Here is a 138,685-nt window from a genome sequence, read left to right on the forward strand (position 1 = left end):
GAACCTGGTTCTCTAAAAAAGCATCCAGTGTTCTTAACCACTGAGCCATCTCTCCAGCCCCATCCATCCTTTTCTTTCCTTTTTTTTTTTTTTTTTTTTTTTGGTTTTTCGAGACCGGGTTTCTCTGTGTAGCTTTGCGCCTTTCCTGGAACTCACTCTGTAGACCAGGCTGGCCTCGAACTCACAGAGATCCGCCTGTCTCTGCCTCCCGAGTGCTGAGATTAAAGGTGTGCGCCACCACCGCCCGGCTTTCTTTTCTTTTTTAAGTAGGCAAAAGTGACTGAACAAATGCTTTCACAAAGGAAGACATGAAAATGGCCAGTAAGTACAAGAAAAGATCTCCAGACTGGTGATCAGCTGGCGGGGAAGTACAAGCTAAAACCAAAAAAACGACACCCCTGCACACAGGTTAGAATGAATTTAGAGCAAAACTTCTAAACACACGGTATTGGGGGGGACACGGAGTGTAAAGCAGCAGTTATGCTGGGGAGGCTGACAGTCCCTTATAAAGCTAAACAGGCACCTCTCTGTGGTCCCGTTATTCGACTCCCAGCCATTTACCTGAGAGAAATGAAATGCGTATGCATACGAAAGGCTGACACATGAACTTCACAGCTTTATTCTTTAGAAAAAAAATAATTTGATGTGTCTGCGTGTGCACCTGAGTGTGCATATGTGTGCACCACGTGCGTGCAGGAGCCCAGAAAGTCAGCACAGGTTGTCAGCTGCCTTGGAACTGGAGCTACAGGTGGTTTGTGCGCCACCCTGTGGGTGCTGGGAACTGAACCTGGGTCATCTGCGAGATTGACAAAGGTTCTTACCCCTGCGCCACCTCTCTAGCCCCTCTGGCTAGTTTTTATTGTCATAACCTAGAGTTACCAGGAAAGAGGGAACCTCAACTGAAGAATTGTCCAGATCAGATGGGCCAGGGGTCCTGTCTGCAAAACTTGTCTAGAACTCACTCTGTAGATCAGGCTGTCCTTGAACTCAGAGAATGCCTGCCTCTGCCTCTCAAGTGCTGAGATCAAAGGCGTGTGCCACCACACCAGTTTATAAAACACTGTCTTAATTGAACATTGATGAGGATGGTCTTGAACCCCTGGTCCTTTCTGCCAATACCTACGGAGTGCTGGGATTATAAAAGTACACTTCCACATCCAGCTTGTTGTCTTATTTATTTATTTATTTATTTATTTATTTATTTATTTATTTATTTAGCTTAAAAGAAGGTCTTACTATGTAGCCTTGGCTGGCCTGGAACTTGCTATGTAGACAAGGCTGTCCTGGAACTTATTGAGATCTGCCTGCCTCTGCCTCCCAAGTGCCGAGATTAAAAGCATCCACTACCATGCCTGGCCCCTGCTTTTGAAACAGGGTCTCACCGTATTGCTCAGTTTGGTCCAAACTCCAGGTCTCAAACAATCCTCCTGTTTCAGCCTCTCGACTAGCAGGGACTACAGGTAAATGACTGTACCTGGGTCTTCAGTTTTTCAAAGTAGGTCTTGGGTGGGTCCTGCCTCTTGGCTTTCGTACCCCAGGGTCACAACCTGAGTAGGGCTCACCTGCGTAATGAGTAGGACATTGTGGAGATGAGAGTCTGTAGGTTTTTAGATAAACCCACTAGACACGCCAAGATCTTGCTCTTGGATTTTTCTGTAGAAGCCAACACCAGGTCCCCGAAGACACATGCACACAGCCCTGGGGAAAGCCACCAGACTCCAGGGCAGCCAGTATCACCCAGTCCAGTGGATCCTGCTTCCTGACTCAAAGGAAACTTGCAAGGTGCCAGGCAGTGGTGGGACACACCTTTAACCCCAGCACTCAAAAGGCAGGGGCAGGGGGACCTCTAAGTTCGAGGCCAGCCTGGTCTACAGAGCCAGTTCTAGGACAGCCAGGGCTACACAGAGAAACCCTATTTCAAAAATAATAATAGATAATAGATATAGATAGATAGATAGATAGATAGATAGATAGATAGATAGATAGATAGATAAAGGTTGGTCACATAATAAATCAAAACCATGCAAGGTAATAAATGTTCTTGCTCAGGCCAGGTTACTAACAGTACCACAAAGTTAGTCCCAACTGCTAGAGAGGCTGAGGCAGGGGGATCCATTGTGCTGAGGAGATCAAGGCTACCCAGGGCAGTACAGCGAGACCGTGTCTCTTAAATCAGTAAGGAGACACTGCTGTTAGACATCATCACATTTGCGGGTAATTTCTTCTGCAGCCGTCATGACATAAGCTAACATTCACGGAGAGCACTGACCACGTGGTTTCTGTCGGCTGCCTGTTTGCCTGGCTAAATCCACTTTCTCCAGGTGTGCCGGCACACACACACCTGCGCTCAGCACTCAGGTGGGAGAAGCAGGTGGAGCTTGGAGCGTTCCAGGCCAGCCAGAGCTATATGGTGAGCTCTTGCTTCAAAATAAATAAATTGGGGCTGGAGGGGTGGCTCAGCTCTTAACTGCTAAGAACATGCCCTGCTCTTCTACGGGATCTGAGTTCAGCACCCCATGTCAGCTGACTCACAGCCACCTGTAACTCCAGGAGGGTCCTTTGCCTCTGGCCTCCTGGGCACTGGCCTCCCAGAGGCACACAGCACACAGACGTGCACACTGAGACTAGCAGGATGGCTCAGTGGATAAAGACGCTTGGCCCCAAGCCTGATGACTAGAGTGTAATGCCTGGGACATACAATGGTGGGAGGAGAGAACTTACTCCTGACCTCAGACCTGCACGTGAGCACTGTGTCACGTACACACACACACACAGACACACACACACACACACACACACACACACACACACACACACACACAGAAGCAAGGAGATCTCTGTAAGTTCCAGACCAGCCACAGCTGCACAGTAAGAAAGACCTTGTCTCAAAATAAATAGGGGCTGGCCACACAATAAATACATCTGTTTTTTTGTTTTTGGAGACAGGGTTTCTCTGTGTAGTCCTGGCTGTCTTGGAACTCTCTGTGTAGACCAGGCTGGCCTTGAACTTGCAGAGACCCACCTGCTTCTGCCTCCTGAGTGCTGGGGTTAAAGGTGTGTGCCACCGCTGCCTGGCAACTTGCAAGGTTTCTTTGAGTCCGAAAGCAGGAGCCACTGGGCTGGATGATACTGACTGCCCTGGAGGCTGGTGGCTTTCCCCAGGGACCCGGTGCTGGGATTATAGGCCTGCGTGTGCCATCGCCGACAGGGTAATAAATCTTGAAGAGAGAAGACAGACTTCAAGAACATCATCCCCATCTATGTAACAAGTTTGAGGTCAGCCTGGGCTACACAAGACCCGGATGGCACAGCACTCAGGAAGCAGAGGCAGGGGAATCTCTGTGAGTTTGAGGCCAGCCTGGTCTACATAATGAATTCTGGGTCAGCCAGGGTTACATAATGAGACCTTGTCCCAGAGGAGGGGAGACAAAAAAAAAAAAAAAAAAAAAAAGACTTTGGAGAGGGAGTGGAAGAAGATAAAATGGGGGAAAAGATCCCCTACTTTAGACAAGGAAGTAGATAATGTAAGAGGAACAAGGAGGAAAACACCAAATTGGACACCAAGGCCAAGTTCCGGTGCTCTGCGGGTCCCCGGGCACTAGCGTGACCCGCTGGCACCGAGGATGCTCTCCTGTCCTTCCTCCTTGACGGTTAACAGTGGCCACAGTAGTTTAACCCCAGATCTACTCCGGCAGACGCCGAGGTTCACCAGCCGGGCCAGGGTCAAAGCTGGTGAAGTTCTGGGGATTAACGCAGCCCCGGGACACCCAGGAAGCAGCCCCGGCCTCCCTCGGCGGCGGCCGGCGAGAGACTCGAGTTATTTTTGAAAAGCAAGCGAGGCCTGCAGGCGGCCCTGGCAGAACTCGGAGCTGGAAGATGGGCGAGCCAGGAGCAGAGCGAAACAGACAGCTCCTGCCGAGCCCACGCCCGGTCCCTATGACGTCAGCCCCACGCATTGTGACATAAGACGGTGGCGGTGGCGGCAGGGGACGGGGGGAGGCCTCCTTGCACCCCCCTCCCCGCCTTGGGTGCACTTTTATAAATTGTGGTAAGATATTCATAACCTAAAATTCATCCTTGGGAATTTTTAACAACTCCCCACCACCACCACCACCACCACACCGGAGGGGGCGGGGCGGGGCGGGGCGCTGAGTGACATTGAAGACCGAGTTCTTGCTGGAACAAGAGAGGGAGTGTGGATGCCGGCCAAAAAGATTGGTTCACCAAATGGTGCGGGGAGGTTTTGCTCTGTTTGGGAAGAATTCTGAGATGGGAGGTCAGGTCATCGCCCTGGGGCAGAGCCGGGGCCCGGGGATCAGGGAAGAGTTGACGGTCTTCCATCTCACTAAGGGAAGCGGGGTTAGGGAGGGGTGGGGAGGGGGGGGCAGGAGGGCAGGTGCTCGGGCTGGGAACTGACAGCCGCAGGGGGCAGAAAGCAGCCGAGCAGCCTAATGAGGCGTGCACTGTAAGGGAGAGGTGTTTGCAACTGGGCAGGGGGGGTCATGGGCAGCAGCCAGAGGGAGAGCCATCAAGTCCCCAAAATAACTCACCGCTTCTGCGGGAGAGGCTGGAACGAATCGAGGTGGGAATAATCCAAAAATCCAGCGGAGAGGCTGCCGGGAGCATTGGAAGCCGAGGACAATTAGTGAAGATGTATTTGCTCCCCCCCCCCCACGAGGGGTTGTGGTCCCAGAAAACTGTGCCAACCTAACCAGAAGATCTTCCTCGGGCCTCAGTCAGAAGGGCCCCAGTGGCTGGCACGCTTTCCGACTGGTTTGCCCTTAGCATACGGCTAAGCCTGTGGGCTCTGAAGTGGGGCTGTTGAGATTTGAATTCTCTTCTCCCTCACCCCCGGCTTTGGTTTTCTGAGACAGGGTTTCTCCGTGTAGCCCCTGGCTATCCTGGAACTCGCTCTGTAAACCCGGCTGGCCCTGAACTCAAGAGATTTAAACCCAGAGACTGGAGGTGTGCGCCTCGGACTGTGGATCCCTCACTCCGAGCCTCTGTCTTCTCACCTGGAAAAGGGGATTCAAGTCATACTTGCCCCCACAGGGTAGTGGAGAACAAGAAGTCAGTGTTTGGGGATTTTTATTATGATCCATAATAAAGAGCTATTGCCCGGTAGCTCTGCGGTCTCCCCCCATCAGGGGAAGGGGCCAAGGCGTGCAGAGCCCAAGGCCAGCTGCATGAGGTAGAAATGGAAGCCCCGAGTTTCCAGTTAGATGCCTCAACAGGTAAGGGGTGCCTCCTGCCCAGCCTGAGTTTGATCCCCAGAACCTGTAGTGGAAGGGAGAAGAGAACCAAAAGTTGTTCTCTGGGCCCCTCGTGCACGCTGTGGTGAGCAGCAACCCCCAGTTAGAATGGGAGGGGGCTGGGGAGATGGCTCAGTGGTTAAGAGCACCCACTGCTCTTGTAAAGGACCCAGGTTCGGTTCCCAGCACCCACAGTAAGAGCTCACAACCGGCCCCATGGTGGTGGTCCAGGCCTTTAATCCCAGCACGTGTGAAGTAGAGGCCGGGGGATCTCTGTGAGTTTGAGGCCAGCCTGGTGTACAGGGTGAGTTCCAGGAAATGTTCCAAAGCTACACAGAGAAACCCTGTCTCGAAAAACCAAATAAGTAAATTAATTAAATAAAGCTGGGCGGTGCTGATGCACGGTTCTTTAATCCCAGCACTCGGGAGGCAGAGCCCAGTGAATCTTTTTGAGTTCGAGTACAGCCTGGTCTACAAAGTGAGATCCAGGACAGGCTCCAAAGCTACACAGAGAAACCCTGTCTCAAAAACACCAAAAAATAAAAATAAAAGGAGCTCTTAACTGTCTCTGTCTCCACTTCTAGGAGATACAGTGCCCTCTGCTGGCCTCTGTGGCACCTGCACACATAGGGTGCACATAAACTCAGGTAGGCACATGTAAGTTCACATAAAGAAAAATAAATACACGTTTAAAAGAAATTTAGATTTTGATACGGTCTAGCTGCCCTGGCCCCTCACCACCTGCAAGCAGTTTCCAGCCCCTCCCCCCCACCTCTCTCCAGGCCCTGCAGGAGGCAGATCCAATAAGGACATTGGAGTGAGACATTCAGGGTTCAGTGAGGACGCTTTGCTTTGGACTCACTCTAGGGCACTGGTCAAAGCCCTTCTCTGAGCCTCAGTGGGAGAGGTTTTTTTTTTTTTTCTTTCAAACGCCCCCCCCCCCATCTGTTCTGAATCTCTCCCTTCCCCTTTGGGCCAATTAGCCGGGTTGAATCAGACCTTGATGGCATGAGACACAGTCACCACATGTAATAAGCATGAAAGACAGAGGTCAGCTTGGCCACGTGGGCTTGCTAGCCCATTTGGGGTGTGGCACACCATTTTTATGAAAAAAGGAATCCCCTTGCTGAACTAACTGCTCTCACTTTGTGTTCTTTGTGGGACAGTGACATGAGATAGTTGTTCCTCCACACTGTTTCCCTAGCTGCCGAGCAAGGGGCACTAGTGGGAGATTCTAATCCTGGGGAGTCCAGATTTTTGTTCCCTGGCTCTATGGATATTGGGGGATAGACCGTAGAGAGGGGTAAAGGTGGTGCCCAACACCAGCGTTCTCCTTCCTCCTCCCTCTTCCCTGGGGGATGGTTCCAAGTAGAGGGGCCGGAGCAGGTGCTGTCCATGGGAGAGGCTGTGAGCAGACAGCCACAGCCTGCCTCCCTCCTGGGCGCCAGGCGCTGTCCCGTGTAGTGGGGGTCACAGCATTCACAAAGTGTCTTGTCCTCACAGGACTCTTACTGGAGGAAACCTGAAAACCAAGTCAAAATGACTCAACAGCCAGAATAATGTCAGGATGGGAAAAAATATGCTATGTGAGCAAAACCTGATGTCGTTGTGGAGACGGGGTCTCATGTAGACCAGGCTAGCTTCAAACTCACTGTCTTGTTAGGAATGACCTTTAACTCCCAGCCCGTCTGCTTCTGCCTCTTAAGTGTTGGGAACCCAGTCCTTACACCACAACGCTCTGCCCAAAAAGAAAAAAAGGCCAAATCTTTGGAAAGCGAGTCCCGGGGGCCAGGCATTGCTAACAGATGTTAAATCACGTAAGTCCTTAGGACAGCCCTATGTGAGTCAAGGTAATATCGCCACCCTTATTTTACACCTGAGGGAATGGTAGCAGAGAGAGGTGAAGTCAATTTCCTAATGCCACACAGCCATTCAGAGGTAGAGCTGACATTTATACCCAGGCCATCTGGCTCCATGTGCTGCCTGCCCGGTAGGGGCAGCATTAAGTAGGGCAATTTGTCCAGAGAGGAGTCCTGTGAAGAGGCTGACATTTGAGCTAAAATGCAGTAAGACAAGGCAAGTCCAGGGGGCAGAAGGGTCCAGATGGTGAGGACACTGAGTGCAAAGCCCCGGAGGCTGGAACGCAAGGAGACTAGCGTTAGCTGAAGTGGAGGACAGACGCGGTCACAAGGGTGCTAGCCCAGACACATGGGGGTGACATGGCACCCCGTCCCTCCTCCAGGACATTCTGGATCTTCCTCGCTGTTCTGAGGAACGCTCAGAAGTGTGGCCTAAAATGTTTCTTGACAGGAGCAAAGGGCCCTTTCCTCCAGAGTCAGGCCAATTAGGCTCAGGACAAGCTGATCCTCTGCCCTGCACTGTGAAGAAACAGCCTTTGCTGGTCACCCACCCCCTGCTTAGCCTCTGCCCACAGCTCTCCCGCTCCCGGGTGATGGCCTTGGTGCCTGGCAGAGTGGCAGGTGGCTCTACGCTCCCTCACCCAGACACAGGAACACAGAGGACACCTTGCGTCCGCCCTGGCGGGTGCAGAGGCCAGAATCCAGTCATAGCCCAGTGAGGGGGTGCAGCATCCCAAGGCTGGCTTTCGGGGGGGGGGCACTGTCAGGGGGACTCGCAAGGGCTCCTTCGTGCTTTAGACGGACCCTGTGCCGTCTGCCATGTGGCTACCCTCCTGTCAGTATTAGGAAAACGAATTCTTACCCTATAGTGTTGTTGTGGAAATCAAACAGAGCATATGTGAGAAGGTACATTCTGGGGGCTGAGAATGTTCTAGAGCTTATCTGGTATGTAAGATGTGACAAGCTGTGTGTCTTTCTATATATATATATATTTTATGGCTCAATTTTTTTTTTCCGGCAGGCAAAGCCCCTGGCCCTTGGCTAATACCACATAATGTTAGCTAGCATTGGTATGGAATGTTCCATAAATATTTGTTGAGTAGGTCCCAGGACCTTTCCACGCAGCATTTATCATTTATTTCATCCACAGAGCTCTGGAGGCCTCAGACTCGACACTGTGTCTGGGATTGAGTTCTTCTGCTCATCTGTCTCTTCCTCCTTCCTCAGGCTTCCCTAGCTGCCACAGCTTCAGCTCAGAAAAGATGTCTCCCAGCACTCCGGAGGCAGGACACAAGTGGATCTCTGAGAGTCTGAAGCCGGTCTGGTCTATATAGTAAATTCCAGGCCAGCCAAGCCAGCCAGCCAGCCCTACAAAGTGAGACCCTCAGAAAAAAATAATGAAGGAAAATGAAAATGTGTATGCCTATCTTGGCATAGCAGCCCACACCGCTAATTCCAGTCCTTGGAAGGCTGAGGAGATCCGCCTGCCTCTGCTTCCCAAGTACTGGGATTAAGGGCATGTGCCACCACACTCAGTCCTAACTCTCTTTTTAAAAATTAAGGATGGGGCTGGGCAGTGGTGGTGCACACCTTTAATCCCAGCATGCTGGAGGCAGAAGCAGGTGGATCTCTGTGAGTTCAAGGCCAGGTTAGTCTACAGAGTGAGTTCCAGGACAGCCAGGGCTGTTACACAGAGAAATCCTGTCTCAAAAAAACCTAAATAAATAAAAAGATGGGGTTGGAAAAAAACTGGCTCAGTGGTTAGAATACCCTCTTCTGGCTTCTAGGGGTACCCTCACCCCCACCCCCACCCCACAGAAACACACATAAATGAACTTTTTTTTTTTTTTTTTTTTTTTTGGTTTTTCGAGACAGGGTTTCTCTGTGTAGCTTTGCGCCTTTCCTGGAACTCACTTGGTAGCCCAGGCTGGCCTCGAACTCACAGAGATCCGCCTGCCTCTGCCTCCCAAGTGCTGGGATTAAAGGCGTGCGCCACCACCGCCCAGCGAACTTTTTTTTTTAATTAAAAGAGGGCTGGCAAGATGGCTCAGTGGTAGGAGCACTGGCTGCTCTTCTGGAGGACCTGGGTTCAATTCCCAACACTCACATGGCAGGTCACACATGTCTGTAACTCCAGTTCCAGGGCTTCTGATACCCCCCCCCCTCACAGACATACATGCAGACAAAACACCAATGAACGTAAAATAAAAATAAATTAAGAAAGATAATTCAATGTTATTGCTCATTAGTTAATCTCCTAAAGGTGGAGAGAGGGTGGGAGGTAAATGTTGGCTAGGAAGTGAAAAAAGGAGGGACTTCTGTCATTTTTGTTGTTTGTTTTTTCGAGACAGGGTTTCTCTGTGTAGTTTTGGTTCCTGTCCTGGATCTCGCTCTGTAGACCAGGCTGGCCTTGAACTCACAGAGATCTGCCTGCCTCTGCCTCCCGAGTGCTGGGATTAAAGGTGTGTGCCACCATTGCCCGTCTGACTTCTGTCATCCTAACCAATTAGAACAGCTGTAATAAAGCACCACGGACTGGGTGGCATGGCATCTAGACCATTGCCAAGTTCTGGAAGCTAGAAGTCTGAGGTGAAAGTGTCAGTCAGCTCAGCCCATTTCTGGCGAGGGCCAGCTCCTGAGACAGACTACTGTCCTCACGGTAGGGAGACAGTAGGAGAGCTCTCAGGTGTCCTGCTTTGGTCAGGGTGTCTCCTGCTGTGATAAAGCACCGTGACCCAAAGCAATCTGGGGGAAAAAGGGTTTGACTCATCTTCCAGTTTAGAGACCATGATACAGGGAAGTCAGAGCAGGAATGGAAGGCAAGAACCTGGAGGCAGGAGCTGATGCAGAGGCCATGGAGGGGTGCTGCTTACTGGCTTGTTCCCCATGGCTTGCTCAGCCTGCTTTCATATAGAACCAGGACCACCAGCCCAGGGATGGCTCCACCTGTAGCAGGCTGGCCCTCCCCCATCAATCACTAGTTAATAAAACGCCCTACAAGCTTGTCTACCGGCCAATTGGATGGGGACACTTTCTCAGTTGAGGTTCCCTCTTCCCAGATGATTACAGTTTGTGTTGAGAAAAGACTAGCCAGCACAGGCAGGGACTCTTTTTTTTAAGCTATTATTAATTATTAAGTGTGTGTGTGTGTGTGTGTGTGTGTGTGTGTGTGTGTGTGTGTGCCTGTGTGTATGAAGGGGTGCATGCATGTCACAGCATGTCTGTAGAGGACACAGAACAGTTTTGTGGAATCGGTTCTCTCTTTCAATCTTTACATGGGTTCCAGGGATCAAACTCAGAATGCCAGGTTTTATCACAAGCCCCTGTACCCTCTTGCGCCACCTCACCAGGCCGGAAGTGTCTCCTTTTGTAAATTTTATTTTATGTATACGGGTGTTTTGCATACATGTCTGTGCATCGCTTATGTGCCTGATGCCTGTGGAGGCTGGAAGAGGGTGTCAGAGTCTCTAGATTTGGGGTTATAGATGACGGTGAGCTGCCAATGTGGGAACTGAACCTGGGTCCTTTGCAGCAGCAGCAAAAGGTCTTAAGCAAGCATGGAGGTGTCTCTCCAGCCTCACTGAGGTCTTTTTGTTTGTTTGAGGCAGGGTCTCACTAGATAGCTCTGGCTGTCCTGGAACTCACTATGGAAACCAGGCTGGACTTCAATCCACAGAGATCCACCTGCCTCTGCCTTCCGAGTACTGGGATTAAAGGTGTGCGCCACCACACCTGGCTCCACTGAGATCTTTTCTTTTTTTTAAATATTTATTTATTTATTATGTATACAGTGTTCTGCCTGCATGTATCCCTACAGGACCAAAGAGAGAACCAGATCTCATTACAGATGGTTTTCAGCCACCATGTGGTTGCTGGGAATTGAACTCAGGATCTTTAGAAGGACAGCTAGTGCTCTTAACCTCTGAGCCATCTCTCCAGCCTGAGATCTTTTCTTTCTTTTTCTTTTTCTTTCTTTCTTTTTTTTGTGTTTTTTTTTTTTTTTTTTTTTTTTTTTTTTTTTTTTTTTTTTTTTGGTTTTGTTTTTTCGAGACAGGGTTTCTCTGTGTAGCTTTGCGCCTTTCCTGGAACTCGCTCTGTAGACCAGGCTGGCCTTGAACTCACAGAGATCCACCTGCTTCTGTCTCCCCAAATACTGGGATCAAAGGTGTGCGCCACCACATCAACTTGATCTCTGGGAGTTTGAGGCTAGCCTAGTCTACATAGCAAGTTCCAGGATAGCCAGGGCTACATAATAGAGAGGCCCTTTCTCAAAAAAGAGGGAGAATGATAAAAGGAAAAAAGATACTGTAGTGTACAGACATACAGTGAAGCATTATTCATTCAAAAAAATACGTCTTATGGCTTGGATGAATCTTGAAGACACTAAGCTAAGTGAGAGAAGCCAGACACAGAAGGTCACATAAGATTTCTTTTACATGAAATGTTCAAAATAGGTAAAGCCACGGAGACAGAAATTGGATTAGTGGTTGCCAGGAACCGGAACAGAGTGGAAGCCGTGAGTGATTGCTTCATGTGCATGGAATGATGAAAATGTTTTGAAACTAGGAAGGTGGTTGCTGAATTCCGCAAACCATTGCAAATGTACCACATGTCCTTCAGTGGACATGTCAGAATGCATACACAGAACGATCACAACAGAGTTTCTGTCCCCTCCCTTGAGTCAGACTGCTTTGGGGACTGTTGTTGGCAGAAATGATGTTCTGAGACCAGACTAGATAGGACATCATAGTTGCTTCTGCTTTTATTGTAGCTAGAGTTTTCCTGCCTTGCCCACAGTCAAGACAAATCTTTGTCACCCGCCAGTTCCACAGCCGCTCAGACCCAACCAAGTAAACACAGAGACTTATATTGCTTGCAAACTGTATGGCCGCGCGGCAGGCTTCTTGCTAACTGTTCTTATAGCTTAAATTAATCCATTTCCATAAATCTATACCTTGCCACGTGGCTTGTGGCTTACCGGTGTCTTCACATGTGGCTTGTCATGGCAGTGTTTCTCTGCCTCAGCCTTCTGCTTCCCAGAATTCTCTTCTCTCCTTGTCCCACCTACTTCTTGCCTGGCCACTGGCTAATCAGTGTTTTATTTATTGACTAATCAGAGCAATGTGACATACAGACCATCCCACAGCATTTTATTATTAATTTTTGTTGAGAGAGAGAGTGTGTGTGTGTGTGTTGTAATACATGTGAGTGTGTGCCCATGTACACATACATGTCGAGTCCAGAGCAGGATGTCTGGGATCCTTCTGTACTCTGCCTTTTTGCCTTGAGACAGGGCCTCTCCCTGAACCAGAAGCTCTCCATTTTGACTAGTCTGGCTGGCTCTTGAGATCTGCCTGTTTCTACTGCAAATGCTGGGATTACAGGCGTGCAAGCCACGCCCAGCTTTCTATGGGGTCGCTGTGGATTTGAACTCAGGTCTTCATGTTTGGAGGGCAAGTGTAGCTAGAGTTTTTTCCTTTGGGTCCTGCCAAGCCCCGGCGGTTCCTTAGCCCACTTATAAAATAAACACATAGACACTTACGTTATTTAAACTGCTTGGCCATTAGCTCAGACCTGCCATTGTCTAGCTCTTACTCTTATACTAAGCCCATTTCTGTTCATCTATATTTTGCCACGTGGCTCGTGGCTTTACCTGCTGCCTCTACATGATGCTCCTTGGATGGCAGCTAGTGTCTCCTCCTCTCCGCCTTCCTGTTCTCCCAATTCTCCTCTCTGCTAGTCCCGCCTATACTTCCTGCCTGGCTACTGGCCAATCAGTGTTTTATTTATCAATCAATCATCCACAGCAGGCACGTGCTTCCCCACTGAGACATCTGCAGCCCCTGCTCTGTCTTTGTTTTGAGACAGGGTCTTGCGATGTAGCTCAGGGTGGTTTTGAACTCTTGCTCCTCCAGGCTCCACCTCCCAGGATGCACCACAGTGCAGACCCCTCTTGCTTCTGGGTTTTGGAAGCCGCTGCTGTGAATGGCCTCAGGCCCATGGAGAGGTCACTTGGAGGTGTACTGAGGCCCAACTGTCCCAACTAAGGGCCCAGCTCACAGGATGACTATCCACGTGAATGGAGCCATTCCAGCTAGCCTAGCGTCCTGCTGAAACCTCTCCGCAGATCTGCCCTCGATGCATGAGAAAGTCAAAGTTGCTGTTTTTAGTCACAAAGCTTCAGGGTGACATTGTGCAGCAACATGTCTCCAGTGTTAGCTTTAAAAAAAAAAATTACTGGCGAGGTGGGCATAGTGGCGCACACCTTTATTCCCGGCACTTGGGAGGCCGAGGCAGGCAGGTCTCCGGGAGTTCGAGGCCAGCCTGGTCTACGGAGTGAGTTCCAAGCCAGCCAGAACTACACTGTGAGACCTGTCTAGAAAAACAACAATAAATCACTCGTGTGTGTAAATGGGTGTATGGACCACAGTGCATACGAGGAGTTCAGAGGACAGCTTCCGAGAGTTGGTTCTCGCCTTCCACCATGCGGGTCCTGGGGATTGAACTCAGGCGGTCAGGCTTGGCAGCAGGCACTTTGGCCCACTGGGCCATCTCGTTGGCCCCACCAGCACGACCTCTAAACCCTTTACAGGGTCACCCGTTTGGATCGCTACTTCCCTGGTGTCTCTGTCTCTCTCTCCTCTCCCCTCCCCTCCTCTCCTCTCCTCTCCCCTCCCTTCCCCTCCCCTCCCCTCCCCTCCCCTCTCTCTCCTCTCTCTCTCCTCCCAGCAGGCAGCTGAGCTTCCCTACCGGGTCCCACCCAGCCTCCTGAGCTCTACTTGGCCCTGCAACTAGATGGAATCTTCTAGATCCTTTCTCATTCTTCCAGACAGGAAGCAAGCTCTTTAGTGCGGGGGGGTGGGGGGGTGGGGTGGAGGGTGGGGGGGGTGGACGGGGGGACGGGGGGGGGGGGGGACGGGGACAAGGCCCTGAAGGACCACGCCCTGCCCGTCTCCGTGGCCCAGATGCCCTTCCCACTTTCCCCTCTATTATTCAGTTTCTGGAACTCAGTCCTTCCCCTGCCTAGCAGCTGCTGTTCCCTCTACCTATGCTGACCACCTCCCTTCAGCTCAGACGCCGCCGCCAACTCCAGGAAGCCCTCTCTGATGTCACCGGCTGATCCCATTCATCTTCTGGGCACCAATCTACCCCTTCTTAGCCTGTCACAAGCGTCTGGGTCTCTTCCACCTTGAATGGGGCGGGGACAGTCATGGAGGCCTGCAAGGAAAGCCCAGGGACAGGAGCTCCCGGCTGGGGCGACTTCACCCTGGGCTGCTGTGAGAGACCCTGCCGATCAGATCACACAGACCTGGGGCCAGAGCAGCAGGGAGGTGCAGCCCCACCGCCATGCACCGGACACCAGCCCAGCGCAGAGCTCACAGCCGAACCAACCGCTCCCCCACCTCCCCACAAAGAGCGCTGTACAGGAAGCTTTCACGTCCCGCCTCCTCTAGCTCCGGCTGCGTGGCTCGAGGCAAGGATTTCAGCTCTCTGATCCTTTCTCTCCACGTCTGCAAAAGGGAACCGTGGTAATGGCTCCTGGGGGTGATCATGAGGAATTGGATGAGGGAATGTGTCTAAGAAAAACCTTGAGTACCTGCAGGGTCCACACGCCTTTCGTCCCAGCACTCGGGAGGCAGAGGCAGGTGGCTCTCTGTGAGTCCTGGATCAGCCTGGTCTACCCGGTCTCAAAACACATCCGGCACAGTGGCTGGCTCAGAGAAGATGCCCTGGAATGTGAACTGCACTAATCTAGGTAGTAGTGGTAGTCAGCACACAATAGGTACCCACCCAGTGCTTTTGGTGTTTGTTTTTGGTTTTGGTTTTTCTTTGAGGCAGGGTTTCTCTGCGTAGTTTTGGTGCCTGTCCTGGACCTCGCTTGGTAGACCAGGCGAGCCTTGAACTCACAGAGATCTTAAGTGCTGGTGTTAGTCATTTAGCCACATCCATTGTGTTCTTACCCTGCAAGGAAGTTTCACAAAGAATCCGCTTATAAGAGTTTTATTAGAGATAAAGGGATAGAGAGTGTGCAGGCCTGTGGGAGAGACACATGCGTAGAGAAGAGGGAACTGGGAACCCTTCAGCTGGGATTAAAGGCACTCGCCACTGCCGACCAGCTTTACCCAAGTGCTTTAAGACTGAAAAATGTGGTAAGAAAACCCCAGTCGTAACGACATTGACACGTCACCTTATTTGGCCATCACAAACACTATAGGAAGTGGGTGTTTATTGTGCTCAATATTTTAATATTGCTTGGTATGGAGGGGATAGGGCCTTGGTATTTAGCCCAGGCTAGGCATTAACTCCACAGTTCTCCTGCCTCGGCCTCTCCTGTGCTGGGTTTGTAGTCATCCATCACCACATCCAGCTTGTTCTACGCACTTTACAGGTCAGGACATCGAGGCCCGAGGGCCTGCAGCACACAGGATGTGGAGGCTGGCTACAGACCAGGCGGCCTTAGTTCTCAGCCCTCTAAGCCACCACCTCTTACAGCCCAGAGGCCACCTCAGCTGTTACTCTGGCCTCTGCCTGACCATGTGATGTCATGTCATGTGACTCTGGATAATAGTCACTCCATCATCTACTATAAGAGAACCGTAGGAGGCAGAGGTAAAGGGCACTTCAGACCCCTCAAAGCAACCAGGCTATGGCCACTGCCTGGCCAGTGCTGGTGATTGACCAGTTGAGACACCTCTGATGCCTGGATTGCCACAGACAGGTTACCACATGAAGACTACTGAATTATCTCCACACGTATCACGCTAGGGGAAGGGGTTGGCCTCTGCCTATTCCCAGCCCCCAAAGGCCCTGAGGGAGGCTGAGGCAGCCACCCCCAGATGTCTATTCCTGTCTCTGGCCTAGCGCCGGGCTGGGGAAGCAACAGCTATTTTGAGGCCCTTCTCCCTCCAAGCGTGAGCAGTGGGAAGGTGCTGGGAACATCCCGAACCGGGAGGCTGTCCATCACAGGCGTGCCCTGGGTGTTGGCCACCCCAGGCTTCTGTGACTCGGCCACTTCCTCCAGCTGAGGTGGGGGTCCAGCTCTGAACACAGCCATCACCCTGGGATAAGCAGAGATGACAGATCCCGAGGAAGTTCTGCTGGGGTCTGGAGCACCGTGACCGGCCCTGCCCTTTGGAGGCAGAACAGGAGCAGGCTGGACCTGCGGGTCTCAAAAGGCTGCTCTGAGCTTACAACACTCAGAAAAGATGCGATGATGAGCCTTCTCAGGACTGACAGAAACCATCTAATCATCATCAAGAAGAAAGGGAGATTCAGGGAAGGGACCAGCGGGGGTCTGGGCTCATCTCTAATCCCAGCATTCCCTCTGCCAAACCAGTCAGATCACTTCGGTGGGCTCAGCCCTATTCCCTCAGCTGGGGTGAATGTTAGTAATAATATACTTGGGAGGACTGGGTCCCGTAACTTCTTTAACTTATGAAACCAACCTATGCATGTGTCTAGTCATCTGCTCAGACTGTTGCGACAAAACACCACCGTGTGGTTTAAACAACGAACATTTCTTTGTTCACAATTCTGGCAAAGTCCACACTTGGTGTCTGATTAAGACCCACTTCCTGGTTTATACAGAGTTGTCTCCTTGGGGTGTCCTGCGCATGGCAGGAAGGGTGAGAGAGCTTTCTGGGGTTCCTCTCATAGGGACACTATTTCCATTCATGAGGATTCCAACCTCATAACTTAATCGTTTCCCAGTCCCCTCCAAAGTGCCTCACCCCTCACACCACGGCAAGGTTAGGATTTTAACAGGAGTGGGGGTTGATGACCAGACAGTGCCCAACATCAGGATAAAATGGTACAGAAGGCCACATGGGAGCTGAGGGCAATGGCGCTCCTATTTGTAATCCTAGTGAGAAGCAGGAAGGATCATTCCAGCTCATTTGAGGAGTTCCAGAGCCGCCAGGGCTATGTAATGCGTCACTGTAGTAAAACAATCGAAGGCCAGCCTGAGCTACAAAGTGAGACCCTGTTTCAAACCATGGGGGCGTTGGGGGGCGTGTAGCTCACTTGGCAGGGTTCTAGGCTCGTGTGCAGGAAGCCTGGGTTTAATCCCCAGCCCTGCATGAAACGAAGTGTGGTGTCATCCACCTGTGATCCCTCCACTCAGGTCAAGGCAGGAAGATCAACACCGTCCTGGGCTGCATAGTAAGTCAAGGACAGCCTGGGCTACAGGAGCCTCTTAAAAAAAAAAAAAATCACAGGATAAAAAGTGAATCTCTCTTCCTACTTAACACTTCTAATTTCTCTCCCCAGAGGCAGCCACCATCAACAGCTTCCTGTGTCACCTTCTGGAAATTTCCCATGCAAATAAAGACAGAAAAGCTATATGGGTTGTAGTTACATACACTATCTGGAGCTGGATATGCCCGTACAGGGCCTTTGGTCCTAGCACTGGGGAGACAGAAGTAGGCAGGTGGAGGACAGCCTAACCCCAAGGTCAGGGCCATCCAGGGCTGTTCAACGAGACCTTGTTTCAACTGCTCCCTTAAAACACAGACAAACAAACAAAAATTTCCTCCAGAGAGCCAGGCGGTGGTGGCGCACGCCTTTAGTCCCAGCACTCGGGAGGCAGAGCCAGGCCGATCTCTGTGAGTTTCAGGCCAGCCTGGTCTACAGAGCGAGTTCCAGTGCCTGCCAAAACTACACAGAGAAACCCTGTCTCAAAAAAACAAAAACAACAACAAACAAAAACTTCCTCCAGGCCAGGTGGTGGTGGCGCCCGCCTTTAATCCCAGCACTCGGGAGGCAGAGGCAGAGGCAGGCGGATCTCTGTGAGTTCGAGGCCAGCCCGGACTACCAAGTGAGTTCCAGGAAAAGGCGCAAAGCTACACAGAGAAACCCTGTCTAGGGGAAAAAAAAAAAAAAACCACACAACTTCCTCCGGACTATCTGGATCAAATGTTGCTCCTGAGCCCTGCCTGCCTGCAGGTGGGCAAGTTACTGTTTCCTTGACTTCAACCTCATTTGTAAAATAGGATTAATAACACCAAGTTAATAACATCATTAATTATACCTCATAAGGTGGCTGTGATGGTTAAGTAACTCAACCTGTGCCAAGTATTTAGAACATATCCCCTGGCCCATGGCTGTCCAATCTTTCACACACACACACACACACACACACACCCCGAGTCTTTCCAATATCAGGTCAAATGAGCATAACAGTTACCGTGTGGAGGTTGGAGAGACTGCTCAGCAGGTCAGACCACAGGCAGCTCTTCCAGAGCATCCTGGTTCTGTTCCCAGCACCTACACGGTGGCTCACAACCATCTGTAACTCCAGTTCCAGGGGAACTGATGGAACTGACTCCCTCTTCTGGCTTCCCAAAATACTGCCTGCATGTGGTGCTCAGATTACACACGCAGGCAAAACAATCAAACACTTAAAAAAAAAAAAAAATCCGTGGTATAAATTCCTAGTGGAGAAAGCTAAATGAAAGAGGATTGCACTTGGGACTTTATATTAATTTGGGGAGTGACTCATCCCCAAAGCCAACAACTGGGAATGATGTCCATACGGCAGTGAGAACTGGTTCCTCAGGCCCCTCCTGGCCAAGCAAACAGAAACTAAACTGTCCCCATACCAGGTTATTCATTCATTCATTCATTATTTAATTCTGGAAATTGGTTGATAGGCTTGGAGACAGGAAGCAGTGGTGCTGTAGAAACTGCCAAGCAGGTTCAAGTCTCCTCAGCCACCATCCTCCATGGCTGCATCTAGACTCTAAAAGAGACTCCTGCGATGCCAAAAGCACCCGAGAGTAACACCGGGGCTGGGGATGTACCCTGGCAACACAGCACTTGCCTAGCACCCACAATGCATTCCCCAGCACCTCAAAAACAAAAGCACCCTAAAGCCGAGCCTCCTTGTGCCTGCCTTTAATCCCAGCACTCAGGAGGCAGAGCCAGGTGGACCTCTGTGAGTTTGAGGATAATGTGATCTACATAGTGCGTTCCTGGCCAGCCAGGGGCACACACTGAGACCCTGTCTCAAAGAAGAGAGTGGGCAAAGGCTCGGGGAAGGCATGCACGCGTGCGCGCGCACACACACACACACCCCTTTGCAGCTGCTGCCTCCTGCCGCCTCCACCTGTGCAATTTTAAAATTTATTTAGGGGGAGGCCCGTGTACGCATGTGGGGGTCAGAGGACACCTTTCGGGAGTCCATCCCAGGACTTCCACTGTGTGAGTTCCCGGGATCCGACTCGGGTATTCAGGCCTGGCAGCAAGCTATTTCCCACTAAACCATCTCAACCGACCCCTAGCCATCAGTTTGGCAACTACCCCAACCACTGGCCACGGAATTCTCCAAACTTCCAGTCTGGTTAACGGGTTAGGGGAGTGGTTTCCAAACAGGCTTTTAAAACGCGTGGCTGGGGCTAACCTTCGGTCCCGCCTGTGGTTGATGATCTAAAGGGCCCATTTGGGAGCGGGAACCCTCAGACCCGAAAGGGAGGGAACCGAAGCTCCAGCCACCCTGATCCGATCCACGCACATCTGGCCATGTGACGACCTGGTTTCGGGCCGGTCTTTTCCAGAACCGCTGTGATAATAGCGCCAGCCCCCCTACGGATGGATGCCGGCGGCGGGCGATGAATGGGCTCAGCGCACAGGTTTGGTTGGGCTCAGCCGGGATTAGGCTCCATCCCTGCGTGAGTCATGCCTGCGTGCGAGCGTCCGCCTCCCTAAGCCTCAGCCCCTTCCTCCGCCTGACGCTGGCCCACGACTCCCGCCCCCGCGCGGCGGGGACCCGGGTGATTGCAAACAGCCGCCGGCCTCATTAGGAGACGTGTAATTAGCGGCTGGCGGATCCGAGAGAGGGGGCTAATTACCACCGGGAGAGGCTGCGCCGGCGGCGGCCCACCGGGGGCGTCTGGCCCGCACGCACCGTCCCGGCGGGCCCGGATCAGGGTGTGTTCTCCTCGTGCCAGCCATTCATCACCGTTCACTAGTTCACCAGGCGCTCCCCGCGCCGGCCCGTGCCAGGGAACCCCACCTACACCTCTACCCTAATAAATCCCATAATGGGAACTGGAGGCGGGAAGCAGAGCTTGGGGACTTGGTGTCCTCCCCGACAGCACGCGGCCAGCGTACGAAGACTGGGGATCCGAACCCACGTCTGTGGTTATGTTACACTAAGTGAGCACAGGATTGGACCGGAGCGCACCAGAGCAGGGACTTTGGAGACGAATGCCTCCTCCAAGGTTGAATGCTGGGTCTGTTCCGCGTTAGGCAGGTGACACTGGCCTGGGCCTGAACCGCATCTATGAAATGGGCGCAGGGTTAGGATTGAGATACCAGGAAGAGTAAGGGATGCTATTTTTAGGGAGGCAGAGGCTGGGGTGAGCCCCGGCACACTGTGGGTCTCTGGCACCCCCTACCGGCTGAGGAGGACGCTGGCGACGGCGGCTCTGAATCCTTGGTGGTTGCGGCGTGCAAAGAAGAGATCTTCGGTCTCCCACACCTGTGGGCGGTGGGAAGATTGGGAATTTATCCCGGATCTTGCAGACAGTCAGCTGTGAAAGAGCTCTTGCTTTAATGTTACCACATCCGTCCAGGCGAGGCCGTGATGGATGTACGGATAACCCAGGTCGTAAAGAGGTGAGAGCGCTGGCTGCCGATCTGACCCCCGGGAGGGATCCACATGGTAGAAGGAGAATCAACTCTCAGAACTCCAGCCTAGCCGGGCGGTGGTGGCGCACGCCTTTACTCCCAGCACTCGGGAGGCAGAGGCAGGTGGATCTCTGTGAGTTCGAGGCCAGCCTGGTCTACAGAGTGAGAGCCAGGACAGCCAAGGCTACACAGAAAAACTCTGTCTCAAAGAACAACAAAAAGAATATGAGCTTTACGTACAAGATAAGCAAAGTGAACCAATCATGGTGGTGTACCCCGGTAATCCCAGCCCTGTGAGGGGGGAAAGAAGCTTCAGGCTCTATGCCAGCCTGAGGTAGCGTGAGACCCTGTTTCACACACACACACAGATTCAAATGAATAATATACCCCCTCCTCCCCCTTATTTTGGTTTCTCTGTGTAGCCTTGGCTGTCCTGGGCTCATAATCCCTATTTCTAACAGAAAACAACGGGTCTCGGTGTGATGGCACACGCTGATAACTCCAGGGCTTGGTAGGAAGAGGCAGGCGGATCAAAAATTCGGGGTCATCCTTGGCTACATAGCCAGTCTGAGGTTAGCTTGGGAAACGTGAGACAAAGAAAGAAAAGAAGGAAGGGAAAATACTATATTGCTTTGCAAACCAAGACCTCCACAAAACTGTCCAGAGTCCCTAAAAGAAGGAGCGTATTTGGCTGTATGGAAAAACATCTGCTCTGATTCCTTTAAAGCCCCCAATTCCCGCGACATTCTCGGGCTTTAAGTGCAGGGCTGGCCTCAAAAGTTGGCCGCCCAACGTTGGGGAAATACAAGCTCACCCCGCTCTTCAGTGCGAACCCCCGGGTCCGGCCTAGGCGGACGCATGCGCTCTTACACCCTCCGCGGGAGGGAGGCGGAGCGTGGAGATTGGCAGGGCGCTCGGCCTGTCGGGCCCAGTCCCGCCTCCCTGCCGCATCCGGTGCGGACGCCATGGTGCGGTTCAAGCACAGGTAAGCTGCGCCCTCCACGCGCCCCGGCGGCGGGCCGGGGCCGCGCTCACCGCTGCCGTCCGTCCGCCGCAGGTACCTTCTGTGCGAGCTGGTGTCGGAGGACGCGCGCTGCCGCCTGAGCCTGGACGACCGCGTGCTGGGCGGCCTCGTCCGCGACACGATCGCCCGGGTGCACGGGACCTTCGGCGCCGCCGCCTGCTCCGTGGGCTTTGCAGGTACCGGGTGGGGGGCGCGGCGGCTCGGGCGCCGTTTGTGCGATATTGGAGGATGCTGGAAAAGCCTGTGAGCCCCTGAGCCACAGAGTGGGGCGAGTCCAAAACTGAGCAAACGCTGGCGATCGCGCAGCCGGAGAGCACTTGCCCAGCGTCACAAGGCAGAAAGTTCATAGCCAGCACCGTGTGTGTGGTGGTGGTGGTGGTGATGGTACGTTTACTGTCCGACGTATTAGTGGGAGATGGGTGTTGAAGTTCCTAGGCTGAGTGAAGGTATCTTTTGAGAATTGCTCGTGAGAGCTAGGATTTGACCGGTTGTGTTAGCACTTTTTAAAATGTCCAAGTTTAAAGCGCCTCTGATGGTAGTGCACAGTAACTCTCACATGGGAAGGCGGGCGAACTCGAAAGCCTTTTTTTTCCTCCCTGTGCCACATTTTAGCGCCTTTTACCGTAAGCTTAAACTTGAATTCTGCAGAATTAAACCCACATAAACAAAGCTCTCTTGCTTTGGTGAGACTACGCTAAGAGGGGCCCACAGAACCCGGCTTTAATGACACACCTATTTCCCGGAAAGGATTTAATGACACACCTATTTCCCGGAAAGGATTATTTCCTTGCTGCCTTAATGGTGGAGCTTCTCTCTCCATTTATTGACCTGAGTAGTCAGTGACTTGACACTGGGAGGTTTATCCTAAAATTTCCTTTCAAGCTGGGCACCGTAGCACTTGAGAGGCAGAGACAGGTTCCAAACCAGCCAGGATGACATAACAGGACTGTTTCAAAGGAATAACAAAACCTTTCAAGAATGTTTTTTAGGGGGGCTGGTGGAGCTGGAGAGGACTCAGCGGTTAAGAGTACTTGTGGCTCTTTCAGAGGACCAGGATTCCATTCTTAGCACCACATGGCGACTGTCTAACTGCAGTCCCAGAGGATGACACCCAGCATACACACTCGGTGCATATACATACATGCAGGCAAAACATCACAAAATTTAAAAATTAAACACTTACTCAGTGCTGCACACACACACCCCATGACACTGGTCTAGAACAGGCGCTGGCACATATTAGGGTTTTCCCTGTTTTTAATTCTGTGAATGGCAAGTTTTCCAATTTCCCCTCCCTACTGTAGTCCGATACCTCAATGCCTACACTGGGGTAGTGCTGCTTCGATGCCGAAAGGACTTCTACCAGCTCGTGTGGTCAGCTCTTCCTTTCATCACGCATTTGGAGAGCAAAGGACACCGTTACCCGTGCTTTTTCAACACACTGCACGTGGGAGGTAAGAGTGGTGGGAGCCTGTGTGTATACGGTGGCTGTTTTCATGGAGTCACTGGTTCAGCCCTTAGTCCTGGCAGGTGGGTGGTCTTCCTGCTGTCCCACCGAGAACAAGATGCTCCTCCCACCCACCCCTCCCCACAAGCTGTTGTCCACAGCAGCTCTCTCCCGTGCCAGGTACAATCAGAACCTGTCAGAAGTTCCTGATTCAGTACAACCGGAGACAGCTGTTGATCTTGCTGCAGAACTGCACTGACGAAGGTAAGCAGCAGCCGGCCGGTGTGAGCAGTGGCTGAGGCCGGTGGGTAGGCTGCTGCCCGAGGATGTCTCTCTTTCCTCTAGGGGAACGGGCAGCCATTAAGAAGTCTGTCTCCAGAAGCTGCCTACTGGACAAAGAGCCAGCCGAAGAGCTTTCAGACAGTGTTGGTGAGGAGGCCATGGAAGCAGCAGAGTGACCCTGTTTCCAGGCCACTTGCGGGATTCTCCAAACTGACCACCAACCAGAGCCAGGTGACCATCTCGAAGTGGAGGGCTTGCTGCCTTCACCACCCATGGTCCTGAAGGCTCTGCACAGCTCTTCTACATGTAACTGCTGAACTGAGTGGGTAGAATAAATATTCTTGGCTTCCAGAGCAACATTCCTAAACCACAAGAAGTACAAAATGAACTATATAGTTCATGCTTGGCCAGGTCTCTGTCCTCTATCACACTGGTCTTAAGTGTGCTCCCTGCGTGTACTAGATGAATTTTAAATATTCCTAGACCCTTAAAAGAACTCATGCAAACCCATACGTGGTGGTGCACTCCTTTAATCCCAGCACCAGGGAGGCAGAGGCAGGTACATCTCTGAGTTTTGAGGCCAGCCTGGCCTACAGAATGAGTTCCAGAACAGCCAGGACTACACAGGGAAAGTGTTGGGGGTGGGGTAAATGCCTGTGAAGCAGAAATATCAGTGAATAACCAACTACACTTGCATAATTTAGAGTCAGTTCAGTACTGTATCCTAGGACTACAAACACCAGGATACCCACCTGACCGTTGCACAGCGCACTCGGTAAGAAATGCAGCCTTCAGCTGGCCCCAGGGAGGCAGGAATGTCACCCTGGTCTGAATGAGAACGGCTCCCATATATCTACTTGGGTTCCCAGGTGGTTGGACTATTTGGGAAGGACTGGGAGGTGTGGCTTTGGAGGAGCCGTGCTATGGGAGTATTTCAAAAGCTCACTCCATTCCCAGTCAGCTCTCTGCCTCCTGCTAATGGATGAGATGTGAGCTGCCAGCTACGTCTCTAGCTCCATGCCTGCCTGTCTGCTGCCATGCTTCCCATAATGGTTGCGGACTCACCCTTTATGGTGTTTGAATAGGTATGGCCCCCATAAACTCATGTGTTTGAATGCTTGGCCCATAGGGAGTGGCACTATTGAGTTGTGACCTTGTTGGAGGAAGTGTGTCACTGTTGGGGCGGGCTTTGAGGTCTCCTATGCTCAAGCTATGCCCAGTGTAGCTCAACAGTTGCTTCTGTTGCCCACGGATCAAGATGTAGAATTAATTCTCAGCTCCTTCTCCAGCATCATGTCTGCCTGCACGCCGCCATGCTTCTTGCCATGAAGATAAATAATGGACTGAACCTCTGAAACTAAGCCAGCCCCAGTTAAAGGTTTTCCTTTATAAGAGCTGTCTTGGTCATTCATGATGTCTCTTTACAGCAATAGAAATCTATCTAAGACACCCTTTATGCCTCCACTAAACCACTGTCAGTAAAGGAAGCTTAGGGTTAAGAGCTGGAATGATGGCTCAGAGGTTGAGAGCAGTGGTCTTCTTCCAGAGGACCTGAGTTCAATTCCCAACACATACATGTGCCACAAACAAATATAAGGTAACTCCAGTTTCAGGGGATCCAACACAGACATGCCTGCAGGCAAAATACCCATACATAGTCTTGAAAGCCATTAGGAGGTGTGACAGGGCCCAGAGCTTTCTTGGTGAAGGTTATAAAGCTTTTCTTAACAAGGATCAACACAAAACCCTCCCTCACTATCTCAGTGCCGAGGATAAGTTACCCCAGGGCTAGCTGCCAGCTGAGGTCTGGCCATGGCAGCCCCTTACCAGAGGAAACCTTCCAATTCTTTTGGTTGGCCTTTTTCTACTGCAGCCATCCAGCCTGGAGCTCACAGTGGTTCCCTAAGCCTAGGCATTAAACTGGATATCCTAACTCTGCTTACTCCTAGTCCTCTGGATCTTTGACAAGGAGAACTTAACAGGTAGGAAAGATTCAACCATTTTAACCAACCACAGACAGAATTGTGCCTGCAAGTCAGGAAGCCCAAACAGGACCGCACAGCAATGCTGTATCACTGGTTTGGCCTGCTCCAAAGGACACTGAGGAGACTACTCAAGCTAACTCTGGGTTGAGAAAATGCATATCTGAATCAAAGACTAGCCTGCAGATGAACTAAGCTTGGCAGGAAGGCGTCTCTTGTGACTGTCAATACTTTATTTTGGTGTAAAGACGGGAAGCTGGAAAATACACTGTATTTAAAATTTTCTTGGTTCCCCCTCACATTGTGGAAACCCCCTCCCCCCTGCCCCAAGCTAATCAATCTGTTCAAACTCAAATACTTAAAAATTACAGCAGCAAAACAAAAGCCGAGGAAAGAAACCAGATGGAGGAGGCGGTGCCTGGGCGAGTAGTGTCACTTGGTGTGGACGACCGAGGTGCTGAACAGGAGCTTCTGTTTCTGCTTCTTCCGTTTCTTTCCTCCTCTGTCTTCTGCGGGAAAACAGCCACCTTAGCTCACACCGCCACCCCGTCCCTGCCTCCCTCATCAGCAGGGCTGTCAGGTGGGCACTGAGGTCACCGTCAACACCACCCTCGTGTGGGGGCTGGAGAGATGGCCCAGGGTCAGGAGCCCTTGTTGTCTTACAGGAAAGAGACCCAAGCCTCAATCGCTGCTACCTGCACCAGTCCCGGCAGGAAGAGCGGCCTATGTGGCTAAGCCTGAGCCCAGTGCTGAGGGAGTTTCCCGCCCTTACCAGAGAGGGGGTCTGAAGTAGCTGGTGTGTCCAATTTCATGAAGGCTGCTTCAATAGCTTGGCTGAAGGAATTTTGGAAACTGGGCACAGGAACACGGTCAGAGTTGTCACTCTCTCCATCGCTGTCCACAGGGGCAGGAGGAACCAAGCTATTCTCGTCTGAAAGAAAAACAAAAACGTTCCAGTTCTAGAGCTTTTATGGAGAGGGGCTGGTCCACACACACCTGCCCTCTCCTGCCTGGTTCTCACCTTTCTTTGGAGCAGTTTTGGGCCACACGTCTGCTTTTGCTTTCCCAACCCTCAGCATCTGCCAAGTGGGGACAAAAGGAAGAACATAAGCTTTTTTCTGACCAATGAATGTCTTTTCCCAGCGTCACCTCCACAAGCCCCTCTCTAGTCTCTTTTCTGCTGCAGCTAATGAGACAGCAGTGTGCCCCAAGGGACGGCCCCAGGGGACTTTACTCCTTAGGAAACAGGCGAAGAATACCCAGGATTCTAATACTAAGAACAAGAGATTCTGTCTTAAGTTAGGAATACTTTGTCTGATGTACTTTACGGCCCCTCTTGAGGCACCTAAGCACACCTGAGCTGGTATGGTGGTTTACACCTATAACCCCAGTATTTGGGTGGCTGAGGCAGGAGGATTACCTACAATTCAAAACCAGTCAGGACTATATGAGTTTAAAGCTAGTATGGAGCATAGAGATTCTATCTCAAAAAACAGAAAATAATTAAAAACAAAATTTACAGTAAGTAGCAGCATATACAGTACCTTCCCCCTTTCTTTTGAGGCTGGGGATGCAGGTCTTCCTACATAGCCTATAGCCCTGGATGTAAATCTGTCTGCCTCTACTGGGAGTAAAGGCTTTTGCTATCATGCCCAGCCTACCTTCTAATGTAAAGAACCCATGCTGATAACCCAGCCTCCTGCTCTAACAGCCCAACAGTGCCTTTACTGTTACTTTCCAAATACCTCCTCCTCAATCATCACCGTTTAGATGTTCAGATGCAGCCACAGACCCGTCCCAACAGTCCCTTAAGGAACTGTCTTCGTTTCATGGTAAGGCCAGCTCTCTATCTGTGGTCACTATATGCTCATCTGCCAAGTTGCCCTGCAGCTCCTACCAGGATTTGTTCCTTCTTGGTTTTGTAGCCTGGGCTGGACTGGAACTTGTGCTGGGATTATAGGCATGGGCTTCTGCACATTGAAACATACAAAGATCTTTCTACCCCACCCAGATCTGGCACAGGATTCAAGCTAGCCTGCCTTATGCTCAAACTTGTGTCCCAAAATGTGACAGGAACATTCATGATGAGTTGTGCTGTGCTGACAGGTATTGGTTTCCCTGGGTGATCTTTCTGTACCTCAGGCTGGTCCTGACTTCCTGATATGTCTTCCTAAGTGCTGGGATTTCAGGCATGCACTTAAACCCCTTTATCTCTTCGAGAGTCCTGTAATTGTTAACTCTGAATATTATGACATCTAATTCCACCTTTTTAAAAAAAAAAAATGGTGCTGGGGTTCAAACCCAGGGCTGGACTCTTCATTTTTAAAAGACAATTCAATGCATCACCAATATTTATTCTCCAAGGAATATTTAGGTGTTTAATCTGAAACTAGTCATGAGGAAACAAGTGGATAAATCCAAACTACAGGCCAGGAGTGGTGGTGCCCAACTGCAATGCCAGCACTCAGAAGCCCAAGGCCTGACGATTCCAAGTCCAAAGCCAGCCTGAGCTACATGGCAAAGCTATACAACTGGCCTGGAAGTTTCAAAACCATCCATTCAAGGGGAACATGAAGTGTTGTGGCCCCAAAGAGGCTGCAGACTCTAAACAGCTATAAGGAATCTCGGAGAGCATCCTGAACTGAGAATGATCAAGGACAATGGGACAAGTGGGGAGAGAGCAATACCCTGGGTATTCAACACAGTAGCAACTGCCTTTACTAGATGTGACGGTGGTGGTTCAGAGAAAATAGTACAGTCCTCAACATGCCCCTCTAGGTATGGAGTGAGCTGTCATTGTGATGTCTGCAACTCTACACAGAAAAAGAGAAAGCGTCCTGCCTCAGGATCACCCAGAGACTGAGGGGATAACCTGAGCTACACTCTGAGTTGCAGATTAGCCTGCACGCCTGTGTGAGACCTTTTTCAAACAACAAAAACCTACAACCATGGGAAGAGAGTGGGGAAAAGAAAAGCAAAAACAGTAAGAATTTGTGAACCCAGGTAAAATACAATGTTCACGATACTATTCTTTCAACTTTTCACAAGTATACGACTGGGAGGAAGAGAAGCAATAAGTCAGTAAAACAGGTTCCAACAACTTAGCTGCACACGAGTACACCCTGAAACCTCGGCAAGGGGCTGAGGCAGGAGGACTCAAGGTCACTCTTGCTACACAGCTAGTTTAAAGCAGACCTTATCTAAAGCAAGCATATAAAATGAAGCACATGCCTACAATCCCAGTACCAAAGAGGCCATGGTAGGAAAATACAAATTCAAGCCCCCCGTCTGGTCTGCCTCCCCACACCAACGCTGAATTCTCGTTTATGCCTCAGCACAAACTATCCATTATCAAGTAGACAGTCTCCATCTCTTTTCCTTTCAAGAGTGTACTCATAACCATCCTCCTCTTTACCTCTGGTGCAGCAGTCAATGACCCGAGGCATTCACCATCAGATTTATTTTTTACTTACTTTCCAATTTATTTTCAACTTTGCAGTTTATCAGATGTAACCTCACTGTAAGCTGAGAAGCATCTAGACCAGCGGTTTTCAGCCTTCCTAATGCTTCGACCCTTTAACAGTTCCTCATGCTGTGGTGACTCCCAACCATAACGTTATTTGTGTTGCTACTTCATAACTGTAATTTTGCTGTTAGGGATTGTAATGTAAATATCTGACATGTGATCCCCAGGTTGAGAACTGCTGATCTAGACTAAAGAACTATTCAAGATTCTAAGCTCTGGCTTCCTCTATAGGTACCTGTGAAGCTGTCCACCCACCTGTCAGTTCTCTGAGCACAGATACACCAAGTGTTTGCCTGTTGTTGTCCTCCCTACAGACCACCAAGGATGTGGCTGTGCCTAGTTACAGGGTAACCAGGATGACCTTTCCCTCTCAAGATGTAGAGGATCCATTCTACATTATATAAACACTACCTACATCTAAGGTCCTAGAACCAGCTGAAATGCACTGATGCAGCCCTCACCTAAGACACTATCTACTTTCTAAGACTCTAATGATCTTAAGTAATTAAAACTTGGATTCTCAACAATGACAAATTCCCCCACCATTGTGCCTCTGATGAGCAATCCACCTGGCTGCTACCCCCTGCTGCCTAAGGTTCTCACCCAGCAGGTGACACTGTCCAGCTATTCTAGGTTGAGGGGCAACAATCCCTGGATGAGGTTCCTGGACAAGCAGCAGAGCTCATGTGGGCTGCCTCACAAGCAAAGGATTTACCTGGGCAAAGGAAAGGAAGGGAGAGTCTTCTTCCAGACTCCCAACGCAGAAGGAAGGACTGCCCTGACTCGCAGTGGGTGACAAAGGGGTCAGCAGAAAGTCTGAAAGGGAATCAGAGGCCTGATTACATGAGTCAGGTTCCAAAGAACAGGCATGCTCTTAACAAGAAACAACCATGAAAGCCAGCCATGGTGGCACATGCTTGTAACCCCAACTCAGGAGGCTACATCAGGAGGATGTTTGATGTCAACTCCGGCAATATAGTGAGTTCCCGACCAGCCTGGCTTCAGAATGCCACCTTGTCTCAGAGAGGCAGGGGAAGAGGAAGAGAGAGAGAAGAGAATAGCTGTAACTGAATCAGGGTTGGATAACCTTGCCCATAAAACAAAAGGTAACCCTTGATTCAGATGTTAATTCTGCCATGTTCTTACACAACATCTTGCATCACCTACACCAGTGAACAGATTAGAGGCTTCTTCATGTTACTGTAACACTTGCAGCCACAGCAGGACAGGCCTTTCCACAGGAAACATTACACCTTCCACAAAGACTGGCTCTCAAGCTAGCTAGGGTGGCTCCTGACTGTAATCCTAGCAGTTGGGAAGTTGAGGCAGGTGCATCATGAGTTCAAAGCCAGTCTGGGCTACATGGCAAGCCTGTCTCAAAATATAAAAACAAAAGGCTGGCTCTCATAGACTATAGTTGTTTGCTATTGACTGGTTTTATGTGCATGGACAACTTCAAGAAAACAAACAAACATCTAGATCTCCCTTTATGGCCAGCCACTATGACATGGAAATACTAGGATTCAAGACACACACCAAGTTAGTTTTCCTCTCGAAACTCCTAGGCAGTATTCTGTCCTTTCTCACCTACAGCTGCGTCTCACACATTACTCTCTCCACTGCCTTGGGGACTGCTAGGCAAGGGCGTCATGTCTCTTCCACACTCAGCAACCTTTATTGGCAGTTTCACTCTGAGGACCAAACCATCTTCCTGATGCCTCAGAAACCCAGACTCGCAAAACAAACAAAGCCAAACCTGGCAGATGAGACCTCTTTCTACCCCTCGGACAGTGTACCCAGCAATTCACAGTATTTTTTCACGCAGCAGCTTCCTTCCCAGTTAACTGGAAAAGCACCATGGTTAGACTGTCCATCCCCAAGAACCAAATTCTAGCCCCAGTTCCTGCCACTGAAGTCCCTGCACGCTCTTAGTCTCAGGCTCTGTGCTGGCTAGTTTTGAGTGTCAACTTTACACAAACTAAGGTCACTTAGGAAGACGGAATCTTAACTCCACTGAGACAATGTCTCTATAGGACTGGCCTGCAGGTAAGTCTGTGGGGCACTGAAGACGGATGTGGAAGGGCCCAGTGTACCATAGCAAGTGGTCCACACATCCAGCCTATAAATACGTTTTAACTGAGCCATTTCCCTACTGTGCATTCAGTAGTCTGATTTTCTCCCCTATTAATTACAATCAATATTACAACAGAGACTTTAACAAACGTGCTCAAACATGAAAATTAGAAGAGGAAAACAAAACAACCTCCAAAAAAACAAAACCCAGGACAGAAGGGTCAGAGGATACCAACTGCGTTGAGGTTTTGAGAAGCTGGCAGGTCTAAACCAGTATAATCAATGGGAAAGAGTGATAAAATAAGAATCAATGTAGCTCAGGGCTAACAAATTTTTCACTTAAATGGCACATTATGCCAAGTTGGTCAGAGCTATAAATTCAGACACTAGGGACTATGCTTAAGGTTAGGGCCTGGTTAGTTCAGTGATTAAGGTCACTTGTTGCTCTTGCAGAGGACCTGAGTTTGGTTCCCAGCAGCCACATGGTGGCTGACAACCATCTGTTCTAACTCCAGTTCCAGATCAGACATCCTCTTCTGATCTCTAGGGCATCAGGCATGCATGTGGCACACATATACATCACAGGCAAACATTCATACACATTTAAAAATTAAATCAAATTAAAGCTCTAGGCAGTAGCAGAATTCATTAAATACCAACTCTTTACCTGCATGAGAACCTGGACTTCTGCTAAGAGGAGAAAGGGAGAGGGCCCCATGGCCCTCAGTGCTGGTGGGACCCAAAGCAGAATCAGGGGAGCAGGTATAGGAATTGAAGGCAGGAAACTGCTGAAGGTTCTCTAGGGGAATGTGGACTTCAGGATCTGCAAAGCAAAGGCAATGAGAAGTCATCACACAACTGTTTGTATTTCCTCTAAAAAGAGGGTCTGGAGAGCCGAGAGGATGCAAACAATTAAGTCTGCTTTCATAACAATCCATGCTATGTGTAATCCAGCATGCAGGACGCTGCAACAGGAAGAGCAGACTGAAGGCCATCCTAGGCTCTATAAAGCAGAGCCCTGCCCCCACTCCCTCAGAGAAGACTGGCTGTGGTGCAAGCCTACACATCCTCAGCACTCAGGAGACAGACGGAGCTAAGGTCAGCCAGCTCTACACAGTAATTTCAGGCTAAACAGTGAGCTGTTGTCTCAAAAACAACACACAAAAAACTAACAAAACATATTAATGAAATAAGAGGAGAAAAAAAACCCAAACTTTTCTACTCACTCGAACAAGTCAATCTGTGCCCACACTGGATGGAACCGGGGGAGCTGAGTCCTTTCCCAGTCAAGCACTAAAACCCTCCTTTTCTTTTCTTTTTCTGGGACAAGGTTTCTCTGTGTAGCCCTGGCTGTCCTAGAACTCACTCTGTAGCCCAGGCTGGCCTCGAACTCACAGAGATCCTCCTGCCTCTGCCTCCCGAGTGCTGGGATTAAAGGCAGGCGCCACCACCACACCCAGCGTTTTCTTTTGACGTTATCCTCCTCTTCTAAGTTTACAACAGTCTGAGTCACCAGGCCCAGCTCTAGTCCGTGTTTCTATTGGTAACTAGGTCCTCGAGTCACACTAATCCCGGAGTTAGTGACTTACTCTAGAGTCACATCAGAAGGCTGCTCCCTGCTCCAGGGCGCTCTCATGCCCAGCCCTGCGTGTTTCCCACGGCTGTCGCTGTGAGCGCCGCCTTTCAACGGTCGTGTCCACGGCACGTGGAGCAGTGCTCCAGTTCCCTCCCACCAACAGGTCCGTCACCCACCGTGCCGGACACACGCCATCCTCACCTTCCCACACTCCTCATGGAAGAGTAAGGAAGAGGAATGGCAGAGCACAGGCAAGCAGCCGCACACAACCACACAGGGCAAAGCCCGCAGACAGCGCCCTTGGACTTACACCTGCCCTGTCTCTGGTTCTCCTCCATCTCAATCCTGCGCTCCCGGCGACGCTCCTCTCGAGCCTTCTTTTGGCGCTGCCGCTTCCTTTTCTCAATGTCATCTGTGGGTTGGTCAGGTTGTAAGAAAGCCAGCTCAGCCATGACCTCTTCCTAGATACCTAGCAGCCTGTGGGGCATCTGGACTAGGGATGCCTCCTGTCTCAGGAGCTAGCTCAAGCCCTCTTTCCACCTCGGTTCCCAGTACAAAGAGAAACAAAGCAGGGCTTTCTCACCTGAGAACATCTCCAGGGTTTCCTTCGAGACCACAGGAGGCTGCAGAGCCAGTTCACAGATGCTGAACTCACAGGTGAGTGGCAAGTGAGAGAGATACCTATGGCGCTGTCGAACGTCCTACATCGGAAACAACCAATGCTCAACTGCTCTTGAGAGCAGAGGATCCCAACCCAGAATCCCAGCGTGAACACACACTTAGCACTGGGTGGGACGCAGCATAGTGCTGCTGGTACTGCTCTCCCTCTCTCTTTTTTTTTTTTGGTTTTTTTGAGGCAGGGTTTCTCTGTGTAGCTTTGTACCTTTCCTGGAACTCACTCTGTAGCCCAGGCTGGCCTCGAACCCACAAAGATCCGCCTGGCTCTGCCTCCCGAGTGCTTGATTAAAGACAGGCGCCACCACCGCCTGGCGCTATTACTGCTCTTTTGAAAAGCCAGGCACTAAGGGCAGCCGACAGTTAGAATACCCATCAGACTCACTGGTCGTCAGATTGAGCTACAAGTGAGTAAACTGAGCCCTAAATGACCTAAAGCTGCCCACTGTTTCTAAATGTCTAGGGCCCACAATCAGCGAACTGGGGACCACTGGCAGTCCTGGGGAAGAAGAAAGTCGAGAACCCTGCTGAGTGAAGTTAGGCCTGAACAGGAAACCAAAGCCTGTTCACCAAGTTTCCACTCTTTTTCTGGATTTATTTATTCCATGCACAGTTGACCACTGAATGACAAACGATTCACATATGTGAACCGTCAAACTGTAATTCAAAGGTATCTTCCAAACTAGAAACCTACTTCCCGCCTGTGTAACTTCGCTTAAACCCTCCAAGGACTTGGATTTTGACCATCTCTTTGGAGCAGTAAGCAGAGGAGAGGCCAGCCTGATCTGCACAGCACCTTCGAGGATAGCCAGAGCTGCCTAACCCCGTCTCAAAAGTAACAAACAAACCACAAACAAATATGTTAAGGGCCCTAAAGGTTTGCAGGTGAGTTCTACCCCGACGAGATCAGGTTCGTGTCACACCCTGCTCTTCCCTTCCCAGAAAGCCTTACCTCAGACATGGAGTAGCCGGCAATCTCTACCACGGTTGCTGAGATCTTCTCTGGGCTCTGCTCCAGGCTGCCGTACTCGCGCACCAGGCAGCGCACATTGACGGGGTGCAGGAACATGTGTTGTCCGTCCTCCGCTAAACACAGAGCTCTGTCACACGAGCCCGGCCAGCCTGCCCCACGGACCTCTCCCAGCTGGGCCTGCCACTCCCACGTGCCCCCAGGATCTAGTCAACACCTCCCCTTGAAGCCCTCCCTCTTCTTGGGGCCCCTCACCTTGGTAGAAGTAGTAACAGGGAGAGCTGTTTAGCTGGGGGAAGCCTGGCTTCGTGAGGCGCTCCTCCTGGCTTGACTCAGTACAAATGGTCCCCTCGCCAAGACTGGCATCTGCTGCCTCTGCCATCTCACAGGCTTCTGGCAGCCCCTCAGGTTCGGGCTCAGACACTGCTTCCTCTTCTTCTACCAAAGGGAGAGCGAGAGGACGAGGGGAGTCCAGAGAACGAACTTCTGCAGCTTCTTCATCCCAAGCAGACAGGTACTCTAGCACCCCCTGTCGGAACAAACCACAGGTCAACAGAAAGCACTGTACCGTTTCAGGAAACGATGTGGCTCTCATGGTCATCACCGCCACAGAACAAGGTGACGACCTGGTCCCGAGGACACACGGCACCCGGGCTCCAGCCGTCTGGAGAACGGCAGGCAGCACTCAGTTCTCACTCAGGGCGCTCGCTCACCCTCCTGGGTTGGAAAACGGACTCCTTCGCCAGGGGAGCCATCAGCACCAGTTGTTCCAGAGCAGCCACGACACCAGTGACCTCCTCCTCTCCGCCTCCAGCCACTCCAGACAGAGCCTCTTCCCGCATCTGAGGCCACCAGAGAAAAGACCAGAAACACGCGCATTTTAAAGTTCAAGCAGAGACTCTCACGGCTTACGTTGAAGAACGCGGCTGTAGAGGATACAAGAGTACTTCTTTGGCTAATCCTACGTACTCCCAATCTTTAACAAGTGTTGCTAAGACCTGGTGGGCAAACCATAATACTCTCTCCAAAATGTCTCCCAAAACTGTTCCTAGACAGGGAAAAAACACTACCTTGCTTTTTAACTCAGAAGAGAGCTCAAACAGAAACCCCATTGTTACAGTGAGTCACAAAACCATTGTGAGCTATTACTTTCGGCTCTAGAACGAGTCTGAAAGCTAACTCAGCCCTTCCTTCCGATCACCACTTACACGGCCTTCTCAGCCACTCCTTGGAGCTGATGTAACTCGGTTTTCAGTTCCCAATGGACCTACCTTAACCTCCTGGAGAGCGGCCTCAATAAAGCAGGACTCAGGAGTGTGCTTCTCCTCTGCAAGCTGCTGCTCTAACGCGACTTTCTCCTCCAGAACTACTCGGTGCAGCACCTGCTCCTTAGAGGCCAGCAGCAACTTGGAGTACTGGCTGTGCTGTTCATCTGCAAGACAGTCGGGGTCACACAGCTCAAGGAGGGAGGCGCTGGGACTAAGGGGAAACTGTCTCACATAGACTACCTGCCCTAGGCACAACTTCCTGGGAACACTAACGGATAATCTTAAACTAGGTTAATTCAAGAAGTCTAAGGAACCAGAAAAAAGGGGCTGGAGAGATGTTTCAGCAGTTAAGAGCACTGACTGCTCTTCCAGAGGACCCAGGTTCGATTCCCAGCATCTGCATGACAGCTCACAACTGTCTGTGACTCCACGATCTGATACCCTCACAGACATACACGCAGGCACAACACCAATGTACATAAAATAAGAACTAAAACAAAAATAAAGAAAAAAATCAGTCTGCTGTCTACTAATTAGAACATTCAGTCTAACATAAGGAAATGCTTGGAAAGATGGTTTTCTAAGAATGAGTGACGGGAACAAGCACTATATTGTACAACCACTGTCAATTCTTGTTTTAAGAAAGAAATAGGGGCTGAGCAGAAAGCTGAGCAGTGGAAAGCACTGACTGCTCTTCTAGGACTCCAGTTTGATCCCCAGCACCCACATGGCAGCTCACAACTGTCTGTAACTCCAGTTGCAGAAGATCTGACACCCTCTTCTCTTTCCACGGGGCACTGCACATACTCCATGCACAGCCATGTAGGCAAAACACTCAGACACAGAAAATAATTTTAAAAATAAAACACAATCTCTGTGCGTTTGAGGCCAGCCTGTTTTACACAGTCAGTTCCAGGAGAGCTGGAGCTACATAAGGAGACCCTGTCTTGAAAAAACAAAATCCCAAACCATGAAAAACAACACAAGAGTGTCACACCAGCATATCCAGCCTCAACCCCAGAGAGTGTGAGTGAACTGAAGAAGCCCATCATTTTGGGGTAACCTTTAGGGGAAAGGCTCATGCATGGCTTATTTCCTTCCTTCCTTCTCTAATACTTTGTTTTTTTTTTTCAGACAGTGTCCCATGGAAGTTCAGGGTGGCTCCAGCTTGTTATGTAGCCAAGGGTGACCTTGAACTTCTGAGCCTCCAGCCTCAGCCTCCTAAATGCTGGGGTCACAGGCGTGCACCACCCTGGCCAGCTCTTCCCTTGTGTTTCTGCTGTCACCAGTGCTGGGGGTTGAACCTACAGACTTGCCCATGCTAGGCAACCACACTGCCCCTGTGCTACACCCCTGCCTTTGTTTGAAGACAAGTTCTCATTGCATGGCCTAGGCTAAAACTTGTTTATCCAAAGGATGGATTTTTGTTGTTGCTGTTTTTTGAGACACGGTTTCTCTGTGTAGCCCTGGCTGTCCTGGATCTCGATCTGTAGACCAGGCTGGCCTTGAACTCACAGAGATCCCCCTGTCCCTGCCTCCCAAGTGCTGGGATTAAAGCAATGTACCACCTCCCCCCAGCTTCTCGCTTACTCCTGCTCACCTCCTAGATGAATCGGATGGTCTACATTCATCCACTTGGATTTAGGCAAGGCCACCAACACTCCTTTCTCTCTCTTCATCAGCTGCATTGTAATGGTGTCCCCCACAACATACTGGCGTGATTCTGTGGCAACAACACTGAGACAGAAATGTTTAGATGGAGCAGAGTAAGAAGGGAGCAGCCTAGGGTCTAACACAACTCTCTGTCCTACCTCTTGAGATCCTTCTTGTGCACAGAGCTGTAGCAGATGGGACATTTACTCCAGGTCTTCTCACTGAGGGACAGGTAGTGCAGGATGCATGCCCAGCAGAAAATGTGTCCGCAGCGGGTTATCTTGGCTGCAGTAGGTGGATAGAGGCATATTGGGCAAGATGGCACTTCATGGCTACAGATGCGCTGGAACACAAGACAGCACAGCATCACTGCTTTCAGAACTAACGGGGCAGAGGGTGACAAAGCCAGAAGCCTCTCCTCTCCTGCTCTTACAAAACTGTTTAACAGACGAGTTGCCTGGAGAGCTGGCCGGCTCGGCAATCAGAGCACTTGCTCTTGTGGTGGTCTGAGTGAGAAGGGCCCCACGTCATCCCCAGTCAGCTCTGTCTCTGCCTGGTGGTTGTTTCAACATTAAACTCAGCTGCTGCTCCAGGACCAGCCTGCCGCCGTGTCCCCTCCAGGACAGTCTGGACCCACCCCCTGAAACTGTTAGCAAGCACCCAACTGAACAGTTTCCTCTATAATTCATGGCTCCCAATGGCAACAGAAAACACACTGCTCTTGCAGAGGACCCAGGTTCAGTTCCCAGCACTCACATATGGCTCATGACTCTGTAACTCCAGTTCCAGGAGATCTAGTGCCCTCTTCTGGCCTCCACAGGCACCAGGCATGAACAGCATACTTACAAATACACAGGCAAGACATTCATATACATACAATAAAAATAAATAAAGTCTATTTAATAATACAGAATGAACACACATTAAGCAAATTAAGAAATCCACCATCATGGGCTAATCTAACAGGACAGGTAATAGACACTTGGAGGGCTCTACATTACAGGGAAAATGTCATAAATCACATGACCCCATTTTCACAATTTTTAAATATATGTATTTAACAGAAGGCATAAAAATCCAGATTTAATTTACTGATAACTTCAAACAGAGTAGGGAAGACCTTCACTTTATGTTTGTTTGTTTGTTTGTTTTAAACAAGGGGAAAGCACCTGTGCCAATCTTTTTTTCTTTTAAGATTTTTTTTATTATGCATACAGTGTTCTGCCTGCATGTATGCCTGCAGGCCAGAAGAGGGCACCAGATCTCATCACAGATGGTTGTGAGCCACCATGTGGTTGCTGGGAATTGAACTCAGGAGCTCTGGAAGAACAGCCAGTGCTCTAAACTGCTGAGCCATCTCTCCAGCCCTGTGTGTCTGTTTTTTTACCCAATGTATATAAGTGTTTTTTTCCTATAAGGCATTCTACGTCATTCTTAGATGATTGTGTAATTTTTTTGTTTTGTTCTGTTTTTCGAGACAGGATCCGTGTAGCTCTGGCTCTCCCGGATCTCGCTCTATAGACCAGACTGTCCTCGAACTCACAGTGATCTGCCTGCCTCTGCCTCCTGAGTGCTGGGATCAAAGGCATTCGCCACTACCACAACCCAGCGATTGTATAAATTTTTAAAGCAACAGGAGTCAAAATTTGTCAGAATAACATAAAAGTAAGAGTACTTATTATTTTGAAAGTAACTACATCATACACCCTGTTAGGATCAGCAAGGAGACACAAGTTCATAAACTCAGCAGAAAAAAATGCAGGACTGGCTTTGCAGAAAACCAACCACCTGCTAATTTGACACCAATTACGACAAGGGGCTGCCAATGAAGAAATGTCCGTGTATCTGAGCTCAGCCTGGTATGAGGTAACTCGAGTTCCTCTAACAGACTCCTGGTTACGACTTCCTCAACAATGACTGACAGAGAGGGAGGAATGCTTACGTGCCCTTGGAGCAGAGTCCGCCCGGCAACAAAATGAACTCCAAGAGGAACAAGGAACTGACGTGTGCCCCGAGTTTAACACCGCTAACAGCTGCCGTACCACAGCCTTTCTTTAGCTCTCCCACTGAGGATGACAAACCTGGCAAGGCCACTCACCACTTGTTCCACAAAGTCCCAGTTCACTAAGGTGTCAGGGTCAGCAAAATGAGCTGTGTAGTCCTGGTCTGCAGACACCACAAACTGGCAGCTAGAAGGAACAGGAGGGACAGGGAGAGAGGAGCCGTCAGAAACTCACCACCTCTCGGAGTTCATCAGGATGCTGGCCAAGAGTGGCTGAGGCTGCCAGGCTGCAGCAGCATGACCCCAGACTTAGCCGCAGCTCTGAGTCCTGGCTCCACGAGGAGTCTAGACTCAGTGGGCAGATGCCCAAATCCATCAACTATTTCCTCAGCTTTCAAGCCTGGCCAAGCTCCTTGTTGTTCTCCCTTGAACTAAAATTAACCCAGACTGAGACTTCCTCAACCCTTGGACCCTATGACCACAGCTCATCTTCATGGCAGCAGAAAGCTGTTCTCAATCATCTGAGAGCAGTCTGCATTAAGTACACAATGGTGCTTTAGTTTATACCCAAGGTCCAATCCACGTCTAAAGACTCACAGAAGGGGAAGGGTGGGGAAGAGACAGCTTTCCTGCCTACTCCATCTTTATCAGTTCCTAGCAATGAGCCTTTCTAGAACTGTGGAAGGTAAACAATTGGGCTCCACATGTATCACGGCAAACACGCAAACACGCAAACACACACACACACACACACACACACACACCGCTGGAAAATGTCTGTTTCAAGGAAAACACCGTCTTGCAGAGAACCTGAGCTCAGTTCTTAGCACTCATGTCAGGAGGCTCAAAGCTGCCTCAACTCCAATTCCAGGAGAACTGGATGCCCGTCCTCCTCCCAACACCAGCATTCAGGGGCACACACTCTCGCACACACAATTTAAAATACAATCTTCTGAAAACAGGGTGCGTACTTTATCTGCTTATATAAAGGTTAGGAAGAACATGTGTGTACGGGTGTTTTGCCTGCAAGTGTCTGTGCACCCACAAGCTGAATGTAGTGCCCTCAGAGGCCAAAAGATGGCGTCAGGTACCCTGAACTAAAGTTACAGATGGCTGTGAGCCACCATGTGGGTTCTGGAAACAACCTGGGTGCTCATCAGGTGAGGGCAGTGCACGCCTTTTATCCCAGCACTCAGGAGGCAGAGGTAAGCAAATCTTTGAGTTTGAGGCCAGTCTGGTCTACAGAGCAAGTTCCAGGATAGCCAGGGATACACAGAGAAAGTCTGTGTTGAAAAACAACAACAAACCAGAACACCACAAAAAGGAGCCTGGGCCCTCTGGAAGAGAAGCTAATGCTCCTGACCCTGGAGCCACTTCTCCAGGCCCCAGAGTGCTCACTCTGTGCAACCATTTTATCAAAACTGCCTGGACCTGGGGTGAAAGTCTCCAGAGGCCCAATGGTGGCCTGAGCTAGACAGAATCCACAGTCTAAGAACCGTCTGTGTGAGCTGCAGAAGCCTCACAGTCAAGTGCGCCCTGCGACTCAGGGAGGCCTGACCAGGAGAGCTCGCCGTGGAAGCTCTTCAGTTGCACCTCAGCTCGTCCTCTCCTAAGCTAACACATGATCAGAACTGTTCTGTTCTGGTCCCCACCCTCCCTGGACCCGTGATTTCTTCCCAGTCCACTGCACAGCAGAGCTCAGACCACACAGCATTCCTAGTCCCGGAAGTTACACTAAGCACTACGTTCTCTAAGTACTGAGAACGTTCACTTAGAAAACGTTGACAGTGCCCACCCATGGACACCAAAAAAAAGAAACAAGAGACCGTTGACAGGGAAGAAAAGACCACCACCAATGTCTCTTCTGTTTCTCCCCATAACAGTGTAGAGAACGCTTCCTCCAAGGATGCAACCATCTAAGCAGGTTTTTCATTTTTGTCTCACAAGTGGAAATACTCACTTGGCCTGTAAAAAAAGTTCCTTGTTAAAAGGTTTGTGTCCCCACTTGTTTCTTTTTCCCCAGCTGCCATGTCCACTGCCTTCAAAGTGACCTCCTTGGCCACGGGGTTCAAAGGTGAAATTCAACAAGTGGTTCAGGTTGATCTTCTTAGGGCCAGAGAACTGGGCAGGGCTAAACTCTGCCCGCTGAGCCTCTGCTACCTGGAAAGAATAGCAACATTTTAGATTCAAATAATTGACCAACTGACAGCAGCAATCAGCACATCCTGCTTCCACACGGCTGGAAACACTGCCACGCTGGCGTAAATGCTGACCTAAGCTATGTCTGGAAGAGCAGAGAGGAAAGGCCTTTAGATCCCCTTAAACTGCAGCCTGCTCTGCTAAGCAGCGATTAACTATTCAATGACAAAGCACCGCACAACCTTCTCTAGTCACCGAGAAGCACAAAGGGCTTCTCTGTGCAGCCCTGGCTGTCTTTTCTGGATCTCCCTCTGCAGACCAGGCTGGCCTCCAACTCAGAGATCTGCTTGCTTCTGTTTCCCGAGTGCTGGGACTAAAGGTCAGAGCTACCACAGCTGGTTCTTTTTTAACCTCTCCCCCCCCCCCCAAACCTATTATTTCTTTTTACACACAAGCAAAAAACCTGGAGCTCCAACAAAGGCAAATGTAACACTTTCACTGTCTAGTCAGATGTGAAGGTTTTTAATAAGCTGCACACTCACAAGCACACAGGCACACAAGAGTGGCTCACCCTGTAACGCTAGCACTGAAGAAGCAAAACAAACAAAACCAAATCAAAACCCTAGAGAATCCAGGGAAGACAAAAAGGGAACGCACTATAAGGACTTTTTATGCAGAAGCACAAATGTGCAGTCTGAGAAAGTCTATGTATACAGTACCATTCCAACCTTTCAAAACAAATACAGTGGCCAAGTGTGGTGTTATAATCGCAATACTTAAGAGGTGAAGGCAGGCCGGGCGGTGGTGGCGCACGCCTTTAATCCCAGCACTCGGGAGGCAGAGACAGGCGGATCTCTGTGAGTTCGAGGCCAGCCTGGGCTATCAAGTGAGTTCCAGGAAAGGCGCAAAGCTGCACAGAGAAACCCTGTCTCGAAAAACAAAACAAAACAAAAAAAGAGGTGAAGGCAGACCATGCAAGCTGGGGACTAGCCTGTGCTACACAGCAATTCCAGGCCAGCCCGGACTATAACGTACCTCCAGAAAACAAAACAGTCAGCTGTGGCACACAATTAGACAGTTTCTCTTTTCACAAAGCACCAACCCGAGATCTAAGAGTCTGCACTCGTCAACCCCGCCCCCACCACTCTAGGGGCTAGAGAGACGGCGGCGGCGGCGGGTCAGTGCTGAGGAGAGAACAAGTGCTTCTGCACAAGACAGGGTCTGCTCCCCAGTACCACGTGGGGGTTCACAACCATCCACTAATTCCAGTTCCAGAGGATCCAACACCCTCTTGTCTCAGAGATTGGTCGAGCTGAATGGCCAATAGCTAGCAGAAAAGGGATAGACGAGGCTGGCGGGCAGAGAGAATAGGAGGAGAAATCTAGAAAAAAGGAGAATGAGAGGAAGGGGGAGGAGGAGAGAACCAGAAGCCAGGCAGCCAGCAGTGGGCAGATATAAGAAGCAATGAAATGGGCTGGAGAGATGGCTCAGAGGTTAAGAGCACTGACTGCTCTTCCAGAGGTCCTGAGTTCAATTCCCAGCAACCAACCACATGGTGGCTCACAACCATCTGTAATGAGATCTGGTGCCCTCTTCTGGCCTGCAGTCATATATGCTGTATACATGATAAATAAATAAATCTTTAAAAAAAAAAAAAAAAAAAAAGAAGCAATGAAATAAGATATACAGAAGGAAAAAAAGTAAAAAGCCCTGAGGCAAAAGGTAGATAAAGAGAAACAGGTTAATTTAAATTAAAAGAGCCAGCCAGAAAGGAGCCTACAGCAGGACAGGCTGCAAAACTAGTAAGTCTCTGCATCATGATTTGGGGGCTGGCTGGTGGCCTAGAGAAAAAGTCTGTTATAGATTGTCTTTCCACTGCCCTTACCCCTCACCCCCAGACAGGGTTTTTCTGTGTAATAAATAGTCTTGGCTATCCCAGAACTCGCTCTGTAGACCAGGTTGGCTCTTTCCACCTTTCTAATGTGGCAACTGGAAGCCTTAAAATCATGTTGCTGAAGCTGGGACACAGCTCAGTGGTAAAACAGTGACTAGCACGTACAAGGTTCTGCGTTTTGAGCTCCAGAACTGCTAAAGAAAATAGTAATTGCCAGGTGTGGTGGCGCACACCTTTTAGTCCCAGGACTGTGTAGGCTGAGGTAGGCAGATCTGAGTTCAAGGTGAGCTCCTGGTCTACAAAGTCTCTGGGCAGCCAAGGCTATAGCATGACCCCGTCTCAAAGAACGGCACTTGCTGCTGCTCTTGCAGAGGTTCATTTCCGGCCAGCACACAGCATCTTAAACAGATTGTAACTCCAATTCCAGAGGACCTGACACCCTCTTTTGGCTTTTTCTGGTATCTGGTGCAAATAGTGCACAGACATACATGCAGGCAAACACTCATACTCACTCACTCACACGCGAATGAAAAGAAATTAACAATTGGGTGGTGGTGGTGCTGCTGCATACTTTTAATCCCAGCACTTGGGAGGCAGAGACAGGTAGATCTCTCTGAGTTCAAGGCCAGCCTGGACTAAATGGAAAAACCCTGTCTCAATAAACAAATGAGAGGGAGAGAATGCGAATAAAACACATGGCTTTTTGGGGGTGTGTGTGTGCAGAAGCGTTGCATCAGAGACGGTCTCACTGTAGAGCCGATGCTGATCTTGGATCCACGCTCTTCTCACCTCTGCCTCCCAAATGCAGGGACTGCAGCCTGCAGCTTGCTTTCCACTGGACAGCAGTGCTCTACAGTTTGAACCATGCTGCTGACAAGCACACGCCTGTCACAGCTGAGCATCACTTGAACCAGGAACTCACTGTGCTCACAATTCTTGTTTGTTTGTGGCTGAGACAGGCTCTCACCATGCATCCTGACTTGCTTGGAACTCATGTTAGAGACCTCATCCACCCTGTCTCTGTCTCAGATAGAGTGGAATTAGAGGCATGTGCTTCCCCACCTGCATAATTCCACCAATTCTTTCCCTCTCCCGTCACTACACCAATGATCCACTCACTCTCCGACCTCTTTCCCCATCTGGCTTAGTCCCTGTGTTCGGCAGCTGGCCCTCCCTACCCGCCCCAGCAGCCCTAGTGCAGTGACGTAAGAGGTCTCAGTGAAGTAGCCCCTTACACCGTTAGCAGCCACAGTGCGATCACACTTCAGCCCACCCTCCCTCCCTCCCTCCCAGACAACCCCTTCACCCCTCAGGCTCCCAAACCCAGTCTCGGATCACCGTACACTGAGAAAATGAGCCCCGTGAGTTAGGAACACCACAGGCCTCTTGTTACTGTGCTGAATCGGCAGAGCCTTCCTCATGCCACCCCTGGGGCTTCTTCCAGAGGTCACCGCGTCGTCGATGCACTGTGCACACTCCACGTCCCTGCTGTCATCCCCTCATCAACCACCCATTGGGAGAGATGCTGCACTTCCTCCTACCCTAACCATAAAGCCTCTCCTGCACTCAACACTTTTTAGTATTTCAAAAGGTTCTATTAAGACAGTTGTGGTGGTACATGCCTGTAATTCCAGTACTCAGGAGACAGAGGCACGAGGACCTCTCAAAGTTTAAGGCTAGACTAGTCTACATACAAGTTCTAGGTCTACATAGTGAGCCAGAGCTACATAGTGAGACCCTACCTCAAAATAAATAAATAAATAAGTAATAAATAAGTAAGTGAATTCCAGTAGCTAGCTGGATCTGTATGATCCAACTCTCTGGTCAACACAGAGAGCTCCAGGACTATACAGTAAGACCTATCTCAACCAAAATAACCAAGATCTCATCAAGATTTTTAAAAATTACGTGTGTATGTTTGTGTCTACATGTGTCTATGTGCATCAGAGAACAGCTGCCGGAGGCCAACTCCAATCCCCTGGAGCTGGAGTTACAGGGGTTGTGAGCTGACCCACAGCCTTCTGCAGGAGTAGAGCGCTTTTACTGCTAAGCCATTCCTGTCAGCTCCCCTCACACTGTTCAAGCACCACCTCACCTCTCTACACCTCTCTACTTCCCTTCAGAGCAGACGCTGCCCTTTCTCCTTCCCATCCCCCACTCTCCCGACTCTAGGCCGACCACACTTCTGTCATTGGTCCACCAACACGACTCAAGGCCGGTGACCTACTGACCAGCCTTCCCAGTCTCTAGTCCTGGTCTACCTCAACAGCAGGACTTGAGCAGAGCAATGAGCTTCTCTCTCTGGCTCAGCGCTTGCACCTGCCCTGCTCCCAGCACTCTGCAGGGCTCCCATGTGGTGCTGTGGCTCTCAACTCCAGCAGTGTTCCCTTGCTCCATTCACATATCTTTCAGAATCTACCTCTGCAGCCTGGCTGATGGCACAGGCCTCTGATCTCAGCACCCAGGACGCTCCAGCAGCCTGTGCCATACATACAGTGAGACCGCTCCAAAAAAAGGCCGGGCGGTGGTGGCGCACTCCTTTAATCCCAGCACTCGGGAGGGAGAGGCAGGTGGATTTCTGTGAGTTCGAGGCCAGCCTGGTCTCGTCTCCAAAGCGAGTTCCAGGAAAGGCGCAAAGCTACACAGAGAAACCCCGTCTCGAAAAACCAAAATAATAATAATAATAATAATAATAATAATAATAATAATAATAATAATAAATCAAAGGAGGAGAAACTCAAGTATCTCACAGGATGGACCAGAAGAGTTCCTCCAGCACTTTTTACTCTTCCATCAACACTATCTGATCCGATAACACTCACCATCAGGTAAAGAACACACTGGTTACTGACCCGCCAGACTAGAGGATTAGCCCCTAGAGGACAAAGACAGTGAATACTGTTGAATGCTCTGCTTCCAACTGCTCAATGTTTTTGGCGCAGTTCCCGAGGAGGAAGTAATCCTTTTGCAAGTACATCTACTGTGTCTGTCTCGTTCTGTAATGGCTACACTGTACGGTCACACAACAGGATGCTGAACTAGTTAGTTCTTCTAGTCTTCTCCATTAGTGCTGATGCTGCTTCCTAAATCCAGCAACTACAACACCCTTCATGTCAACAATCTTTACTCTCCAAAGCAAATCTAAGGGACTCCTACACACAGGTTCGCTGGGACTAAGGACATCAGCTTTTTACCCTGCAAGCTAACTATCACTGCAGTGATTTTTATTACTCAAGCACTCCAAAGGGTGTATAAAACACACCAGTGATAGTAAAGGTACAATACACATCTGCTGTCATTTCTCAACCCTGACTATGAATGAAGTCTCTCCCCACAGGAGGTGTTCAAAGCCCCTAGGGGAGGAAAGGAGGCAAGGTTCCAGGCCTGGCCAAGCCCTGGCTGCTCAGACAGCTTGGATGCCTGCTCTACCTCACTCTTTCCCTAGGTGCTGAAACGCTGCAGAGTTTGAAAAAGCCAAACCAAACTAAACAAGCTCTTTGGCCCTCGCCAATTCCATACCTCATCTCGTCTTCCACCATTAGAAGAAGAGCTAAAGGGTTTGCTGCTGCCACCGCCCCTCTGAGGAGGCATCTTGTTAAAAGTTTTGCTTTTCTGTGAATTGGAGCGACGGGACTGGTTGCTAAAATTTTCATTTTTGGGGTAGGAAGATTCACGCTTGCGATTGTAACGCTTGGATCCGTTTGAGTTCTTTCCATCTGAAAGCAAAAAGAAATAGTAATAGTAAGTTTTATGTTTTTCCACCCACATGGCTGATTTCTATCTTCCAGCAAAGTTTATAGTCCTAGAAGTCAACGTTCCTCCTGCCTCGGCCCCTAAACACTGAGACTCAGGCACACCCTCACAAACTTGTCTTTTGCTGCTTTACGAGCAGTTTCATGTATCCCTAGTCTTCAGTCTGGCTTGGCAGCTCACACCTATCAAGCATTTGGGAGGCTGAGGAAGGAGGATCATCCAAAAGCCTGGGTGAAAAGTGATAGAGTGAAATCCTGGATTAAATTTTTTTTTTATTACACACTATTTATTTTGCATGTGTGTATGTGTTTATATGCAGGTACCATAGCACATATGAAAAGTGGGAATGGGTTCTGGAAAAAAGGACAGTCATCAGGCTTGGCACCAGGTTGGAACTTGGCGAGCCAGTTCCCTAGACCAAGAATCAGAAACTGTAAAGGGGCTGAGGAGAGGATTCAGTGGTCAATAAGTACTGTCACTGAAAGCACAAGATGGAGTCAGATCCCCAGAACCCATGTAAAAGCTAGGCAGCTATGACAACTGCCTATAATCCCAGGGAGAAGCTGGTTAGCTAGACAAACCAGAAATCACAAGTTCCAGATTCGAGAGAGGCCCCGCCTCAATCCATAAACAAATAATGTAATTTATAAATGAGAGTGATGGGGGGCGGGAGGGGGAAGGACAGTGGCATCCGTGGCTGATATGTAAAATTAAATTATAAAATTAAAAATAAATAAAAAAATGCATGAGAGTGATCAAGGAGGACACTTGACATCAACTTCACACCTGTGCACATACAAACAAACAAGCTTATACACTTGTACACATCACACACATAAAAGCAAAGAACAGAACAAGCAGCCAAGGGCTGTGGCACACCTGCTAACCCTAGCACTTAGGAAGCAGAAGCAGGAAACTGATGTTCAAAGGCAGCCTGAGCTATACTTGAGGCTATGTCTCAAAAGACAGTTGGGAGCCGGGCGGTGGTGGCGCACGCCTTTAATCCCAGCACTCGGAGGCAGAGGCAGGCGGATCTCTGTGAGTTCGAGGCCAGCCTGGTCTACCAAGTGAGTTCCAGGAAAGGTGCAAAGCTACACAAAGAAACCCTGTCTTGAAAAAACAAACAAACAAAAAAAGACAGTTGGGGTCTGGAGAAGTGGGTCAATGTTAACAACATTTGCTGCTCTTGCAGAGGACCCGAGTTCAGTTCCGGAACTCACATAGTGGCTCACAACCACCTGTAACTCCAGTCCCGGGGAATCTGAGGCCCTCTTCTGACCTCTGTGGGCACCAGGCGCAAATATGGTGCACACATAAAAATGCAAGCAAACATGCACATAATTTTCTTTGAAAAGTCACCTACCCTTCAAAAGCACAGTAAATGGCTACACAGTTGCCTATTATTGAACTAATATCATGATATAACCAATACATTTAGTAGTGTTCAACTTTCTGCTAGTTTATTTATAAAGAGGTCTATATGGTCATGTCAAATATTCAAAGGGAAATTAGCTTATAAAGTACAATCATGAAAGCCCTTTACACATCCTGAAGCTGCATTGTAGAAATTAATGACAACTGATTTATACCCTAAGAGCACCATACAAGAGAATGTGTCAAGCTCACTATATTCCTGTTAATAATAATAGCAACTTGAATGAACTTTGTCCAAATGCAAGGACAAATGATTTCTGATTTTATTTTATTTGGATTTTTGGTTTCTGATTTTAAACTTGAATTTCTCTAATTAGCAATAATACTTTTTCAGTCCATCTGCTGACCATCTATATTTTGGGTAAAAAGCCTGCTTGATTTGTTTTAGAGACAGTCTCTCACATAGCTCCAGGCTGGCCTCAAACTCACTCTACAGGTAAGAATGACCAATCTCAAGCTGGAGAGATAGCTCAGAGGTTAAGAGCACTGGGTACTCTTCCAGAGGTCCTGGGTTCAATTCCCAGAAACGACATGGTGGCTCACTACCATCTGTAGTGAGATCAGGTGCCCTCTTCTGATATGTAGGTGTACATACAGATATATAAAATAAATAAATAAATCTTTTAAAAAATGTCCATTCTCCTGCCTCTACCTCCCAAGTGCTAGGATTAGAGGCATGTACCACTCAGCCTGGCTGCCTTGTTCTTCTTTTCTTACCAAGAGAATGAACTTGAGGATTTCTGTTGCCAGGATCCACAAATTACTAATGGAGTTTAACAAAAAACCTGGGTCAATACACACACATGGCAGTTTACAAGCTCAAAATAGGGGGGCTGGGGCGAGAGGCTCAGTTGAGTATAAAATGGTTCATTTGAAAGCATGAGGCTCTGCGTGAGGACCCCAGTGCCCACATTAAGAGCTAGATGCACCAACACACAACTCTAGCTTGAGGGGAGGCAGAGGCAGCTGGAGTTCAGGGGCTTGATGGACAGCCAGTTTGGCCAAAAAGGCAACCCCCAGATTCAATGAGATATACAGTCTCAAAAAAAAAATAAAGTAGAAGCAATACTCAACACTGACCGCTGGCCTCCATATGTGCATTCAAGGGTGAGAGCATGTACAAACACATGTGCGCACACTCCAAAAAAATATAAACATTGAACAGATGAGGCAGATCAGCATGTTAAAGCCTGCCACCAAGTCTGAGGGCCTGAGTTCAACTCCCAAGACTCATATAAAGGAAGTAGAGAACCAACTCCTCCTGTAAGCTGTCTTCTGACCTCCACATGCTCCCCATGGCATGTGTCGGAGCCCATCTACCTATCCCCCCCACATGGCTAGGCATGATGGCACACAACTTTAATCTCAGTGTTCAGAAGTCAGAGGCAGGTGGATCTCTATGAGGACAGCCAGTGAGACCTTGTCAAAAAAAAGGGGGGGGGGTAAAAAGAACCATATACAACTAAATAGATAAAAATCAAATTGTAAAATTAAAACACACACACACACACAAAACTACCTCACAAAAACAAAGGTTCCCAAATCACAGTCATCCTACTGCAGTATGGAAATCTGATTAAGTACAGGCACTAGTTTATTGGCTTGAAACAGGAAAGGAAAAACTTCGCTGCACATGGTTGCACACCTCTTTAGTCCTGGCACTCTGGAGGAATAGGCAGAGGCAAGCACATCTTTGAGCTGGAGGCCAACCTAGTCTACATAACCAGTTCCATGCCAACCAGGGCTACATAGCTACATAGTAAGTACATAGTAAGACCCTGACTTGCCGAGTGGTGGCGCCGCACGCCTTTAATCCCAGTACTCAGGAGGCAGAGGCAGGTGATCTCTGTGAGTTCGAGGCCAGCCTGATCTACAGAGCAAGTTCCAGGACAGGCTCCAAAGCTACATAGAGAAACCCTGTCTCGAAAAACCAAAAAGACCCTGACTCAAAAAAAAAAAAAAAAAAAAAAAGTGGAAACTTTCTTTTTCTTTGAAACAGTCACACACGGACTAGCTCTGAGTCTGGGCTCAGACCTCCTGAGTAGCTGAGACTGCAGGCGCAGACCCTTCAGCCCAACTGATGCTGGGCATGCTCAGACTCTAAGGGGACGGCAAGGGACTCTAGCATGAGCCTCAGAAGCTGAGGACTTAGACTCTCCCTTCCAAACAGAACTTCATTTTGTTTATATGAAAATATATAACTTGAGGCTGGAGAGACGGCCCAGGGGCTAAAGCACTGTCTGCTCTATTAGAGGACCCAGGTTCAATTCCCAGTACCCACATGGGGTCAGAACCATGTGTAACTCTAGTTCCAGAGTATCTGGCACCCTCCTTTGGCCCCCTTGAGCACCAGACACACATGTAGTTCAAAGACATGTAGGAAAAACAAAAAAGCTAGTAATAGAAAATAAAAAAATTAATAAATTGTTCTTTAAAAATATATAACTGAGCTGGGTGGTGGTAGTGCGTGCCTTTAATACCAGTACTCGGTAGACAGAGGCAGGTGAATCTCTGAGTTCAAGGCCAGCCTGGTCTACAGATTCAGTTCCAGGACAGCCAGGGCTACACCGAGAAACCCTGTGTGTGGGGAGGGGGGAATCTGGATGTGGTAATGCATATACATACATGTGCAATCCTAGCACTAGCCTATAATTCTAGCACTTGGTAAATGGAGAATCAGAAGTTCAAGGCCAGCCTGGGCTAGAGTATGATACCTTGTCTCAACATACACACTTAAAAGAAAAATACCTAAGAAATAAATTTAAAAAAAGAAACATCCTGCAAAGAAAATACATTCAACTATTGATAATGAGCTTTTTCTTTCTTGCAAACACCTGTCGTTTGTCTGTTTAGAATATTTTTTAAAATGATAAATACGGAGGGAGTGCTTCAGGAATCTGCATGTGCAGGGAAGGTCCACATTAATCTTAGTCCACACAAGCAGCCTGATGAACTCTAGGAGGTTCCTGCACTCTGACTTGCTCTCAGAGACTCTGACTCCAGTACAAAAGTATGACTCTTTTAAAAGAGGTGGGCACTTTTTCCCCCCTGAAACAAGAGCTCACTCTATAGTTCAAGCTAGCCTAGAACTCACTATACTGTACCTCAGGCTGGCCTCAAACCCAAGGCAATCCTTCTGGAATTACAGGCATGAGCAACCGTATCCAGCCACCACCTGAGTAAATTTTTAACTTAAAAGAAAGTGCTTCTACATAAGATCACAAGCTTATTGTACACCAGGCTAGATAAATCTAAGAAAAAGCTATGAATCCTAATTTATATTTATTTATCGTGTATGTGTATGTGTTGGGTACCACACGGAGGTCAAAGGACAACTTGCAGAAGTTGGTTCTCTCCTTCTACCATTTAGTCCCAGGGATTGATCCAACTCAGATGGTCAGGCTTGGTGGTAAGGGCCCTTACCTACAGAGCCATCTTGCCAGCCCATAAATCCTAATTCTGAAAGCAGCACATGTCATGGAAAGAAGGAAAGACATGCCAGCCCCTCCAAACCTACCCAGCTGCAGCCAAGGAATTAGGGAACCAAGGTAAGGAGATGGCAGCAGCAGTAAGAACAGACCAGGTCATGACAGGAAACTCAAGCCAAGCTCACTCCTTAATTACAGAACTAACCAGAACGTCAAAGCTGGAAGTGGGGCTGGAGTGAATCGCAGTGATACAGTACTTGTCCAGCAAGCCTAGGACCCTTCTACCTCTTCAGTTAGCAACAGTTCTTGTCAAAGTGCAGCACCAGGGTACCCAGCAGAGGTCAGAGCCTAGGCCACCACCTGTTGTGGCACTTAAGAGGCAGAGGACTGAAACAAAACCAATCTAGACTACAGAATGAGACCATCTCAGAAACAAACACGTCTGTGTACCACACATATGCCTGGTGCCTAGGGAGGCCAGAAACTGGAGTTTCAGACAGGTATGAGCTGCCATGTAGGTGCTGGGAATTGAACCTGGGTCCTCTGGAAGAGCATCCAATGCTCTTACTGCAGAGCCCTCTCTCCAGCCTCAAAAAAAAAAAAAAAAAGGAAACCATATCCCCTAACCTTCCTTATCTGAGGCTGACAGAGCATGACTCTTAACTGCTACTTTCAGGAGACATACGGACATACGTTCACATCACGGGAGTGCATGCTGTGCATGGAAGTGTTTGCCCAGTGTGCACTAGGCCCTAGGTTTGATCGGCAGCACATAGAATAGGAGGTGGGGATCCTACCTAAGAAAGACTCCTCATATTTGCGTAGATTTGAATGAAGCCAACTTCTACTCTGAGAAGACCTAAGATGAACTGGCACTCGGTAAGGCTGTTTCTTTCTTCACGGATTACCACACTCTCAGGGAAACAGTTTCCTAACACCCAGAAACCACTCTGTGAACTGCTTATTTCTAAATCAGATTACAACAACCGGCCACATAAGCATTCATGATTTCAGGTTCCCAAATCAACTCCCTTCTCTTGTCTTCCAAATACCTCAAAGCCTGAAGGGAGATATCTCAAGTGAGAAAGCAGCTCTTATCTCTAAACCCAGGCAACAGGGAGCTGAGGATTGGTGGCGCTGTCCTGCCTGGGACCCGAAGATAAAGCGCACAGTGCTGTTCTGAGATGTTCTGTAGACAACTTTTCAGGACATTCTGGTGAACAGCTCCGGGAGGAACTAACAGCCCTCCTCTCTCAGAACAAACAACAAGAAGATCAACTTCAGAGTCTGGAAAACAAGTCAAGTTCCTAGAAGAGACTCTTTTTATCTCCTCCATTTTTTGTTTTCTTTTTCATTTTTGTTATTTTTGTTATTCAAGTTTTAAGCCTCAGAATGGTGGTTCCCAATTCCAGCTGTACATCAGGAACACTTCGAGAGTTTTAAAATTATGAATGCTGCCAGGCATTACAGTTCTCAGGAGTCTAAGGGCAGGACAATAGAGCCGAGAGTTCAAGGCCAGCCTAAACTATTCAACAAGGCCAAGTCTAAAAAATTAAGAAAGAAAGAGAGGTAGGGGGGGAGGCCAAGTAAAATGGGCCTGGCAACACAAGCCTGTGAGCTCAGCTACTCAGGAGGCTACAGCCAGGAGGTCAAAAGTCCAAGGCCTGCTTAATTGGCTACAAACTCAGTTTTAGTCAATCTCGGTTAACTCTCAAAAAAAATTTAAAAGGGGCTGGAGATACAACTCAATGGTCAAGTCCTTTCCTAGTCTGCACAAAGTTCTAGGATCAGTACCCAGTGTCAAAAGTAAATATATAGCCAGACGGTGGTAGAACACGCTTTTAATCCCAGCACTCGGGAGGCAGAGGCAGGCGGATTTCTGCGAGTTCAAGGCCCTCCTGGTCTACAGAGTGAGTTCCAGGAAAGGCACAAAGCTACACAGAGAAACCCTGTCTCGAAAAAAAACACATACATACACACACATACACACACATACACACACATACACACACACACACACACACACACACACACATATGAAGGCTAGAGAAGGCTCAGTAGTTGAGACTCCCTGGGGCTCTTTTTCTTAGGACCCAAGTTCTATTCCTAGCAACATTGGGTAGCAGCTCACAACCATCTCTAACTCCAGCTTCAGGCAATATAATATCCTCTTCTGGCCTCTGAGGACATTGCACTCACATCACACACACGCACACACCTTTAAAAATAAACAAGGAGCTGGGTGTGGAAGCACATGACTTTAATCCTAGCTCGGAAGAGACAGGCAGGCGGACTTCTGTGAGTTTGAGGCCAGCCTGGTGTACATAGTGAGTTCCAGGTCATCCTGGGCTACGTAGAGAGACCCTGTCTCAAAAAAACCAAAATAGCCTGGCAGTGGTGTCACGTGCATTTAATCCAAGCACTCGGGAGGAAGAGCCAGGCAGATCTCTGTGAGGTCAGCCTGGACTACAGAGCGAGATCCAGGACAGGCACCAAAACTACACAGAGAAACCCTGTCTGGAAAAACAAAAAACAAAACAAAAAAACCCAAAACCCAAAAACCAAACAAACCCCACCAAAATAATTAAAAGTAAATAATAAAATGAAAATGAATAAACAAAGAATACCCAGGACCCAAGGGGCCCAAAGTAGACTTAAGAGAATTAGAAAAGGTCAGGCAAGGCAGCTCGCACTCTTAATCCTGGCCTTCAGGAGGTGAAATAACAAGACTGGGGGAGGGCAGGGGCGCTGAAGAGACTGGAAGGCAAAGGCCCATATCCTTACTTGTGTAGAGGTCTCCAGGAGTCTGACACACAGCTGGAGCTGAGAAGTGCCAAGTACTGTCAAGACAGATCCCTGACCAAACTATTAATTACATGGAGTGAATTCAGAACCTAAGATCTCAGAATCAACAAATGAGAGCCCTAAAACTTTAATCCAGATTCACAGATGCTTAAAATCAGCAACATTTCTAGGTCTAGTTCTAAGAGGTGGCACAGCCTAGGTCAGAACAGTCAGGAAGTTTCTGCTGCTGGTTCATGCTGTAATTGTGAGCACGTTGCTTATCCATCATCATCCAGTGGTTGACAAGCATCGCCAGAGGAGCAACATGTGGCCTTAGTTATACACTCAACTGACAACCAATCAGATCCCACTGAAACGAGAAGTTCTGAATGAAAAGGAGAGCAGTATCAGTATCCGAACTCGGCATGTGCCAGCCAGCCAGCCAGCTACCTGCTATCATGGCAACTCCTTCAACTCTTCATCTTTTATGTATATAAACAACTGATACTGTACCCTATTTCCTCAAAGAGTCCTAAAAATTGAGAAAAAACATCTAAAACATTATTTTCTATAATAGTGGCACACACTTGCTATGATTAGAAAAGCCTGCTATACTAATAATAGACACAATTATTCTCATTAACAGCACCCACTGGAGGCTGAAGAGATGGCTTGGGAGGTACAGAGTCCTGCAGTTTAGATGCCAGTACCACGCAACAGGCTGGGTGTCCTCACACCTTCCACCCCAGCTGTGAGGGGGCAGAGACAGTCAAGTCAGATTACCTAGTAACCTAGCTTCTGATCCCAGGTAACAGGAAGAATGTCAGTCAGGACAGTGTTTCACACTACCAACCTCAAAATAACTGCTTCATAATGCCTGACCTTCCCTTAACCTCCACAGCAGCACCTTCCGCTTAAGGGGGAGGAACGAGAGCAGGGTTCCTGGACAGGGCCTACGGTCTGCCTATAAATCCCTGACCTCTCTCATCTCCAAGTTTTTGCTTTCTATATGGCATCCCCTGCTCCCTAAACTTTCTCTCTCCTGTGGGCTGTACTGTTGGGACAGTCGCTGGTAAACTGTTCTAACAACAGTCTTAGTCCTACTGGAATAAAGCTGTAGAAATATAGCCAGAAAAGGGATGTTCTGTAAGTATATGAAGCAATTAGCCAAGGCCAAGGCTGTAACAGAAAGGCCAAGGAGCAGGTTCCTGGCAGTCAAATTTACCTATTAGCAGTGAAGACCCAAAGTAAGCTAGCCACAGGAACACAGGAAAACATAACAAGTACATTCATGTAGTTAGAAAGCAAATGACCACTTTACAACTTATACAGCTTATAGATACCAGGGGGTTCTTTTATATGGGACAAGAGAGAGGGGGGGAAAAAGGAACTAAATATTGAAAAACTAAACCAGCGGTGGTGATGCCCACGTAGGTCCCAGCTCTTGGAAAGTGGAGGCAGGAGGATCAGAGAGTTCAAGACAGAACGGGATTTGGTTTTAGAGACATGAGATGGCCTATAGAAACTAAGTAAGTTTTGTGGGGTTTCTCTTGCACTGGCAAAAGAAAGTGAAACTGTATCTTTCATTCCATGCTTCTCACTCCAAGCCAGGGCTCTGAAATTCAAGAGGTCCTTTCAACAATGAGTCAGCCTCTGAGATACTCCTAAACTACCCTCTGGTCAGTGAGTGCACATCTCCAAGTCACTGCATCAGCTCTCAACACTGGCTTCAGCAGCAGCGCTCTCAGCCAGTGTTCTCACTTTGCTTGGGGAAAGGACTTACCATGTAACAGGGCTGCCCTGTAACTTCTCATTAGCCTAGCGTGGCACCAAACTTATGGTGCTTAGGCCAGTGAGTGCCGGGATTGCAGGCTGTGCCCACCACACTCAGCTTCATTTACAGTTTGCATTGTCTGTTTGGTTTTTGGAGACAGGGCTTCTCTGTGTATCCCTGGCTGTCCCAGAACTTACTCTGTAGACAAGACTGGCCTAGAACTCAGAGGTCTGCCTGCCTCTGCCTCCTGAGTGCTGAGATTAAAGGTACCACTGCCTGACTTATTAATTTTTAAGTGTATGTGGGTGTTTGGCTTGCATGCATGGCTGTATACCACATGTAGGTTTGTCACTGTAGAGGCCAGAACACTGTAGGGCTGAAAACCAAACCCAAGTCTTCTGTAGCAGTAAGTAGCCACTGAGCTCTCTCTGCTTCATTCACATTTTTGTGGTTGCTTTTATTAGGTTTTTTTTTTTTTTTTATGTTTCTGGGCATCAAAACTAGGCCAGCCTTTAATTCCAGCTGGTCAAGGTGCTTGCCACCAATTCTGACCACCTATCCCAAATGAATACATGTAGGGGAAAAATTTTATAGAATAAGGCCAGTGAGGCAGCTCAGTGGTTAAAGGTACCACTGACTATGCCTGAGGACCTGAGACCTGAGTTTAATCCCTGGAATCCGTATTTTAGAAAAGAAAAATGCTGAGCAGAGGCAAGTGGATCTCTGTGAGTCCAGTAAATAAATACATGTCCCTCTCATATATGAGATAGTAATAAATAATAAAAAGAGAGACTAAAACAATAGGATATTGATTTTATTTTGCTCTCCAGCAAAAATGTACATAACTGAATATTGCCTAAAATTTAAACTGCATGGCATGTACTACTTACAAACATTTCAGCTGGGCACGGTGAAATGTGCCTATAAACCCAGCAATTCCAGGCTGAGGAACGAGGAGAGTCTGAGGCTGTACAGTACGACCCAGACTAAAACCAAGAGTTAGGCAAGTATGGTGACTCATATGCCTTTAATACCAGCACCTCTGAGGCAGAGACAGGTAGATCTCTGAGTCTGAGACTAGTCAAGGCTACTCAGTGAGACCCTGTCTCAAACGAACAAGAGTTTTTGGGTAGGTCCTTGAGTTCAAGACCACCCTGGTTTACTGAGTGAGTTCCAGGATAGCCAGGGCTAAATAAATAAACTGTTGATGCTAGAAACAGTCTTACTCTGTAGCCCAGACACCCTGGACTCCGTGTGAGGCCCAGACTGGCCTTGAATTAAAGGAGGTCCTTCTCCATCAACTGAGCGCTGGAATTACAGGCATGAGCCACTACATTCAGCCGAAACCTTAGTTAACAGGTGTTTTCTATGAAGTATTTAACCGCTAAGGAACCAGAATGACACCAGCCGCACCTGGGAGGCCGTCAAGCAGTTCCAGGCCAGCCTGGCCTATCTGGTTAGGACCAAGTCAGAATGTCCTCGACAACTACCATTCATCACCCTCAATTCTGCCTGCAATGTTAACACTGACAGTTATTTGTTTTGGTCAAGCTACATCACCACTGGGTACCACACTGTTGGTAATTCCAACATTCTACTCTACAGTCAAAGTCAACGATGTGGTAAAATGCCTTAAACACATCAGCTCTCTAGCTTTTTAATTTTAAAAAATGTATCATAAGCCGGGCGGTGGTGGCGCACGCCTTTAATCCCAGCACTCGGGAGGCAGAGGCAGGCGGATCTCTGTGAGTTCGAGGCCAGCCTGGACTACCAAGTGAGTCCCAGGAAAGGCGCAAAGCTACACAGAGAAACCGTCTTGAAAAACCAAAAAAAAAAAAAAAAAAAGTATCATAATCATGTGTGTGCATGATGTATTGGTGTGGAGAGCATGGAGTTCGCTCCCTCTTTCCACCTGCACAGCAGTGAACCTCTCTCCCGCCCTGTTTGTCTGGTAGCTTTGGCCTACTGCTCACTAAACAATAAAGCATTTCTAACAGCTGACTCATGCATGAATGTATTCTAGTGACTCAAACAGGGCCCTAAAAAATGAGTTGAGAATTCCTAGAGAACCCGAGACATTACATCTACAAGCAGGGTGCAAAGCTAAGGTCATCAATTTGAGAAACACTCAGACCTCTCTAAACCAATTCTAACAACAACCAAGAGGAAAGATTTATGATAAAACTACACATGTGCAAAATTAGTTTACTTAATTCCTAACTTGGCCTTAAAGTTCCACTAACTCTAATAATAACTTAGATATTAAAGCATTGGTCTATCACAGTGACAACTGTGGGTCTCCACAGGCAATTTCTACAAGTCCTTAGGTATACCTGGGGAAGGAATCTGCCACACCTGCAGACGAACTCTCAAGTCAGTAAGCCTTACAAATTCGTGTGTGTGTGTGTGTGTGTGTGTGTGTGTGAGAGAGAGAGAGAGAGAGAGAGAGAGAGAGAGAGAGAGAGAGAGAGAGAGTTTAATACTCCTTTTAATTTAATAACTAGAGGGGAGGTAAGGATCAAACCCAGGACCTCTAGGCAGGTGCTTTACCACTGACCCACACCTCCAGCCTACGATTAAACTAGCCTCACAGCTTTTTGAATCTTAGGCAGTTATCTCCAAAGGTCCCCTACTCTCTCTCTCTCACAAAAACACACTGTTACTGTGCACTTACGTTTTCCGGGGCTGATCGTTTTGGCACTGACAACCAATTGGTGTGCTCTTCCCTGGGGAAGATCACCTCTCCCACTCCCAGCTTTACTAAATTGCCGATAGTTCTTTGTGTAGGGTGAGGCCTCATAGGCTTCCCCCAGCCCATCTAGTTTGCCCGTTCGCTGATATATATCTGTGTGTGTCACACACACACAAATACACATATGCATGCAAAAACAATTAATGAAAAGAGGCCATGAATTTGAAGGAGATGGGGGCAGGTTATATGGGAAGGTTTGGGGGTAGGAAAGGGAAGGAGAAACACTGTAATTAAATTCAAATCTCAAAGACAACAAACAAAACCCCACATGCTATAATAACCAATATGATGAAAGTATAAAAGAGAACAAGGATTTGTACATAGCTCTGAAACAAGATGGAGAAAGCTAGACTCGGGATCCTGCCAATTCATAACAACCTACACAGTCTCAGTTTATTCTCTTAAAAAAAAAAAAACAAAAAAACCTCCACCTTGCTAGACAGAATAAACGATTAGAATAGTGGTAACAAGCTCAGCCCAGGACTTTAAGAGCATGATCAGTAACTTATCATTATGCTATGTTAATACTAGGCATGACTACACACCTGACATCTTCCCCCATGAAAGCAAAACACCTATAACCTATCACACACAAATAGGTTCAATACTTTTGGGCAAGTAGTTGTCAAGCACTCTAAGCACTTAGCTCATTTTCTTAATAGTGTATCACCCCCTCTTTCACAGGTAAGGCAAACTTAAGGAGTGGACCTTTTTAAAAAGACTGAATGCAGACTCTGCATGCTTTACCATGACAGCAGACAACGCCATTCCAAGATGAGTCCTCTTGAACAGATCGGGTGCCAGATTTAAGTCTGAAAATCCTCGGGCCTCACCCTCTCTTATTTAAATTTGAATGCCACCCAATGCTAATCCAACATACACTCAGTGGTTTTAGAGCGTGGACTGATGAGTCACACAAACCAGGTCTTTAAGGCCTGCTGTGAGGTACTCGTTACCTGGATGACCTTAACCCTTTCCCAATCTCAGATTCCACATCTGCGAAATGGGGCTAAGAATAGCGCCTGCTTCAACCAGCTGTTCTGAATATGAATGCAAGGGCCTAAATTAACCACGCAGCGCAGATCAGCTTAGTCGTCAATACTGGGCGTCGGGGCAAGGGGAGCGAGGGTCGTTCGTCCCCGAGTGACCCCGCAGACCCGACCTCCGCCGGCTCTTACCGCTCTTGGGTTTAGACTCGCCGGCCGGCCCCGCCGAGGCGGAGCGGGGCGGCTGCTGCCCTTTGCTGCTGCCCGAGGAGGCGGAGGAGCTGTTGGAGCCGCTGTTCTTGTCCATGTCGGAGGCGGTGGCGGCGGCGCTGGGGGAGCTCTGCGGCATCAAAGGGGGCCTCGGCGGCGGCGGCGGCGGTCGGAACGGAGCGGGCGCGGCGGGGACCCAGGCTCATGGCGTTCAGGGCCGGCGGGGGTCGGCGGCGGCAGCGGTTCTCGGCCTTCATGGCGACATTTTTCCTTGTTTCCTTCTTCGGCTTCTCAAAATGGAAGGAGAAGCGACAGGTGGGGCTTTGGGCCCAGGGGCGGCGGTGACCGGAGAGGAGGAGGAGGAGGAGGCCGGGGCTCGGAGGTCCGGGCCGGGCCTGGCGGGGCGGAGGCTGCGGGGGAAGGGGAGGTGCGGGAGGGTCGCGAGCCCCGCCGGCCGGCCGGACACGCTCTCCCGCCGCGGGGCAGGAGAGAGGGCTGGCTGTCTCGGTGCCGGGGACCGGGGCCTCCGACACAGCGACCGACACTCGCCTCTGGGCCGAGGCCGAGCTGCTCCGGGAATGGCGACGAGTCGCCAAACAGCATCTCCAAGAACCCGGATGGACTATTTATATAGTCGCCCGGCGGCCGCGATGCATCCTGGGGAGTGTAGTTCTCGCCAACATCCGGGTCCAGTAATGGTTCCCTCCCATATCCCCAGGGGCGGGACGGCTGCAAGACTTGTTCTTAACAATGCTTTTTCTCTCTTTCCTTTTTTTCCCCCTTCCCTCACTTCCTCCTTCTTTTTAAGACAGTATTTCACTAGGTCGCCCTAACTGGGCCAGAACTCATTATGTGGACCAGGCTGGCTTCAAATCCACAGATTTTCCGACCTCTGCCTCCTAAGGGCTGGGATCTTTTTTTTTTTCTTTTAAGGTGTATGGGTGTCTGTCTGGTACCAAACAGACATGTTTACATGGTGCACAGGTATACATACAGGTAAAACACCCATACGCAAACATTTCTAAAAAGCCAAGTGGAGGGTGATGGCCCGCCTGCAACTCCAGTGCACAGGAGGCAGAGATGCAGAAATCCCCAGAGCAGACTGGTTAGCCAGACTAGCTGAAACGGTGAGTCCACCTAGAGACCCTGACCCAGCAAAGAATGTGGAGAGTCATGGAGGGAGACACCCAACGCCGGCCTCAGAACCCCATAGAGATGTGCATGTGTGTGAAAACATTCATAATGCATGCATGCATGCCGCATTCAGATGTAAAAATCAGCAAGAAAGAAACAGTGTAATACAGTTCAGTGAGAACAGTTGGGAGGGGCACAGAAGGACTTCTTGGTGCCAGGTGGAGGACACGTGACACACAGAACACCATTTTTTCTCTAATGGTGTGAGGGATCAAATCCAGGGCCCCACGTACTCAATCAGGTTTCCTACCTCTGAGCTACTCCCTCAGCTGATTAGTGGAATTTTAGCAATGGTGGATGAACGACAGCCAGATCGGCACATGCCTGTAGTCCTAATACTCAAGAAACCAAAACAGGCAATACAGAATGTAAGGCTAGCCTGTGCTACATAGCGAGACTGTGTCTCATACAAGAGAGAAAGACAGTATGGCTAAGTGGGAGGGTACTTGCATGGGCAAAGCTCTGAGTTTGATCCCCAGTATCATGGGGGGGGGGGGATAACACCGCATGGATCAGAGGCTGGAGAGATGGCTCAGTGGCTAAGAGACTGTACTGTTCTTCCAGAGGACCTGAGTTCTGTTGAGATCTACTGGGTTTGTTCACAGCCCCCTAGAACTCCAGCTCCAGGGGTCCCAATGACCTCTTCTAGTCTGTAGAGGCACCTGCACTCATGTGCACAGACCCACACACAGGTACACGCACGCACGCACGCACGCACGCACGCACACACAATTTATAAATAGTAAAAATACATCTTGAGGCAGAGGCAGATAGCGCTCTCTAAGTTTCAGGCCAGCCAGGGATACATGGTAAGACCCTGTGTCAAAAAAAAAAAAAAGGCCAGGCGGTGGTGGTGCACGCCTTTAATCCCAGCACTCGGGAGGCAGAGGCAGGCAGATCTCTGTGAGTTCGAGGCCAGCCTGGGCTACCAAGTGAGTTCCAGGAAAGGCGCAAAGCTACACAAGAGAAACCCTGTCTCGAAAAACCAAAAAAAAAAAAAAAAATTAAGTCTAGGAACTGTAGACGTGAGGTTGGATTCTCCAGAAGAGCTGCCAGCTTAAGTCGTGCTGGGATCAAGAAAAATGGGCCTTGGCGCTTCGTGTTCCTGGAGTTGTATCCATGCCAGTGGATGCCCACACGCTCCAGAAGAGAATTTGACATTGCTGCCGTTGTTGCTGTTATAGCAATGGCGGCCACCACTGCTACTGTTTCTGGGATTACCATTTCATAATTGCTTACTACAGCTAACACAGTGGAGACCCTGGCAACAAAAGTAGCTACTACAGTTAGTTAATCTTTCATTCTATTGGGCATGATAAATTTAATTCAATAGTTATATACATTTCGATTGGCTTTGAAAATTATAAATTTATAAACTCAAGTTCCATTTGCTTTTGGGATACTATCTTACAAGGACTCCAAATTGCAGTAAGGCTCATTAAGGAAGGGAATGGCTCAGTTGCCTTTAGCCTACTGGCTATGGGTGGGTTAGGACCTCTGTTGATCTTTTCTGTGTCAAACACACAGATTGCAAGCCCAGTGCCACTTTGCGATCTTTGGCAGCAGTTAACTCTGCAGCTCACACACAACTGAGCCTGTATGATCATGAATATTCAGAGACAGGGAATTCCTGGGGGGCGCTCACCAACCTAAGACAGAGCGCCTGTGTGGCCTGGGCAGGTGTCTCCATAACAGGTAAGGTGACCTGCCAACGTCCCACGCGACCTAAGTCAGAAGCTCATATTTTAGTAAAAGGGGGACCTGCAGGGCCCTGGCCCCCGTTTTGGGTAACTGTTGCCTTGCTTGCTGACCTTGACCTTGATATCCTCCCTATACTAATTCCCTGCCGGGTTCCACCCTCCTGAATGCTTAAGGGAAGTTCCTTGTCTGTGTATCCTGCATAATGGGCATTTACAGCTTAGATGCAAGATTGTAAAACATCGGTAGCGAACTTCTGCCCTCCAGGGTTCTCCCATTGTGCTGTAAGCCTGTATTTAAGACCTCCTCCCTCCTTCAATAAACAGCATTTGTCACTAAAAAAAAAAAAGAAGAAGAAGAAGAAAAAGGAAAAAATTACTTCAGTGTTGGACTTGTACTACCATAATCCCAGCACCTGAGGCAGGAGTACATCCTGGGCTACTTGCAAGACCCTGTCTTAGAACTGGAGAGATGGCTCAGCAGTTAAAAGCACTTGTATGGGCTGGAGAGATGGCTCCGAGGTTAAGAGCACTGACTGCCTTGACCTTTCAAACAATGATCTCCCAGTTTTTGTTTGGCTTTGCTCTTTTGTTTGAATGTGGCAAAGGATTCTGGGTATTGAACTTAGAGCCTTGGACATGCTAGGCATTACTTTACCTCAATCTTTTTCTGCCCTTTATTTTGAGACAGGGTCTCACTGAGTTGTCAACATTTTGAGACAGGGTCTCACTGAGTTGTCAACGCTAAACTTGAATTTGGGATTCTTCTACCTCACCATCAGGCACACACACACACTACAGCCTCGGTTGGAAAATGTAATGTGATGTCCAGAAGGAACAGCCCCAAATCCTAAGGTCCACTCTTACATATAACTAGATACGCTGGGAGTACTAAAATTCTGTGATGAAACTTTATTTCCCATAACAAAGACACGAGAATTCTAAGTGTGTGGATGAATAATTTCTTCCTTCTGTCATTCATAAAAATGGAAGAGAGGGGAAAAGAATCCCAAAGCAGTAGGTGTCCATCTGCCAGGCTATATTAAACCAAGAAGAGACTTTTCATTTCAAATTAGTTTCTTAGTATCCTTGGCACTTTCTCTTTGTGAAATATTTACAGAAAATATACATTTAAAAAGGGGGGATTAAAACAGAAACAGAAATTCAAGCAAAATCCAGCAGCCTCTTCCTTGCTTTTGCACAAGATAGTCTGTCATGTCTTATCCTTTCTGTAAAAAACAAATAAAATAAAATAAAAATAAAAATAAAAGGAAGCCATGCCTCGTGATGCAGGCCTTTAATTCCACCTGCCAGGAAGGTCAAAGGTTCAAAGCCTGTGGGGTGACAAAGTAAGTTCAAGGCCTTGCCAACTTAGTGAAAAATCTATCTCCAAATAAAAGACAAAGGCTGCCAAGAAGGCTCCCTAGGTCAAAGTGCTTGCTGTGGAAGCCTAGCCCAAGGATCTGAGTTCAATTCCCGGAGCCCCTGGAGAACTGACTCCTGAAAGTCATCTCTCAACCTCCACACATGGACCTTGGCACATGCATGCCTGTGTGTGAGAGCGTACACGTTCACACACACACACACACACACACACACACACACACACACCAAAAAGACACAAATAATGAAATTTTAAAAACCAAATATTCCAATCGGTGGTGGCACACACCTTTAATCCCAGCACTCAGAGGCAGAGGCAGGTGGATCTCTGTGAGTTTGAGGCCAGCCTGGTCTACAGAGCAAGATCCAGGACAGCCAGGGCTACGCGGAGAAACTCTGTCTTGACAAACAGAACACAACAACAAAAACTTTAAAATACATTTAAAAAGCACTAGGATATATATATATATATATATATCTCAGTGGTACAACATTGGCCAAGCATGCACAAGGACCTGGGTTCAATTCCAAAAGCCACTAAAAAGGCATGGGAGTAGCACAGTTTTGTGTTCTCAGCCCTCAGGAAGAAACTGAACCAGGAATATTATGAGTTCAAGTCCACTCTAGACTATGTAAGCTAGTTCCAGAATTAAGACACTTAAGGCGCTGGAGGGATGGCTCACCTGTTATGATGCATATCACTCTGGCAGAACGCAGGAGTCTGGTCACCGGCACCCAGATCAGTAGGCTCACCTACCTACAACTACAGAGCCAAGAAGATATTGGATGCCTCTGGGCTCCCCAGTAACATGCACTCAAATTAAAAAAAAAAAAAAAACCCGTCATAGACACACAGGCGCGCGCGCGCGCGCGCGCGCACACACACACACACACACACACACAACTTTTTTTGATCACGTAATTTTGGTCTTTTAACGACAACATGCCTCCCATTTCAGCCAGATTCTGCACCAGAAAAACCCAAGTTGCAGGACTTGGTGGAGCACTCTAGCACTCGGAGTGCCGGGGTTGGCAGGATGGAAATAAAGCCACTGAAACACAACTAGGGTCTCACTCCGAGCTCTCCTCAATTCCTGGTGAATTCTAAATTCTGTTAGGGGAGCACAGGAAAGGCTTTCAGGTTTTCAAATCCTTAAACCAAGCATGACGCCTTCACGACAGGCGTTTTTCCGGGCGCGTTCCCCGAATTCTGTCTCCTGCCGGCACCCGTGCCCCGGCCGGTGACGCAGCCCGACGTGCGCTCCGCCCGCGGTCGCCGGGATATCGAGATGGCGGCCCCCAGGAGCTGCGGGCTGTGGCGCTCCTGCTGCCGCGGGTGGTCGCGGGCGGCGGCGGGGGGCTGCGGGCTGCCCCGGTTTCATCGGTCCCGGCCCGGAGCCACGCTGAGTGCGCGGTCCTTGTCCCAGGAGAAGCGGGCCGCGGAGACGCACTTCGGGTTCGAGACTGTGTCGGAGGAGGAGAAAGGCGGCAAAGGTGACCGGCCGGGCCGGAGGGCGGATGGAGGGGCCTGGCAGTCATCGAGTCGGGCTCCTCTACCCGCCTAGGGGTGGATCTGATGTCCTGTTAGCCCTGGGAGTGTTAGTCCTTGCATTCATTCCTGCAGTCCTGACTTCCGAGGAGCACCCACCTCCCAGACGCAACTTCCCACTCTTAAAGTCTGAACTGGGGACGCAGGCATTTGCGACGCTGCACCTCGCTACACGCCCTCTTCTTTTGTTCCTCTTTTGACTCCCTGTGTCTCTCTGGGTAACCTTGATTGCCCTTGATGTGTGCAGCCCAGGCTGGCCTCGAACTCACAGAGACGCACCTGCCTCTGCCTCCTGAGTGCTGGGATGAAAGGCGTGCGCCGCCGCCGCCTTAACTCTCACCCACTTCGAGGTTGCCCCTCGTCAGGCGCCGTGTGGACGTTCTCACTCCCCGACCCCCCACCCCCTACCCCCATGTCTCACTTCAGTTTCCCATGAGTGACTGTTGTTAATCCCTCTCTTGGGAAACAGAGTTAAGGTTAAGCAAGAACTTGCACGATTTGAAGAGGTAGTCAGGGGCTGGGCATGTAGCTCAGTGGGTAGGGTGCTTTTTGCCCCTCACTCCCTAGGCTCCCGTTGTGTGTAGTGGTGTACGCTTGGGATCCCAGCACTTGGGAGATGGATGCAGGAGGATTAGAAATTCAAGGTGGTTCTCTACTATACCTCGAATTTGAAGCCAGCTTCAGATAGTGAGAGCCTGTCTCTGCAGAGGCAGATATAAAATTGCTAATGAGTGGGAGAACTACCACTCCAACAGTTTTTTACTAAGGGGATGACACCATCCCCTCCCCTTTAAAAAATACACACCCACAGAGCTGGCATTGGTGGCGCACGCCTTTAAACCCAGCACCTAGGAGGCAGAGCCAGGCGGATCTCTGTGAGTTCGAGGCCAGCCTGGTCTACAGGGTGAGAGCCAGGACAGGCACCCAAACTACACAGAGAAACCCTGTCTTAAAACAAACAAACAAACAAACAAAACAAAAACAAAAAGTTACCAGGAGCAATTTGAACACTGTTCCCTTGTCATAAAGCTTACAGTAGGGATTAAGTGTGTTTCCTGTGACTTGGCAAATTGCCATTAACCCCATTCTAAACTTTTTGTTAGGGCATGGAGAGGCGGCTTGGTCAGCTTCTGGCCCTTGTGCTTTCAACATCATGAAATAGCTCTAAGGACCTCTTTAATGGAAGTTATGGAAAACTCTTATCACATTTGTATTGATTGTGTGTGTGTGTGAATATCTGTGGGCTCCGTGGAGGTCGGAGGACAACTTGCAGGAGTCAGTTCTCTCCTTTGCCATATGGGTCCTGGGGCTCGAACTCACACCTTCAGGCTTGGAGGCAGGTGCTCCACCCACCCAGCCACCTCCCTGGCCCCGTGATTTTATTTCCTGCCACTTCTGCTCTGAAACATCTGAACCTGGTTGGCCTCACCTTGGTTAGCAAGTTTGCCCTCACAAGCTCCCTCTGCTGTGTGTCTGGAGGCTCTGGGCCCCAGCAGCGTGTGCCCCCACAGTCACCTCTTCTGCTTGCGACTGCACGGCACGCTTGCATTCTCACTCCGCTCCCCCCACTGCCCTTTTCCACTTGTGCGATGCACTCTTATGTAGCTGAAAGTTTTTCTGCATCCCGCCTGGCCCGCAATCAGGACAAATCTCTCACCCACCGGTCCTGCCGCCACTCCAACCCAAATAAACACACACAGGCTAATTTTTTTTTTTTTTTTTCAGAGCTGAGGACCGAACCCAGGGCCTTGCGCTTGCTAGGCAAGCACTGTACCACTGAGCTAAATCCCCACCCCAAATATTATTTTTAAACTATAGCCATGGCAGGCCTCTTGTTACCTAGTTCTTATATCTGAAATTAACCTATTTCTATTAATCTGTAAGTTGCCACATGGCCGTGACTTACTGGTCTGCTGGCATGTTGTTGCTTTGGTGGCAGCTGGCGTCTGCTTTTTCCTCTCCTTTCTCTTCCTGTCTGTTTGGATTTCCCACTGCCTCTAAGCTGCCTTGCCGTAGGCCAAACGGCTTTATTTACCACCCAGTCAGAGCAACATATTTTCACAGCATGCAGAAGGACATTCCCCCATCACTCTCCCTTGTTGCTATTGTTGTTTGCTTTTTGTTTTTTGCGGTGCTGGGATTCAAATCTGCTCACTGATCTGAACCTCATTCCTCTGGTCTCTTCGTTTCTGTTGCTCAGTTTCCTCCTTCACTGAGCTAAGCATGCCACATTGGTTTGTCACCGAGAGACCAGGAAACAGTAGAAGTATTATGCTCTGACATGAATGAGTGTAAACTGATTCACCCATCCATGATGACACACATCAGCCTGCAGTCTATAAAGTAGATGACATAACTGGTCACTGATCATGACATACACCTCTTATTTTCATCGTGAGTCATGGAAAGAAAACCACCTGAAGCTCGTGTTTCACGCGCATACTCACAGTTAACCCAACACCCTGTTTGAACGGTGATCTTGGACATTAGGAAAGAGGTTGGCTTCTCCCGTACACCTTTAAGCATTTGATGCAGGGTGGTGTTGGGGTCTGGAGAAGTCACTCAGTGGTAGGGTCCCACCTGTCATGTGCAAGGCCCTGGATTCCATCCCCAGCACCACGAGAGGGGAAACATAGTGTTAAGGTGCATCTCGGGTGTCAAGCGTTGTGGCGTAGCATCACCTTGTAAGACAGGCACTTTCAAGAGGGAAAGCCTCCCTTTGTCTTTTCATTTAGATTTTCCCCCTACTAACCCTGTTGATGACAGTGTGTCTGTCCCACCCCAGTCTACCAGGTGTTTGAGAGTGTAGCCAAGAAGTATGACGTGATGAATGACATGATGAGTCTCGGCATCCATCGTGCTTGGAAAGATTTGCTGCTCAAGAAAATGCACCCATTGCCTGGGACCCAGCTGCTGGATGTGGCTGGCGGCACAGGTAACGCCCTGCTTGGTGTCCTTGGGGAAGGCTGAGTGCTAGACCCGTCTGCTGTAGGAGTCGGCTGCCTCTCGGGCTGGTGGTGGTGACTGAAGGATCAGTGAGCGTTTAACTTCTGAGAGAGGGCAGGCATTGCATCTATAATCCCAGCCCAGGAGACCATAGGTGGAGGATCAGGAGTTGAAGGCCAGCCTAGACAGTGTAGACACGTCCTTTTGGGGGTGGGAGTGGGGACCGGTTTCTACTGAAAGGAGCAGAAGCATCCTTCCACGACCACATCCCTCTCTGCATCTGCTCTTGGGGTTTGGGGTACTGTCTGTCTGGTTTCATTTGTATCTTTCCTTCTCTTGGCTTCCCGCAGGCGACATTGCATTCCGGTTCCTTAGGTATGTTGAGGCTCAGCATCAGAGGAAACGGAAGAGGCAGTTACGGGCTCAGCAAAATTTGTCCTGGGAAGAAATTGCCAAAAAGTACCAGCATGAAGAGGATCCCTTGGGTGGTTCGCTTGTCATAGTCTGTGACATCAACAGGGAGATGCTAAAGGTTGGACAGCAGAAAGCCCTGGACCAAGGACACACGGCGGGTGAGTCCCTCAGCAGCCCCCGGCATTGTTTGCATGTTTACAGAGGAAGGTGACGCACTCGATTTTCCAGTCAGCGGGAGCTGAAGGTGCTTATGTGGCTGAGCACAGCTCATAGGTGTTGCTCCAGAATCAGAGCCACAGGCTAAGCTTGACGAACAGTGGCCCAAAGTGCTTAAGGATCTTCTTTTTTTGTTGCAATTTTTTTTTTTTAATTTGTACAGTTTTTTTTGTTTTTGTTTTTGTGGGGTTTTTTTTTGAGACAGGGTTTCTCTTTGTAGTTCTGCTGCCTGTCCTGGATCTCTCTCTGTAGACCAGGCTGGCCTCGAACTCACAGAGATCCGCCTGCCTCTGCCTCCCGAGTGCTGGGATTAAAGGCGTGTGCCACCACCGCCCGGCTCATTTGTACAGTTTTTAAATCCGCACATATGTCTCTGCAGCATGTGGGTGTCTGGTGCCTACAGAGAGCAGGAGAGGGCATCAGATCTAGAGCTGGAGTTACAGGTGGTTGTGAGCCAGCTGGGTGCTGGGACTCAAACCCAGGTCCCCTGGAGGAGCAGCCAGTGCTCTTAACTGCTGAGCCGTCTCCCCAGCCCTTGTTACCTTTTAAAATGATGGTTTTTATTTAATCAGGGCTGGGGTATTATGCTGGTGCCATAGCACTCCTGTGGAGGTCAGAAGACAACTTGTGGGGGTTGGTTCTCTCCTTCCACCATGGAATCCTGGGAATTGAACTCATGTCATTGGGTCTGGCAGCAAGCCCCTTTACCCACTGAGCCATCTCACTGGCCCTAGAAGTCTCCTTCAAGTTGTTGGTTTTGTTGTTTTGTTTTGAGACAGGGTCTTAACTATGTATAGTCTTGGCTAGCCTGGAACTAACTCTGTAGACCAGGCTGGACTTGAATTCATAGCAGGAGCTTCTTAAGTCACACAATTTCTCTCTCTCTCTCTCTGTCTCTGTCTCTGTCTCTGTCTCTGTCTCTGTCTCACTCTCTCTAAATGCCTTTTTCAGCACTGGAGATTGAAGCCAGGTTCTTGCACACGCTCACTATGCTGCCACTGATTTTACCTCTGGCCACTGAATGTTTCAAAACACTTGCCCCAGCCAAGCATGGTGGCACATACTTTTTAATCACTTTTAATCCCAGAACTTGGAAGGCAGAACCAGGTAGATCTTCGTGAGAACTCTATATAGTGAGTCCCCAGCTGGTCCAGGCCACATAGTGAAACCGTCTCAAACAACAACAAAAGTTTACCCTGAATACTGTGCGTTCACTGGTGACCCTGCATGTCGCACCCTCTTGACAGCTTGCCCAACCGCCAGACTGCCCTCTTCCACGCCGCCCAGGCAGTGCAGGCAGCCAGAGAGATGAGGGCCTGTCACAAAAAGTCCTCTGTCAACGCTCTGGGCAATGTCAGCATTTCTCTGCTTCCCGCGCCCACTATGAATGTCTGGTTATTTTAGGCCAATTATTCTCCTCCTCCTCCTCCTCACACACCAAGAAGGAGCTGCCTAGACGCACCTCAGCCCACTTGGCCTTGACGATGAAGGACTCCTTTGTTAGCTGTCCACACTCGTCAGAAGGCAGACTCTAGACAAAGGCACTGCGTGTCTTACTCCTGCTGACAGATGTATTTCCCTTGTCTGGTGCTTGGCCGTAAAGAATGGAGAACAGTGAAACCATGGGCAATGTAGTGTGGCTATGAACCTGTCCAGGAATCCGTTGTTGTCTGAGACGTCACATGACCCAGGCTAGCAATCAGGGCTGCCCTTGAGCCCCTGGTAGTCCTACTTCTACCTGCCTGATTATGCAATGGAAACATGGCCACTTCCAGCCTTGAAGCCAGGGACTGGAGGGGTGGCTCAGCCACTGCGAGAGCGGATTGTTCGTGCAGTGGGTTCCCAGCATCCAAACGGCAGCTGACAGCTGCTAAAACTCTAGTTCCAGGGGCCCCAGCACCCTCTTCTGACCTCTGTGGGCTCTTGTTCATGTGTGGTGCGCTTACACACACTCAGGAACACTCATACACATGTACATAAAAACAAACAAACAACAACAACAAAAAAAACCCCTTTGAGCTAGATGGTTGGAATCTGTCCTTTGTTAACATTATTCCACATGTAGCCAATTAGACATAAACTCTAAAAAGGTTTCCAATCTGAGTGGTGGCACACACCTAAATCCCAGCACTTGGGAGGCAGAGGCAGCCAGATCTCTGTGAGTTCGAGGCCAGCCTGGTCTATAGAGCGAGATCCAGGACAGCCAGGGCTACACAGAGAAACTCTATCTTGAAACCTCCTCCCCCCCAAAAAAAGGTTTGAATGGCCAAGAGGTTGGTTTTATAAAGAGATCAAGACTAGAGAAAGCAGATGGGAGAGTCACAAGCCGATGGGCTGTTTCAGAGTTGCCGTCTCTGTAGATGAGTCCAGAAGAGCAGTGAGTGGTTAACCGCGGAACGTTCCCAGTTGTTCCTTTCTTCTTGTAGGGTTAAAGTCGGAGGAGCTGTGCTAGTCCTCAGGTCTCACAGTGGGTCATTTCCCATGTGGATGTAGGAACTTGAGCACGAGAATTTCATTGTGAGTTTCAGTCTGGTCTTTTGGACCTAGCATAGGAACGTAGTCCAAAATAGTAGCTTCCCGTGAAGTTTATTTGACAGTGTTGGTTTTTTGTTTTTTGTTTTTTTAACATAAATTCACGTATTTCGGGTGCCTGTATGTGTGTGCACAAGTGTGTTTTTGTGTGTGTATGTGTGGTACACAAGTGTGTTTTTGTGTGCCTGTATGTGTGTGCACAAGCGTGTTTTGTGGAAGTCAAAGAAGAGTTTGGAGAAGTGATGTCTCCTTCCACACTCTTGTTTCCAACAATCAGACTCAGGTGTCAGTCTTGGTGACAGCACCTTTTCCACAGAGCTGCCTTGCTGGTCCTTAATGAATTATGTTAGATGCAAATCAGTGTCCTTCAGAACATGGCTACCCTGATGAGTTCTGAACAGAGTCAGGCCAATGATTCAGGCCTGCAATCCCAGATGTTTGGGAAGCCAAGGCAAGAGAATCAAAAATTCCAGGCCAGCCTGGGCCTGAGTGAGTCATTCCTGCTCAGGCTTGGGCAGTTTAAATTCATCCCAAAATGAAAAGTTAAAAGAAAGCTGGAGCCAGGCAGTTGTGGCAGGTGGGTCTTTGTGATTTTGAGGCCAGCCTAGTCCATGTAGTGAGTTCCAGGACAGCCAGGGCTCCTCAGAGAAGCCCTGTCTTGAAAACCATTCAAAAATGAATGAGTAAAACCTGTGAAACACCTGGCTGGAAAACAATTGCTTTAGGATAAACGTGTAGCTCAGGGCAGCATTCACCTAGCACACAGAGTGCCCGGGCTGTTATCTCAGCCCTGAAACAGAGATGCTAGCGGTGCCTGTCCCGCGAAGGTGCCTGTCCAGCGAAGGCAGCCGGAGTACCGTGAGAAGGCAGCTAGGTGACGTCTTCTGACACCAAACCCGGAGGCCCCACACACCAAATGTAGCAAGCTTCCTTGGACCTCCAGCCCCCAGATCAAGACATGGAGACTTCTTATCAATTCTGAATGCTCGGCCTTACCTTATGGTTGTCCCACTAGTTCTTATAACTTAGTTTAACCTGTTCCTCTTCATCTATGTTTTGCCTCAGGGCATTTTACCTTTCTTTGATTCTGTATGTCCTACTCTGTGCCTGACTGACTGGCTGGCCCTGGGTGTCTCCCTCTCTTTCTCCTTCATTTTCTCTCTTCTCTTCTCCCTCCTACGTGTTCTCTCTGCCCGCCAGCCCCACCTATCCCTCTCCTGCCTAGCTATTGGCCATTCAGCTTTTTATTAGACCAATTAGGAGCCTTAGGTAGGCAAAGCAACACATCTTTACTTCCTTAAACAAATGCAGCCTACACAAATGTAACACACCTTCACACAGTTAAAGTAATATTCCACAACAGCCAAACAGTTCTCGAGTCTCTCACTTCAGTTCTGACATTTCCCAGACTTTGCATCATGGGCTCTGTGCCACTGGACCATCACCACCTCCACAAGCCATGCACATTGATGCCTAGGGTACTCACTCTCTTATTGGCTTACTACAGAATCCTCAGATTCACTACTTCTCTGGTGCATGGGAAACAGCTACCTAGACTTATACCCAGAACTGGTTTTGTCTTCCAGGACTTGCATGGGTACTGGGAGATGCTGAAGAACTGCCCTTTGATGATGACAAATTTGATGTGTACACCATTGCTTTTGGGATCCGGAATGTCACACACATTGACCGGGTATGATTACCTGCATGCTCAGGATACATGTGACTTTCAGGATAGCAGTTCCCCTGGAGTGGACCTACCCCAAGTGAGGACAGGGAAGATCCTTTTCTAGGTCCAGTACTTAAGAGGAGTGACTATTTAAGCTTAGAGTTTTCTTCTTCCTCTTCCTCCTCCTCCTTAATGTATTTATTTGTGTGCTGTGTGTTGGGGGGGGGTATGTCTCGAATATTATTATGGTCCAGCCTTAATAATCTTCTTCCCAGGGGCCCAGAAGAGAAGCTACAATGGCACAAATTATTTTTTGGGAAATGAATCTAAGTACACTGAGCTCTTTGTCCATTTCCTTTATTCCTCTAGGATAAAATCCTATCTACACACCTTCAGTTCTGTTCTCGTGCCCAGCTCCTCTCTTGCCTCCTTTCTACCTTTATCTGCTGTCCCCTCTAAGTTCTATCTTAATTCTCCTATCCTAGTTCTGCCCCATCTTGGTCTTTCTCATCTTTCATTTCATTCTTCTAGTTCTCCAGTTAAAATCCTCCTCAGTCCCTGAGGTTTGCAGTTATTCACCCCTGCAATAGCAATGCTATTGCAAAGCCAAAGCAAGGTCAACCAGGCTTGAAGTCTCACAGGGTCATAAAGGCAGACAAGAGTTTTCCTCCAGCAGTGACCATCAGGCTTTCTTTTACAACCCAAAAGGGGAGTGGTTAAGGGAGGAGGTCAACTAAGAGCTAAAATTGGTTAATGTATCAGAAAAAGGGAATTTACGTGCTCACACTACATTCCTAGAGGTGGTTACATAAATGTTAGGAGTCTGTAATGTTAGTATAAATAGCACTAAGGCTGTGTAAGAAAGGAGGGTCTGAGCTTAATTTACCTTAATTGAGATTGTTTGGCTTTGGATGCTTGATAGGTATTTCAGATAAAATACACTGTTAGGAGTTCTTGGAAGCATACATAGTATACAAGGAAATCATTGCAGGAATTAGCTAATACAAAGCTAAAATATCACCAAGACTTCTTAAGCCATGGCTTGACCTTAGGAAAAGTCCTTGACCTTTCCAAGTAGTAGCTTTCGTGATATCGTAGCCAAACTCTGTTACATTTTCCTGTGGGTGGCAGCAGTGTGTGGTGTGTGTGTGTGCTGGTGTGCCGGCCCTGGGAAGCATAGCTTTCACGTAGGTGCTGAGATCTGAACTCAGGTCCTCTTACTTCCAGAGCAAGTGCTCTTACCCACTGAGCTATCTCCATATATATTTCTTGATTGATGTGTGTGTGTGTGTGTGTGTGTGTGTGTGTGTGTGTGTGTGTGTGTGTGTTGTGAGTCTATGTGCACCATGTGCATGCAAGTGCGCTTGGAGGCCAGAGAGTGTTGGATCTTCTGGAGCTGGAGTTACAGGAAGTTAGAAGCCACCTCATGTGGGTGCTGGGAACTTGAACTTGGGTCGTCTATGTGAGCAGTCAGTGCTCTTAGCCACAGAGCCATCTCTCCAGCCCCAGGACTTTCTTGCAAGTTGCCATAAGATTTGGCCTGAACCACAGACCAGCTCATGGTTGCTCAGGTTGGCACTTACATTCTCTTCGTGGTTGGACCTGCTGTGGCATTTCCTGTTTCCTCTTGTGAAGCTGTGTGTGTTTGCAGGTCAGAGGCGTGGTCAGATATAGAAAGGGGCACTTGGATGCTGTACGGGCAGAAGGGAACATGGTTCCTGTACAGCAGGAAGAGACTGTTCATTTCTCAATAGGATTCAGCTCTTCACTTCCTCCTGAACGTTCTGTCAAACATTTAAAAACCATGTGCAAGGAACTGGCTTCCTTCCTGGGATGTGGCCCGTTGTCTGACTCCTCTACTTCCGGGTGAGGCTTTGTAGGGATTGCTCTGGTTTGAATATAGTACTCCAAGAGACCTGAGGGTGACGCTGTTGAGAGGTGCTGTGGACCTTTAGGTGGGGCCTTGTGGGAACCCCATAGGTCAGTTGAGTGTGTGCATGCCTCCTGGCAGTGGGGGCCTTGACCTGTCTAGCATTTCTCTAAGCCTTCTCCCTCCCTCCTCTTCTCTGCCCGTCCTGTTTTTATTTTTGTTTTTTCTCTCTCTCCCTCTCTCTATATCGTTACTTGGAAACCATGATCAGAAGTGCAGAGTAAATGCACTTGCTACCAAACCTAACACACTGAGTTCAATCCCCAGGAAATAATGGCAGATGACGGAATCAGCTCCTGCAAGTTGTTCTCTGCTGTCCACGTGTGCACACACTGTCTCTATAGGTGTAGGCATAGACATATACAGATATATATATACACACACGTGTATGCGTGTGTGTAGTTTTTGTTTGTTTGTTTTCTTGAGACAAGGTTTCCATATGTAGTCCTGGCACAGAACTTAATATCTATGACTGATGGTGTAGACCAAGCTGCACTCAAATTCAGAGATCTGCCTGCCTCTGCCTCCCAAGTGCTGGGATTAAAGGTGTGCACCACCACTGCACTCAGCTATATTTTTTTTTAATTGAAAAAAAAAAACACTTTGTAGGCAGGTGTGGTAGCGTATGGCTATATTCGCAATACTCTGTAAAGGCAGGAGGATTGCTTTAAGTTTGAGGCCTATTCTACATAGAGAATTCCAGGCCATCAAGACCCGTGTAACAATATCCTGTCTTGAAAAAACAAAAAACCAATCCTCATTTTGAAGCAGGGTCTCCCTCTGTAATCCAGGCTGACCTAGAACTCACTCTGTAGCCCAGGCTGACCTAGAACTCACTCTGTAGCCCAGGCTGACCTAGAGCTCACTCTGTAGCCCAGGCTGACCTAGAGCTCACTCTGTAGCCCAGGCTGACCTAGAACTCACTCTGTAGCCCAGGCTGACCTAGAGCTCACTCTGTAGCCCAGGCTGACCTAGAGCTCACTCTGTAGCCCAGGCTGACCTAGAACTCACTCTGTAGCCCAGGCTGACCTAGAACTCACTCTGTAGCCCAGGCCGTCTTTGAACTTGCAGCAATCTTGCTTCAGTTTCCCAAATGCTTGAATTACAGACATGAGCTACACATCCAGTTTTTAAACAAACAAACAAAAAAGACCCTCTCTCTAAAGAGACAAATTAATCCTGTAAACAATTGCTTTGCTGCTGTAGGGGGAAATTTTTCTGTCTTTCCCACATTCTGCACTGTTTCTGACTCCAGTCAGGTGGGGTTTTCCCATGCCGCATAATCCTCTGCAAATAGCCACTGAGCGCCCTCCAGTTTAATTCTGATACTAGCTGCTTGGACTGCCACAGATTCCTCCCGGCTGGGGCTCAGTCCACTCAAGTGCCCTCCGGTTCAGATAGAAATTTGTCACTGGCTGCAGACCAGAGGGCCTTTGCCACCCTCTTTGTGGGTTTGATCATTTGCTAGAATGTAGTTTCCTAAGCCAGCCATGCCGGCATCTGCAGCAGTCACAGGGCCTGGGAGGCTGAAGCTGCAGAGGTCTCAAGTTCCAGGCCAGTCTTGGCTGGAGAGCTAGAGCTTGTCTGTTGTTTTGTTTTCTGTGTGTTTGTTTTGGAGAAAAGGTCTCACTTTGTTACCCTGGCTGGCCTCAAACTCACTGTGTAGATCACCCAGTTCTGGTTGCAGAGTGGTAGGATTAAATGCATGTGTCTCCTGGCCTGATAGATCTATTTACAATAACCAAGGCCAGGTATGTGGTTCTTGTATGAGACCTTGTCTCAAAAAACAAAAGAAAAGCAGTCTTTCTTTGTTGCTTCTTGGCTTCAAGGCAATCTGCCATGTAGACCTATCCTGTGCATCTTCACAGGTGCCTCCATCCCAGCCTGGAACCTACCAGACTGTAAGCTAAACAAACCCTTCCCTACATTATTCTAAAGTTTGTTGTGGTGCTAGGCAGCCAGCACCGCTCTGTAGCTTGGGTTTTTATGGCCATCCTGCAGCTATAAAAGGTTTATTATTTGCTCTGATTGAAACACGTTTTTGCCAGTTGTGGCTCCTGCCTGTGATCCAGCACTCAGGAGGCAGGAGAGGCATCATTACAAGTTCAAGGCCACAAGAGTCTGTGTGATGAGTTCTTGTCCTATAGCCAGGCCCAGTAACTGTATCTCACAAAAGCTTTTGAATAGGATCAGAGTTGGTTTTGTCAGTGAGAACCTCCTGCCCACACGAATCTCCCAGCCATCGGTGCCTCTTCTCCCACACAGTCCCCATTCCTTGTGTATGTTTGTACAGATGTTTTGTGCCTTTAAGTGTGTCTGTTACAGTCAGGTGTGGTTTCATATTCCTGTAACCCCAGTGCTTAGCAGGGGCTGGGGAGATGGCTCCCCTAGTAAAGTGCTCACTCCACGAGCAGGAGGAGCGGGCGGCCGTGGCGCACTCTTTAATCCCAGCCCTCAGGAGGCAGAGGCAGGCGGAGCTCTGGGTTCGAGGCCAGCCTGGTCTACAGAGAAAGTTCCAGGGAAAAGGCCAGATGTGTACTGGGGTTGCAGCTGAATGGTAGAGAATTTATCTAACATGTGCAAGGCCCTGAGCTCAGTCTCTAGCTTTCTAAAGAAACACACACACACACACACACACACACACACACACACACACACACACACACACAGAGATCCGTGATTTTGTATGTGTCTGTGTTGCTTAAGATTGAACCCAGGGCTTTTATACATGCTTATTAGTAATCTCATTAAGTTAAGCTGGCCTTAAACTTACCCTGTAGCCCAGGCTGGCCTTGAACTTACAGTCCTTTGTGCAGTCTCCCAAGCAGCTGGGATTAGAGGCCTGGGTGACTAGTCTGGCTTATATGGTGATTTTCCTCCATGTTATCACTTAAAACTCTTCTTTCTTCCTTTTATAATAGCTGAGTAGGTTCTGTTTGTGCAGATTTCCCATGATGTTAACAAGGCTCTCGATGGTTAAAGATGCATCGCATTCTGTCCCATAGAAAATGAATTATCCACATACATGTCATTTTCTGTCAGATAGATTCCTTTAATTAAAATTGTTATGTTGGGGTGTGGAGGATGGTCAATGGCTGCTCTTCCTTCCAGAGGACCCAGGTTGCATTCCCAGTATCCACATGGTAGCTCATACCTGTCTCTAAATTAGTTCCAGGAGATAGGATGCCCTCTTCTGGTCTCTGCAGGTACCAGGCACACAGTGATGCACACATGCAGGCCCAGCCCCCACACACAAAAGTTTTTAATCAAAGTCATTACATGGAAGAGGTTATCCACTGTGGCTCTATCTTCGTGGAGCTGTGCTGTCCGCCTGCATGAGCAACTTTCTCAGGTCATGAGCAGCAAATGCCTGTAACGTGGGGTAGTTTCTGCATTGTGACTCCTAAGGATATAAAAGGGAGTTTATGGGGAATGTTTACAGTGCTCATAGAAACTAACCCAGCCTCTGACCCTTGGAATTGCGGAGAGGTCTGCTGAGGATCTTCTTCTCACTCTTTCTCTCAGGCACTCCAAGAAGCCCATCGTGTCCTAAAGCCAGGAGGACGGTTTCTCTGTCTGGAGTTTAGCCAAGTGAATGATCCCCTCATCTCCAGGTTAGCATTGGTAACAGGGCTTTATAAACTTGTCTAGCAAAGGTTCCCCACCCCAAAACAGATAGAAAACAGCAGTAAGCTACGGGCATCTGTGGAGGCATCAAAGGGCAGGCAGGGCTTGTAGAGGTCAGTGAGTCCTTAGTGCTCAGCAGACGCCCGGAGGCTGAGTTGAGTTAGCCAACAACCCACATGGTTTATTTTGTTTGACTCATGTGTCATTTTAAGAAATGTAATAGCCAGGTGTGGTGGCTCACACCTGTAATCCCAGCACTCAGCTGGCTGAGGCAGGAGGATCTATCTCTTCAAGTTCAACACTTGGTATATATAATGAGTTCCAGGACAGGCTAGTCTAGAGGATGAGGCTCAATCTCATACCCACCAGCCAGCCAAAAACTTAAAATCGGGAAATTTTACCTAAGGACCTGGATTTCCAGCTTCCTTGGGAAAATCAGATGCGTCACCAGCTTGGCAGAGCAGACTCCTCCGCGCAGGCATCGAAGGCAGAGTTAACTGCCTCTGCTCCGGTGTCCGCAGCTCTGTCATTCACTGCGGCCTCTCGGCCTTGCTTTTGCCCTACTTGCCTGTCTCAGGCACTTGCTTGACCCTGTAGACAGCTGAGTCAGTGACTCCTGGCTTATGCGGTCCTACTTGCTATTAAGGGATGATCCAAGCTCATTTTTGTAAAGGTTTTTTTTTTTTTTTTTTTTTTTTAAGACAGGGTCTCACTCTGTAGCCCTGGCTGTCCTGGAACTCTATGTAGACCAGGCTAGCCTCAGACTCACAGAGATCTGCTTCCCTCTGCCTCCCGAGTGCTGAGATAAAGGTGTGCACTACCATGCCTGGTTACAGGAAGCATTCTTAACCACTGGGCCATCTCTCCTAACCCTCCACTTTTCCTTATTTTATTGGTGAAGAGGCCAGGGAATATGCCCAGAGATGCACACAAATCCTAATCTTTGCCTTTGTCCCTCTTTTTTTTTTCCCCTTTTCCCCAAGGCTTTATGATCTGTACAGTTTCCAGGTCATCCCTGTCATTGGTGAGGTCATTGCAGGAGACTGGAAGTCCTATCAATACCTTGTGGAAAGTATTCGGAAGTTCCCAAATCAGGTACAGGGCTTTTGTAACTTACAGCAGAGGCCCCGAGGCTGAAATCCAAGCATCCCATGTGCCTTTTCTTGTGTTTTAGGAAGAGTTCAAGGAGATGATTGAAGCTGCAGGCTTTCAGAAGGTGACCTACGAAAGCCTGACCTCAGGGATCGTGGCCATTCATTCTGGCTTTAAACTTTAGCTCCCTTTCTGTGGTACAGCACGAACAGTCATTTCTGCTGAGGCCTGGACTGGAAGATGGACTTCCTGATGAGCCTGCCTGAGCATCTGCTTCCTCTGTTGGCTGTCAAACCTTGGATTCATGATCTGCGTTGACCAGTCTCAAAAAGGCAGATACAGACCCTGCCATGTTTTGCAGCTCTCATTAGTAGCTGCCCAGACCACTGAGCCCTTGTCCCAGAAATGTCTGGCCTGGCTTTGCTGAAGTCCTGCTAACACTTGACCATGCGGTGTGGAGTAAAGCAAAACCAGCACTCCCCAGTTCTGAAGCTTCTTGGAGCTTCTCTACCACAGACGCCTTCCAGAGCGATAAGGATCACTGGAAGCCGAGGATGGTTTGAACCAGCCCTTCAGACTAGAACTGAATCTAGGGCCAAAAGACCAGGTCCAAGTCAGAACGCTGACAATATGAGAACCGGGGGCTGAGGATGCAGCTCAGTGCAGAGCACATGCTTATGGACTGTTGAGGGCCTGGGTTTGGTTCTCATCACCAGCAGCAAACAAACAAAAGTAGAATCTTGTGAAGCAGTCAAGTTTACAGTTTGGGTGGTATCTGCTACTCTTTCTTGGAGGAGGTGATACAGATGCAGTGTGTGTCATTGTGCTTTTATTAGTCCTCATCACCAAGACACCATCCTCAGTGTCCGTCGTCAAGAAGCCACTGCTCAGCCTTGGCAAACAGAGCTTGTCAGAATATATGTATACATGTGTATAATGAAAAGACAGAGAGAGAGGAAAGGGAGTGGGGAAGGAAATGATAATAATAGGGTTGGTTCCCAGCACCCACATGGTAGTTCACAACCATCTGTAACTCATGCCTGGGGAACCCAGTGCCCTCTTTTGACCTCTGTGGGCACTGTGCATACACGTACATGCAAGCAGTGATACACATAAGCAGTAAAATAAAGAATACATAAACTATGAGCCTTGAATGACCGCACAAAACTGCAGTCTCGGCCCTCGGGTGGCAGGACTGCCAGCCAAGTCTGCATAGCCTTCAGGCCAGCTTGGGCTGCGTACTGAGTTCATGCTTATCTCAAAAAACGTAACCAACAAACATTACTATGCATATAGGCTGCTCCTCCAGTATTCCAGAATGGGTCTAGGCAGAGTATGTCCTGTACAGTCCATTGTGATGCTAAGAGGCCAGCCTGGTCTACAGAGTGAGTTCCAGGACAGCCAGGGCTACACAGAGAAACCCTGTCTTGAAAAACCAACCAAAGCAAGGCAACACCACCATAGTCAGGGGTATCTGAAAGGGCTGCAGATGTTGCTTTTGGGCCCAGCACACTAGGGGTCATTTATAGATTTCACAAGACCTCGGCTGTCACTGAACAGCTTTCAGACAGCCAACTACAGATGTCTCAGAACAGCAGTAAAGAGCATCCTAGAAAACGCTAAACCTTAAAAACTGCATTTTGTTTTTCAGCCAGCTGGAGCCTACTGGCTTTTAAATTAACAGGAAGGAATAGGCTCTAAGAGATACTCCATAAACCATCCAACCAATTTTATTTCTATAGCAACATGCTTTCTCACATCTGAACCTGAAAATGAAAGTTGAAAGCCACCAGCCTCTTGACAGAAAACGGGCCAGATCAAATTACCAGAACCCTCAATGTCCAGCCATGTTGTCTTGCATCAGCTCTAGGGACTGTTGCTGGAGACCGTCATCTGGTTGGATAAACTACGGCTTTGATGGCCAAATTCCTGGTGGGTTTCAAATAAAAATACAGCCAGGTAATAAAGAGGGAAAGGGACTCAGTTTATGGAAACATTTCCACCTGTTCAAACAGATACAAATCTCAATTACTCTAACTGTAGTCTCTCTCCTGCTCCAAAATATGCCCTTCTCTGCAGATAGCATGGAACACATGCCAAATGTCACAAACACTGAAACAACCAGGAGGGATGCTGCACATCTACAGCACCAGGCTTTGGCAGGTGGACAAGGAAGATTAATTGGAGGTTGTCAGCTATATAGCGAGTTTGAGGCCAGCCTGGGCTTCATAAGACAGTTACAGAAACCAACAGGCCTGCAAGATGAATTATGGAACAGACTTGCTGTCAAGTCTGGGTCTCAGAACCCATGTGGTAGAAAACCTACTGCCCAGTTGTCCTCTGCTCTGCACGTGCATACCCACATGAACAATAAAGCAGCTTCACACTCCTCCAAACTGATAAAACAATGTCTAACCAAATTCAGGTGTAGAGAAAAACTTTCCAAACTGTAACTGACCTGCTATTATCCACAAAGTGTCAGTTCAAATGTGCAAGTGTCTTGTGAAGCAGCTTTTTGGTTGCTGAAAAATCTCAGAGTGAGGCTGTCTTAAAAAATCTCAACATCTAAAACAAAAGGCTTTTACCTCATGAAAATGGAAACAGGGAACCCTGTTGGGGTTCTTGTACTTCCCAAAGATCAGTGTGGGTTGGTTCTCAGGCTGTAAGGGGTTGCTTTTGGTGACCAGACCCACAGCTTTAATTAGGCCCTTCTGTGAAGCTTTGGTTCCTTCACTGATTGATTTCTGAGCACACCAGTGAAAGCACAGCCTAGGGAGTAAGTCCTGAGACACTGGCTCACTAATTCAGGCCCCCCTGGAACCCACAGTGCTCCTGCCTACGCCTCCTGATTGCCAGGGTGACAGGGATAGGGCCTTAGACCTGTGGCTAATAGCCCAAATCATCTGGAGAAACCGATGTGGCCAGCTGAGCATTCCATCTCAAGGGCACTAAAATGTCTAATCCCACAAAACCGAGTCCTCAACCCTAGTCATGGGGATTTGTCAACTGGTAAGCTGCTTCAACCCTATCTTACTTGAACAAACTAACACACACATGCACATCTCCAACAGATTTATTTTTAAAGGAATGGCCTAAGGGAGAAAAAAAAATGGGGTACAGAAGTATGGACTAGAAAATAAATACAAATGTAAGCTGTTTTACTAATTATTTTATAACCACAAACTCGTACAGAGGATGATGCCCTGTACAAAACACAACAGATTCAAACGAGGTGTTCCCTTAGCAAGGCTGAAGAGTCAGTCTCTGGTATTTGGAATTTAGGATGCAGTCCTTGTTTTTGGATGGATCACTGGGTGTTTGGCACAGTCCATGCTTTTAACCAGATTTGAACAGAAGAATGGCCACCTGACCCAGGTAGAAGTAGATGAAGTGTTTGGTTTCATGTGTCACATAACTACCGAAGTTCCGCCCCACAATGCAGTGCCAGGTGGGGTTGTACTTCTTGTCAAACTCCTGGGAAAGAATAAAACAAACAATTATAGTGGTACACCTGGAAAGTTAACTTTCTAGAAAAGCCAGAGCATCAGGACCAGATAGGACAAACACTGGCGTCTTCAACTGTTTTCACACTGGGGACTGAATCCAGGGCCTTGGGCGTGCTAGACAAGTAAGCACTCCACTACTGAGCTGCTCACAACGCAGCAAATTCTTAGGATAAGAATGTTCCCTGACTAAGTCACCTACCTAGCACAGGACTGCAAACATGTTTGCAGTCTGAGGTGAGATGGGAACGGGAGCTGAGATCAAAGGCAGAGCAACATTTTCAAAGACATTTCTTTCAGTGATTGCACCTGACTTCTTGGGGGAGGGGAGTTCTGTTTTGGGTTTCTTGAGATGGGGTGTGTCCTGGAACTCCGTACGTAGACCAGTTTGGCCTTGATGCCAGAGAGATCTGCCTGCCTCTGCTGGGATTAAAGGCGTGCACCCCTGACTTCATATAGTCAATGGAGCTCGATGACATCAGCGCTTGTAGTTTATCAGGTTGTTCCTGATAACTATCCGACCATGCACCCCAAGCCCAGGAAGACAGAATTCCCCCCCTCAGAAAGACTAAAGGATTTATGATTATCTAAATCAAGCTGGAATGAAAAATAAAATGCTGGCAAAAGACTGACAGCTAGCTTAACGGCCAGACTATCCTTTAAAATTACTCTCCTCTCCGAATCCACTACCTGGTCTTAAAGATTAGCATCTGGTCCCTGCTTCCCTCGTCCCAGCGGGCAACCCCAACTGGAAACGTTAATTTCTTCACTAGTTGGATGGAACCGGGGGCCAAAGAAGATGTACAATTCCCTAAGGCTCCTCATATATCTCACCCTGCACGCAGTATGAACACCGTCTATTAAGCAGAGTGTCTTTCCTCCCATCTAGACGCACACACTGCTGCATGTGTCAAAAAAAAAAAAATATTCATTCCGTTCCATGGGAAGCCTTTCATCTTCCCATTCTCCACTGGAACCCTCCCACGGCTCCGTTTCCCAGTTTCCTCTCCTTCCAGCAAACACAGCTTGACAAGTTGGCAGTCTTGCCAGCTTTCTACAAACTGCCCTTTACCGAGCGAGCCTCCACCCAAGCCCCCCAACCAGCCCTGCCACCCACTTTCCCCTGAACTGCCGACTCACAACTCCCGGCTGGAACGCTGGCAAAATCTCCTCCTAAGCCCGGCTGGAAACACCCACGCTGCGCGCACCCCCCCACCCCACCCCTCCCCTCCCCAAACACCCAGATGGATCCCCGGCGCAGGAATCCTACAGTAGGGGGGAAACTGCTCGCTGCTCCCTGATCTTGGAAACCGTTGCTAGGTGGCGCTTTCCCCCAAGGAGCCCGGGGTTTTAAAAAAAAAAAAAAAAAACAACTTCGGGCGTTGAGGGGGTCTGGTCTTCCCCAGGAGGAACGCGACATCCAGTCGCGTCCTTTCTAGAACTGTCTACACCGAGCCGCCCTGGGGGCCACGGGAAAACTGCCGAGCGCCCGGGGACCGCGGGATCGGGGGATGGGGGTGGGAGGGGGGAGGACGTACGCGGTGCCGGGTCCTCACCTTCTTGATATGGGCCGCAATATCCTTCTCGATGTTGTACTTCTCCAACGCCTGGGTCGCGCACTCCACCGAGTCCTGTTGCATCTCTTCCGACATGTCTGCATTTTTGATCACCGCCTTCCGGTCGCACATGGTGGCCTGTGGGACGAGGCGCGCAGGAAAGCTAAGGAAGGGTCAGGGTGCGGGCCGCGCCGCCCCGCCGCCCGGCCGCCTGGCCCCCCGGCCCCTGAGGACGACGCCCCCACCCGCGGCTCGCACCGCAGGCCCCGGTACCCCGGGCGGGGAGGACCCGAGCCCCGTCTCACCGTGAAGCAGGGGCCAGCCGGCTGCTGCGAGCTCCTAGGGAAGGTGCTGGCGCCGCTCAGGCAGCTGACGAGAGCCGGTCGCTACCGAAGCCGTGGCGCATCTAAGGAGCCCCACGCCAGCCGCCGCCGCCTAATCCCGAGGCCCCGCCCTGCGCCCCGCGGCCCCGCCCCCGACGCACGTCGCTATTGGCTGGGGGCGGCCAGCAGCCGCTCCCTATTGGCCCAGGGATTCAATGGTTCCTTCAGGATCTTTCTCCTGCATTTTGTTGCAGACCACAATGCACCGCGCTCGGCGTCGGTTGCCCGGGCGATGCGCCGCACGCGTGCAGGCCCACACACCCCGAAGGCGGAGCCCGGGGAGGGTGGGGGAGAGGCTGCTTCCCGGACCACCCAGCTGCCTGGAAGGGTGCGAGGGCGGGCCTGCCGGAGCCCACCGAGGTTAGCCCAGGGAATGTTCTAGTAGCCGCAGTTTCCAGAAGACGGGGAGTCGCCGCCCACTACCCCACCCCGCCCCCCGCCCGGGGTCAGCACACTTTTGACAAGTGGCCTCTGGCCTCGAAAGGTTCTGCAAAGCACGGGCAGGCCACCGATTCGGTTGCCCTAAGGGTCGTAGGGCTTGGCTTCAAGCTCTGCTGTCTCATTCCTGACCTTTGTGCGTGCGTGCATGCGTGTTGTCTGAGGGGGCCTTGGGCTTGCTTGAGAGGCAAGTGCGATGATCCTGTTTTCTTTCTTTTTTTGGTTATTCTGTGCGTGTCCTCCCCCACCTCCCCCTAGCAGGGTCTCCCTAGGTAGCCCAGGCTGGCCTGAAATTCGCAGTTCTTCTGGCTTGGCCTCCCCGCGCTCCATCACACCAGGGTAAATTCCTAATTTTATAACCTGACACTACATGTTTATTTCTACAGCTACTGTGGTCCCTATGTGGCTGGTCCTGCCCTAGAAAACTGTATGCATGGTGATAGCCTCGGGATTGAAGGAGAGTTTCGGCACAGGTATCATCTCCAGGAGGTCGCGTCTGTCTGCCAGCTGCCGGGCAGTGCAGACATCAGGAGTTTGAATGTGGGTGGGTGTAGGGTGTGTACAGGTGAGCCTTCCTGCTCAGGTATGTTGTCCATTTGGGGGGAAATTTCTTGGTTGTGGATTTATTTCTAGAAAGGAAGACGTATCTTAATGGACAAAAAAGTGATCCTCCAAGGTGTCTTCTCTGGCATAGGTACATTGATGACTAGTAGTACCTAAATAAGAGTAAGTTGATAGATAAATAAATAAATAAGGTCCCTATAATAGGCTGATGGCAGAGCTCTTACCTAACGTGCACCATATCCTGAGTTTGATACCCTGTGCCTCAAAAACAAAACAAAACAAAAAGGTAGTCAAAAACAAGGTGTTAGGGAGCAGGGTTGAATCCCAGCACTGTTGAAGCCTGTCTTGTCTCTATTTGTAGTGGGGGACTAAATATAAAAGGAAACCGCTTGGTAGGTGTGTGGGAGCACTAAATGTTCTTGTAGATTCTCAGCGCAGTCACGTATGGCTTGTAGTGCTGAATGAATCCTACCAATCACTAGCGTTGAACCATCAAACCTTAAATACCTGTAAATATATTTTTGAAACTCCTTAAATAATTTTTGGGTTGTATAACTTCAAGTTGCCTGCTTACCTTTCTGCATTTTTTACAGTGTCTGTCACGTATGTAGCTCTGGGCCTCAAACCACAAAGATCCACTTGTCTCTGCCTCCAGAGTGCTGGGATTAAAGACAGTCAGCACCACACAGGGCTAACCTAGAACCCGTTTTCACTAAATTACCCAGAGGCACACCCCTCCAAAGAGAAAATGATGAGAGTAAGGAGGACTTCCTCACTTAGTATGTCTGTCAGTCAAAGGCTTCTTCCAGCTCCCTCTTGGATCTTAGCTAAAAGGCCCACGAAGCCATTCCAGCTCCGTATGTGTAATGGCAGGATCGGGGACTTGAGGAATTAATATTGAGGAAGAAGTGGGTTTGTCAGATGAGACCGGAGACCAGTCGGTGTGTTGACTAGCTTTGGCCTCCCACTCAGAACCGGGGCGTTACTGACAACCCCAGAATCTGAGCTGCTCGGCTGATACATTCATGTTTTTCTCTGATCTGTGGCTCGGTCTTGTTTACATCAAAGAGCTGAGAATCTAAAGCAAACAAAGCAGGACGGGGGCGTAGGTAGTGGTAGTGTTTGCCTCGTGCGCGCGAGCCCTCATCTTCAATCTTGAGCACTGCAAAGTAAATAACAAAAATAACAGAGAACTGGGCTCTTGCTAAGGCGGCGCAGCACTTGCTTAAGTATGAGTGAGGCCAGCGGCCACATAATTGACCCCTAGCAGGCTGAGGCGAGGGAGTCAGGCGCATGTAATCTCAGAGCAGTTGGGAGATGGAGCCAGCAGGATCAGACATTCAAGGCCAGCTTTGGATAGATGGTTCCAAGGCCAGCCTGGGCTCCGTGAGACTCTGTCTCCACTCTCCCTAATCAAATAAAGAAGAGGAGGTAGGAATAGCAGCAGCAGTGAGTGGGTGCTGATCACTGAGCACTTAGAGTACTTAGAGTCACTGTCTCTGTACCCCTCATGACCTCTGCGTTTGAGACCCTTTTCCTTCTCTCTCTTTATGGGCGTTGTGGTTGTTGGTGTATCTGTGCACCACATTCGTGCCTGATGCCCACCGAGGCTAGAAGAGGGCATTGGATCCCCTGGGTCTGAAATTCAGACACTTGTAAGCTGTTGTGTGGGTGCTGAGAACTGAACCTGGCTCCTCAGAACAACCAGTGCTCTTAACTGCTGATCCATCTTTCCAGCCCCAAGGAGACCCTCTTTATTTACCGACTTAGCAAGGCTATGTAGCTGAGGATGACTTTGAACTCCTGATCTTCCCGCTCCCACATCTCAAGTGCTGGGATTTCAGGCATGTGCCACTGCAACCAGTTTTATGGGGTACAAGGAGTTCAACCCAGGGCCTTGTGCATACAGGCAAGGGCTCTACCAACAGCCATTTTCCCAGCCCTGTCTCATTAGATGACAGCTCCAGTGTGTCCTTCCCCTGAATGCCTCTGCTTGCCTCCATCACCACCGTGCCAGATTTCCTCCATGATATCTGCCTCACGTATTCCTCTAGCGGGATCAGCTTGCGCATTGCCCTTCTTGCTCAATGTCTGCGTGTTGCTGCCTCTTCCGTCCCCGGTTCCATCTTCAGCGTTCAAGTCACTGTCTGGGGTTAGGGGTGTAACTCAGTGGTAGAACCCTTACAGGTTTTCCTTGGTACTCAGTAAATATGACTGAAATTTTAAAACCACTAGGTCTTATGAACCCCCCTACACACACATACACACACACACACACACACACACACACACACACACACATACACACGATCAGGAGATGTGAGAGGGGCCAGCAAGATGGCTCCAAGTGAACGAGCTGGCTGTGCAAACTCAACAGCCTGAATTTGATCTCCAAATGCAGGGACAGGCGGGAAGAGAAAGCCAACTCCAGAATGTGGTCTTCTGACGTCTACAAGTGAGGCGTGGTGTATGAGCACAGACTGCCCCCACACACCAAAATAATACTTTTAGAAAATTTAGGAGCGGAAGGTATGAAATATGTTGACTTCCTTTTTTATTGTACTTTTCTTCTTGAGACAGGGTCTAATTGTGGAGCTCCCGGCCTTGAACTTACAGAGATCCTCCTGCCTCTGCATCCTGAGCGCTGAGATTAAAGGCATGCACCATCACACCCCACTTTTCTTTTTCTTTAAAGAAGGTCTTCTGAGCCGGGTGGTGGTGGCACATGCCTTTAATCTCATCACTCGGGAAGCAGAGGCAGGCAGATCTATGTGAGTTCGAGGCTAGCTTGGGCTCTGCATCCTTCCTGTCTCTGTCCTACTCATTTTTAGAGTTATAGGCATGTAGGACCATACATGACTTTACATGTGACTGCTGATTCAGATTCTACTCCCCGTGTTTTCGCAGAAAGCTCTCTTAACCAATGAGCCATATCTCTAACCCAGCTCCTTCTTTTTTGAGACTGGGTCTCAACCCAGGCTAACCTCAAACTTGCTATGTATCAAAGATTATCTTGAAGTTTTGATCCTCCTGCCCCTGTCTTCCACGTGCTGGGATTACAAGCATGTATCACTATGCCCACTCTATCTAGGCAAACACTCCACTGACTAAGGGACATCCCTGCCCCAGTACCATCTTTTTAAGAAAGATGTGTACGTGTGTTGGTGTCTGTGTGTACATGTGGACACGGAGGCCGGAAGAGGGTATCAGACTCCCTGGAGCCAGGGTAATGGGCTTATTGTTAGCCACCCAGTGCAGATGCTAAGAACTGAACCCAGGTCCTCTGCAAGAACAGGAGGAGATGGAGGTAATGTTGCCTTCTCAGAATGCTGGCCCATCACTAATTCTAATGATTTCAAAGAGAGATAGTGATCTGGATCATTTCCACAGGAAAGAGCTCCATTTGTAAACGTTGCTTAGAAATTATTTAAGCACTGCATAGTAGAGCATGTGAGCCTCCAATCCATAACCTCTTGCAGAGTTTGACACCAAATCCAGGGCTTATCCTTGGGTACCAGGAGAGTCATACTTTCCTGGGAGCAAATGGACTCTACTACCTGGCACATGATGTTTACTGAATGAACCCTGCATGAAGGAATGGCCGCACCAATAGCCGCATGAAGATGGTGTCTCAGACAGGTTTTTAAAAACTTAAATTTATTTTTTATTTTACTTGCTTTGGTGTTTTGCCTGCATGTATGTCTGTGTGAGGGTGTCAGATCTTGGCATTAACAGACCACTGTGAGCTGCCATGTGGGTGCTGGGAATTGAACCCGGGACCTCTGGAAGAGCAGTCAGTGCTCTTAACTGCTGAGCCATCTCTCCAGCCCCCTGGTATAGGTTCTTCATTGTCATTTTGTTCTTGTTTTCTTTTCGAGACAGAGTCTCACGTAGCTCAGCTAGGATGGCCTTGAACTCCTGATTCTCCTGCTTCTACCTCCCAAGTGTTAATGTTAGTGCTTCTGCCACCATGTTGGTTCTGGTACAGTTTCCGTTGGCATCAAGAGGGGCTCCGTTCACTGTGGTCAGCAGAGGGACTCCACGGGGGAAAAGGAGAAAGCAGAGGCTCAGAAGTCTGGGTTATTAGAGCCATCTTGTCAGACTGAGACAGACCCGGATCCCCGGAACTGCTGGGGGTGCTGGAGTAAGCCCCCGAGAGCCACCACACAGAGCTCCTAAATCACTCAGGATGTGTTTTATATAACTGCCACCTTTATTATTGTTAGCGATCCTTTTTTTTTTCAGTTTTTATTTTTATATGAATATGTGTCTGTTTGTATGTGCACGTGTGTGGGTGCTCAAAGAATCCAGAAGAGGGAGTCGGAACATCTGGGACTGGAATTACAGGCATTTGTCAGCTGCCTGATATGGGTGCTGGGAACAGAACCCAGGTCCTCTGCCAAAGCAGCAGGTGCTCTAGTTGCTGGGCAACCTCTCTAGTCTCATTTGTGATTTGTTTATTTACTTTCTTGTTTATTTATTTATTTATTGTGGTTTTCTAAGACAGGGTTTCCCTGTGTGGCAGCCTTGGCTGTCCTGGAACTCACTTTGTAGACCTGGCCTCGAACTCACAGAGATCCGCCTGCCTCTGCCCTCCGAGTGCTGGGACTAAAGGCGTGCCCCAACTATTTGTGATTCTTAACCTTATATGGTCTGATTGGACAGAGAAAGGCATAGGACATTAGTAAAGGACAACTCAGCGCGTGTGAAGGTGTTTCCAGAGAAGATGAACCCCAAGGACAGAAACCACTCCACATGGTGGCATCACTGCACAGGCCTGGGTGGAATTTAAAAGGGGGGACGGGGCTGGGGACGTACCTTCTTTAGGTGGAACCTGCCTATCATGTGAAAGGCCTTGGGTTCACCCCAGTTAAGAGACCAGAAAGAAAACAAGGCAGACAGCACCAACAGGTGCCCCTGCTGCCAGGCACTGTGATGTGAACAGCCCCGTCTGCCCAGCTTTCCCGGGCACGCTGGACTAATCAGAACTCGGGAGTCAAAAGTCTTTCCATCTATGCTCGGTGGTGCACAGCTATAATCCCAGCCCCAGAGACCGAGGCAGAAGGATTCCCTAAAATATCGAGCTAGCCAGAGCTACATAGCAAGACCCTGTCTCCAAAAGGAGGGCGGTGGGTGGCTTGAGAGGCAGCCAGCTCAGCAGGCAAAGGTTCCTGCCACCAGCCAGAGTTCGATTCCTGGAACCTGAATTGCAGAAGCTGACTCCAGTTGTTTTCTGTCATCCTTACATGATCTGTGTAACCCCTCGCCCCCATAAAAATACTTTTCTTTTCTTTTTTAAAGACAGTCTCACTGTGTAGCCTGGGATAGTAATTTAACAGTCACTATTTTCTTCTAAGCTCTCTTTATATTTTAAGTAAGTTTATTTTAATTTTTTTTTAAGTCAGGGTCTTATGTAGCCGAGGCTGGCCACAAACTTGTGTTTAGGTGCTAGGCTCATAGGCAGCTGCCATGCTCAGTTCATGTGCTGCTGGGAATTGAACCCAGTGCTTCACGCATGTTGGGCGAGCATTCTACCAATTCACTATATCCCCAACCTCAAATTATTTCAGTTATCTTCTTTCAATTTGTGTATTTCCTTTGTTTGTTTCTTGAGATAGGATCTCTCTGTGTAACTGCTGTGGCTGTCCTGGAACTCGCTCTGTAGCCCAGGCTGGCCTCTAACTCAAGGAGATCCACCTGACTCTGCCTCCCTGGTGCTGGGATTAATGGCGTGTGTAACCACCGCCTGGTAATAATTGCGTGCGTGCGTGCGTGCGTGCGTGCGTGTGTGTGTGTGTGTGTGTGTGTGTGTGTGTGTGTGTATGATTGCTGTAATGTGCATCGAAGTCAGAGAACCGCTTTCAGGAGTCAGTCAGTTCTTTCCTTCCACCACGTGGGTCTCAGATTGAACTCAGGTCATCAGGCACCTTTACCCACCGAACCATCTCACCTACTCTGTTTTTCGGTGAGAATTTTCAAACCAGGGTATTGGAATGCTGAGTGAATATTCTGCCACTAATCTGTATTCTCAACTCAGTAAATGTATCTTTATTATTTATTTTTTTAAATTTAGTTAGGTATGATGGCACACAGCTTTAATCCTGGAACTGGTGAGGCAGAGACAGATTTCTGTGATTTCAAGGCCAGCCTGTTCTACATAGTGAGTTCCAGGAGATACAGGGCTGTGTAGAGAGACCCTGTCTCAAAAAAAGAAAAAAAAGTTACTTTGAGACATGTTAGTTCAGGTGGGCCTTGAGCTCAGAATTCTCTTCCCTCCCCCAGTGCTGGGTTCAGATCCCCCAGCACCTTCATAAAAGCCAGACACAAATAAATCTTAACACGGGGGAGACAGAGCTGTGTGGATCCTGGAGCCTGCTGACCAACTAACCTAGTAAAATCGATAAGCTCTAAGTGCAGTGAGAAATCCCGTTTCAAAATAAAGTGGAGAGTGGCCAGGGATTTAGCTCAGTAGTAGAGCACTTGCCTAGCAAGTGCAAGGCCCTAGGTTTGACCCTCAGCTTCAGAAAAATTAAGTTGAAATAGCAAAAAAGTCAATTCCTGCCTGGCATGGTGGTGCACGCCTTTAATTCTAGCACTCAGGAGGCAGAAGCAGATGAATCTCTGAGTTGGAGGCCAGCCTGGTCTACAGAGTGAGCTCCAGGACAACCAGGGCTACACAGCGAAACCCTGTCTCAAAAAACAAAACAAACAACAACAACAAAACTCCTGCAAACTCTGACCCCCACGAATACATGCACACACAGTAAGAAAAAAAGCCCCCCCCTTTGAGACAGGGTCTCACTGTGCACCTCTGGCTGTTTTGAACTCGCTATGTAGACCAGGCTGGCCTTGAACTCACAAAGATCTGCCTGTCTCTGCCACCTCATTGCTGAGACTAAAGGTGTGCAGCGCTATGACTGGCTAGGAAACAGGTCTTAAAGCTAGGTTTACTGACCTCATGACTGAAACCTCAGCACTGAAGAGCTGGAGACAGGAGTTCAAAGTCAGCCTGGGCTGTGTGAAACCTTGTCTCAAACAAAACGAAAGTCACTTCACACGATGTGGACTGAGTCTGAATGTTACTATTACAGATCTCACCCTGTCCCCATGCACAGGCCACAGAGCAGGCAGGCTGCTCTAGGTTCGTTTCTGTTGCTGTGATAAAGTAACCAGTTATCAGGAAAGGGTTTATTCATTGTACGATTCCAGGGAAGTCAAGTCAGATCACAGAGGTGTGTGCATGCCTGCTTGGGCGACTGTTCAGATTGATTCCTCCACTAGCAGCTTGGGACCCCTGCGTAGGGGATGGTGTTGCCCAGAATAGGCCGTGCCTTCTCACTTCAGTGAAGAGAATGCCCACAGCTCCCATTAAGGCCAGTACTGGCTGTGGGAGGAACCTGTAGTCTACGGGAGGAGCCTGGGGGCCCAGATGACTTAATGGGTGACCTCAGTATTACTCTCTAATTATATGCAAAGTGCTCCTCAGTCAGCCTAATTATTCTAGGACTCCAAACAAAGGAATAGGCATTTGGAATCTGATTCTGGCATCTCTATTCTGATTCAGTGAGAGAAAATCTGACTCTAGAATTTAATAGTTCCTAAGACCTTCAATCTGGATGACTGGGAGTTGTCTAAAGAGAACCTGGCACCAGGCACTCTTCTCTGTGCTGCAGAAATGCAAGCGAACTGCTGGACACGGTGGCTTGTCCTCCGTCACAGCACCTGGCAAGCTAAGGCAGGAAGATTAACATAAATCTGAGGTAAGCTTGGGCTACAGAGGAAGACCCTTAAGAAAAGGGAAAGAAATCTAAGCTAGAGCGCATTACCATTGCAGAGAGTACACGTGTGAGGCCCTAGGAAGCAAGAATCTGTTTCCTCCAACTTGTATTCTAGCAGAACACACACACACACACACACACTCAGGGCTGGAGAGATGGCTCTGGGCTTAAGAGTACCTACTCCTCTTGCAGAGGATCTGAGAGCCCTTCCCAGCTCTCAGGGGACTTGAGGCAGCTGCCTGTATCTCCAGCTCCAGGGGATCTGATGCCCTCTTGGAACTTCTACAGCAGGCGTCTGTACATGACATACCCCCCACAACCCAAACACATACATATATAATTTAAAAAACCCTTTTTTTAAAAAAAGATTTATTTATTATGTATACAACATATATGACTGCAGGTCAGAAGAGGGCACCAGATCTCATTACAGATGGTTGTGAGCCACCATGTGGTTGCTGGGAATTGAACTCAGGACCTCTGGAAGAGCAGTCAGTGCTCTTAACCTCTGAGCCATCTCTCCAGCCCTAAAAAACCCTTTCGATAAACAGATGAGTAAATATAATGAATAAAAATAAAGTAGAAAAAAAGTGAAAACTCACTGTGAGGGCATGCTTGTAATTCTAGCACTTAAGTGGAGGCAGATCAGGGTCACAGCTTTTGGGGCCAGCCTGAGCTAACTGACACCTTGTCTCAAACAAAACGAGGTGATGGTGACTTGGACCAGGGCATCAGTGACAGGTGGGGTGAGAGGAGATTCTGGCTGTACTTGAGGGTGGAGCTGACTTGCTGATAAGCTGTAGTGTGTGCCGACCATAAGGGAAATGGAGACCTCAGAGATGACTCCACCTGGGCATGTGGGTCACACCTGTAGTCCCAGCTGCTGCTGCTAATGAGACAACACCGGACCCCTTGTGCCCGTGATGTGTTTGAGACTAGCCTGTGTGACACAGTGAGACCCTAAATAAAAGAAATAAAAAGATAGCCATGCGGCCTGAACAATAAGAAGCCGAGATGAGGAAGGCCGGCAGAGGAAGCAAGTTCTGCTTCACCACGTGCAGTTGGAGACGCTTCTTAGAGTTCCCCGTGAAGTGTCAAGTGTGCAGTTGGACGTGTGAGCTCTGGGAAGATGTCCAGGCCAGAGCTATAATCCATCCGGGGAGTCACCAGCTTATCGCAGACATTTAAACCACGGGCCTGGATGAGATCACCACCAAGGGAGGAGTCCGCAGGTGGAGGCGGTGCTGACTCAACCCACAGTATTCTGTTATCTCAGACACTGCCCCGAGCAAGTGCAGGATACAGCTGAACTTCACTTGGTACCTGTCCAAAAGAAACTCCATTTCTTCCTGATTTGTTTCCCCTGCCTGAGCGCCGACTTTATTTAGATGATGGCCCTCCAGAGTGCACCCTGCCACGCAGTCCTAATGACCCTTTACTTTTCGGTGGTGGTGCTGGAAACTGAACTCCGGGCTCGTGCATGGCAGGCAAGTGTTGAACCACTGGGCTCTATTCTCAGCCCTTCACGCTTTATTTTTTGTTTGTTAAGATATGGTCCCAAGTAACTCAAACTGGCCTGAACTCTGCAAATCCTCTATGTAGCTGACACTGGCCTTTAACTCTTTAATTTTTATTGTTTATTTATTTATTTTGTTTTGTTTTTCAAGACAGGGTTTCTCCATGTAGTTTTAATGTCCTGGATATCGCTCTGTAGACCAGGCTGGCCTCAAACTTACAGAGATCCGCCTGCCTCTGCCTCCTGAGTGCTGGGATTAAAGGTATGTGCCACCGCTGCCCAGCTCTTTTGTTTTTTGTTTTTAATATTTTTATTTTATGTGCATTGGTGTTTTCTCTGCATGTATATCTGTGTGAGGGTGTCAGATCCTCCAGGACTGGAGTTACAGGTAGGTGTGGTAGTGGGAATTGAACCCAGGTCCTCAGGAAGAGCAGCCAGTGCTCTAAACCACTGGGCCATCTCTCCAGCGCCGCCCTGCCCCCCTTTTTGAGACAGAGTTTCACTAGGTAGCTCTGGCTGGTCTGGAACTATGTGGAAAAGGGTGGCCTCAAACTCACAGAGATCCTCCTGCCTCTGCCTCCTGAACACACCCACTTTTTTTTTTTTTAAAAGAAGTGTTATGATTTGTGTGTGTGCACGCACATGCGTGGCCCATGTACTCGGCATGTATGTGTGAAAGTGCATGTCAAGAGCTTAGATAGCGTGGGTGACCTGATTCTCTCTCTCTACCACATGGAACCTGGGGATGAAACTCAAGTCATCAGGCCTGAGAGCAAGCACCTTTGCAGCCCGGGCCATCTCATCAGCCACGGCCTCTAACCCTTTATCTTCCCGCCTCCACCTCCTAACTGCTGCATGGGACACCACGCCCAGCTTTATTCTTTTCAACATCTCTTAAGCACCTACTCGGGATAAGCTTCCCACCTAGGCATCCAGAACGAGAAAGGACAAGACCGAACAGTCCCTTCTGTAGGGAGGGAGCCGCAACTGAGCACGGGTGTGCACAGGATGTGGTTGTCACTGGCAGAGGCAATGGAGAGGACAGGCCAGTGTGAAAGCCAACAGGGAGGGTTCTGCTCCACCCTGGGAGGCAAGCAAGGCTGCTCTAGGAAGTCTCTCTCTCGAAGCAATGGGAGCAGGGCAGCAGGCTGGGGGAGTGCAGAGAACCTTCTGGATGGAGCAGCATACCCGAAGGCCTGAAGGTGAAAGGAGGTGATAGCTGGAACAGCCGCAATAACTCCGTGTGTGTGTGTGTGTGTGTGTGTGTGTGTGTGTGTGTGTGTGTGTGTGTGTGTGTAGAGAGAGAGACGAGGACAGAGGCGGACAGCAGTGAGACTTGGGGTCTTGTGAATCTGAATAAGATATGTGGCCTCCAAGCCGGGCGGTGGTGGCGCACGCCTTTAATCCCAGCACTCGGGAGGCAGAGCCAGGCGGATCTCTGTGAGTTCGAGGCCAGCCTGGGCTACCAAGTGAGTTCCAGGAAAGGCGCAAAGCTACACAGAGAAACCCTGTCTCAAAAAAAAAAAAAAAAAAAAAAAAAAAGATATGTGGCCTCCATCTTCAACTACCCATGGTTCTAAGAGGCCACAGCGAGCGGTTCAGAAGAGGAGAGTGGACCATCAGAGTCCAAGAGGGCAGCCGGTACGCCATGGAGGTCCTGGTCTCATTCTCTCAGTTCCTCCATTGTATTTATTTTTACTCAATGTTTTTTTTTTTTTTTTTTTTTTTGGTTTTTCGAGACAGGGTTTCTCTGTGTAGCTTTGCGCCTTTCCTGGAGCTCACTTGGTAGCCCAGGCTGGCCTCGAACTCACAGAGATCCGCCTGGCTCTGCCTCCCGAGTGCTGGGATTAAAGGCGTGCGCCACCACCGCCCGGCTTTACTCAATGTTTTAAACAGTCTTGCTCTCTGGCCCAGGCTCCCTGATATTGGGTAGCAATTAGCTCTTTAAGACACAGGATGTTCGCCAGACGGTGGTGGTGCACGCCTTTAATCCCAGCACTCTGGAGGTAGAGCCAGGTGGATCTCTGTGAGTTCGAGGCCAGCCTGGGCTACAGAGTGAGATCCAGGACAGGCACCAAAACTACACAGAGAAACCCTGACTCAAAAAAACAAAAACAAAACAAACAAACAAACAAACAAACAAAAACAAGACACAGGATGTTCTAATGGGAGGTGGAACACTCCAACAGGGAATTCCTTAAACCCAGCAAGTACCAACTCAAAGCTTCAGGAAGTCCTTGAAACTGACCAGACTCACTGGGCCCCTTGCTCCCAAGCATATGGAAGCTGTGAGGACTGAAAGACACTCTCAGAAGAGCTGAGCTGTGTAGAGCAAGCTGAGGCCAACTGGCCTACCTGGAAAAAGGACACTCTCCAACTTGCCAAGCTGCCTGCAGGCTGTGTACGCACCGACTCCCAGCTTTGATGAGCTCTCAGCCCTGGTGGGTGGGCTCTGGTGATGCAGCTGTCTGTGAGTCTGTGAGTCGTTTCTGCTCCTGTAAATAACCCCTCACTCACACTCCTATACGTAACCCCAATGAAATGCACTAGGTCCCCAGCTGGACTTCGAGAGTTCTCACTTTGGTCCGTGGTCGGTTCCATGTGTGGGGTGAGTTGACGTGGGCTCAGGTGCCCCCAGCAACAGTGTCACACGTCACCTCAACCTTGAGACTCCCCTGCTTTAGCCCCCGAGTTCTGGGCTGACAAACGTAGGCTGCCATGGCCAGCCTGACCCTCCATTTTAAACGTGGCCATAAAGTAAAATAATGTCATTAGTGCAGCCAGCTGGGGTCACTCTCAGGTTCAATGTCATGGCTGTTCTATGTATGGAATATTTATTGGGGTTTTAACCAGTTTTCTTTCCTAACACCTATTTTTTTATTAAAAAATTACAAAAGTGAGGGCTGGAGAGATTCCTCAGTGGTTAAAAGCACCGGAAATTCTTACAGAGGATGTGGGTTCAATTCCCAGCACCTACGTGGCAGCTCACAACTGTAACTCCAGTTCCAAGGGATCTGATGCTCTCTTTTTATCTCCTCGGGCACCAGACAAGTACTTGGTGCAGAGACATATATTCAGGCAGAAACATTCATACGCATAAGATAAAATCTTAAAAAATAAATGTTCCCTAAAACTTCCTACAGTATATTTTTCTTTTTTAGTACAGAGGCAAATGCCCTCCAATGCCCTCCACTGGGGTATAACTGCAGCCCTTTTGTATTTTGTCTTTTTTTTTTTTTTTTTTTTTTGATACAGGGTCTCATCAGTTTGCCATGGATGACAGCCCTTGGGTTTATTTGCTTTTTTAGATAGGCCCTCACATAGCCCAGGCTGGCCTCAGTCCTCCATGGAGTTGAGGATGATCTCCTCTCCCTCTCGAGGGCTGGGGTTACAGGTGAGTGCCTCCGTTCCTGGCGGTGTGGTTTCTTCTCAGTTGCAGAGCTGAAACACTCTGACCCAAAGCAGCTTAGGGGAGGGAGGAGTCATTTCTTCTACAGGTTACAGCCCATCCTTGAGGGAGGCAAGGTCACCATCTATAGGAAGGAACTACGTTAGAAATGTGAAGGAGAAACCACGGAGGGACACTGCTTGCTGGCTCACTCCTTCAGGCTTGGCTAACTTTCAACCCAGGACCACCTGGCCAGGAAATGATGCCACCAACGGTGGGCAGGGCCCTCCTATTCAAGACAACCAAGACATCCCTGGGGGTTAGCAAGGAGGGTCAGTGGTTAGAAGGATGAACTTGGGTTCTGTTCTGCAGCTCACAGGTGGCTCTACACTGAGCTCCAGGGCGTCTGCTGCCACCTTCTGGCCTCCGTAGGCCCTCACACTCACATAATGCATACACATACATTCTGGCACACATACACATAAAATTAACAAATATTCCTTATATGACAGGATAATCCCTTAGAGACGTGTCCTCAGGCCAACTTGACAAGGTTACTCAAGACTTTTCCAGGTGATTCGAGGCTGTGTTGAGTTGATAGTTAATGCTAAGCAGGACAACAGACGTACCCAGTGCTGGGCTCCAAACCAGCGCTTCATGCATGCTAAGCCAGCATTCTACTCTTGAGTGAATCGCATTCCCCCAGCCCCTAGACCTTGAACAAGGAAAGCAATCCGGGCTGGCAAGACGGCTCCTCGGTTAACAGCAGAGGCCCAGGCATCCAGCACAGTCACTTAGAGAAGCTGGGAGGGAGGGGCAGGCCATGGGGAGAAGCTGTTGGAGACAACTTAGGTAAGCACGCGGAGACAGATGGGGCCCTCTCCAGGGAGCATGCACTTCCTCCCCTCTGCTGGGTCCCCAGCATCTAACAGTGCAAAGAGACGTCCATAAATATATCGGACATCTTCTCACGGGTGCATGTGTGGCCCTGGTCTTCTTGAGGTCCACACACTTCCCATTTACCAAGCCCTCTCTAGATGGACCCTAAGGCTTCTTCCATTTGCCCTAGACTTTTGGTCAGTTTGATTTTGCTCTCTCTGGCTTCCAAACAAGTGCCCTTTTGCTATTCACTGCCCCCTCTGCAGACTCTGAGAGCAGACTCCAATCAGGCTCCTTCCACCCCCACACCTCCAGCCTAGGCATCGAGTGAGTCCCCTGTACAATCATCCTATTCAGAGATACACAATAAACATTTGTATGGTAAAGGCAACTCACGCCGCCTTCTACTGAGTAGCTGAAATACTTAAGACTTACACATTAGAATCTAACCCAGCTGGGTTCTCATTTACCTTAGGGCAGTTCACCATAAATCACATGTGTCTCTAAGTAAGCATGATTACTGCCCTTCCACCTCAGGAACTGTTTAGCATCCTCGGGCATCAGGCTAGCCCTCCATGTCTCAGCTTTCTTCCTGTGTGTTTTCTTTCTATCTGGAGAACTCTGCCTCCTGCCTAACACCATCTGGTTGTTCTGGTCTCCGTTTAAAAGCCACTCCCTCCAAAAAGCCCTCCCCTTCCCTGCAGCCAGGGTGAAGACCTACATACTCCGTGTTTCTTGTGACGACTGTTTGCTCTAATTGACTTTCTAGTTGTCTGTGAAGGGGGTGAGGACAGATATGAGGCTGTCATGTCACTGCTGTATCCCCAGCACGCAGCACCCAGCCCACCAGATGATGCCGTGGCTCAATAAATGTTGAGTGAATGGACATATGTCGAACGGGCCAGAGGTGGGGGAAGCCACTCACGTCCCAGATGCCAGAATCATACCCTGGCCTCTTGGAGCTGGGGTCACAGCATGCTCGGAGGAAAGCCTGCATTTGCCACACCTCCAAGTAATGTCGCCATAGCAAGAGAAACTTGAAACTACAGAAGACAGAATTAATAATAATAATAATAATAATAATAATAATAATAAAACCCTAGGTCCCTGGCTGCCTCACTCCAGGGAATGTTTGTCAGTGTGGCATTCACAGCAGCCCTGCACATGCCATGGGCTTGCAGAAGGGGAAAGTTAGCCAGCGAGTCTCAGCCAGACACAAGGCAATTCAGCCACTGTGGATATGTTCCTGCCCTCCGACCCCGGCACCTGTGTGTGTGTGTGTGTATGTGTGTGTTTTCCCATGTTCTCCTGTTCAGGTGCATGCATGTGTGTCTACAAAAAGCTTGGCTTTGGGTTACCTTTTTTTTCTTTAATAAAATCTTGAGAGGGGCCAGCAAGCTATCCCAGCTGGTAAAGCTACCTGCCACCAAGCCTGACCACCTGAGTTTGATCCCCCAAGTCTGATCCTCTCCCTTGTGGGAGGGACCCAATCCCACAAGTTGTCCTCTGACTTCCACATTCCAGCCATGTCTTGTCCACAGATGAACACACAATACATTTTTAAAATGTACTTTTATATTGTTATTATTTTATTATTATTATTTTGCTTTTCAAGACAGGGTTCCTTTGTGTTGCCCTGGCTGTTCTGGAACTCTCTCTGTAGACAAGGCTGGCCTCAAACTCACAGAGATGGGCCTGCCTCTGCCTCAGTGCTGGGGTTAAAGGTTTGCCTCTGCCGCCGCCGCCGCCGCCGCCGCCGCCGCCGCCGCCGCCACCGCCATCATCGCCATCACCGAGAAGCAAAAATGTACTTTTAAAACAGTCTTCAGAGTAGCTGGGGACACAGCTCACCGGGTACAGCATTCACTCACGAAGCCCCAACTTTGATCCCCATCACAGAATAAAATAGGTATGGTGGCACAGGCCTGTATCCCTAGTACTTTGAAGGCAGGAGGATTAGAAGTCCAAGGTCATTCTCAGCTCCCTAGGGAGTTCAAAGCCAGCCTCAGTTAATGATCTATCTTCAAGTCAGTTTGGGCTACAAAGTGAGCCCCGTCTCACACCAAAACAAACAGTGCTGGAGAGATGACTCCACGGTGAAGAGCACCAGCTGCTCTTCCAAGGACCCGGGCACCGTTCCCAGCGCCCATGTGGCAGCTCACAAGCATCTGTGACTCCAGTTCCAGAGGACCAGAATGCCCTGTGACCTCCTCGACACTGGCACGGGCATTCATGCAGACAGAACACCTATTCACACAAAACCGTAATATAAAAACCTCAAAGTAGTTAAGTACAATTAGGTATGATATAAAACTCAGTTTCTGAATACCAGTAGCCACACTTGTGTGTGTACACACTTTGTGTGTGTGTGCACACGTGTGTGTGTGTCCATGCACATGGAGATTGACGTCCGGTGCCTTCCTCCGTCATTCCCCACTTTATTTTCTGACGCAGGGGCTCTCCCGTTGGAGCTCGCTGTCTAGGCTGGACTGGCTGGCAGACAAGCCCCAGGGACCCTCCAACCTGCACCTCCCCAGAGCACCACAGGGAGAGTTCCGGTGACCTGAACTCAGGTCTTCAGCCCTCAGAGGCAAGCTCTCTACAACTGAGCCAGCCTCTCTGTATCAGCGACACTTTAAATGCTAATAAGTAGTGACTACCGTACAGAGCCCGGAACATTCCCATCGTGGAGTTCTGGGCTGGGGAGGTAGTTCAGTGGGCAGGGTGCTTGCCCAGCAGGCGCAAAGCTCTGGGTAATCCCTAGCACCGCATAAATCACGCTGGCCCATGCCTGTAAAATCCTGTGGAGACAGAGGGACCTGGAGGACCTATGGAGTTGGAGGCCAGACTGGGTTACAAGAGAACCTGTAGCCGGGCGGTGGTGGCGAACGCCTTTAATCCCAGCACTCGGGAGGCAGAGCCAGGCGGATCTCTGTGAGTTCGAGGCCAGCCTGGTCTACAGAGCAAGATCCAGGAAAGGCGCAAAGCTACACAGAGAAACCCTGTCTCAGAAACACCCCCCCCCAAAGAAAAAAAGAGAACCTGTGTCAGAAATAAATAAATAATGGAGCTCGTGAAACGGCTCGGCAGGTGAGGGCTGCAAAGGCTCCCCCTGCCCCTGCCTGGCGGCATGAGTTTAGTCCTCGGAACCCACGTAGAGGTGGAAGGAGAGAACCATCTGCATGAAGTTGTCCTCTGACCGCCACGTGTTTGTTATTTAAATAATAAACACAACTTAAAATAAATAAAAGACGAAGCACGGTGGCCCACGCCTTTAAACCCCGTACTTGGGAGGCAGATGGATCTCTGTAAGAGAAGCCGTGGCTATAGACTGTATCTGATCTATGTAATGAGCTCCAGGGAGTCTCCGTGTGAAAAAGTAAATATAAGTCAGGTGTGGTGGCCCATGCACTCCGGAGGCAGAGGCCAGTAGGTCTCTGTGAGTGATGAGCCAGTCTGGTCTACAGGGTGACTTCCAGGCCACCCAAGGCCAGAGACAGAGTGAGACCTTGTCTCAAATTAAATAATAATGACTGAGGCTTCTGTCTACTTGTAACAACTTAGCAAAAACAAGGCCACAGCTGCTGCAAACTCAGTGCTTTAAATAACCTCCTAGCAAAGCCGGCTCTCCTCTTCCCACCTGTTTGACCACAGCCATAGAAACAGCAGGTCCTTCATCATCCCGTAATCATTGAAAACCATGCTAAAATTCTTTTTCTGCTGTCTCGTTAGAAAACAGCAGAGGAGAATTATGTTCACAACAGACCGAAAACCTTCTTGAATCTTCTTTCCCTTCTGTCTTCTGGTCCTCCCACACTTGGCACTTGCCTCCCTCAAATTCTCTGCTCCCCCATGCCTAATGCTCTCTCAATCTCCTAATTTAGCTGCTGGTTCTTCCCAGCCCCCCAGCCCTGCGTGGTTCGTGGCTCATTAGTATGGAGCTCTCCAGAAATCAACTCTTCCGCCCGTCCTTCTTCCTGAATCAGACCCGGGGACTTGGTGCGTGCTGGGCAAGGGCTCTGGCAGCAGGCTGGAGTCACGGACGCAGCTCACAAATACACTGGCACATGACAGACAGCAAGCTCCAGGCTGCCATGACCAGTCACACATTCCAGTGACCCAGCCCGCAGCTCCCATGCAGGCCAAGGCCCATTTCTCCAAGATGACTCATTCTCCTCCTGACTGTCTCCTTCTCATATCACCCCCCTTCTGCCTGCTGAGAGAAGTTCATGACTGAGCTTCACACCGAAGGAAGCATTTCACTGAGATGCCAGAGGGGACTGATGTCACAGGGAAAGGGGGAAAAAAAAAAACCAAACCAGGTGAACAGGTTTGAAGACACGGCTTTTTGTTTTGTTTTATTTAATTGGACACTGCCCCACTTTCTGACAGAAACTGGCTTGCTGTGGGAAGGCCCATTGGTTCATTAAAGCACATTCTCAGTATGTACTCCAGGCTGGCTTCAAACCCAAGCTCCTCTTGCCTCAGCTTCCTAAATACTGGGATTATAGTCACTCAACATTATGCCCAGCTCAGTACATTTAACTCCTCACAGTCTGTGAAGGTCAAGAAATGTTTCAGTCTGAGGACAAGCCCATTGGTATCTACTGTGTGTGTGTGTGTGTGTGTGTGTGTGTGCGCGCGCGCACGAGTGCACCTGGGTGCACCCTCCTCTCTCCAGGGGATCACATGGGCCAGCCTGGCCTGGAGGATGACCTTAAACCTCTGACCACCTTGTCCTCATCTCCAGAGATGACAGGTTTGAGACACCACACCTGGTTTCTGTGGTACTGGGGCTTACACCCAGGACCTCGGATAGGCTAGATATACGCTGTGCCGTCTCAGTTACCTCCCTAGGTCCTCCGTCAGGTTTTTTTTTTTTTTTTTTTTTTTTAACCAACTAGCTCATCAGTTAGTTGGTTAAGACTGGCAGCTCAGCAAGCTCCAGGGATTCTCTACCTGGCTTGTTCATGGATCCCGGGTATCTCAGCTCAGGTCGGGTCAGGCTTTTGTGGCAAGCACTTTACTCACTTGGGCGGCCTCCCCAACCCTGTTTGGAGACAGGATCTCATGTATCCTGAGCAGGGCTCCAAGTAGCTACTTAGCTGAGCATGACTTTGAGATTCTGATCCTGCCACATGCTGGGACGGCAGGAGTGTGCCACACCTAGTGAATGCCATGTTAGGGACCGAACCCGGGTTCCTGAATGCGAGGCAAATGATCTACCAGCTAAGCTACATCCACCAACCACTTGTTCTTTGTTTGTTTGGTTGGTTTTTTTTGGTTTTTTGTTTTGTTTTGTTTTCAGACTAGATCTCAGTGGGCCTGGAATTGGCTATGTTGGCCTCAAGTTAGCAATCTTCTGGAATTGGCTATGTGGTCCAAGTTGGCCTCAAATTAGAGCTCTTCTTGCTTTAGCATCCTGAGTGCTGGGATTACAGGCTTGTGCCTCAACTATGGCATCTTTCTTATTATAATACATCAAAGATGAATATTGATCAGACTTTCACACACACACAGAATGTTGTCGTCTGTTGTTTTTTGAGACAGGGTCTCACATACACCAAGCTACATTCAACTCACTACGTAGCTTAGAGTAACTCAGAATTCCTGATCCTCCTGCCTCTACCTCCCAATGGCTGGGATTACAGGCCTGTGCCACCACACCTGATGCTTCCATAAATTCCCTGCGTGAAGGACAGTCTGTCTGAATCATCTGAGGAACGCCTATCCACTGTCATTAGGTCCTGTTATAGAATTCTGTCTTCAGTTAGAGGGCACACATTGCCTACAGTCCTTCTGCGTTCTAGCTTTCCTTTCTTATGTCCTCCATGTTCCCGAATTCCACATCATCCATGCCTCTCAGACTAGCTCCTTTTTCTGCGGACCAGTTCTACCTTACAATGACACCACTGACCAACAAATTCTCCAAGCCAGGAACCTGATCCCAGACTTTTCCTTCACCAGCCCTCATCCCTGGGCCATTTTGAACTCCTACCATTTCCTGTCTCTGAGCCCTCTTAGCCAGTCATGGTGTCACAGGTCATCTTTCCAGCTTCTTGGGAGGCTGACATGGGAGGGTCCCAGGTTCTAGGGTAGCCTGAGCAACTTAGTGAGACATTGTCTCAAAATAAAAAGTAAATGATAGGCTGGGCGGTGGTGGCACACATCTTTAATCCCAGCACTCGGGAGGCAGAGGCAGGCGGGTCTCTGTGAGTTCGAGGCCAGCCTGGGCTACAGAGGGAGTTCCAGGACAGGCACCAAAACTAAACAGAGAAACCCTGTCTCGAAAAACAAACAAACAAAAAAGGAAATGATGGCGGGGGGGGGGGGGGGGGGGGGTTGTCCAGAAAAAAATGGTTCAGCAAGGGCCAAGGTGCTGATGGCCTGAGTTTGATCTTTGGGACCTATGTGGCAGAAGAAGAGAATCAACTGCCCGAAGTTGTCCTCTGACCTCCACGTGTGCGCATGCACACGTGACCCTCTCACCACAAAATAAATACTTGTAAAAATAAAAACAAAGAGGGTTGTTGGTATAGTACAGTGGCCGAGCACTTGTCTAGCAGTACAAGGCCCTAGGTTCAATCCCTAATATTAAAACAATCCTAGTATTAAAGAACAAAACCAGACAAAAACCTCTGGGGCTGGGGGGGTGGCTCAGTTTTTAAGAGCACTAGCTGCTCTCGCAGAGGACCTGGGTTTGAGTCCCAGCACTGGGAGATGAGGGTGGAGAGAAAGCAATCCCTAGAGCTCACTGGCCAGCTAGTGTGGCCAAATCAACGAGCTCCAGGTTCAGTGAGAGACCCTGTCTCAAAACACATGACAGATGCAGACTGAAGAAGACACCCAACTTCAACCTCGCTCTCCATGTGCGTGTACACACACACACACCTTTAACGGCAGTGCCCTTGGCAGAACCCAAATTCCGAATCCTGTGACTGGCTTATGGCATCTCAGCCCCAGCTGCCCTTTCCCTTCACACCTGCTGACCTTCCTGCCTAATTCCTCCCCGTCCTTCAGGTCTACAGCTAGTACCTCCTCCTGGAAACAGCTTTAGGATCGTTTTCTTCTTTCACTTGTAATGTCTTTTGGTGTGTGGATGTGTGACTGCCTCAGTGCCCATGTGTAGGTCAGGAGACAACTGGTTGGTCTTCTCTTTCCACCATGTGGGTCCTGTGGATCAAACTCAAACTGTCAGACTTGGCAGCAGGCGCCTCCACCCACCAAGTCTCCAGCCCAGAAGTTTTCATTTTTCAATTAATTATTATTATTATTATTATTTTTGTTTTTCGAGACAAGGCTTCTTTGTGCATCTCTCGCTATCCTGGAACTCACTGTGTAGACTAGGCTGAACTCAGAGATCCACCTGTCTGCCTCCTGAGTGCTGGGACTAAAGGCATGCACCATCCATGCCCAGCATCCAGAACTTTTTTTTTCAAATTTATTTTTATTTTATGTGCATTGGTATTTTGCCTTCATGTATGTCTGGGAAGGTGGCAGATCCCCTGAAATTGGAGCTACAGACAGTTATGAGCTGCTATGTGGGTGCTGGGAATTGAACCCGGGTCCTCCTGCAAGAGCAGTCAGTGCTCTTAACCACTGAGACACCTCTCCAGCCCTCAGAACTTTTTTTTAATTGTACAGAATACAAGGATAAACATAAACATACATAATTTAAGGGCTGTTTTTAGGAGATATTATTGTTTTATGGTGTAGCCCAGGCTAGACTCCTAACACTCAATGCTTGAACCTCAGCCTCCAGTTATCAGGATCCCCAAAATGTGACTACGGGAACAACAGCTGAGACAATGGCTCAGTGAACACACTCACTGCCTGGAGTTACAGCTGACATTCTGCTGCCTTTACCTGATCAGATCCCTCCAGCCGCCTAGGTCTGGATAGTCTTCCAAGGCAGGCTCTCAGTATGTAGCCCAGGCTAGCCTACAATTTTCGAGTCTCTCACTTCAGCATTCCAAGTGTGAGAGTACCGGCAGGTACCGCCACTCCCAGCTTTGTCTTATTTTTGAGGTTGTTCTCAAACTCACTATTATAGCCCAGAACGCACAAATAGCCAAACTCCACAGTGATGGTCTGGGTGATATTATGAAATGTTTGGTATTAGAGAGTCTTTTACACTCTTATCCTCCACTTCTTTTTTTTCCCCCCCTTTGAGACAGGGTTGCAAAAAGAGCTTTGGCTGACCTGGAACTTTCTGCATAGACCAGGCTGGCCTTGAACTCACACTTCTCCTCCTCTGCCCCCACACGGAGTGCTGGAATGAATGGCGTGCACCACCACCATGCTCGCCTCTCCAGAAACTCTGACAGCCAGGCTCTGGCGACCACCTCCGGCTGACACCCCAGGTCTAAGCCAAGGGCTACCGACCTGAGCCCTGGGGGCCACGCCGGCCCAGCGCGGGGTGGGGCAGTCTGGGGACTTGCGTGCGGGGTCAGGCGCCCGGCCGGGCTCGGTGGGTGTACCCGCAGCCCTGCGAGCCTAGGCGGCGCTCGGGGCTCGCTCGCTCGCTCCCCGCGACGCCCCACGGGCACCTCTAGGAGCACCGGGTCCCCCCCACCCCCCGCCCCGCTCACGCGCACGCGCACGCGCAGCTCGCGGCCGCTTCCCCTTTAAGATTCCTTTAGTCTCCTCCGACCCCACGGCTCTCGGCGCTGCGTTCCCACAATGCAGCGCGGCTGAGCGCCTCGGAGCCCGCGGGGGGAGCTGCGGCGGGGATCCGGGCCGAGGCGGCGGCGGCGGCGGCGGCCGAGGAAGCGGAGGAGGAGGAGGCGGGAAGTGGGCTGCGGCGGGCCCGCGGCGGCGGCGGGGCGGCGCGGATGTCGGGCTGGGCGGACGAGCGCGGCGGCGAGGGCGACGGCCGCATCTACGTGGGGAACCTTCCGACCGACGTGCGGGAGAAGGACCTGGAGGACCTGTTTTACAAGTACGGCCGCATCCGCGAGATCGAGATCAAGAACCGGCACGGCCTCGTGCCCTTCGCCTTCGTGCGCTTCGAGGACCCGCGGTGAGGACCCCCCGCGGCTCGCCCGCCTGCAGCCCGGCGCCCTCCCTTCCCCCTCCCCACCGCGCCGACCCCTCCCGGCGACCCCACCCCACCCCCACCCCACCCCCCACCCCCCGCTGGAGGCGGCGGCGGCGCCGGCGGCCGCGACGTCTTTTCCCCCGAGCGTCCCCGGTTGTCACTTCCTTCGTTAGTGTTTAAAAAAAAAAACCCAGATGGGCTCCGGGGGGCCCGAACCCGCCAGACTCTTGCCCTCGAGGCCGGGTAGGCACCCTAACCGGGGGGCACTCCCCCCTCCAGCCCCAAGGGGGAGCGGCCCGGGGCTTCGAAGCCTCGGGTTCCCGAACCGGCTCTGCAGAGGACTTGGCGGAGTGGGCGGTCGCCCACCCCGCCCCCGGGGCCCTCGCCGTTGCGGGAGAAGAGACGGCGGGGACAGGTTGCCTTGGGCGGCTGTGAAGGGGGTGTCTGCAGCCGATCCCCACCCGGGCTCCCCGCCGAGCCTCGTCCTTGTAAAAAGAATCGGATTAAAGCAGCGGGGGAGGGCGGCGACAATAGCGATTTCACCCCCCTCTGATGGGGGATCCCCGCCAGAAGTTGCCGGTACCAGCGTTGAGGAAAAAGCTAGGTCCCCAAATCCGCGCTCGGTTGGGGGGCTGTGGTTTTGCAGACGTTAGAAGCCCAGGACCTTTGCAGTGCGCTTTAGAAGTCGCAGCGCTACCGAGGTCACGTCACTGGGAGGGTCGATAAGGGCCTGTTCCTGCCTTCTCAGCATCGCGGGGAGGAAGGCATCATCTCTGCCTGCTTACCCGCCCTCGGCCGGCCTGGGTTGGAGATACGGATTGCCAAGGAGAAGTACCCTGGACTTCGAGGGGTGAAGACTTAACAGAGCTTATTCCTAAGTGTCTTGCCTTTTGCCTCCAGAGTAGACTGAAGCATTTTTACATATGACCGTGAGAAAGTTAGGGCTCTTATTTAACTAGGTAACAGTGCCATCGTGTACTTTGAAGTCACTCTGTGTCGAGTGCCATGCTGTGCAGTTGGCATTTCCAGCAACCCATGAGGCAGATATTGTTGACCGTATTTCACAGATGAGGAAATTTCGGGTTGGTTAATGCAAGAGTTTGGTAAGGGGCTAACACTTGATGTTTCATAACGGATCTAGGTAGAATTGGAATCTCGTCATGACTTAACAGGTACTGTGTGTTGTTACATGGTCATGGTTTTCCTTTAGTCTTAACAGAAGAATTATATTCTGCTCTAATTGAGAAATTTCAAGCAAAGCACTTAAAATATTGCATCTTAGACCTTTTGATAACCCACTGAGATAGACTTACTTCTCAATTTAGAGGTATGAAAAGTTTAACTCAAGGACTTGACATACAAATTCGATTTTAATCCTTTATATGCCTGCCCCTTCCCAGACTCCGTTAGAAACACATTCTGGCAGTCAGCGTTGTCCTGGATGTATTCCTAGATGCTGTTTTGTTTGTTTGCTTTAGACAGGGCCTTACCCTATAGCTCTGACTGGCCTGAAACTTTGGTAGACCACGTTGGCCTCAAACTCAGACATCTGCCTGCCTCTGGCTCCCATTGCTGGTATTGAAGATGTGAGTCATCGTACCCAGCCCTCACTTATCTTTTAAAAAGGATTTATTTATGTGCGTCTTACCTGCATGTATCTGCTCCGCATGCATGCCTGTTGTCCGAGGAAGTCAGGAGAAATTGTTGGATGCCCTGGAACTGGAGTTACTGATGTTGTGAGCCACCATGTGAGAGCTGGGACCAGCATCCTCAGATCCACATTTGTCTCTCATTTATGTTTGTATTGACTTTGTGAGACAGTATTTTTTTGTATACCAGGCTGGTCTCAGAATTTCCTGCCTCAGCCTCCCCAGTGTTGGGAGTAAGGGTGTGTACCACCACACCTGGCCTTTTAAAACTTTTTTGTTTTGTTTTGAAGACAGAGCGCCTCTGTGTAACAGCTCTGGCTGTCCTGGAACCCCATTTTTAGACCAGGCTGGCCTCAAACTCACAGAGGTCCACCTGCCTCTGCCTCCCCAGTGCTGGGATTAAAGGCACCACCATCACCTTTTTAAACTTTTTAATGCGCCCTCCCTATAAGCTTGATGTCTTTATGTCTATAAGCTTTAGGCCTTTTGGAAAACTATTACGGGGCCTAATGTGGGATAAACCTTTAGAGCAGTGGTTCCCAACCTTCCTAACACTGTGACCCTTTAACAGAGTTCCTCATGTTGTGGTGATCCCCAACCATAAAAATTATTTTCATTGCTACTTCATAACTGTAATTTTGCTACTGTTATGAATCATAATGTAAGTATTTTTGGAGACAGAAGTTTGTCTAAGGGGTCTAACTCACAGATTGAGAATCAGTTATCCATCAACAATTTTTTTTTTTTGTTTATTTTTTTGAGACAGGGTTTCTCTGTGTAGCCCTGGCTGTTCTGGAACTCACTTTGTGGATCAGACTGGCCTTGAACTTACCGAGATCCACTGTCTCTGCCTCCCGAGGGCTGGGATTAAAGACATGCGCCGTCACCCCTGACTATCTCTCCACTTTTCATCCTTAGAATACCATGTGCTTGACGACTGTAGTGTTTTCAGTATGTGCATTCAGAATTATGAGTTCTGTTATGATGCCTTCACACATACATATCACATTTTTTGCTCATATTCAACCCCTTCATTAACTGTATAGTTTAATCTTTTCAGTTTCTGAGTAAGTATTTTGCACTTCAGAATGTGTGCATGCCACAGCTGAGCCCTCTTACTGGCCCGGCTGTAAAGCTTATGAGGAATGTGAAAATGCCCTCAACTACAGTAGAAGTCCATCAAGGTTTTGTTTGGTGCCCATCTTCCTGTTCCCTCAGGCCGACTTCCCTCTTAATTACTCCTGCCTTCACTGGGAAGTCACTCAGCCTATTGGACAGCACTGATTTCAAGCTTTGCTTTGCAGAGATGCTGAGGATGCAATTTATGGAAGAAATGGTTACGATTATGGCCAGTGTCGACTTCGTGTGGAATTCCCCAGGACTTTCGGAGGTCGGGGTGGGTGGCCCCGTGGTGCAAGGAATGGGCCTCCTACAAGACGATCTGACTTCCGAGTTCTTGTTTCAGGTATGTTCTCACCACATTGAATGAGACGCTGCGTGTGTGCTACCTCCGAGTCTGGCCGCTAAGGAACACGAGCTGTTAGTCAGTGTGTGGTGTATGTCGGCTTTTTAGTAGCCAGTGCACAGGGACCGTCTGAAGCTTTGCTCTAGGTTTTCAGGGAGGCAGGTACTGTACAAATGAAACTGTACAAGTAATACGGCCTTGTGGTACAGAAACTTGTTTCTTTTTTGTTTGTTCATTCACACAAGGTCCCTATGTAGTTTTGACTGTCCTGGAACTCGCTGTGCCGACCAGGCTGGCCTCACAGAGCCCCACCTGCCTCTGCCTCCCGAGCTGGGATTAAAGGGGCGCACTACCACCGCCTGACAAACATGTTTCTTATAAAGTGGTTTCTTATTGCTGAAAGGACAAGATGACATCAAGACCTTTGACCTAGAGTACTAAAAATGTTTTCCTTTGGGAATGTTCCTTGATGTCTGGTTTTATAGACATCACGGGGCCAGATTCAAACATCTAAGAATCTTGGGGATTGTATTGGAAGGTGTAGAACATTTGTAACTGGTGTCAATGAATGATGGACGAAATGCTAAGCTCGGAAGTTTATGTCTTTGAAATGCCAATGCGGTGTGAAGACCTGGGGGCCTTCTGCACATTACAGGGAGTTTGGGGGCCCTGGTGGAGTGAAATGTATTGAGCCTGGCGCCTTTAAAAGTGTGAATGTCCCACGATCACAGTAGTGCGTGAGTGATGGTGTCTGTCTATCTTGTATCCCTTTGTAATTTTTTAACCCTAGGACTCTATTCCCTCCTTCAAGATGTCATACATTATCTTTTTTTCTCTCCATGCTGCTCTGAAATCCTGCTTAGAAAACTATTAGGAAATGGCTGCAGTCCTGAGCTGTGAGCGGTAAACACAGCCTTTGAGAGCAGGAGCACATTCCCCTTTCATGACACCAGGTAGGGTTGTGTGACTCCCAGCTAGCTTTAGCGTCTGAGTGTGACTTTCCCCAACTGTAGTGAGGAATGTTGGTGATCTCTTACGAGGTACTCTGTGCTCTGTCAACCGTTCACGCTAAGAGAAAACAAACTTTGATTTTTTTGTTGTGCTGTTCCCTCAGCTACACTTGGTTTGTTTCAAAATTCCCATGTCTCGGGAAAGTAAGTTCCCAAGAAATACTTGGTACTAATAAATTTCATAATGAAAAAAACGGAACTCAGTTTTGGGAGTGCCACATTGATTGTGAAGGACAGAGTGGTAAATTCTCAGAGGTCGTAAGCCTGTAACAGGATGCTTTGTTGGGAAACTTTGGTGTCTGGACAGTTAACTAGACTAGCTAGCTGCTCATGGTGGTTTTCTATATGTACTTATGTATATTTCTCTGGGTTTGTGACTTGGGAACCCTTAAGAATAAAGTGATCCACAGAGTCTAGACCACCATAGGTATTGCTGGTTCTCAACAGGGCAGTTAACGTGGCTGAAGGATGTGGTTCTTCTCTTACGTTCTTTGTGCCCAGGACTTCCTCCATCAGGCAGCTGGCAGGACCTGAAAGATCACATGCGCGAAGCTGGGGATGTCTGTTATGCAGATGTACAAAAGGATGGAATGGGGATGGTTGAATATCTGAGAAAAGAAGACATGGAATACGCTCTGCGTAAACTGGATGACACAAAATTCCGCTCTCATGAGGTGGGTTCTTACCTTCTAGTAGGTCTAATTTAGCAATCGTAGCAACAGGTCATGGCCTTTGCCATTGGATGACTTCCCAGTACCATTAAAGATCTATCTACAGGGGTTGGAGAGATGGCTCAGCTGTTAAGAGCACTGGCTGCTCTTCCAGCACCTACATGGCAGCTCACAACTGTCTGAAACTCCAGTTCCAGGATACCCGTATGACACCCTCATACAGACACACATGCAAGCAAAACACCAATACATATAAATAATTTTTTTTTTTTTTAAATAAAGGGAGTGTTTGCTATTCCTGAGTCCCACAAAGTCACAGCAGGGAGAAGTATGCATTTGTTTACCTTGATTTTCTTCCTTTTTGAAATGGGAGAGTAAGGGTACCTACCTCCAAATAACATTGTCAGAGTTGAATAACATCCCAGCATCTTAGACAGCCAGGTTAGAGGTCGGCTTCGCTTACTGTTCTGACCCGTCTCCCTTTTCTGTTGTTCCAATCTCAGGGTGAAACTTCCTACATCCGAGTCTATCCTGAGAGAAGCACCAGCTACGGCTACTCCCGGTCCCGGTCCGGGTCCAGGGGCCGTGACTCTCCGTACCAAAGTCGGGGCTCTCCACACTACTTCCCTCCTTTCAGGCCTTACTGAGGACGGTGGGGGAAGCTTCTCCATTTTTTTAGATGCGCTGAGCTGCTCCGTGCTCAGAATCTACATTCCAGATTGATAATTTAGCGTCTTAGGAAATTTTTTAATTTCTTTCTTTCTTTCTTTTTTCTTTTTTAAGGAAATATATAATTTCAGCCAGGGCCACCGCACTAGCAGTGAACTGTTTTAGACTGCAGAGGTAGAGGTTGTGGCTTTGGAACAGAAACAAGTTGTATGTTTTTCACCCGATTATGGGACAGAAATCAGTGCTGCATCCTTGTGGGCTGCTGTGCTCTGGAGGTCAGCAGTTACCACGACTGAGTCGCCCATTTTGTTGAGAAATATATTTTAAATGTTTAGTAGTTGGTGTGTGGTTGTCTTTGAGTAAGCACATGGATAGGTTTCATTTTTATCTTTTTAAGATTGATTTTTATGTGCATGTGTATACCACATGTGTGTTAGTGCCCACCGAGGTCAGAAGGGCAGTACAGACCCCCTGGGACTGGAGTCACAGGAGGTTGTGGGCCCTTCTGAGGCAACATGTTGTAGGAGCCTGACTCCAGTCAGAGGGGAGACTGGGAAGTGCTCTGTTTTGTTTTTGTTCTCGAGACAGGGTTCTCTGTGTAGTCCTGGCTGTCCTGGATTTCCCTCTTAGACTAGACTAGCCTGGAACTCACAGATCCTCCTGCCCCTGCCTCCCGACTGCTGGGTTTAAAGACATGCGCCATGGCACCGGTTTAGGAAGTTCTCTGAACCACTGAGCCATCTCTAACCAAGATTCAGAGTTCTTCTAAGTCAGAGCTGACACTGTAAATTCAACTGCCTGTGAGAGGAGTTCAGAGATGATCTGTTCATGCCTCTAATCCCTGTATCTGGGAGGCTGTGGCAGGAAGATAGCTGTGTGTTCAAGGCCAGTCTGAGGTACAGAGGCCCTGTCTGAACAATGTGTGTGTGTGTGTGTGTGTGTGTGTGTGTGTGTGTGTGAGAGAACATTACAGATAAAGGGAAGAGGAAGAATGAAAACAAGCCCAGTGCTATTTTTAACAAGTTCTCTTTTCAGAAAGGAACTGTTGGCTGGTGTTCACAGATACTGTGTGTGTGTGTGGGGGGGGGGGGGGGGAGGTGTTCACAGACACTGTGTGTTGGGGGAGGGGTAGCCCTACCTTCTGAGAAAGGAAGATGATTCTAAATTAGGAGTTCCCAGGCTGGAATTTACTTTGGTGCTACACAAACCTTTCCATAAAATGACCCCTCTGGTAGGAATAAAGTAGGGACCAGGCACAAATGAAGGTGGTTGGCTGCTCAAGTCAGTGAAAAAGAAACTAAAATAAGTTGTCACCTGGTCATGGGCGACCTCTCCCCTAAGCATGAACAGAAGAGTTCACATAGATATATTCTGATAGTGGTTTTAGGAGATGCAGGAGGATGTTTTCCACACACAACAGCCTGTGAGTACTTGATCCATTTCCTTTGAAGCAGGCTTGTGGTGGTCTATTGCTGGGTGTTTTCCATTTCTGTCCTCGGAACAGCTACCAAGAAGTCATAAATGTCCAGTTTACACCAGAATTCACAGTAGTAAATGACCACCTTTGTGAGTCCACCATCTTGATAGGGTTCCCCTTTCCCAGAATAGCTACTCTGCTGTGGGAGAAGGGATCTTGTTTACCATGTCTGGCAAAGGAATATTACCTGTTTGAAAACAAGAAAGAGTATTAGAGTTGAGCCTGCTGTCCAGCTGGCCCTCCTAAACTAAAGGTCACTTGGTTTCCATGGAAAACAGTGGAAGTAGGTATTAATGCCATCCTTTTTCCAACTCTCACGTATCAGTAACAGTTCAAACTGACGCCAGATCCACACTTTGCAGTGCATAGAGGAAGCTGTACATAACCACCACATATGCAGGAAGGAGTGGGAGACTAAGACTGGACCTCTGTGCCTAGCGTGCATGTCTGTAGCAGGTTCTATCTCTGTGGTCAGTATCGATCTAATGAGGTAGCAGCTGCTGGGCCCTGAGATGGCAAGGCTGTAGATCCGTCTTTTCTCTTTAGCTAGCTGAGGCAAATATGGTTTAACCCACGGGCAGCGGTGGCACACACCTTTATTCCCAGCACTCAGGAAGCAGAGGCTGGTGGATCTCTGTGAGTTCGAGGCCAGCCTGGGCTACAAGTTTCAGGACAGCCAGAGCTGTTGTATAGAGAAACCCTGTCTTGAAAAACCAAAAAAAAAAAAAAGGATAGAAAAAAGTTTAACCCCTAAGTCTGTTAGTGTAGTTAGCCAAAGCTTTGTTTATTTGTTAACTACCTGGTCTTGGTGTCTGATGTGGAGCTGAGGACACGTGCACAGGAGAGAAAAGGTCAAGCTGCCCCAGCTTCCATTTTAAGTGTGTACAGTGAGGGTGGAGATGTAAGCTGCTGCTGTACCAGGGATTACAAACCATGGCTAAGATACATAGGCTTATAGGCATGTTTCAGCTGGCCTATGGGACACGTGAAGTTTTCTTATTTGAATTGGTTGCCAAGACAAGTGGAGGAAATAGCAGACAAAATGTCATACATTTCAGTTCTCCAAGCAGATGGGCTCGGGTTCCTCTGGCACCAGCAGAGCACCAGGGATGGCAGCTGTTCCTGTAGACAGGGTTCCAGCCCAGCAGGTGCTGTCTGCTGCACAAACACCATGGCCCTTCACTGCTGACTCCCAAGGGGAGTGTGGCTCCTGACACCGTCCTAACGCCACCACCCATGTACAGCCGATCCTTCTGTCTTCAGCGAGAAGGTCGGAACTGCTCTGTTGAACTTCCCTGGGTAACACATACCTGGCGGGGCCACAAAATACTCCTCCACGACGTGACGGGAATTCTGTAGGAGTTCTTCAGTGCAGTTGCCTTCGGCTACATGGTCAGATCTCAGGTAGAGACATCTGCAAAAGCCAAAGGTCGGAGTTCCACTTTGAGGGGACTGAGGCTTCCCGAGCACAGAGAGACAGGGTCAACAAGGAGGCTGGAGGGGAGCAAACAGTCTTCGCTGTGGTCACCGTCCCCAAGTAGGGGTGCTGTGGTAAAAGTAAACCAAAGAGCTGTCTGCAGTGTGTGGGGCCTCCTGAGCACCGAGGTAAGCGGTGATTATTCCCTGGCTTGACTAGCAAACTTTTGGATAATTAGTATGAGTGGATTAATTTTGGTGAAGTAAGCGAAAGGGCAACTATGCTACACCTGCATTAAATCTGGGCTGGAGAGATGGCTCAGTGGTTAGGTGCACTGGCTACTCTTGCTGCTCTTCCAGAGGGCTCGGGTTCGGTTCCCAGCACCTACATGGTGACTCACAACGGCCTATGTAACTCCAGTTCCAGAGGATCTGATGCTTTCTTTAAGGGCACTGCACACACATACACAACATACTTTAAAGTGTCCCAGATCCTGCTTCAGTGAGAAGCATGTACTCAGGAATCACTGATGTCACTGGCAAAGGATAGACAAGAAATAACTGGATGGGGGGTGGGGGAGACGGACGTTTTACCAGATGTAGCATGGGTGCATGCAAGAGAACACAGCTGATCAGAGTGAATCGGCAGGAAGTCTAGCAGGACCCTAAGATGAATGAAGCCACCTAGAGGGACACACAGATGCCTGCCGTCGGCAGGATACACTGAACAGTGCCATTAGATGTACATGCCAAGAACCCCTGCACTTAGGTAGTTTAAGGCTTGTGCCAACATTGGCTCTGTCTCAAAGTAAGGTGCATCACAAACATGAATCTCTATTCTCTAGACGTAGTGGCTTCTCTAAAATACGTCGATTGCTTAGTGGGTCAGGGCACCTGCCACCTAGCTTAACAAGCTGGGACCACATGGAAAGAGAGTTGACTCCCATTTGTCCTCTGCTCAGTGCATTTCTGTACAGACAGACAGACAGACACAATACTCAGGTGATGGGACACTGCTTTAATTCCAACATTAAGGAGGCAGAGGCAGGTGTGAGTTCTTGAGTCCTAAGCCAGCTTACTTACATACTAAGCTTGAGATCAGCCAGGTCTACACAGTAAGATTCTGTCTCAAAGAAAAAAAAAACTGAAGTAAAATCTCTTGTGAAACTAAAATGGGAATACATCGACAGTGAAACATGTCAGGCAGTTTCACTCTGATTTCAAAACATGCAGGTGCCCTACCAGAGTCAGCCTGCTTCTAGATACTCCTGTTAAAAAGGAAGGGGTCTAGCACCTTTAATCCCACTACCTGGGAGGCTGAGGCAGGTGGACCTCTGAGCTCAAGGTCAGCCTGGTCTTCAGAGCATGCTCAGGACAGCCACCCGAGGACGTCTGTCTCCAATAACAACCAAAGAAGCTGAAGTCACTAGCCAAGGGAGCTAACCTAACAGAAGCATCCAGCTCACAGCTAGATAGTATCATTCATGGTAAGAGGTCGGAGTGGGGGGGGTAGGATTGGTTCTAGGGTCCACACTTGTCTGGTTGGTTTTGGTTTTCCCATACTATGTATGCCACGCTGGACTCAACTATTCATCCTTCCTCCTGAACTGAGTGTGCCACTATAATAACCCCACCTCCTTCCCCACCCCAAAAAACCAAAAGTATGTTAACTGTGGCCTTGAAATGGAATAATCTTCCTAGACCAAAGTTTCTTTTCAAAAAGTGAAGGTTGCACTTCCATGGTTTTTTTCTTTGTTTGAGACAGGAACTCACCATGTAGTCCTGGCTAGCTGGAAGTCATGTAGACCAGGCTGGCCTCAAACTCCTAGAGATCCTCCTACCCTGGTCTCGTGAGTGCTGGGATAAAGGTAGGAGAGTTAGCAGACCCAGCAAACTCTGTTTTGGGTTTTGTTTGCTTGCTTGTTTGGTTTTTTTTTTTTTTTTTTTTTTTTTTTTTTTTTTGGTTTTTCGAGACAGGGTTTCTCTGTGTAGCTTTGCGCCTTTCCTGGAACTCACTTGGTAGCCCTGGCTGGCCTCGAACTCACAGAGATCCGCCTGGCTCTGCCTCCCGAGTGCTGGGATTAAAGGCGTGCGCCACCAACGCCCGGCTTGTTTGGTTTTTTTTGCGACAGGGTTTCTCTTTGTAGCCCTGGCTGTCCTGGAACTCACTCTGTAGACCAGGCTGGCCTTGAACTCAGAAATCTGCCTGCCTCTGCCTCCCAAGTACTGTGATTAAAGGCTGGAATATTTTTTTTTTTTTTTTTTTTTTTTTTTTTTTTAGCCAAAAAACAAAACAAAACAAAAATTGGGGGCTGGAGCTGTTGGTCAGTGGTACAGTGATCGCTTCATATGTGTGAGGTCCCAAATTCAATATCTAGCACAGAAGGTAGAGAAAAAATTGCCATTGTACCATTCAGAGGCAGCCATTGGTCTTCCTGGACTTAGGATTCTGTTGGAGAATGCTGAGAACACCGGAGATCCTAAGTCCCAGCTCCGCAAAACCCATCTCTCTCAGCTTCCTTCGTTTACAGAAGTGCGGAAGAAGGCTTCATAAAACTGCTGGTAACATCTAACGTGATTTAGGGATTTAGTTTTGTTGTGTGTGTGTGTGGGTGTGTGTGTGTGCGTGTGCGCGCGCACACGAGCACAGTGCCCATGAAATCGAGGCATAGGATCCCCTGGAGTTCCGAGTCAGTTGTCAGCTGCCTGGCTTGGGGTGCTAAGAACTGAACTCAGTCCTCTGCATGAAGTTACCACTCTTCCGCACAGCCATCTCTCCAGCCCCCAAATGTATGGTGCTTCGTTTATGTTTTTAAACAAAGGACTCCTGGTGATGGTGGCAACGGTGACAGCGCACACCTTCAGTCCCAGCACCTGAGTTCGAGGCCAGCCTGGCCTACAGAGGGAGTTCCAGGACAGTCAGGGCCACACAGAGACTCTGCCTCAAAAAACCAAAAAGGGAAAAAAAGAAAACCGGGGTGGGGTTGGGCAGTGAGAAGGCTCAAGTAAAAGTGCTGCTTGGGAGCCGGGCGGTGGGGGCGCAGCCTTCAGTCCCAGCGGGAGGCAGAGCCAGGCGGAGCTCTGAGTTCGAGGCCAGCCTGGGCTACAGAGAGCCACGACAGGCACCAATACTACACAGAAACCCTGTCTCGAAAAGACAAAACAAAAACGTGCTGTTTGACCCGACTCCCTCCACGTGTGTCTATGTCATTCTCATCCCCTCCCCAATAAACGCAATAAAAAAGACTTAAAAAACATCAGCAGGTAGCAATACCTAAATGAGGTTAAGGTAGGCGTATCAAAGCTGAAGCCAGACCAGGCTACTGCTGCATGACAGTTTCCCAGGAAGACTGACAAACACCTCATCACAAGGACAGACCAAAGTCTAGCTTGGGGAGGCAATTGGTTTAACCGGGGTTACTTGCAGGAGCACGGACAACTTAGAGGCAGTTATAACACTGACAAGAAATACTGCTCCTAGCAACTGTTAACTGGTGGTAAATCTTGGGGAGGGGCAGGACCTCATGAACCCCTTCCTCCATAATCAAAGTCAAGGAGCCCAACTTGGGCTGCTTTCCTTTGGATAATTCCACCTGCTGACAGCTCAAAAGGCCGGCAGCAAGTCATGCTGGAAGGATGTCTACAACAAATGCATAGCGAGGTCCTGATGGTTTTTTTTTTTTTTTTTTTTTTTTTTTTTTTTTTTTTTTGAGACAGTGTTACTGAGTGCTGGGATTAAAGGCATGCCACTGCCTGGTACAAGATCCTGTTTTAAAAAAGCAAAATGCGGGCTGGAGAGATGGCTCAGAGGTTAAGAGCACTGGCTGTTCTTCCAGAGGTCCTGAGTTCAACTCCCAGCAACCACATGGTGGCTCACAACCATCTGTAATGAGATCTGGTGCCCTCTTCTGACCTGCAGACATACATGCAGACAGAACACTGTATACATAATAAATAAATTTAAAAAAAAAAAGCAAAATGCAAGCCAGGAGATGGTGGCACACACCTTTGATCATAGCACTCAGAAGGCAGAGGCAGGCAGATCTCTGTGAAAACACTGAATAGGCCTGGATGACTTTGCGAGGAGTTTTTTTGTTTTGATTATGGTAGTTAGTGGTGAGGAATCAACCAAGGACCTCATGCTTACTGGCTTTGGAGGCGTTATTTGTTTAGTAGAAGATTTTTAAAGGTTATTTTTAATTAGGTGTGAGTGCCAGTGCCTTCAGAGGCCCTGGAGCTGGAGCGGTATGTGGTTGTAAGCCCCCTACCATGGGTGTTGGGGCTCAGCTTAGGGCATCCTTTGCAAGGGCAGCAGCAGAGATTCTTAATTGCGAAGCCAACTCTCAGCCCCTATTTATCTGTTTTCTAGAAATGGGGTCTCCTTCAGTAGCCTAGGCTGAACTCAAACTTGGGTCAGTCTTGCCCAAGTGTCCCAGGTCCTACAGTTATGGGTGTGAGCCACCATGGCCAGTTCCAGGCCAGCTATTGACTACCTGTCTACCTCACCTGTCTTCCTACACCGGGATTCTACAAGATGAATTAAATGTTCCAAGACATCCATTTCCATAACGGTGGCTTTCCTCAGCATCAAGGCCAGTGGTTCTCAACCTGTGGGTCATGATCCCTTCAGGGGATGCATATCAGACATTTATGTTACGATTCATAACAGTAGCAAAATTAGTTATGAAGTAGCAATGAAAATAATTTTATGGTTGGAGGTCACCACATGAGGAACTGTATTAAAGGGTCAAAATGTTAGGAAGGTTGCGAACCGCTGAGCTAGGCTAACATAAGCCATGTAGTTTCCTGTGAGGAATGAAAACTGATTCTTTCTGGGTCCTGGTTCAGATGAAGAATCCTGGCTAAAAAGGGTTGGGTTTGTGAACTCTGTTGCCACCCAGGAAAGCTCAGATAAGTCCTTTACCCCAGCACCCAAGGAAGTGCTTGGCACCAGGAGGGAGGAGGGACTCTGTGTGTGCTGCCGGGTCTTCAACTATGGAGCATTTGCGCCACTGTTTCCTTCTGCGTCCCCCTGTTCACTCTGGCACTCAGGCTTATGGGTGCTCTTCCTGTGAAATTCTGAACCTGCTTCTTCTATGCATGGAATTGGAATTCTTCTTTGCCTTCCAGAGTCATGTATGATAACTGAGGTACTGCATACAAACTCCTAGTCCACAGAACAGGCACACTAAGGCTCAACCCCAATAATACATTATTAATGTGTGGACAGACTTCTATTCTGTTACAGCTATTACTGGCTTCTGCCTTAAACTGCTGACAAACTACTCGGGTGTTTCGAGCACAGATGAGCATTTAAAACACCGAAGTCAGGGGCTGGGGAGATGAAGAGCACTTTCTGCTCTTACAAGGGCCTGGGTCGGGTTGCTTGTACCCAGAGCGGGGTTCACAACTGCCTATAACCCCAGGTCCAGGATCTTGCCGGCACCACACTCTTGGGACCTCTGTGGATTCCTGCACACATACGCATAGACTCAAGCACATACACGTAAAAACACATTCAAGCCTGGCCTGGGGTGTTGGGGTTTATGAGGCCTAGTTTTTTGAAGTCCTACAAATGTCATATTAAAATGACTAGTGGGCAGCACTCAGGAGGCAGACGCAGGGGGATCTCTGTGAGTTTGAGGCCAGCCTGGTCTACAGAGTGAGATCCAGGACAGGCACCAAAACTACACAGAGAAACCTTGTCTTAAAAAACAAACAAACAAACAAAGACTAGTGGGATTCATTAACCTAAAATATATTGAAATGATGGAAAGAAATGCAGATTCCAGCCAATACTTGCTATGTCAACTACTGCTTTTTATTTCAATTTATTTTTATTTTATGTGCACTGTTGTCTTCCTGCATGTATGTCTGTGTGAGGGTGTCAGATCTTGGTGTTAGAGACAGTCGTTAGCTACATGTGGGTGCTGGGAATTGAACCCGGGTCCTCCGGAAGAGCAGTCAGGCCTCTTAACTGCTGAGCCGTCTCTCCAGCCCCACAGCTGCACTTCTTTAGTTACTCCCAAGTCAGGAAATCCTGACTCTTGAAAAACCAATTACATTTTAAAATTCTGTATGGGGTGGAGTATGCACCGTGGTATGTGTGTGGAGGCCAGAGGACAACTTGTTCAAGCCCGCTCTCTTCTTCCACCATGTGGGTCTTGAGGATCAAACTAAGATAATCAGGCCTGGCAGCAACTGCCCTCACCACTGAACCATACCACCCCCCACTCCACAGTGCTTCTATTCTCTCCCCCAAATAAAATGATGATATGTTCATTCAAGCATTTACCAAGTATAGACTCAGTGCTTCTACTGAAAATCAGCGATACAAACATGCTCCATGGAATGTAGATAAACAGAAGGGGAGGGATAGAGAAATAACATCCAAGTAGATCCATCGTGATTAACAGCTCTTCTGAGTATCATAGAACCACAAAGATGTAACTGGACAAAGGAATGAAGACTCACTGGCAGTCAGCAGCTTAAGAGGAAAGGAAAACAAGTAGAAAAGCAGCTGGGATGAAGCGCCGGTGAAAACAAGGGCAGAGAACTGTGAGAAAAAAGCAACACGGAGCCAGAGCTCAAGGAGTTGAAAAAGCCGGGCAGTGGTGGCAGTACACACCTTTAATCCCAGCACCCGGGAGGCAGAGCCAGGCGCATCTCTGTGAGAGTTTGAGGCCAGCCTGGTCTACAGAGTGAGTTCCAGGAAAGGCGCAAAGCTACACAGAGAAACCCTGTCTCGAAAAACAAAAAACAAAAACAAAGAAAGAACATGACAGTGCAGGCTTGGAGAAATGGGCAAGGGCTATGACAGACAGACGATGCCCTGCAGGCCGTGAGGAAGCCTCCTTGGCTTCGTTAGAAGCGGTGGCACATCTCCTGAAGGACTGGATCGGGAAAATGACATCGGGTTTCTCTTGTGAAGTGCTGGGTAACATTAGGTAAATGGTGTAAACCTCTTTGGACCTGAGCATCAGGTCAAAGACCTGAAGGAATCAAAGACTTGGAAGGTGAGAAGAACAGGAGACTAATAAGATTCAAATTGCGGAAGCACTTCACATAAAGGGCCTGGTCACCGATTTGGCTCTCTGTTGTCACTAAGGAGATTGAAAGATGGCCCAGTGGTTAGCACAGGTCACTCTGGTCACCCAGGCTTGATTCCCAACACCCACTTGGTAGCTTACAATCACCTGTAACTCTAGTTCCAGGGGATCCCACACCTTTTTCTGCACCAGACACGTGGCACACAGACCTACAAGCAGCCCAAACATCCACACACAAATTAATAATTAAAAAAAGAAAAATCACCTTCAAGCCAAGGTACCTCACACCTATAACCCCGGCATTTGAGAAACTGGGCAAAGACTGGTGCACATTCCAGGCCAGCCTGGGATACGTAAGCATGGTGGTTGCTCAACAACCTATAATCCCAGCACTTGGAAGGTGGAGGTCTGGGGAGGACCAGTAATTAAAGGTCATCCTTAGCTTGCCTGATCTACATGAGACCCTGCCTCAAAAGAAGTAAATAAAAATAATGAAACAAATGCTGGGTGTGGTAATACAGGCCTATAAATACTACTAAGGAAGCAGCTAGATAACCTTGGGTTCAAAGCTAGCCCGTGCTGTATAGCCAGATTCTGTTTCAAAAATAGATGGAACATAGCTTATATGCTATTTGGATATGCCATATTAGCATACGAACTTACTTGAGAAGGTCTCCAAAATATATAATAGTATTTGCTTCTTTCAGATAGTTAATCTGATGCAGGGAATGAGCGTGGCTTGCTGAGAAAGTTATGGAAGCCAGTACCGGCTGGAGGGTCCAGAGGGAACAGTAAGTACATCCGAGTGGATGAGCAGGGGATCTATGAAGTAGGGCTTCGAAGGCGATGACTACAAGCAGTTCGGATTTTGTTCCTATTACACCGAGACTAGGAAGGCTAGAGGCTTCTAAACGGGAGTAACAGGATCTATAATAAACTAGGGAGGAGTGAAGACATCCTCTCGGTGACTGGGCAAATTCCCAATCACGCAAAGGACACTGAAAGGACCTGAAGGAGCCTCGAAGGTGCCCTGGTCAAGACCTGGAGGCAGCAACCGAGAGTTTACCTGTCCTCCAGTACCGACTCCAGGGGCTCCACGCCGTCGGTGTCCACGGCGTGCAGCTGGTCGGCGAAGGCGATGGCTTTCTCCAGCCGGGCCACCGCCTCGCGGCTGCCGAAGTTCACCAGCGCCAGACGCTCCAGGTGCTCGATTTTCGCGGCGGGCACGGGGCCGCCGCCCTGCGGGGCGAGGCGTGGAGTGTGGGTCCCGGGCCCCGCAGCCTGGACCTTTCCCTGTGGATCCGCTTTGGAAGCGAAGCCTCGGCCCCGGTGCAGGGCAGCCGGAAAACGTCCCCGCACAGCCCGTGCCCACATTTCTTTGCTTCTCCGCCTCCGTAGTGAGAAAGGCGGGGCGACGCGCGATACTGACGACATTAGAGTGCGCCGTGGTCGCCGTCGCAGCCGCCGCCATCGCCATGAACAGCGTCGGGGAGGCTTGCACTGACATGAAGCGGGAGTACGATCAATGCTTCAACCGCTGGTTTGCCGAGAAGTTCCTCAAAGGGGACGGCTCCGGGGACCCCTGCACCGACCTCTTCAAACGCTACCAACAGTGTGTCCAGGTGAGCCTCGCCCCAGACCCGCCGCAGACGCCGCCGCAGCCAGCCCTCTTCTCCGCCATCCCTCGAAACTGGGTCTCTCCTTGGCACACGGGGATGCTTTTGTGGTGCTTTGCTTTCTGCGGAGTACAGTAGCATCTTCTGGTTCGTTTATTTGGTGCTCATTCTAAATTTGCAAAGTAGCCGTAGTTATCCATATCTTAAAAAAACTGTTGGGGATTTAGCTCAGTGGTAGAGCGTTTGCCTAGCAAGCGCAAGGCCCTGGGTTTGATCCTCAACTCTTAAAAAACAAACAAACAAACAAAAAACCTGTGTGTGTGTGTTTGTGTGTGTGTGTGTGTGTGTGTGTGTGTGTCCGTCCGTGTCCGTGTCCGCGATGAGGGTAGGAACAACTTCCCGGAATTGGTTTTCTCCTTCCACGTTTATGTGGGCCCCGGAGATTGAGTTCAGGTCACCGGGCTTGGCCGCAAGACGTTGTTATCTGTATCTTACAGATGGAAAACTAGCACTCAGAAGTAGTGATTGGTTCAATCACTAGCACAGTCAGATGCACTAGTGTCTGGTGACCAATGATTATTTTGTTGGTGGTGCAACGTTTCATTGTTATTAGAAGTGGATGGTGTTTACTGTTTTCTAGACTGTGGACATCGTGGTGGTCCTCACTGTTTTGTTATGATCTCTTTTTGGCCCTGTTTTTCCCCATCAATTCCCAGTTGCAGCTCTTAAGGTTTGATTCCAGACCAGCAGATGCACCTGCTCCATTCCAGGAGCGATTTTTAGCCAATTCTCAGACAGTGAAGGCGACTCAGTCGCATAGCCGCTGATACGGAATAGATTTGAACACTGACAGGAAGACAAAGTAGTGGTACCTCCTGCCTCTGCCTCCCAAGAACTGGTGTGCATACCACACAGGAGTTACTATCTTTACAGTGGTACTTCCTGTTAAAACAATGCTGGGTGTGGTGGTACACGCCTTTAACCAGGAGTCAGACGCAGAGGCATGTGTGAGTCCTGGGCTAGCCAGGACTACATAGTGACACCATGTCTCAAAGGGTATCCCTTGAATTGTGGTTCACTTTGGTTTACTTTTGTGCCATTACACTGCAGTTATAAAACACTGACTTCAAGCTTCTATAGACTTTTTTTTTTTCTCCCTGTTTTTCGAGACAGGGTTTCTCTGTGTAGCCCTGGCTGTCCTAGAACTCACTCTGTAGACCAGGCTGGTCTTGAACTCAGAGATCCACCTGGCTCTGCCTCTCAGTGCTAGGATTATAAAGGCGTGGGCCACCACCGCTCAGATACTTCCATAGACTTTGATAATACATTTTCTTCTTCTTTCAGAAAGCAATAAAGGAGAAAGAGATTCCTATAGAAGGACTGGAGTTCATGGGCCATGGCAAAGAAAAGCCTGAAAGCTCCTCTTGACCTGCTTGTCACTTGGAAGATGTCGGTACATTGAGAGGCCTCTGGATTGTGTCAGCTAGGCTGTGAAGCTAGCCATGGGATTCCAGGAGTTTAAGAGGGGAGTTTTATTTCTTCCCTCTTGGTATTCTCCTCTCACTTCTAAAAGAGCAGCTGTCCCTCTTGCTTTCAGAGTTTCACTTTTGCTGGCATCTTGCAGGGACTCCATGTGCTACAATGGAACATCTTCGGGTTTTGGTTATAATACATGGTTTGGAATCAGCTTTAACTAATCCTTGGATGTAAATAATGACAAGCTGGTCATGATCAAGGTTGCCTGACAGCTTTTGCTGCAGAGGACACTACACGGGAGTCATTGTTCATGAGCACAGTTGGTCAGGACCTCTTTTTCCTCTCAGGGAGCTAATGCTCTGAAAAGGGATCCGGACACAACAGTTTCAATCACTGCTTGGGAACATGATTGTATTTTATAGTAACGGTTATAACTGCTGGCGGCCTGGGTTAACGAAGTAGAAGACAGCTTTACTCAGCTCCTGCCTTAACGAGGTGTCGGATTAACTTGTGAAAGCTTCAGAAATGGCATAAACATCACTTGGGAGCTCACACCGCCGCTCATAGCTCCAACACCTGGAGTGGCTGTGGAAGAATCACCTACATTACAGCTTTGCTGTTGCCAACTTTCAACTCCGTGAATTAAGGTCAATCTGCATAGCATATAAAAGGCAAAATGCATCTGGCCAAGTGGGAGAAAGGTGCTTACTTATTTTTGTTTGCCTACCACGCCCTAAGTCTGTAATCATGAAAATGGAATAAATTCTAAAATTCAGATTTCACTCTTTGCCCTTGGAACTGTGCACGTTATAGAACAATTGTTACCCAGTTGGCCCATGTATCTCATTGTGCTGCCGAGAGCGAGCTTTGCTTTGTAACTTGGTTTGTTTAAGCCTAGGTGGCTGATGGAACACGTAGGTCAGCAGTTTGACGTTCAGGCTGGCCTCCTGCCTCTACCTTCAGCTTGCTGGGATTACACATAGGCACTATAATACCCAGCTTATATAAATAGCTTCTTTAAATTAGTATGTATTGTGGTTCCAACACAATGTCATGTAGCCCTCACACCTCCCTAAATTTAGAATTTAGTATATCCCTAAAGACAGAATGAAAGCTGATGCACAGAAGGCTTACATTTTATTTTCTGTGTTACTAATTACTTCATTTTAATTTGACCAACCCTAATGCCATTTCAAAACATTTTACATTTACATTTTTAGGAAAATATAGTTGTAAAAAATATTCATGTTTTTCAACTGGTTAAGTCATTGTCCAAAAAAATCACAAGAGATTTTTGAGACCTGTATGAGGGAAGCCAGGAGGCTAAAGGTTAGTGCATGTGTTCTAAACTCAAACTGGCACAACTCTGTAAGTAAGGGCTCAGTACAGCCAACAGATGGCAAAGAGAACAGATTTTTTTTTTTTTTTTGGGGCAGTCTCCCAGGATGGCCTCAAACTTGATAATCCTTCCTCTACCTCTTGAATGTTGGGATTTCAAGTATGTTCCACCACAACCAGATTTACAAAGTTTTTAAAACAATTATGTGCATTGCTGTTTTGCTTGTGTGTGTGTGTCTGTGTGAGGGTGTTAGATCCCCTGGAACTGGAGTTACAGTTGTGAGCTGCCATGTGGGTGCTGGGAATTGAATCTGGGTCCTCTGGAAGAACTGCCAGTGCTCTTAACCTCTGAGCCATCTTTCCAGCCCTGATTTTCCTGTCTTTTTATTGCATTTTGTGTGTGCAAGGATAGAATCAGTTTTCCCTGGGTCCTGGGAATCCAACTCAGGCTTCTATCTTGTTAAGTGCCTTTACCAGCTGAGCCATTTTTTTCCTTTTTTTAAAAGATATAGTCCTTGAATTCAATGGATAGTTGAGCATGACCTTGAACTCCTGATCCTCCTGCCTCTATCTCTGGGATTTAGTTAAGATCACACTTGATTTATGTACTGTTGAGGTTAAACCCAAGATTTCATGCATTCAAGTATTTATCAATTGAGCTACATCCCTAGACCATTTTTTTCCTTCCTATTTTTATTTATTTATTGTGTATGAATATTTTGTTCACATGCATGTATGTGCCTGTTGGACCCCTGGAACTGGAGTTATAGATGGTTTTGAACTATTATGCAAGAAGAACAAGCACTCTTAATTAACCACCGAGCGAGCCATCTATCTCTAAGACTTCATGTAGCCCAGGCTGGCCTCAAACTTGCCATGTAGATGAAGAACTCTTGATCCTACCTCCACCTCCCAAGTATAGGGATTACAGGTGTGTTCCTCGGGTGTATACCATCATACTGGGTTACTTTTCTATTGCTGTGAAGAGATAGGGAACTCATAGTTCCAGAGAGGTTTTTGTTGTTTTAAAGGTTTATTTAGTATGTATATAGTGTTCTGCCTGTATGCGAGAAAAGGGCACTAGATCTCATTACAGATGGTTGTGAGCCATCATGCGGTTGCTGGATATTGAACTCAGGACCTCTGGAAGAACAGTCAATGGTCTTACCCTGAGTCATCTCTCCAGCTCTAGTTCCAGAGACTTGAAGTCTGTCATCATGTCAGGAAGCATAGCAGCAGACAGGCAGGCCTGAAGCTGGAAACTCATCCTGATCCACAGGCACAAGGCAGTAAGCTGACTGGGGATGGTGTGGGTTTTTGAAACCTCAGAGCCTGCCTGCCCCCAGTGACACACCTCCTCTAACAAGACCATGCCCCCTAATCCTTCCCAAACAGTTCAACCAACTGGGAACCAAGAATTTAGACATGAATCAATGGGGCCATTCTCATTCCAACCACCACACTGGGGCAGTCCTTTTTGATAACTGATTCATGTGGGCAATTCAGCATTTGTGCATATGGACGCAGGCCAACATTAGCAGTTGGTCCCCTCCTTCTAATGTGTAGGTCTTGGGTATGGGACTCAGTCATCAGACTTGGCAGCAAGACTTCTACCTGCCAAACCATCTCATTAGTTTTTTTCCCCTCTTCAGACAAGTCTCGGACTGTAGCTTAGGCTAGCTTTGAACTATGGTAGTCCTCTGGCATCAGACTCCTCTTCCCAAAATTCTAGAGGTTATAAGTATGTACCACCATGGTCTTTTAGGGTCTTTGTTGTTGTTTTGGGGTGGTGGGGACGGTGATCATTTTTGGCTTAGAAAGAAAATCATTCAAATTCCTTAACTTTCAGAATAGATTTAAGAATCCTTGAAATAGGGGCTGGAGAGATGGCTCAGAGGTTAGGAGCACTGGCTACTCCTCCAGAGGTCCTGAGTTCAACTCCCAGCACCCACATGGTGACTCACAGCCATTTGTAATGAGATCTTCTGGCCTGCAGGTAAACATGCTATATACATAATAAATAAATAAATAAATCTAAAAAAAAAAAAAGAGAGAGAGAGAGAAAAGAAAAAAAAATCCCTGAAATAGCCAGGTAGTGGTGGTGGTGGTGGTGACGACACACACTTTTAATTCCAGCACTCAAGAGGCAGATGCAGGTGGATGTCTGAGTTTGAGGCCAGCCTTGGCAGCAGAGGGAGTTCCAGGACAACTAGGATTACATGGAGAAACTCTGTCTCTAAATACAAACAAACCAAAGAATCCTTGAAATAATGGCATGGTGGTACATGCCTTCACCTAGCTCATGATGGTGAGGCTAGAAAGCCCAGGAGTTCAAGATCGCCTAGGCAACATCACAAGACCCCGCCTTAAAAAGAGCAGCCATAATAGTCGCCATGCAATATACACCACACAGAGAATATTCAAACACAATTATTTAAAAGAATTAGAAGCTGGAGGCATGAGGGCCAGCAGTTCAAGGCCGTCCTCTCTGCACAGCAAATTTGAAGGCAGCCGGCTACTAAAAATGTCATTAAGCTCCAGCCTAGTGTCAGGATGTATTTAGAAAAACATTACTTCCTATTTGAGTTGTTTAGACTTAGTAATCACTGCCTTTAGTTTAGGTTTAACAGAACCCACCGGTCTAATGTTAGAAGCTCTACAGTGCTTCAGTTATGCATTGTACTATAAGTAGCCAAGTTACTCAGACGCTACCTGGGCATGGAGGTGGGGTGCAGTAGCTCTGTCCCTGGCTCAACAGACCAGTTTCACTCAGGAGCTATCGATAATCCAAAGTACAGTGACATACTCTTTCACTTGAAAATCTGGTTTTGTTGTAGGACAGAAATGGTTAGCCGTGTATTATTTTTTGGGGTAAATCCTTATAATTAGTGGCTATAACTAAAATCTAACAGTGTTAAACTCAATAAAATTAGTTTCTAATAGGTAAAATAATGAATAAAAGCCACTAAAAACCTCCTTGCTTTACACCACATTCCAACAGGATCACCTTAAACTGCTAAGACAAATGTTGATTATCCACCCTACCTGACTTCATCCTCTCTAGAAAATGACTCCAGCTATTTCAAAGGTCTTCACTTTTGACAAGCAATTAATGGCTATGTCAGAGTCATTTTGTAATTACTGCTACTGCTGTCTTTTGTTTTTCTCCCCCGCCCCCCCACAAGACAAGTTTTTTCTGTGTAGCCCTTGCTGTCCTGGAACTCACAGAGATCCACCTGCCTCCACCTCCTGAGTGCTGGGATTAAAAATGTGCACCACCATGCCTGAGAAATGAATCTTGACCCCTCTGGTGGACTCAAACCGGACAACACTGAGACCCACGGCAGAGCTTACAGGAGCACAGGCACTCTGTTGGGTCTGTGTGGCCTCAGCTGACCTGAACTTGCTGTTTTGAGGTCGTCACAGGTACCTGTTCTTGGTGGTCAACAGCAACCATTCTATTGACCATTCAGTGTCTGTCAGGGAACCCATCCCAGTAGATAACTGCTCCTGCTCTTGATGGTACCCACCCTAAGCACAAGAAACCAACACGGAACCAATTATAAACAGTATTCAGTAGGCTAAACCAGACCTGAAGCTCTGTAAAGTAGCAAAGTAATGTCGATTTCTGGGAATAAACAAAGACTGAGACATTCAGCTCATGAACAATCTAAGTTTAAGTTATTTATTTAAGCCATCTCCTCTGAGAGCAAAGGGATGGAAGATTGGTGTAATGGTCACCTTTTGATTCAAGGAAAGATGCGTTTCGTGGTCCACACACAGAGTAATGGTCCACACCAGTGCTGGGGTCCCTTGCCGTCTGGGGGAAGGTCCAGGTTCTCTTTACTCGTCTTCATAGCCAGTCGGAAGTGGGTTCATATGAGGGTTGTGGAACAGGGTATGGTTACCATCTCCCCAGGGGAAGGGCTGTGGAGTGAAGGTGTCAATTAGATAATCGTTCCCAAAAAATGCTCACAAAGATCTCGGCCATGAACTGCTTGAAACAGATGATACATAAAACCAAAATGAAAATCTGCCCTTTACTGGCACAATTTCAATTTTCCCATAGCTTTTCCCCCTTAAATTTATTTATTTATGTATTTTATGTGTGCATCCACATGCACACACACTTACTTTAAAATAAATCTTTCTTTCTTTTTAGTTTTTTGAAACAGGGTTTCTCTATTTAACAGCCCTGGCTGCCCTGGAACTCTCTTTTGTAGCCCAGGCTGGCCTCAAACTCACAGAGCTCCACCTGCCTCTGCCTTCTGAGTGCTGGGATCAAAGGTGTGTGCCACCACACCCGTCTAACTCACTACCTTATTTTAAAAACCAGTTTGTTTTGTGTATGGTCACTGTCAGAAGACAACTTGCAGGTGTATGTTCTAGAGCCTTCTACAGAGTGGGTCTCAGGACTGAACTCATGTCCTCAAGCTTGGTAGCAAGTGCCTTTACCTGCTGAGCCATCCCAAATCTGGGAGCCTAGATTTGTTTTCTTGTATTATTCTGCCAATTACAATGTCTTTTGTTTTCAGTTTGTTTGTTTTTTTAAGACAAAGTCTCTCTCCATGGCCCTGGCTGTCCTGGAATTTGCTATGTAGACCAGAGATCTATCTACTCCTGCCTCCCAAGTGCTGGGATTAAAGGCATGCGCCACTATGCCCAGTTTTGTTTTGTTTGGCTCACAACCATTTTTGGTTTTTCTGCGACAGTCCCATTTGGCCCAAGCTAACCTCGATTATACAATGTAGCAGCAGAGAATAACCTTCAGCTACTGATCCCCCTCGTCTTCACCTCCCTTGTGCTGGGATTACAGACCTGAGCTACCACCTAGGGACAGGCTAGGGAGCAGACATTTAGGAGGGATTAGTACTGCCACCTAGTGGCAGAGGCCAAGGCAGGATGCTGTCAAACACCTTACCTTCCCCCCACCCCTTTTCCTGAGACAGGGTCTCACTAAATAGCTCTGGCTGTCCTGGAGCTCACTATGGAGCTCAGACTGGCCTTGAACTCAGAGATCGACCCGCCTCTGCCTCCCAGGGCTGAGGCTGTACAAGACTGGGCTCGAGGCTAGTCCGAGGTGAATAAGGTGACACCGTTGTTTAAGGAACAAGAAGACACCCTTGTTAGATTGCATCAAGTGACGGGAGAGCGGATTATTTGACTGTCTAAACGCACAGCCAAGGAACGAAACAGCTGAAATGATAGGCACCGTGAGGGGCCACCCCGGCAGTCGGGTCGGTAAGCCCCGAGCATCACCACCCAGCACGGCAAATGCCGAGATGGCGAATCACCTTCGGGGCTTGCCCTTGCTAGGAAAGGGCACCCCACACACCTCCAAGCTTTCATGCAAAAAAAACCCAGCTGCTTCTGAGCTGCACCCGAAGACGAGAGGCGCCGTGAACTGGGGGGAAACGGAAACCTAGAGGCATTTTGCCGTGCGACCTTTCAAGAAAGTTGACCCACGCGCTGGCTTCCCTTAGGTAAAAAGGAGAACAAATAAAATGCCCTGTTTGCGCGGACGGGGCGGCAGCCAAGCTCCCGGGGCCCCCAAGGGCTCGGAACGGGGCGTGGGGCAGGAGGTAACGGCCGCTTCAAGGGCGGCGGAGGCCCGGGGCGAGCGTACCTTGGTCCTGATGCGGAGGTGGGGGTAGGCGACGAACTCGGGCCGCTCGTGCTCTCCTCGCCGCGACGTGAGGAAGGCGTTGAGCATGCTCACTGCCACCCCGGGCAGCGCCACGAAGTAGGTGAGGGCCTTCCACATGCGAGCTGCGGCGGCGGCGGGGCGGGCGGGGGACCACAACGTCAGCCTCGGCCTCTCCCCTCCCGCCAGGCCCTCCCGCCAAGGTCACACGGCCGGGCCGCGTCGCCCCGACGGCCGCCGAGGCCGCCCGCCCCCGCTCCCACCCGAGTCCCTGTACCTGAACCCTCCTCGCCGTGGGAGCCACTCGACATGGGCCGCCCCACCCGTGGCAGGGCCCGGCCCAGCAGCCCGGACAGCCGAGACGCACACACCGCCGCCACCATCTTGGAACTACACCGGAACGCGCCGGAAGCGGAAGTGGGAACCCGGCGAAGGGGGGAGGGGGCGGGACAGAGGCGCCGAGCGACGTCTCCATTGGGCCACGCCTTCTCGACGCCGGCCAGGAGCCGCGGTACCTGCGCACCTCGGCCGTCCCGGCCCAAAGCCTCCCGGCGGCGCCAGCGGGGGTGCGCATGCGCCCCGCGCCTGCGCCCCGCCTCCCTCCTGTCTGCTGCTAGGTGACCGTGATCGCTGCATTGAGCTCCCGCGGAACTCGTGCGGCTTTATTTTATATATATATACACACATACATATACGCATATATACACATATATATATACACTTATATGCGTATGTGTATATGTGTATATAACAAATATATTTAAATATATAAATAATATATTCTATATAAATGAATATATAATAAATTCTATATAAATAAATCTAATATATATTAATTTATATTTATATATTTGTATTTATTATATTAATTTATATATTTATTATATTATATATTATTAATTTAATATATTAATATACACAATATAATAAATATATTTATTTATATTATAATTAATTATAATATATTTAATTTGATGTATAATTAATTATATATTAATTATGATAAAATAAATTCTATATAAATAAATATATAATAAATAATATATATAAAAATTGCTATCTTCTTTGGAGTCCCTGGACAGGATCTGAAGTGCCGAGAACAAACCACGTTACCGGACACGCCATTCTCTTTCCTCGCTGCCGTCTAATTCTGCGTTTTCCAACGCACCCAACACCCTCGTCCCCGTTCTCACTCTTAAAGACAATTATCACCGTCTTCTGTGACGCCCTCTATAGACTGTAAAGTGCGTGGTTGTGCCAGCGCTGCATGCTCAGAGTTACTTGCTCGGAATCGTGCCCAGGCAATCGTGCCTAGCAGGCGCTTAATACAATTTAATAAATGAATGTACGGATCCATGTCTTAATGAGTCATTGAATAGCTAGCTCCTGGAATCAGGAGGAAGCCTGGAAATGGTGCCGGAAAATCTGAATTCTGTTATCAGCTCCATATCCTCAACGTTTGGCCTGTGATCGCTGCTGCCATTTTTTCCCTCAAATTCCACAAACATCTGTTAAATTTTGTCTATATAACTTTTTTTTTTGAGATAGGGTTTCTTTGATAGCCTTAGCTATCCTAGAACTCGCTGTGTAGACCAGGCTGGCCTTGAACTCACAGAGATCTGCCTGCCTCCGCCTCTGAGGGTTGGGATTAAAGGTGTGCACCGCCAGGGCCCAGCGCCTATATAAATTTTTAATTCCTCCTTTCTTCTTTCTATTTGTCTAGAAGCCTTCATTAAGATAAAAGTTAAAAAGCCGGGATGCCAGGTGTGGTGGTGCACGCCTTTAATAACAGCAGCTGCGTGGAAGACGCAGATGGAGCTAATTCCAGGCCAGAGAGTTTCAGGGTACAATAGTGAGACCCTGTCTCCACAAAATAAAATACTTGCAGTATGTAGTGTCACATTCCTTAAATCCCAGTGATCAGGAGGCCGAGGCAGGCAGATCTCTGTAAGATCAAGGCTAACCTGGTCTACAAAGGGAGTTCTGGGCCAGCCTGGTCTATAAAGCAAGTTTCAGGTCAGCTAGGGCTACACAATGAGACCTTGTCTCAAATAAATTAAAAGCAGTTTTCAAAATGCACTTATGGTTTAACAGGCAATGTCAAGGAGGAAAGTGACTATAAAGAATATCTGGAGACCCCTAACCCAAGGTCTTTATGCCTCAAATTAAGAACTCCTGGCAAAGCTAGGTGTGGTGGCTTACTCCTATAATCTTGGAAATCCAAGGGCTGAGCAGGGGACTCTTGAGTTCAGAGACTATCAGATAGTCTCCGCATTTGCAAAGCTTTGGATGACTGAGTTTAGGCAGCCAAGAAAAACTGTTAGTACAAAGAATGTGTAATAGTTTTTTCATTTGTTTGTTTGTTTGACAGGGTTTTTCTGTGTAGCCCTGGCTGTCCTGGAACTCTCTCTGTAAACCAGCCTGGCCTTCAATTCACAGAGATCCACCTGCCTCTGCCTCCTAAGGGCTGGGATTAAAGGTGTGCAGCACCACCACCTGGCTTCTTTTTTCTATAGTTTTTTAAGACAGTGTCTTACTATGTAGCCCTGGCTGTCCTGGAACTCACTCTGTAGCCCAGGTTGGCCTCAAACTCACAGAGATCCAACTGCCTCTGCCTCCCAAGTGCTGGGATTAAATGCATGCACTCCCACACTTACCAAATTTATCTCGTACTTAAATCTATGTTAGGCATTTTGTTTATTTTATCTAACCATCTTTTAAAATTTCATTTTGTTTTAGGCAGGGTCTCACGTGTCCAACGCCAGCCTTGAGTTCACTATCCAGCCAAACTTGAGCTTTGATGCTCCTGACCCACCTGCCCTGCCCTGCCAACCCAGACTCGTGCAATGCTGGGAACTGAACCCAGAATTTCGTGTATGGTAGGCAAGCTTTCTACCAACCGAGTTCCATTCCAGCCCATGTTGTACCTTTTATATAAATTGCTTTCCCCACCTCAGGAAATGGTCTTCTATTCCTGTCACACTCGCTGTAATCTTTAGACCTTCTCACTAATATTCCATCACCACACATATATTTAAAATCTTAGTGTGTGTGTGTGTGTGTGTGTGTGCCTGCTTATCTGTATGTGCACCATGTGTGTGCAGTGCCCACAGAGGCCAGAAGAGGGCATCAGATACTCTCGAACTGCAGTTACAGGCTGCTGTAACCCACCTAATGCAGGTGCCGGTAACAGAACCTGGATCTCCTGCAAGAGCAGCAAGTGCTCCACACTGCTGACCCATATCCCCAGTCCTTTCTTTTATTTTAGACAGGTCATTTTTGTTTTGGCTTGGTTGAGTTTTTTTAGGCAGAGTCTCATTCTGTAGTCCAGGCTGACTTGGAGCCCTCTGTGTGGCCAGGATGGCCTGGAGCTAACTATGTAGCTCCAGTTGATCTTGAACTCATGGTCGGCTTCCTGCCTCAGCCTCTCAAGTGCTAGGATGACAGGTGAGAGGCCCCACAGTGGCTGGGCTATGTGGGTTTGTTGTTGTCTTTGTTTTTGAGACAGGGTCTCACTATACAGCCTCTAACTCATAACG

The 138,685-nt window shown here is 48.8% G+C and overlaps 8 protein-coding genes and 3 long non-coding RNA genes across 13 annotated transcripts; 6 read left to right on the plus strand and 5 right to left on the minus strand.

Moving 5' to 3' along the window:
• The first annotated feature begins 3,875 nt into the window (after positions 1-3,875).
• LOC121825282 (uncharacterized) lies at positions 3,876-8,954 on the plus strand. The gene is made up of 4 exons (XR_013047634.1): positions 3,876-4,048; positions 5,837-5,899; positions 6,756-7,069; positions 8,339-8,954. It is a non-coding gene; the product is annotated as an uncharacterized LOC121825282 (long non-coding RNA).
• Positions 8,955-21,598: 12,644 nt separating this feature from the next.
• On the plus strand, positions 21,599-23,844 carry Pop5 (POP5 ribonuclease P/MRP subunit). Of its 2 annotated transcripts, XM_006995796.4 has the most exons (5): positions 21,630-21,725; positions 21,798-21,940; positions 23,069-23,218; positions 23,392-23,475; positions 23,557-23,844. In XM_006995796.4, the coding sequence occupies exons 1-5, from the start codon at positions 21,706-21,708 to the stop codon at positions 23,667-23,669; spliced, it is 510 nt and encodes a 169-aa protein (XP_006995858.1). In that variant the 5' UTR covers positions 21,630-21,705; the 3' UTR covers positions 23,670-23,844. The 2 variants fall into 2 exon arrangements, with proteins under 2 accessions (XP_076416500.1, XP_006995858.1); XM_076560385.1 differs by lacking the exon at positions 21,798-21,940 and having other exon boundaries at positions 21,599-21,725.
• A 1,844-nt stretch (positions 23,845-25,688) lies between these two features.
• Rnf10 (ring finger protein 10) lies at positions 25,689-61,021 on the minus strand. Of its 2 annotated transcripts, none has more exons than XM_006995798.4 (17): positions 60,355-61,021; positions 46,771-46,967; positions 41,179-41,378; positions 39,315-39,405; positions 37,375-37,559; positions 37,164-37,300; positions 35,567-35,727; positions 35,009-35,137; positions 34,551-34,824; positions 34,278-34,411; positions 33,234-33,351; positions 32,961-33,062; positions 31,742-31,897; positions 29,717-29,817; positions 26,497-26,554; positions 26,248-26,406; positions 25,689-25,981 (listed from the first exon to the last, which is right to left on the minus strand). In XM_006995798.4, exons 1-17 carry the CDS (start codon positions 60,509-60,511, stop codon positions 25,908-25,910), a joined length of 2,433 nt encoding a protein of 810 aa, XP_006995860.1. In that variant the 5' UTR covers positions 60,512-61,021; the 3' UTR covers positions 25,689-25,907. The 2 variants fall into 2 exon arrangements, with proteins under 2 accessions (XP_006995860.1, XP_006995859.1); XM_006995797.4 differs by having other exon boundaries at positions 25,689-25,984.
• Positions 61,022-65,894: 4,873 nt separating this feature from the next.
• Positions 65,895-81,767, plus strand: Coq5 (coenzyme Q5, methyltransferase). The gene is made up of 7 exons (XM_006995799.4): positions 65,895-66,140; positions 68,981-69,130; positions 69,492-69,713; positions 73,890-73,996; positions 79,428-79,516; positions 80,513-80,624; positions 80,704-81,767. Exons 1-7 carry the CDS (start codon positions 65,936-65,938, stop codon positions 80,803-80,805), a joined length of 987 nt encoding a protein of 328 aa, XP_006995861.1. The 5' UTR covers positions 65,895-65,935; the 3' UTR covers positions 80,806-81,767.
• A 1,909-nt stretch (positions 81,768-83,676) lies between these two features.
• Positions 83,677-86,151, minus strand: Dynll1 (dynein light chain LC8-type 1). The gene is made up of 3 exons (XM_006995800.3): positions 85,986-86,151; positions 85,681-85,818; positions 83,677-84,095 (listed from the first exon to the last, which is right to left on the minus strand). The coding sequence occupies exons 2-3, from the start codon at positions 85,810-85,812 to the stop codon at positions 83,958-83,960; spliced, it is 270 nt and encodes an 89-aa protein (XP_006995862.1). The 5' UTR covers positions 85,813-85,818; positions 85,986-86,151; the 3' UTR covers positions 83,677-83,957.
• A 138-nt stretch (positions 86,152-86,289) lies between these two features.
• Positions 86,290-89,658, plus strand: LOC143270338 (uncharacterized). The gene is made up of 3 exons (XR_013047479.1): positions 86,290-86,423; positions 86,888-86,974; positions 89,467-89,658. It is a non-coding gene; the product is annotated as an uncharacterized LOC143270338 (long non-coding RNA).
• Positions 89,659-102,183: 12,525 nt separating this feature from the next.
• Positions 102,184-109,185, minus strand: LOC143270366 (uncharacterized). Its single transcript, XR_013047529.1, has 2 exons — positions 108,829-109,185; positions 102,184-102,873 (listed from the first exon to the last, which is right to left on the minus strand). It is a non-coding gene; the product is annotated as an uncharacterized LOC143270366 (long non-coding RNA).
• Positions 109,186-109,396: 211 nt separating this feature from the next.
• On the plus strand, positions 109,397-115,467 carry Srsf9 (serine and arginine rich splicing factor 9). Its single transcript, XM_006995801.4, has 4 exons — positions 109,397-109,648; positions 112,620-112,780; positions 114,292-114,464; positions 114,965-115,467. Exons 1-4 carry the CDS (start codon positions 109,461-109,463, stop codon positions 115,106-115,108), a joined length of 666 nt encoding a protein of 221 aa, XP_006995863.1. The 5' UTR covers positions 109,397-109,460; the 3' UTR covers positions 115,109-115,467.
• Positions 114,289-126,521, minus strand: Gatc (glutamyl-tRNA amidotransferase subunit C). Its single transcript, XM_006995802.4, has 3 exons — positions 126,139-126,521; positions 117,918-118,021; positions 114,289-116,794 (listed from the first exon to the last, which is right to left on the minus strand). Exons 1-3 carry the CDS (start codon positions 126,504-126,506, stop codon positions 116,739-116,741), a joined length of 528 nt encoding a protein of 175 aa, XP_006995864.2. The 5' UTR covers positions 126,507-126,521; the 3' UTR covers positions 114,289-116,738.
• Triap1 (TP53 regulated inhibitor of apoptosis 1) lies at positions 126,497-128,946 on the plus strand. Its single transcript, XM_006995803.4, has 2 exons — positions 126,497-126,694; positions 128,033-128,946. Exons 1-2 carry the CDS (start codon positions 126,548-126,550, stop codon positions 128,114-128,116), a joined length of 231 nt encoding a protein of 76 aa, XP_006995865.1. The 5' UTR covers positions 126,497-126,547; the 3' UTR covers positions 128,117-128,946.
• A 4,215-nt stretch (positions 128,947-133,161) lies between these two features.
• Cox6a1 (cytochrome c oxidase subunit 6A1) lies at positions 133,162-135,583 on the minus strand. Its single transcript, XM_006995804.4, has 3 exons — positions 135,424-135,583; positions 135,129-135,271; positions 133,162-133,429 (listed from the first exon to the last, which is right to left on the minus strand). The coding sequence occupies exons 1-3, from the start codon at positions 135,527-135,529 to the stop codon at positions 133,346-133,348; spliced, it is 333 nt and encodes a 110-aa protein (XP_006995866.3). The 5' UTR covers positions 135,530-135,583; the 3' UTR covers positions 133,162-133,345.
• Positions 135,584-138,685: the final 3,102 nt, after the last annotated feature.

This window comes from Peromyscus maniculatus, chromosome 23, assembly GCF_049852395.1.
Source record: "Peromyscus maniculatus bairdii isolate BWxNUB_F1_BW_parent chromosome 23, HU_Pman_BW_mat_3.1, whole genome shotgun sequence".
Classification (NCBI taxonomy): domain Eukaryota; kingdom Metazoa; phylum Chordata; class Mammalia; order Rodentia; family Cricetidae; genus Peromyscus; species Peromyscus maniculatus.

What these genes read in the sequence shown, in the direction of transcription:
- Pop5 (XM_006995796.4), top strand. Translation starts at nt 21,706, where the DNA reads ATGGTGCGGTTCAAGCACAG. An exon ending in ATGGTGCGGTTCAAGCACAG is followed by an intron (nt 21,726 to 21,797) that starts GTAAGCTGCGCC and finishes CGTCCGCCGCAG; the next exon opens with GTACCTTCTGTGCGAGCTGG. An exon ending in GCAGAACTGCACTGACGAAG is followed by an intron (nt 23,476 to 23,556) that starts GTAAGCAGCAGC and finishes TCTTTCCTCTAG; the next exon opens with GGGAACGGGCAGCCATTAAG.
- Cox6a1 (XM_006995804.4), bottom strand. Translation starts at nt 135,529, where the DNA reads ATGGTGGCGGCGGTGTGTGCGTCTCGGCTGTCCGGGCTGCTGGGCCGG. An exon ending in CCACGGCGAGGAGGGTTCAG is followed by an intron (nt 135,272 to 135,423) that starts GTACAGGGACTC and finishes CCGCCGCCGCAG; the next exon opens with CTCGCATGTGGAAGGCCCTC. An exon ending in ACCTCCGCATCAGGACCAAG is followed by an intron (nt 133,430 to 135,128) that starts GTACGCTCGCCC and finishes TTCACTCCACAG; the next exon opens with CCCTTCCCCTGGGGAGATGG.
- Gatc (XM_006995802.4), bottom strand. Translation starts at nt 126,506, where the DNA reads ATGTCGTCAGTATCGCGCGTCGCCCCGCCTTTCTCACTACGGAGGCGG. An exon ending in GAGTCGGTACTGGAGGACAG is followed by an intron (nt 118,022 to 126,138) that starts GTAAACTCTCGG and finishes TGGCTTTTGCAG; the next exon opens with ATGTCTCTACCTGAGATCTG. An exon ending in GTATTTTGTGGCCCCGCCAG is followed by an intron (nt 116,795 to 117,917) that starts GTATGTGTTACC and finishes GTTTTCAAACAG; the next exon opens with GTAATATTCCTTTGCCAGAC.
- Srsf9 (XM_006995801.4), top strand. Translation starts at nt 109,461, where the DNA reads ATGTCGGGCTGGGCGGACGAGCGCGGCGGCGAGGGCGACGGCCGCATC. An exon ending in GTGCGCTTCGAGGACCCGCG is followed by an intron (nt 109,649 to 112,619) that starts GTGAGGACCCCC and finishes TTTGCTTTGCAG; the next exon opens with AGATGCTGAGGATGCAATTT. An exon ending in CTTCCGAGTTCTTGTTTCAG is followed by an intron (nt 112,781 to 114,291) that starts GTATGTTCTCAC and finishes CTTTGTGCCCAG; the next exon opens with GACTTCCTCCATCAGGCAGC.
- Coq5 (XM_006995799.4), top strand. Translation starts at nt 65,936, where the DNA reads ATGGCGGCCCCCAGGAGCTGCGGGCTGTGGCGCTCCTGCTGCCGCGGG. An exon ending in GGATGTGGCTGGCGGCACAG is followed by an intron (nt 69,131 to 69,491) that starts GTAACGCCCTGC and finishes GGCTTCCCGCAG; the next exon opens with GCGACATTGCATTCCGGTTC. An exon ending in ATGTCACACACATTGACCGG is followed by an intron (nt 73,997 to 79,427) that starts GTATGATTACCT and finishes TCTTTCTCTCAG; the next exon opens with GCACTCCAAGAAGCCCATCG.
- Triap1 (XM_006995803.4), top strand. Translation starts at nt 126,548, where the DNA reads ATGAACAGCGTCGGGGAGGCTTGCACTGACATGAAGCGGGAGTACGAT. An exon ending in GCTACCAACAGTGTGTCCAG is followed by an intron (nt 126,695 to 128,032) that starts GTGAGCCTCGCC and finishes TTCTTCTTTCAG; the next exon opens with AAAGCAATAAAGGAGAAAGA.
- Rnf10 (XM_006995797.4), bottom strand. Translation starts at nt 60,511, where the DNA reads ATGCCGCAGAGCTCCCCCAGCGCCGCCGCCACCGCCTCCGACATGGAC. An exon ending in GAACCAGAGACAGGGCAGGT is followed by an intron (nt 31,898 to 32,960) that starts GTAAGTCCAAGG and finishes TTTGCTTTGCAG; the next exon opens with ATCCTGAAGTCCACATTCCC. An exon ending in TACTTCAGACCCCCTCTCTG is followed by an intron (nt 25,985 to 26,247) that starts GTAAGGGCGGGA and finishes GTTTTCCCGCAG; the next exon opens with AAGACAGAGGAGGAAAGAAA.
- Dynll1 (XM_006995800.3), bottom strand. Translation starts at nt 85,812, where the DNA reads ATGTGCGACCGGAAGGCGGTGATCAAAAATGCAGACATGTCGGAAGAG. An exon ending in TTGCGGCCCATATCAAGAAG is followed by an intron (nt 84,096 to 85,680) that starts GTGAGGACCCGG and finishes ATTCTTTCCCAG; the next exon opens with GAGTTTGACAAGAAGTACAA.